Source organism: Pongo abelii, chromosome 16, assembly GCF_028885655.2.
Source record: "Pongo abelii isolate AG06213 chromosome 16, NHGRI_mPonAbe1-v2.0_pri, whole genome shotgun sequence".
NCBI lineage: Eukaryota > Metazoa > Chordata > Mammalia > Primates > Hominidae > Pongo > Pongo abelii.
Window position 1 is genome coordinate 98,607,826 of NC_072001.2, and position 144,179 is coordinate 98,752,004.

General features: G+C 37.4%; 3 long non-coding RNA genes across 6 annotated transcripts; 1 reads left to right on the forward strand and 2 right to left on the reverse strand.

Moving 5' to 3' along the window:
* Window positions 1–818: 818 nt before the first annotated feature.
* Window positions 819–30,967, reverse strand: LOC134760225 (uncharacterized). 3 transcript variants are annotated; one of them, XR_010137255.1, is made up of 4 exons: window positions 30,834–30,967; window positions 28,678–28,728; window positions 1,949–2,038; window positions 819–1,620 (listed from the first exon to the last, which is right to left on the reverse strand). It is a non-coding gene; the product is annotated as an uncharacterized LOC134760225 (long non-coding RNA). The 3 variants fall into 3 exon arrangements; XR_010137254.1 differs by lacking the exons at window positions 28,678–28,728; window positions 30,834–30,967 and adding exons at window positions 6,961–7,055; window positions 7,634–7,868; XR_010137253.1 differs by lacking the exons at window positions 28,678–28,728; window positions 30,834–30,967 and adding exons at window positions 6,922–7,055; window positions 7,634–7,868.
* Window positions 30,968–61,902: 30,935 nt separating this feature from the next.
* Window positions 61,903–97,350, reverse strand: LOC129050211 (uncharacterized). Of its 2 annotated transcripts, XR_010137256.1 has the most exons (10): window positions 97,024–97,098; window positions 96,058–96,187; window positions 93,803–93,897; window positions 92,072–92,199; window positions 82,968–83,107; window positions 80,150–80,304; window positions 71,980–72,073; window positions 66,602–66,733; window positions 62,235–62,448; window positions 61,934–62,091 (listed from the first exon to the last, which is right to left on the reverse strand). It is a non-coding gene; the product is annotated as an uncharacterized LOC129050211 (long non-coding RNA). The 2 variants fall into 2 exon arrangements; XR_008513797.1 differs by lacking the exons at window positions 71,980–72,073; window positions 97,024–97,098 and adding an exon at window positions 97,126–97,350 and having other exon boundaries at window positions 61,903–62,091.
* LOC129050212 (uncharacterized) lies at window positions 97,231–115,918 on the forward strand. The gene is made up of 3 exons (XR_008513798.1): window positions 97,231–97,506; window positions 101,651–101,794; window positions 115,612–115,918. It is a non-coding gene; the product is annotated as an uncharacterized LOC129050212 (long non-coding RNA).
* Window positions 115,919–144,179: the final 28,261 nt, after the last annotated feature.

Below are 144,179 nucleotides of genomic sequence, written 5' to 3' on the forward strand. Positions count from 1 at the left end.
ATTCATAAACTGCTTTCAGTTATTTTCGAGCACTATTTGTAAATCGTAAGAGCCAACATTTTTGGAGTATTTCTATGTGCAGGGAAACTTTTCAAAATAGACTTAATTTCTTTTAGAACAGTTTTAGGTTCACAACAAAATTGAGTAGAAGGGACAGAGATTTCTCATACAGCTCCTGCCCCCCCACAGCTGCCCCACCACCCCTGCTCCACCCAGCCCCCTCCCCCTTGTTATAATTGATAAGCCTACACTGACACACCGTTTTCACCCCAGGTCCACAGTTTACATCAGGAAATCTCTTAAGGACTTAATGTGCATTAATTCTTTTCACAGTTTCAAAAACGTTGATATTAGTTCCATTTTAGAGATAACGGAACTGAGGCAGAGCAGAGTTAAGTCGCATCAGGGTGATTTCTGAGATTTCACCAATTTCAAACCCTAACCTGGTTGATTAACTACTTCTCATTATTGAAGTACCCCAGTGAAATAAATCAACAGCATTTGTTGGGTACCCATATGTTTTTCGAGATTTTGGTGACATGATGTCAATCATGCTAGTTTGGAAAGAATATCCCCATTTCACGGACAAAGTAACCCAACTTCAGAGGAGGAAAAGCTAGGATTTCAATACTGGTCCGTGACATGGAGCCTGCATCATTATGACATGGCCTCTGTCCCCATATTCCCATATTCTGTAAGAAAAACTGCCCAGTTAACAAGTAATTGTGTCATGCATGGCTTGAATGGCTGTGTTTTTTGTAACAATGATACTCAAACTTGAGGTCCATGGATTTTATAAAATCACAGAAACAACTAACTTCACTTTAAGGGTATGTACTTCTATTTTTTATTTTCTACACATATGAATTCTTGATTGGACATTTTATTGAGACAGGAATGAGTGTATATAAAGAAAGAAATTCTAAAATATTTGTTCATTAAGCCCAGTGACTTGAAAATAACCTCAAGATCAATTAAAAAATAGGAAGTAGAGGGACCCATAAGTTGTGCTATGAGTTTAAATGACCACATCACAGAAAAGAAAAAGATTTTTTTTTAAAGTATCAACAATAGAAATTGTTCTAGAAGTTTATGTGCAGGAAAATTGGGAAGCCCATTCTTCTCGATTTTCTTTGTGTTTTAAAAAGCCATGCATAGAGCTCTTGCTCTTTGATTGCCCCAAAATGAATTTGGAAGCCTCTAATTAGCATTAAATGGAATAACTTGTAAGTGCCCCCTCCCCTCAGACACTTACCCTTTCTTTTATTGTCTAGAATTTTGTTGGAGGTATCCTTGGACTCCAACAGGCAAGTCAAACTTGCTTTTCTAGTGTCAAATCCAAAATACCAATTAAATTGAATAGGGAAATGAATATGCTTATACATTTTTGACAGCCACTGATAGTGATAAGGCAGTCCTTAGCCATAACTTGAGATCAGTTATCAGGGGATACCAGAGGAACAGAAAGTTGTTTTTTGCCAAGCCCTTGCAGCCTCCTTTCCTCACATTTGCCAGATGGCCTGGAGGTGGCACTTACAGCTGCTTCTGGGAGGAAACTGCTGCAAACACACAGGCATCCTTGACACTGCCACCGCACTTGCTTTCCGAAGGGAAGAAGTCCTGTTTGGAAAAAAAAAACAAAACTCAAATGGCTTCCTCTTGCCCCAACCTTGCTGTCCCGTACCCCTATGTTCTGTCCAGATGAAAAATCCCTCAGCCGCAATGGTTGTTTTTATTAAATTCTCCTCAATAAAAAGCTCAGGCAGGATTTATTAGGTACTCAGGGCGGACGTTTAGTATTTCGCCAGTTATTAAGTGAAAATCAATAGAAAGCAAAGAAAATGGAAGTCACTGCACTGTTAGCGCACCGTTGTCGCCCAGATATTATGTCGGCTGTCTTGTAGATTCATGACAGACGAAAGAGGCCGGGAGAGAACTTTCTGCTTACATTGCACGAGCCAAAGTGGGGTTATTCATTAGAGCAGGCAGCCGGCCAGATGGATTTCCAGTTCAGTTTTACCATTTATCTTTAAAACGCCTGTATCGAGTGAGAAAGAACACTGATATTATGTGATATCAATGGCAGGTTTATGTATCTAAATCAGGATTTATTGTTATTTTGTTCCAAAGACCTTTTTTTCTCAAGAAATACCATTTCACTGGAAGAAAATAATAGCTAAAACCTTGTCAAAGATAACCTTTCATGCTGTCCGTGCACCACTAGCTGTAAAACAAATAGAACCCAGTATATAAATAGTTTTAACCACATCCTTACAAATCATTTCTTCTGAATCTGTTTTCCCCATTTCAATATACATATATTTTTAATGCCAATACATGATTTTGGGTCATTCGATGTTTTCTTTGCCTGTAGTTTAGCTCTAAATAATGTCAGCAATTGTTTTAATTCCATCTAAAAGCTCTAGCTGTTTTGTGTTCTTCTGTGGAATGCCACATTTCTCAAAAGCATTCTTTGGAAAAACAAAGTGATCTGCTGTTTTTTTTTTCTTCCCTGCCTCAGAATGAGCTTTAGAGTCAAAAACACCCATCATCTTTTTTCAACTACTTCAGGGTCTTCAAAAGCTAGGACGTATTTTCTTTTCACTTGAATTCACATTTTTGGTAGCCTCCTCTCATCTAAAGGACAGATTACAGCAGACCTGGGCAGATCGGATCTCCAGTCAATCCCGCTAAGTAACAAAGGTGGCCAAATACCAGGATGAACCATTGTATCCACTTTATAAACAGCTCTCAAGAAAATACAGTCGATATATTTGTAAAATGTCATTAGTGACACTTTGTGATTAGGAGAAAAATTACACCTGTGTTTTGACTGAAGCGATCGCTAATAAAGAACTGTGAATGTATTTTTAAGCTACCTTATTTTTACTTTTTCTATCTGTGGGTTTGGGAAAAGAGAAGACACATTTAGCTTTATATGGATCAATAGTAGATAGTAGCCAGACAAGGTTATTTAAAGACCAATATGCATTTCTTTTTTTTTTTTTTTTTTTTGAGACAGAGTCTTGCTCTGTTGTGATCTTGGCTCACTGCAACCTCTGCCTCCTGGTTCAAGCGATTCTCCTGCCTCAGCCTCCTGAGTAGCTGGGACTACAGGCGCCCACCACCATGCCCAGCTAATTTTTTGCATTTTTAGTAGAGACGGAGTTTCACTGTATTAGCCAGGATGGTCTCGATCTCCTGACCTCATGATCCGCCCGCCTCAGCTTCCCAAAGTACTGGGATTATAGGTGTGAGCCACTGCATCTGGCCAATATGCACTATTAAGTGTCACCGACTTAGAAAAATTATCTAAAAACCAACTGAAGCTTTTTGCTACCATTGGACAAAATTGATATTATATTGAAAAGAAAATAAAAGTAAAAGATAGATTATAAAATATTTGTTCCTTAATAGTCTTCTTTATCTAACTAACTAAATTCCTCAATCAAATTGAAGAGCTCAATTATACCAGGAATCCCTTCTTGTAGTTTTCTATTTAGCAGTTTTTCTCTTTCTAAAACTGCGTTGACAATCCAAACGGAATTTTCCTTTAAATGGCGCCCTCCAATAAAACACAGAAACTTCTTTATAATTCTCACTTTTTAAGAAAAACTATTCTAAAACCCTGTATGAATTTTGCATGTGTGTTTGGACCTGTTGATCGGGAGGCAATAGAGAATAGTGGTTAAGAAAATGGGCTCTGAAATTAGATTACATTAAGTTCAAATCACAGTCTGTCACTCTCTGACAGTATGATTTGGGGAAGTTATTATAGCACTATGCCTCAGCTTTCTCATCTACATAAAAAAGACAATAACCTTATAGATTTCTTGCCAAGAATACAGGGGTCAATATAGGTAAAGTTCATAGACTATCACTTGCTCGATATTAAGTCCTCAAAGCATTAGGTAGCTATTACTTTGAATATACAAAATCCAGAACACCAACTCATCCATGCTGATGTTTTGATTTTCCAAGAAAATGGAATATAGTCCCACAGAGATTCAATTAACCCTCCATTTTCTATTTACTAATGTATGTGGACCCTGCAGAAAGATACAGTCTTAAGCTTCAGCTGTAATGAGAATCTCACTTAAACCAAAATTTTGTATTAAATAAATTTGCCTTAAAAAAGTCTCTTTTTTGTGGGATCAACATTCAATCTGAAACACTAAAAATAGTCTATGGGCAAAAACCACATTATTGATTTATTAATAGCTGTACTGGTACAATAGTCATGAGGCTTAATGTCTGATTGGGGACCTGTTTATAGACATCTTAATTTGTTGAAAACAATGTCTAGTTATTTCATTCTAACAAATAACATTAGCAACACACGCAGTTATGAAGCAAGAAATGATATTGCTAATTAATATGACTTCAGCAGTGAGAAAACTAAGACATTAATGCCAAAGAAAATCAAAGTTGATGACTTGGATTCATTGCCCATATGCATCATGTCACTTGAATAGTTGCCAAGCCTGTGTCTTACTTTGACTTTATAGTGTCAGCCCACTAGCCTTTTATCTTGCTTACCCTCTCTAGACATCAGGTTTCTTACTTGTAGAGGCAGTATAATACGCCTTCTTTATTCACCCTACAGTTGAGGACTGAAGGAGAAAGCATAAAACACTTATTAAAAGAAAACAATACTTTACACAGTCAGGCTGGTGGGAAAATCAGTACAATTAATAAAACAGTGATGTTAGGAAAGAGTGACTACTGTCTGCTTTATTGCCTATTCATAGGTACGCCTACATTTGTTCAACAAAAGTTGTTTGAATGCCAAGGACATGGAGGTTCAGAGCCTAAGTTGGCCCCAGCTGCCTAGCCCCACCCTTCCCTCTCCCTCGGGTGTCTGTAAGTGGGTTAACCTCTCTGTGCTTCAGATTCTTTGTTTGCAATATTGGGATAACAATAGCAGCCAGTTATGTACTAAAGGAGATAAATAGTACCCACTTATGTATTAAGTAAGATCATACATATAAAGTGCTTAGAATAGTGCCTAATAAACACTTCATTATGGGTTCACTATTATTTGCTTTCCAAGTGCACAATATAATGCTGATCAATTCAGAAGACAAGACCCTGACCTCATGAGCTGATCAGAAAATTGGCCTCATCTTAGATCAGAAAATTCAGATAAACATATAGGCAACTTTTATAGGGTGGGATATTAAAAAAGAACATCCCAACTCTTATTGAAGGAATGAGATGGAGGTAGAAAAGACTTCCTTGTGGAAGTGATAGCTAAGCTGAAAAATTAAAGGTGAAGTCAGAAGGTAGAAAAAAGGTGGCTATAAACCTGAGGTGTTTAATGAAACCCCCTGCAATAAATGAATGGCCTATAGCTGCACTTTCCAGTATGGTGGCCACAGCCACATACAGCTATGGAGAGCTTGAAACGTACCTAATGCATGAGAGGAACTAAATTACGTTTGTTCATTTTAATTTTTTTTTTCAAATTTAAATTTAAATAGCCACACGAGCCTAGTGGCTAAAGCACTGGGCAGCTCAGCTCTAGACAGAGGGAAAAACACGTGCAAAGGTCTAGAGATAAGAGAATTCTTCTATTCTGAAGATCTGATATTTTGAAAAACAGCAGATTCTTGAAGGATGTGACTTTTGGAAATCAGCAGAGGCAATGCATGGTTTACTGCAAAGTTCACGCTTTCACTGAAGCTATGGAAAACTACTGAATGATAATAAGAAGGAGAGTGATACAATCAGATTTGAAATTTAGGAAGATCTCTCCAGCTATAGTTATAATAGTAGCTAGAATTACTAACACTTTATAGTTTACACACTTTTTGGATAACCTCACCTCTCTTAATATTCAAATCCCCTGTATGAGATAAATCTATACGTCCTTTTCTATGTCTTATTTATTGTGTCTCCAGTCAGCAGCCTATGCTCTTGCCCATATCCTGTGGAAGACAGACCTGATAAAAGGAAAACATTTGTATGATATCAGTGCGTAGACTCATTCATTAGGATGTTCATAAATTAATCTGGAAAACAGCAGCAGTTACTTCCAAAGAAATGTTTAAGAATCATTTTCCTCAGTGTGACCTGACTGTAAAAGTACAAATGCATTCAGTCGTGGTCCCATGGGCCGTCCCCCACTCCCAGCACATTAGTTAACTCCTCTTGCTATTGCAGGCGAGAGCCTGAGCTGCTCTGTGCGTACAGAGTGATGAGGGATGAGCCTACCTCACCCGGGTTCCTGCGGACTTCTCCTCACTCCCACATCTGTGTCCCTCCTTGCCTCGCAGACAAGTTGAAAAGAGAACCTGGACTAGGCAGGGGTATCCACTGCAATATGCTGACAGTCTCTGGCTGCTGACCTGAATCTCCATGTCAGGTCTGAGTAGATAAAAGATGGCATTTTTGTGAGTGGAGGTGAGGAAGGAGCACAGCCACTCTGCCCTGGAATCAGCGCTTCTTACCAACACACGCACACACCTGCAACATTAACTTAGCAATTCTCTTAGTAAGAAATTTTCAAAAACAAAAATATGCTAACATTTGATTTGATTACATCAAGTTATTTTTTCTCTCTTTTTTAAAGGAGGATTATTAATAAAATCACACTTCCTTAAAAAAAAATAAAACAGGGACTGTAAATGCTGCACTAATTTAATTACTCACTGGCACTGTAAGACACTAATGTAAATATTCTGGTGAGTAGGCATAAGACACTTGAAGTAATTACTTAAGGACTCCCTTTCAAAGAATCTCTCCCTTTTTTATTAAATGCCTTTTAACATTAGCACTTTCTTCCTGACAAATTAAATGAAATTTCATTACTCTCCCTGACTTAATGGCATTAGGCTCCCGCCTAGGTGTGAGTTAACCCTCCCAGGACAGCTGACAAGGGCTCCCACACTCAGTCAAAATGGCACTGTCCTAACTCACAAGAGAAAAGAAGCCTGGAAGAATCCTTTGTGTTTTTACCAGAGCTTCCAGAATTCTTCATTTCTTTGATGTTTTTTCAGCTGTGATCCTTGCAAAAATCTAAGAAACCAGTGGTATTGTTGTTTTCCAGTGCTCTTGAGTTCACCGCAAAAAAAAAAAAAAAAAAAAAAAAAAAGAGTATCTTTCACTGAGACTCTAATAATGACAACAAGGATAGCAATAATGGCAAACAGTTATACAGTACTTCTTAAGTATCTTCTAAGCAATTTACCTCTTTTAACTCATTTAAACCCCAACAAAACACTATAAGGTAAATACTGTTAATTCCTACTCTCAAAATAAGGAAATTAAAGTACAACATGGTTGAGCAATTTACCCAAGGTCACATAGTTAAAAAGCAACAGAGCTAGGAATCAACCCAATCAGCCAGCTATTGTCAGACGCTTTTATACTTATAATTATTGAATCTTCAGCCCTGGATTGACATAGACTTATTTCCATATTCCTTTTTTACATTTGTGCAAATCAAGATTCGGACATGTTAAACGACAAGTTCTAGATCATGCAGTATGAGTCACCCAGGAACTTGTAACCAGCCATGTCTTCATGACAAATGGGCTTCAAAATTAAGTTTCCAAAGGGTGGTCTCTGAAAAATGGTGTTTCTATATCTACTTCATTACAATTATTAAGAAAAAAAGCCAATGATTTACTTTTAAAAGAGAAAAAAGGAAATAGAGATTACGATAAGATTGAATTTATTTCTAATACTTTAGGAATTAAATTATAAAGTGACAACAAAAATTACAGGATAATTGCTCAGGAACTGTGGGTCTGAGGTCCTTGTCCTACAAATCTCAGTATGAACTAAAAACAAATATGTGTTAATTTTTGTTAAGAGAACAGTTGAGAAAACCTTCACAAAGTGAATACTGCAAGAGTCGTTCTGTTTTTAGATAGAACTTGTGCCTGGAAGTATGCCAGAGAGGCACTCCCAAGATACATGTAACACTGATAAGAATGGCGTGAGTGTGAGTTCCCTAAATGGTATCCCTGGCATTTTTTATTTAGCTATCTTTTTTGGGATACATGGTCATATTTTCTACCCACCAAGTTTTACCTCGAATATTTTTAAAGTATACTTATTTTTTTCCTTGTTTAGACCTAACTTTCCTTCTTACTCTTATTTTGGACTTAATTTTATTCTATCTTCCAGAGTTACAATACATTTAGAGGTCTGAACAACACAGAAGCATAATGAGAGAACATTCTATCTCATCAACTTTGAATTTCTGCAGACAGGGCCAACTTTTAATGAGAATACATTTTTATTTTACTTCCCTTCTCTCTATCTGACCCAGTGATACTTCTCTTTGGCTGAAATTGTTTTCTCTACATAATCCTTTTTCCTGTCTGTGTCACCAGTAGCTGGGACTTCCCGATGTCATGTTCCATCTTACCAAAAGGGTGTCCTTTCTAAGACCTCAGGCCATGTGGAAGAAAAATAATCAGCTCAAAGTTCAGAAGACAAATGTTACAAGGGGGAATTTTTTTTTCTCCCCTTGGTTGTTCTTAAACATATGTAGCTTTAAGGATCAGTATGTCAGTGTTTTGAAAGAAGCAAAGACTGAATTTATTTTGGTGGAGTTATCAGATTCTGAGGAGCTGGATCATTTGTTTTCCTCTTGTGAGGTCCAGGTAAAAGTTCATTCCCTCCATGGCCTGGTGCTTCTGACAAACAAAAATCAAGGACCCAAAATAAGTATTTTATCTAAAAAATGTGAACTATCCCAAAACAAACATGAAAAAGCACAGCTGCCAAATTCCACAAGTAAAAAGAGTTGGAGGTTGAGACAGCCCACGATCTCGCTGGGGAGTAATGGGTAAAGTTTGGCCAGCTGCCCTTAAGGCCTTGAGGGACACTCAATCCAATTGCTGTGTCTTAGCGGATGTGAATTTCAAGGTTACACCTGGGTGTTCAAGGGCAGGGCCAAGTGTAATCGGCACTTAGATCATAGATTAATCTTATTTGCCATCTATTAGGTTTGATTCCTTTTCCCTCTCTCCCTCCCTAAAGCCAGGATTATTGTGATAGTTTAAGATAATGGATTCTAACGGAAGAAAGGTCACGCAGGCATGGAGATTTGGAACCTTAAGATAATATGATTAATCTAAAAGCTTCTTTCTCCAAGGGGAGGGCCGCACTTTTCATATGTCTAATTGAGAGAAGAGAGCTGAAAGACCGAGAAAGAGCAACAGCAAAGGAGTGTAAAGGAACTGAGTCCTTGTCAACAACTGCAATTAATTATCATTGTCAGGATGATCTTTCATTAGTTTTCACACTAATAAGATAGATTTGCCTCATGCCTGAGGCTGATAAAACCTTATTGGCAATGTTGATAAGAATATGTCAGTATGGAGAGCGATTCATGGACATCTTTATTTTATTTTTCTAATTTTCCAAAACTAAATGACTAGCTGGATATTGCATAAAGTGACTACATCTAGGTTCTTAAGGCTATGAAATGCAGCAAAAGTCCTCAGCAAAGCAGCATGATTGGCATAATCTAAACAACAGGTAAATGTTAACCATTGTTATAAATGCTATCAATACGTAAGTGCATATTATGTAACCTAAACAACAGGTAAATGTTGACCATTGTTATAAATGCTATAAAAATAAGTATATACATATTATATATTTTAAGGTATGTAGTCTAATCTTATCCCTTTCAGATATTTCAAGATAACCCTAACTAACCAACTTGGAGAGATCCATAGAAGGAAGTGAAGAGTAATATTTATTTGTTTATTAATCATGATGCATCAAGATTCTAGGCTTCTGATAAGAAACCATTAGTCTCGGTCCACTTGTAAGAAAATCAGAAATTAAATGCAAATATGGGTTCTCTACTATCATTTTTTTTCTTTTTTCTAGGACAGAAACTGTTTTACTCTTTATTTATCGTAACTGCTAAAATACATTCATCGTTGTGGCTCGCTGTGATTTTGGGGTTATTTAAAATGAATAGAAATATGTATCCCCTTGCTTGAAATATATATATGTATATTTCTTTTCTTATATACATACATATAGTAAAGCCACTTTCATTACATTTAACTTGCTCTATTGTCCTCATGCTGTTGGACTGTTTAAGGCAAACAACAGAGAAGAGGGATGGACCTCTGGGATGGCCAATTTGCTTCCAGATGCTCAAATGTGTGGCCTTGGGGAGAGAAATCTGTTATTTTAATCTGTAATGTATAATTTTTCTAAATAAGATTCTTCCTTTTAACAAATGGAACTTTCTCGGTTTATTCACTCAGTAAAAAAGAGGGCAACATGTTTTTTTTCTTTAACCAAGATGACAGAATAGGAGAGGATACCATTCCTGAATGTGCAGGACCCAGTACAAGGGCTAAAGAGTGGCAATACAATTAGAATGTGAGATATGCCTGTTTAATATAATCTGTGAGGTAGTAATATATGCCCATCAACATTCAGTGAGATTCTCAAGACTGAACAGTATAAAAGCTATACGAAATAATTAGTTCTCAATAAGAACCATGTAGCCTAGCATGAAAACCAGCTGCATCATGAGTGGAAATGCCTGTGTTCAAATCAGGCTAACACACAGTTGCTTCAAGATGAAGTGCAGATAAGGTAGAGCAAATTGATGCTGAGCACGTGCAAAAATAAAACACATTCCTCTGGGTAAAACTTGATTTTTTGGAAATTTGAAGCTTTTCACTAAATAATGCTTTAATTCATTGACTTCCCAACTTGAAAATATACTAGTCAGTCATAAATTCTTTCTGTAACCCAAAGAAGTGAAAAGAATATTTGTAGATTCTGGGACAGACTATTATTTTCCCATGCTCTAAAACCAAATTTTTATTGAATTTTAAAAGTGTGCTTTTTAACGTGTGTAAAAATGGAGCATTTGGGAGTATAAGAAGACAAAATATGGGGATTTACATGCTGACCTTTAGTTTCTGGCCAGTTGTTACAAGTGGTTGAGATTGAAATGTTCTGGACCAATGTATAATATCAGCTTTTAAATGTTTTGTTTAATTTCAAAGTTTGATAATGGCGAAGAGAAACAAATATTATGTTCTGGAATCTCATTCTGCTCTTCAGAACAACCACCATAAAACACACCAAAGCAAAAACAAAACAAATACTGGTTTTGCCCATTCAGTTTATTCTGAGCTGGAAAGTTCCAGGAAGGCTGGCTGGGCTCCTGTCTGTCATATTCCTTCCTATCCTAATCTCATTCCCACATTCTGATTTTTCCTTTCCTCAGAAAGAGGTGTTGGCATTCAGCAACCCCCATACATCAAAGCTTTACCTAATATATGATGTGTTTATTCTTCCCAGCCACAGGGCATATCACTCTCAAATGACTGACAACAACTCTAAAATGAAGTGGGCCCGAAGTGGGCTCTAATAGTTATGGGAAGCCTCTCTAGTCAAACATAAAGCAAATTAATGTGAGCCCCCTCCTGCACCTTCAGTCTGGAAATGTCATAAAGTAATAAGCGTGGAGACCCTCACAATGTCAAGGACTGGATTTCAATAGATTTACATATTAAAGGCACAGGACACATTTTGTTAGCTCTAACATCAAACTTGTAAGTTTCTAAATTATAAGTTCTTTATTTTAAAAATCAGTTCTTATTGTGGGCTGAATGCACAGATGAGTAATGATATAAATGCAATTGTACATCTATTTCACTCATCATAGTTTAATTTTAAAGGGCGAATTAAGCAAAGACGTGGAAACAACTTGTATGGCTATGAATTACCCGTATTTCTATGGTGTCAGATTGTGTTTGTGCGTATGTATGTGTATCTCAAGACTGGTGTAGAGAAACAAATGAATGAAGGAAATAGAGAAAGGAACAGTACGTATTGACAACAAATTTTTAGTTAATTCTGATTTTACCTCACTCTAACAGTGCCGGGGAAAGTGCTCAAGAGGAATGTTGTTGATAGACTCCATTGTTGTTTTGCCGTAGGAGACGCACAAAAGCAAACTCAACATTTTTTTTCAATCTTTGAACCTGTAATATCCTAAAATATCAGGTCTAAAAATGTATCACAAAGCCATCTACTCTGTGACTAGATGACTGGAGAAGAGATAAGCCTTTGTGTCCCTGATCATCAACTTGCTTGGGTAAATTCCTTTGTTCTCTGGTTGTGTTCGAGATTACTTTCCTACCATGTCGGTCATCAGACTAACCAAGTAAGTTATCAGTATGCCAAGTGAACACAAGACATGCATATACACATTTATACACGTTTTCTGTTTCTCTCTCTCACGTGTGTGTATGCACGCGCGCACACACACACGTTTTGCTTATTTCCTCTGGAAGCAATAAAAAACAACTGAGCACTGTGCATAAAATTGGGAATATACATGAGCACACAAGAAGATTTTGTGTTGTTTTCAGTTGCTGCCAGGATGTCCTAGAAGAATTATTTCTTTCGCATTTCAAGTCAGTTTATGAATAAAGCGCAAGGTAAGCTTTCTTCTGAGTGAATATAAGGCAATTTATCTCTTATCAAAGAAACCGAGTAAGGCTTTCAAACCCTGCTAATTTTAAGGAGGGAAAAGAGCTATGGAACATACATTGTTTAAAAAAATAATTTAACAGCTTATACCCAGATGGTTTCATTAGTTGGATTTTTTTCTTTTTTCTTTTTTTTTTTCTGTTCACTCAGAGCTATAACCCTAGTATTAAGCAAATTTTAAAAAACGCAATTTCTTAGAAAACTTTTCAAAACCTGAAGACAAACAATTGCATCAAAATATGAAAGCAAAACAGAACTACACTTGGGATAGAATATAGTTTATTAAAGTATTACTCATATTTTCCTAATTTTTCTTCTTTAATATTGTGAGCTTTACTAGTAAAATTAAAAATTTATAACATTATTGTTTGTGAAATTTAAAGGAAATCTTTCTTTCCTTTCTGATGTTTTGAGAAACTAAAAAATATACTATTACTTAAATGTGTTCCTTGTGAGAGAGAGTGTGTGTGTGTGAGTATGTGTGTGTGTTTGGCCAAGCAATCATTTGATTCACTGGACCCAAATACATTCCTTCTTGTGTAGGATGATAATTCAGCATCTTACTAATTACAGGGCAGAGTACAGACCAGAAAAGACACTCTTTAAATAGTGTATTCTATAAAGTCAGTTCTAAATTTTTTATCTAGTCCCTTTCCATGTGCTATAATAAGCAAACTTTTCTACTGTGACTTGAGTTACATTTTTTTGTTTTCATTAATTTTATTAATTTTGTTTTTATTTCAGAGGGCATTTCTGCTCTTAAATTAGAACTCTTCATGTAAAAAGAGCTTTCATTTAAATTCTTAATAAAAACTTGGCTTCACAAAGGAAACATGTGTTAAAATGTTTATGCCTTTCAAACAAAAATCGTCTTGTCTTCTTTGTGAATAATCTTAAAAATTTAGAACACCGTGAAGGCAAAAGAAACAAAATCTTTTCAGTATGCCAATTTGTTTAATGCTGCACTACTGAAGCTGCACTACAGTGATATTGCATGATATTCATGGACACTCTAAGGTGTTGAGTTATATACCTATAGTTCCAAAATGTTCCAATTAAGTGAAATTCTAGAATCAATATTAGAAAAGAAGCTGGTAACATCTCACTTATTCATAGAAATAAAAGCCTGGAGCTGCACACTACAGATCCTTACAAGTCAAAAGATCTTTCTCCCTTCAAAGCCAGCAAGAGGAAGAATGATCAAAATCAAAAACGACCTTCTATAAAGGAGAAAACACATGCATATGTTATAAAACATCTTTTTTAATATATTTTAAACTGAAATATATCCAAAAATGTAATCAGCAAGTGTAGGTGAGTTTGTGTGCATTATATGGGGGGCAGCCATGGGTTTTCTGAGGGGAGGATTATAAATATCATTATTTCTATGAACACACAAATAAAAGATTAGCTCTTAATAACAAGATACCACATTTTAAGTGTATATCTCTTTTTAATCAGTCACTCTTTGCAAGTAAGGCTTTATTACTTCTGAGTTCTTGACAGGCACTTGAAAAAAGGTCACATAATAAACTGCTTATTTCTCATTGCAGAAAAACAATAAGTCATCTCTGCATCCATTATTTACCAAATTGTCTTCATTTTTCTTCACCTGCTGTGTTTTCAGCAATAAAGATAAGTAATATTATAAAACCAGCCTAGATATTTTCAGAGTGATCCAGAATTTGACAATGAGCTAGTCTTCTGGAGTTGAGGAGAGTAAAAGAATTAGGAAGAATTTGCTATCCAAGTTGTTTACCAAAATATATTAAAGGCTATTTTTCACAGAAAGATCCATCTGGAACAACAAATATATGTATTGGAAAAAATGTTTTAAATAAATCTAAAGTGATGCAATAAAATTTTATTATACCATTTCCTTTCAAAGAAATTATATTTTCGTAGGTAAATAAACACAAAGTACTTTCTTTTCCAACTCTTTTTTTTCTCTCTTCACTGCTCTATCATTAATAATTTCTGGCCTCAGTAGAAGTCCTTGTTGCATAGCAAAGAAATATTTTTAAATGTCTTAGCAAAGAAAATAAAGTATCTAAATATGTTTCCTTACAATTAGAATAGCTTAGCAATTAAGAGCCTGTATTCAAGGGTCAGACTGCAAACCCACGCTCTGACTCATGTGTGCACTGAACTGGTTGAGTTTCTCTGTGCCTCGGTGGTCTTATCCAAGCAAAATGGTGGTGATGTGGTATATAATGTCTGGTTAAGTAAATGGCCCAAGACCATGCAACAAACAAGTTGAAGCTGGGATTTGAACATAGACAATTTAGATTTAACATCTGTGCCCTTAACCAACAGAATCTAGCACATGCTGGGCCCATTAAGGCCCCTTAAAGAGCTTTCAGAAGACAATCTGGTACGATGGCCCTGCCATGTGTCACTATTTTATTCGGCAGTTCCAGCCTGGTTCTGTCACATTGTCTCATCACAAAATTGGATTGCACAGAACTCAAATGGAGAGGACATTCAAACTCAGGAATGTGGAGCACTCATCATCTGCTGTGGTCAAGGAGACAATCTGTGAAGAAAGTGAACAAGGCAGATGGAGATAAATTCAAAAACAGAGATCCAAAAGTCTCCTAAAAAAGAAAGGAACAGGAATCTCCCAGTTCCTGAGAGTCTCCCAGGCTCTCTCCCTTGATGCTTGTGAGTTTTCCTGACAGCTTCATGCCCTTGGTCCATAGGAAAAATTTGTGACCTGGATATATGTGTGCATGTGTGTGTGCGTGTGTGTTTGAAGAAAGGTCATGAGATTTATGTCAACTTAAGTTAGTTTCTATTCTTTATACAAATGAAGTGTCTTAAAACATATTGGTAATACTTTGCTATTTTAATTGAACTTTGGTGCTTTTTTTTTCTTGTTTGATAACTTTCTAATAAACATGTCAAAACCCTAGCATTTTCTCGACTCTTCTTTCAGATCCATTATTCCCCAGCTCAAGAATACACCAACCCTAAGTCCTCTCTCACCCTCTTTTTTGGGCTCCAGCATCTCTGCCTTTGCTCAACTCTTTCAAACACCTACATTGTCTGCTCCCAGAGCTTCCAGTTAGCCTCCTACTCAAGTTCAAACTCAATAATCCCTCCTCTGCAACGTCTTCCAAATCATTCAGGAAGAATTGATAATTTTCTTATTTGTACTCACACTGCATTTTATATATTGCCTTATACTATATCATGTTTTTGTTAGTGGTTAAAGTGTTTCCCTCCCAAGGTCAGAGGCTGGGCAGTCTGTGTACTATTTGTCCTTTTAACCCGATTACTTAGGTTGGTGCCTGGGACATAATACGTGCTCAAAAACATCAAAATATGTTTCTGTATGACTCAACTCAGCAATATCACTGGGAGTTCATTTATGTGTGTGTGAGATTTTGTGAACTCTCTATATAAATGAAGAATGTTATTTTGAAGTGGCATATATATGTTAAGAACTATATATGGCACATCGTGTTCAACATAATCAGCAAATATAGTATTTATTGAAAATGGAGGGATACATTTTTAAAAAGTTTTCTGATAACAATAAGATAGATTAGGGTTTTCTGCTCTTTTTCTAATAAAACTAAAAAATTAAAAATATAGAGTCTGAAAAAATTAAGTTTTTGAATTAGACTTACTTATTCAAATTGGAAGATTGTTTCATTATTCATACTATTAAGAAATATATATCTTTGTGTGTGTGCATGCATACAAAGATTTTAAAATGTGAAGTATACATTATTTTCTTCAGTTCAGCCAAAAATGTTTTTACAAATTTACCTCCAATTCTTATTTTATTATTCTGAACCCTCTACATTTGGCAGTATAGTATTGTTATTTTTAAATCATTGTATAAACATCCTAGCAAGAAAGTCTTTCTTGTTAAAGAGATATTAGTCAAAAGATACAACTTTTTCATTATACAGAAGGAATAAGTTCAAGAGAGCTATTGTTCAACATGGTGACTATAGCTAATAATAATATTATTGTATTTTTGAAAAAATGGAAAAAAGACTTGTGGGTGAATTGAATAATTATATATTTGGGGAAACTTAGACTTCGTAGACTTGTAGATTCTGGCATGAATAAAAAATAATTATCTGGGGAAAAAGCAAAAGAAACTCTTTCTCCATTAGCCCTTTTTCTATCTGCCTAGAGTAACACTGAGTATTCCGGTACTAGCAGCCAGGAGACCTAGCGTTAGCCCATGAACTCACTTGTGAATAGTCATTTAATGTGTTGCTTCTTCAGTTTATAGCACGGGCCTTCTCTGATGTCTTCTCTACTTCAGTCTGAAGGTTGTTGTGGAGATAAAAATAGGATGACGTGCATGCTAGTGCTTTGAAAAGTATGAAGTACGATATAAATGTAAGATGTTATTGTAAAAGGGGGTTTAAAACTATAGCATAAAAAGACTTGTTATAAAAATAAAATAAAAGTGACTCTAGTCACTTATTTTTATGAGGCACTTTTCTCTCTTTGGAAAAATATAATTTACTAATTCAAGAGAGAGCTATTAATTTCTAAGTCCTTCACAGCCATTAAAGCAGGCGTGATGACTTCAATTCAGTTTACAAATGGAGTGGGCATACTGCAGGGGAATGCTACTCTCAGGTTACATATAAATGGAATTAAATTAAATTAATGAAAAGAGAAGAAAAGCATGTGTAGATAAATAACTAACTCATCTCCTAAGAGGCTCAATGCCTGAAATAAGACATGAGTTAAAATATATTAAATTTCTCACATCTCCTTCCCAGACTCCCTCAAATATCGTTTAGAAATTATTTCTAAAATACTAAATGTTGATAAAAATAATATCTGTATGACACCTCTCACCCTATTATGTGTAAAGTTATCATTGGGTTTTAAGTTGAATGGAGTGTGGTGTGCTTCCGATGCACCCACATTGATATATCAATGAAGAAACCCAATGACTTTGATGATGTTTCCAGAACCCACTGTGCAAATCACACAATCTCAGAAAGTCATCTTGGTAAATGGTGAAAAACTGAACACATGGCAATAGGTACTTCTAATTAGATGAGGATATTATTTATACTTTGATTTTAGACTATTCTATTAAACTGCTTTGAATTTTTTATAATTTTCAAAATATGATGCCAGACTGAACATGTGGAGGGTAAGAAATGGAAAGTGATTCTCTTAAGGGCAGCCTCATTTGGTTGTTTTATTTATCATCTGATGCTTAGTGATATTTTGGTCCCCTCATTTGGTTGTTTTATTTATCATCTGATGCTTAGTGATATTTTGGTCCTAGCAAAAAATCCCACTGAGTTAGAGAAAAGGGAGATATCTGAGTGATCATGGGAACATTTGTGGACCTCTCTGTGACTCAGTTTCCTTAGGAGACAAATAGGGATGATGATATTCAATGTTCAAGATCTCGGTAATGTTTGAAAGAGTTAATGTTTGTAAACCGAATTATACAATGTCTCAAATGTAGCTTTTGTTTCCATGTCACGATGTTGTGTAAATACATATTAAATGACAGATTCTAGCTGAGGGAGTATTTTTGGCATGCCACAGGACTCTCTAGACATAGTTATCTCTGTTAATATTTTTATCAATAACATAGGAAGATAAAGAACACATTGAGTTTTCCGATGCATGAAGTTAAATGATATTAAAAATTCAATAGCTGAATTGATATTCAAAATGAATGAAGTCTAAGAAGGGGAAATTTCAAAGTGTAAGGCCTTGTATTTGGATTTTTGAAATCCAAGTTCTGAAAAATAGGTTGGGAAAAATACGGTTTAGCAATAGAAAGTATATCTATATGTCTATCTATCATTTTTTTCTATAGGTAAAAGAGAAAAATGCCTTATGAGTTAAATTAAAAATAAAAATTTAAGTCTTCAGACAGATGAAATTATACAAATGGAACCATTTTTTCAGGACTCAACAAAGGATTATATCTGAAATGCTCCCATTGGACTACAAAGTGATCAGGCAAAACTGGAAATATCTTGTACAGTTCTGGGTACCAGTTTTTGGTAGGAAGGGAGATAAACTAGAACATTAGAAAAGAGGAAGGAGAACATTAGTAACAATCACTATTAATTATGTATCAGATCTGTGTTAAGCATTTGTTACAGATTATTTTATTCCTCCTTTACATTAGCCCACCATGGAATATATCATATTTACCCTCAGGCTTGGAGAAGACTCAAGGGAAACGCAGATGAACACCATCCTAAACATGAAGGCCTGTAAAGGTCAATGGGGTAAAGCTGCAGGTGGGTTTCTGTTAAATATAAACTAGCCAGTCATAGGTCAGAGAGAGAGAGAAAAGAGAGAGAAATATTCTAGGAGAAAGTGGGGAGAGATTGAGCACTGGATCTGCAGCATAATTTAAAGACTATCAGATTGGGCTATGGCATCCAACAGCTGTCTGTTTATTGTAGTGTATTTAGATGTACTAGCAAGTTTCTCTTATTGCCATGACATGTTGATAACCAGCACCATTAGTGGATACTGATAGTACCTCTAACTTCTGCTGTGATATCAGCTGGCATTAAGTTCACCCTGTCTTTTATGAAGATAAACCTGACTTCCTGAAATGGACAACTTTCAGCTATCTTTTACATAATCTGCCTCTAATATCTACTGAAAACAATCTCTAAGCAAAAGTTGCTGCATACAGTCTTAGAAATCATTTAAAAAACTAAAAATGAGTAAGCCTTTACCTTCCCATCAACTTCATGTACCTTTAGTTGTTCATGTCTGTTTTATCCCTAATATCTTTAATTACAGAAATACAGACATTCCCTTTAGTAAAAACGTGGAGGCACATCAACAGGAAAGCCTGTCAGTCTCAAATTGCTTAGATTGAGCCCGAGTAAAATCTGTTGATTTCATTTTCAAATCTGAACACACTTTCAAACTATTATAACTTGTTTTTGTTTTACTTGATTTAATGTTTTGGCTATTCCACCAATACTTCTAAGGTTTTCAGCAATTTGGCAATCTGAAAATGCACATAAAGAACAAAATGGTAGACTAAGGCTTGCCAAACTTTTATTCTTCAAAAAGAATTATTTTTAAAAAATGCAGAAACTAAACCGACATTTTCAGAGCTCTGGAAAACAATAAAAGGTTTATAGCAAATAAGTGAACACCCAATCAAAAAAAACCCATCTTAAAAGAATAGAAAAATTTTGTGGCATTCGAAATCACCCTCCTCCTGCCTCTCCTGGGCATGACAGTGGTCTTCAGTTTGAGATAGCAGCAGCCTCGTTTCCAGTTCCTTCCCTTCAACTAGAGGAAACAGAGCAGACCTTATCTGAAAATTACTGTGCTCATCTGTTTTAACCTGCCTGGTAAATGCACGAAGAATTGACACAAAGTCCTCATCTTTGTTTTGTCTAATTCACAGCTCAGGTGGAAAAGTGGCAGATACTGCTCATAAAATGTGCAAGGTGACTGCAGACCTGCAGCCACCTGGGCCAAGAGTTTATAGGTAGAACATACAATAGACCAACTAAACTCTGGAGAGGAAACCAGGCTGAGGCTCTTTGGAAAATTAGGACATTCAGAAGCAGCCATATTTACAGGGACATTTAGAAGGCCAAGAACCTGTTCAGGTAGATGCATGCTCAAAAAAATCCTGTGAAAACCTTACTCTTTCACCTCAGGCTGATCTCTAGGCTCAGAATAGGCCTTTGTTAAAGTGTTAGCTCTTCCAGAACAGAACCAGTTTGCAAAGACTGGGAAGGTTCCTGAAATTGAAGAAAATTTTATCAAAATATAAGCTGAACACAAGCCAAAAGAACAGAGACTTCCATCATCACATGCAACAAGGAATACCCTTTGCGAAAATAATTTGGAAAATTCTCAAAACAAATAGACCATTATAGCTTTCAACTATTAAAAACAAATAAACAAACAAAGCAGGGAAAATCCTAGGGAAAAGGAGATTTTGGTTTCTAGAGTTACTGTAGTATAATAATCAAATTTCTAATTTTCAACAACAAAATTCATAAGATATACAAAGAAATACAAAAACTTGGCCCATACCAAGAAGCAAAATTAACTGACAGAAATCATCTTCTAGGAAGTCCAGACACTGAAATTACTAGACAAAGTGTTTAAAACAATTGTCTACAATATGTTCAAAGAGTTAAAGGAAGGCAGGGACAAGGGTAATAGAATAAATAAAAAAAGGGAATATGAACAAAATGAGAATGTCAACAAAAAGATAGAACATATTGTTTTAAAGAAACAAAAAATCTGGAGCTGAAAAGTTCAATAATTGAAATTTAAAAATTTACTACAGAAGTACAATAGCAGATGTGAACAGGAAGAGGAAGAACTTGTGAGTCTGAGAAGAGGAAAACTAAAATTATTGTGTCTTAGGAGCAGAAAGACAAAGAAATCAAGAAAAGTAAACAGAACTTAATGGACTTGTAAGACATCCACAAGCTGATCAACATATGCATTTTGGGATTCTGAGAAGGGGAAGAGAGAAATAAAAGAACAAAAAAAGATTATTTGAAGAAATAATGGCTGAATATTTCTCAAACTTTATAAAATTAATGAATCTACAAATCTAAGAATTTCAATAAACTCCAAGTAGCTAAACTTCATAAGCCCACATAGAGATACATTATAATCAAACTTGTAAAAGACAAAGAATCTTGAAAGCAGCAAGAGAGATGTGACTCCTTCACATACCAAATCCAGAAAATCTGTCCTTCAAGATTTGGGGAGAAATTAAGATATTCCATAATATGCTAAATCTGTGAGAGTTTACTACTACTAGACCTGCCCTACAAGAAATGCCAAAGGCAGTCTTTAAGGTTGAAATTTAAAAAGGCTACACAGTAACTCAAAGCTTCATGAACATAGAGTGATCTCCAATAAATGCGAATATAACATGTGGAGAAACAGAAAAAGAGCCACTGTTATAGTAATTTTGGTTTGTAATTCTACTTTGTATTTACTATAGGATTTAAAAGACAAATACGTTAATTATTATAAATCAATGTTATTGGTCACATAATGTGTAAAGATATACTTTGTGACATCAGAAACATCAAAGAGAGCAGAAAGAGTAAAGTTGTAGAGTTACTACTTGCAATAATAGTTAATTTGGCATCAGTTGAAATGAGAGTGTAATAATTTTAAGATATTATATATAATCCCCAGGGTAACTGCAAATGAAATATCTATAGTCTACAGACAAAAGAAAATGAGAAGAGAAGCAAAACATCTCATTACACACACAAAATTTCAACTGAACACAAAATAAGCCAGTAATGGAGGAAATTATGGCAGATAACAAAAAGGCAAAAGTCTTCTATTATTAGGAATTACCTTAAATATAAATGGGTTAAACTATCCAATCAAAAGGCAGAGATAGGTAAAATGGATAACAACACAATTAAACAAACCGTTATCCAACTATATGTTGCCTACAAAATACTCACTTTAGACCTAAAGGGATAAATAGGATAAAATTGGAAGAATGAAAAAACACACTTCACATAAATATTAACCAGAGGAGAGCCGAGGGGGTGATATTAACAGATAAAATAGATTTTAAGTCAAAAACTATTCTAAGAGACAAAGAAGAAAATCATATATTGATAAAATGATAAGGTAATATGAAGACACCAATTGTAAATATATATGCACCAAATAACAGAGCCCCAACATCCATCAAGCAAACATTGGTAGAACTGTAAGGAGAAATAGTTCTACAACAATAGTTGGAGACTTCTATACTTCACTTTCAATAACTGTCCTCTTCCGTACTGCAAATCATGTAAATCTACCTAGGTTTTCATCCTTATCCATCCCTTGTTCTCCCTGTTATCATGGAGAAATTCTCTCTCTCTTATCACATATGAGTGAATTTTCCAGTTTTCCTTCTGTTATTTTTAGTTTCATTCCATAGTGATTAAAAAAAGTTGCATAATTTCAGTCTTTTAAAATTGATTAAGACTTGTTTTGTAGCCTAAGATATGATCTACACTGGAGACTATTCCATGTGTACTTGAGAAAAATATGTATTCTGCTCTTGTTGGGTAGAGTGTTCTATATTTATCTGTTAAATCTAATTTGTTTATAGTGTTGTTCAAGTTCTCTTTTCTATTATGCATCGCTAGTATAAAATATAATAAAATAAAAATTCAATTTAATTCTACATCCCCTGCCAGATCTCCATTCTTTCAAACTCAATTCTTGAAAGAATAGGGATGGAAGATGTATGTGGGTTTGTAGGATTGGCAGTGGGGCAAAGATAACATTTCTTTGTAAAGCTTACTGTTCTGAGAAGGAGGATATGATGTCATCTACTTTAGATGAGAAGGAAGTTAAAGTGGTGTATGTGTTAGAGGAAAGAGGGAAAAGTCTTCAAGAGTTGTTAAGTTTGAAGGTAAGATTTGGCTAGTTTTGATAGTAATTGGAGTTTAGAAGCTGTTGCTTTGATTTTAGTAAGCCAGAACTCAATCTAATGTGCTTTAGGTTTCCAAACACTATTTAGAGGCCATTCTCCTAGATGAACTGTGGGACTCTACTCAATTTATGTTTTATTATTTATTTATTACATAAACTTAGATGCTTATAAAACACTTCAGGCAGTTTAAAATGTCAATTTTATTTATTTTAATTGCCTATTTCTATAAAAGCCTAAGGTCAAACGTAAAAAATAAGACAGGTTTAAAACAGCATAAAGAATATACAAATATATGTTTCACATATCTGGAGTCATTTAGTTAATTAATGTATTTAGCTAGGGGCTTACTGGCAAACAAAGCAAAAGGGATACACATTGAAATATAGATTTTATATCATATAAAGGAAATCTCATGGGAAAAAAAATTTTTCTGGTACTAAACTTCCAGCACAAACAGTGTCATATAGGTCTTCTTCTGTGGGACATTAGGTGATATGATGGGCAACGTCTTCAACTCTGATCTTCTGAAAATACAGAACATTCTTTGAAAGGTCTTGTAATACCTTCCTATGAAGGCTGAGAATATAATGTTAAATCTCAATTCAAAGAAGACATTGCTTTGAAAAGTTAAGATTTTATTGCCCTGGTAGTTGTGGTTTCATGATTCACTTTAATCTGAAGATAAAACTTTGGGTTCTTAGAGGGGAGGAGAGATGACTAATTTGTGCCTCCATCCACCACGCTGAAATATTTCCTGTCTCTAGCCGGTCTTCGGCAGGAGTGAATGTAAGATCAATTTCTTGTTGAATATTCAGACAGGAGTCTACAAATGTTAGATAGTCTTCCAGCTCACTAAATGCATTCTTCAGTTGTGCTTACTGCACTATTCATTCACTGGATTGAAATTTTATTACTATTTTTATCAGTATTATAATCAATAATATTTTTATAATCATAATTTTATTTCTGAACTCTTTAATTGCCTTTGTAGTGGACTGCCTAGCTTCTTACATCTCTTTTAGGGTTTTAACTTTGGTATTTATTTATGTATTTATTTATGAGACAGAGTCTCTCTCAGTCGCCCAGGCTGGAGTGCAGTGGTGTGATCTCGGCTCACTGAAACCTCCGCCTCCTCAGTTTAAGCAATTCTCCTGCCTCAGTCTCCTGAGTAGCTGGGACTACAGGCATGCGCCACCACGCCCCAGGTTATTTTTGCATTTTAGTAGAGACAGGGTTTCACCATGTTGCCCCGGCTGGTCTCAAATGCCTGACCTCAGGTGATCAACTGGCCTCGGCCTCCCAAAGTGCTGGGATTACAGGCATGAACCACTGTGCCTGACCAACGGTGCTTATTTTAATATATTGATCTGTTTGCTCTGTTTCCCAAAGTTGTGGAGATAGGTATCTTTCTTGTCTTTGTCCAGTTGTGTGTGTTTCTTGTTCATATGCACTAGTTTATGCATCTAATTACAGAGGCCTTCCTCAGCGATGAAGAGAAAATACCTTTTAAGTATGAAAGCTTTATTTCCAGCCTGAGTATCACCATACTCTGTTTCCTGATCCCTTCAGAAAGTTTAGAGTTGTAAAGGCTTGGTTGCCTAGACCCTCCAGATATGGCATCCAAAGTGTCATCCCATGGGGTACCCTTTCTGCTATCCGTCTTTGGAGCACCCCAGGACACAATTCTACCTTCCATAAAAGCTCTCTCCTGATAGATTTCTAGCTATTGTCCCCTTCTTAAGTCCAATTTAACATGCCTTCCATCTTTAAGGTATATCTTTTAAATTTCTGATTCAATATGAATTTCTTTTTCTTTTAAGGTAAAATAAGTTTAACAATAAATTTCTGTAATCACTAGGTATTTGAGGCAGGGGAGGAGGAGGACATTGCCAGATATGTTACATCTGTCATCTTGTTTAAATTCTTGATGGTTTCTGTGGGGTTGAGAATATTAAAGAAATAAACACTTAATTAAATGGCTCCATGAAAAGGTACTTCTGTTAAGAAGAAGTCCCAAAATCTGATTTTAAACATGACCAGATTTTACTTACAGAATAATATAAAGCATTTACTCTATTGATTCATGAAGCTGAAAATGAACAAATCTAACATTTAAATTATGATTTTCTGTAGCTGAGATGTCTTTTTCATAGCTCATTGAGTATTTTGTAGAGTATAACTGCCTGCACAGAAAATACTCATTCACTGATTTTTATATGGATCTTTTTATTTAGAAAAATAGTCGTCAGCTGCTTTTACATTCAAACATTCTGACAATTAAGTTTTATTTTTCAGATAATCTAAATTCTTTTTATCTTCTACAGTACTTCTCATAACAATAATGCTTACAGTAATTTAAGAGAGATTTTACATTTGTAAACTGTAAAATGCTGTTAAGAGATGACACGCTGTTTTTGTTTCACAAGCCTGCAATCTCAAAATTTGATAAAGTTGTTGTTTGATCAATACCTGAGCTTAAGAAAAAATCAGACAAATACTTTTCTTTCGCAGATAGTATGGAAATGCTTATTTAAGGCATCAGTAGTTTTCAAGCACTTCCAATAGTCTGTGGATCACCACCTCCACAGTATGAAACAAGAAGCAATAGTGTTACTGTTTGTGTCCACTATTCCAGGGGTAAGTGACTTAGTTGGGTTCATTTTTTCCTCTTGAATCTTTCTCTACTAAGTCCATTTGAAACACACAAACATTCACATGCACATTAAGAAAAATGATGTCAATCACTTTAATGCTTTTCCGTTTCTTTTATTTCTTGGTACAAAGGATCACAACCTAAATGTGGATTATTCATAAGACAGATATCATGTTAAACAGGAATGTATGCTTTCAATATGAATAATGGTCTCTAAAGAATAAAAAAAGTGCCTGCTTTCAAACACAGGTGACCTAGTCAGCACTTTCTAAATGACTAGGGGAACTCAGTTTTTTCTTCTGGAAAATGGAATTGATAATATTAAATATTTGGTGAAGGGCTATTTGGATGTGGAACTGCATAAATTATATTCATGATATTGGTATCTGATAATTGCATTTCCAATAGGAATTACAATTAAGACTCTTGCAATATGACATACTTTTGATCATTTTAATTTCCTTTGTGATTGCAGAGAATGATAATTCTTTGGGGGACTTGACTCCAATTTTCACATTACAAAAGAAAAGTTTGGATAATGGAATAATGCAGAGATGAAGGAAGTCTTGATCTCCAATCTCTTATTTCCCCCTTTTCCATTTCTGCAGTGGGGATGCCACCTGTGTTCTGCTCATTATAAAACTTTTAGCAAGAGGCTAATGAAATGCAAAGCTTTCTATAAGACCAGCACCAGCCTTCCTATCAAATCATCTGAAATATTTATTTGCCCTCTTGAATAATTGATAGGGGCATCAGCTCTCCCGGTCAATTGATTTATTAAGGGACTGTTTGGAATTAAACAGCTTAAAGATATTAGATTTAGCAGTGATCTTGCTTGTTAGCATATTCATTTACCTACGGGAGCTCCCATTAGATATTGTTAATACATGACGTCTCTAGTCAGGGCCTGTATCTCCTCAAATTGCGTTAATGCCAGGCTGTTTAGCCACAGAATAACAGGTTTGATTGAGTGCTTGGGTTTGGTGTAATTAGATTTTCCTAGAAAAGGGGGGACTACTTTAATGCCATATGCATTAAACTAGATATGTCATCAGCATTACTGTAATTGGTGAACAGGAACGCTGGAGACCTGGCTGTATGTGAATGTTTGTGTTTATGGCTCACCCGTCCATTCTCATAGATGGCACATAATAGCTGTGCTTACTTACATATGCATGATCCTGAGGGGGAAAAAAAAACCTGACCTCTTTAATAAGCATCTCTTTTGAAAAAGGTGGAAAATTCTATCCTGAGTAATGGGATCAATTTTTCGTCTGTTAAAACTGCCAATTATTTCTCTTACTGAAAAGGTTATGTGGCTGCTTAATCAATGATGAAAATAGTATGGGAATATATGTGGGTATATTCATGTGTTTGATTTGCATTTCACTCAAAGACTATCTGCTTCAGTTTCCAATTGTTATCCTGACTGGGGGCCACAAACATACCAGCAGAACTCTCTTTCACCAGTGTTTTCTCTAAGGAATTACACCTTCTTATTAACAGAGATGCATAGAGAAAATGAAATCGTTTCTGGTCACTTTTCCCTTTTAGAGCTAATTCATTGTGTGCAAACAAGCACTAACTTTGCAAATTAAGGAACAATGTATCCCCCTATAACAATCTGTGTAGTGGGAGAATTTGGGAGTATGAATGAAAGTAGTGTTAGACCAATTGAAAGGTAAGCCAATTTTTCTTTCCTATTTCCATGTTCGTTTACTGTCTGTCTTCCCCAAGCTGTAAGATCCCTTTGGATTACATCCCAAGTATCCACAACTTAAACTGGGAGTCTCACTTGGAACTTACCTTTCTCTTTCTGTGAATTGCCTTTTCTACATTAAAGTTACGAAAATATAATATATTTGGCCGAGCTTGGTGGCTCATGCCTGTAATCCCAGCATTTTGGGAGGCCAAAGTGGGAGGATCACTTGAGGTCAGGAGTTCGAGACCAGCCTGGCCAACATGATGAAACTCCATCTCTATTAAAAATACAACAATTAGCCAGGTGTGGTGGTGGGAAACTGTAATCCCAGCTACTAGGGAGGCTGAGGCAGGAGAATCACTTGAACCCTGGAGGTGCAGGTTACAGTGAGCCGAGATCACACTACTAAACGCCAGCCTGGATATATGTAATATATATTATATATAGAGAGAGAAAGCTTGTATGTATATAGATATATATATATATATAGAAAGCTTATATATATACATATATATTATGTGTATATATGTGTATATGTGTGTGTGTGTGTGTACATATATATATTCCTTCTTCCCCAGTTCCTTAAGACCTTGATTGCATACAAAAAATGAAAAGATTATTTCATTTTATGTTACATATATATCAATAAGTAATAATCACACTTATAGGTAACCTTGTTATCTACATGGCAGGGACCCATAGGTAGTCCCATTTATGGTGATCACGTCTGCATTTGGTTAAAGACTCTGAGGCTCCGGGAGATCAAGCTACTTCTCTGAGTTCATAAAGCTAATAAAAGCAGAATCAAAATTTGAATCACTTTAAATGTCCATGCCCTTCCCACTATAACATGCTGCCTACTTAATTACATTGACAGTGATCAGGTATTTTTTTTTTGAAGCTGACTTCTTAATGCAAAGGAGGAACCTAGATTGGTTTAATTTTGGTGATCAGATAGGCTAATTTAAATGGCCATCACCTTGGCAGGTGTGTAAGATTGATTTTTAGGGTAAGGAGGAGTTTAGGGAAGGGATAATCACAGTTCTTCTGACTGATGTCTGATATTTGAGGGAGATGGTGAAAGGGGAATTAGAAAGCTTAGTAAGTGACTTGGTGTCCTTTAAATTCTGTATAGGTGACTTTGACTCTCTTAACACCACAAGTATTTTCCTGGGGTTGAAGAGCAGCGGCAGCTCCAATTCTTATATAGAAGGGGATTAAGGTAGCAATCATTGGAAGAAACCTTGTTTAAAACTATGTCTATATAGCCAACACCACGCTTTTACTAGGGTTGGGGACCCATGCAGATTATATGGCAGAGTTTAAAGAACTGCCCCAACCCCCACTTCTGATCATACCCATCTGATGAGAGGGGAAGAAGGCTGTCAAAAAAGCAAGAGTTACCTGAAATTTAATTCCACTGACAAGTTGCAGGACTGACATGATCCTTCTTGGCTGTAAACAAAATTAGTGTAAAGATATTTATGAAAGAAGTCTCCTCTAAATTTGAGATGACTTTCTAGATCTCCAAATGAACGTATCACAGCAAAATGATTCCTCAATTTTTAGAAAAGCTTATGAACAATGAGTTACATCAGCGATTACCCATGAGTAAAGGTGAAATTAAATTGGAGTAAAGAGGTGTTTGAAACTATTTTATTCCATCAAATTACCATCTTAGGATAGTTTCAATATTATTTGTCATTTCTCAAACAGATTCATAATGGGATACATTTTCCCTAATAATAGCTGTGTATTGGGTTTGTCTATGAATATAAAGACTAATGAAAATGCCACTTCCTTGAAAGGGAGTTTGTTGGAAATTAGAGCTTAGCATTGACATAAATTCACTTCTCTTACTGAAAAAAATATACACATATACATGCTTATTTGTATATATCTAATACTATATAATATAATATATAAAATAACAGATAGCTAGCTAGATACTATAATTGGATGTGAGGGAAAGTGATGACTCTCACTGATGAGACTATAAACTGGTTCCCAGATTTGGATAAAAAAGAGAGCCATGAATTAGCTTGGCACAGTAGCACCAGCTACTAGGGAGGCTGAGGCAGGATGATCAACTGAGCACAAAATTTTTGAGGCTGTAAGTTCTATGATTGTGTCTGCAAATAGCCGCAGCATTCCAGGTTGGTCAACATAGTGAGACCACATTTCTAAAAAACAATAAATAAACAAATATAAATTAAAAGGGCAGCCATGAATTATTCCGTGTTGTTGGAAATTGTTCATGGCCTCATAAGGGGGATAATTTTCAAAATAGCATTTGTTTGGGACAATCTTGCAATGTTTATCTTAATTAAATTTGAAAATATTTTTTAAAATTCCCTAGAAAGGTTATCGTGACGTATGAGGCACAACCAGAGCAAGTTTCTGTTCAGTATAGTCCTTGGCCACCTGCAAGTCCTAGGTGCAGGCTTGGGGACAGTCAGGATAGGTATGTGTGCTGTGCCATCTTGGGGCAGGGCAAGGTGGATACCAGCCCTGCCCTATCCCTGTAGCATTAGGGTGCATTCAGAATGCAAATTGGCCCGTGCCAATTCAGATACCTAGCACATCCTGAAAGGGCGGTTGCAACCTGTAGGGAGTGGGCTGCTCTCCCTGTGTTAGAGTTCAGCCCTTGGGTAGGGGATGTCTGGGTCCTTGTCGAAGTCCCACATTTTAATTTTTCACCGGGCCCTGCAAATTAAGTAGCCAGTCCTGCCCAGACACACTCACACAAAGGTCACCACGATGACCACTGCCAAACATTAACCAGAATCACTACCTCAAGACACTTCAATAACTTTGAATGCTCTTACCACCACTCCCATAACAAACGCAAACACAATTTAGACTGAGAAATAATAAACCTTATAATGGGTTAGTGATTTGCCTACGTTTACAGAATTTCCTTAATACATTTGTTGTTAAGAGGGAAACAATTAAATGCTAGACAAAATCCCTGGAGATAGTGAGCTGGCAAATAAGTTAAACACCTTTCTAGGGCTCAGTTTCCTAAAAACAGCAGCTAGTGAAAAACAACTCAATTTATCGTTGGAGAAACTGTCAAAATCTGTGCCCCCACCAAATCGCCTGTTGAAATGTAATCCCCTGTGTGGGAGGTGACCAAAGTGGAGATTCTTAATGGCCAACAGAGTTTTTGATACCTCTGTGAATATTATTTATTACTGTCATTTCTACTATTATTATTACATTCTGCATTTGAAAAAAAAATCAGGGTCCGTGGATTAATTTCTGTCTCTACTGCCCACATAACCCCTGAGTATGGTTGTATATCCATAACTACACTTACACTCTTCCTTTTCTCTTTCTTCTTCATCTTGGGCTTTTCCCCAAGTCTTTATTTCCTCTTCCCTTTGCCATGTCTAGTTTCCAGCACCCAGTGTCATCTATGAACACTCTTTAGCATTGCTGCAGGGACCACACTTGGTGAAGATGCCTTCAGCCCCTGTGTTAGGCCATTCTTCATTGCTATAAAGAAATACCCGAAGCTGTGTAATTTATAAAGGAAAGATATTTAATTGGCTCACAGTTCTCCAGGCTATACAGGAAGCATGGTGCTGGAATCCTGTTGGTCTCTGGTGAAGCCTCAGGAAACTTAATAGCCATGGCAGGAGGGAAACGAGGAATAGACATCCCACATGGCCAGACCAGGAGCATGAGTGAAGGGGGCAGATGTCAGACACTTTTAAACAACCAGATCTCCCGTGAACTCACTCCTCATCAAGAGGCTGATTCCTTAAGCCATTCATGAGAGACCTGCCCCCATGATCCAAACACTTCCCTCAGGCCCCACCTCCAACACAGGGGATTACATTTCAACAGGAGATTTGGCAGGGGCACGGATTTTGAGTTTCTCCAACGATAAATTGAGTTGTTTTTTACTAGCTGCTGTTTTTAGAGCTGTTTGGGAAATAATCCATACAATATTTGGCAAGTTCCTCTGAGGACTACCATCTATATATGTGTGGACATTAAGTCTTTGAGGGTTGGTCTTTTTTCCTTTTGATTAAAATGTCCTGCTTGGACTCCTCTTCATACACTTTGAATCATTCCATTTTGAACCAGGACCGAGTTGGGTGGGCTAAGGCTGCATGCAGTTTCATCCTGGGGCCCAACAGGGTGCTTGCTCAGGAGTCCGCTAGCCCACACAGTCCATACTTCTGATTCACAGTCAGCCTGGGAGTTGCTGCCAGCCCTAGATCCCCATTTGTGGAGTTCATTGGTTTTTTTCCTTCCCTGATGTGTGACCCTGCACTCGGAAGACCTCATTCTGCTTGTTTCTGACCATTTCTCCAAGTTTGTCTGAGTCTTTTTGAATTATATTCCTGTATTCTAGAGTTCCAGTCAGCCTTCTCTGCTGGGTTCAAAGCACAGCGACAATGACCTCACAATGACTACACTCCATGTAAACACATTTTCATGGTGAAAGCTACAACATATTTTAAATTATTATGGTTATAGCATTATAAAACAATTCAAAGCATGAAATTATGTAATTGTATTTACATGTGAAATCTGTCTATATACATAGGAAGATCGAAGGGTACATATGTATGTACACTTGTGCATGTAGGATTTATTCTTCTGACTCAAGAAAGCAATCTGATGAAGTGACATGTTTCTACTAAACAGCACACATCAAGACATGTTATGCTGCTTCTGTTTATCCCACCTACTGGAGGGATTTAGATTATGTTCTGCACATTACTGAATCAGACAAATAAGGAGTAGATGTTGAATTGAACAACCTACTGCTTACATTCATTGCTTGATGTTTTATTTAGAAAGGCAATTCTCACTGAAAGTCCAAAAAAAAAGTGAGAGAAATGAATATCCAAAAATATTCATTTCGTTTTCTCAGCAAAACAGCATCTCCCCTTCAAGGAACGTGAATTGTTCTCTCTCCTTAACTCTTCAGCCAACTCCCTCTGGATCTCAACTTTGGCTCTATTGCTTGGTTTTTCTTTCTTTCTTTTTTTTTCTTTCCTGTGTGTGCGTGTGTGTAGGGAGGAGAAGCCATGTGTCTGAGGTGGCGACAACAGTCGCGGAGCCAGAGCCTTAATCACTGTTTACTGATTTAGTCCATTTTACTAGCAGGCAGTGCTTTTCCAGAGAGCTGTTTTCCTGGCGGGGTGCAACGACTGCTTTCAGGGGCAAAAGTATGCGTCTCGAAGCTGTCTGGCTCACTCTCCCTGGCACTCACTGGCTTGCCACCCCTGGCAGGGCTGCTGCACCCAGGCAATGGGCCGGCGTGTCCGCCTCTGCCTCTGACGGTGCTCATCTGGTGGTAGTGTTAATGAGAGCTGGATGAAAGCAGGAGGCAGGGCACAGAGGACCCACCGGGGCGTCCAAACAATACCTATGGCAGGCAGAGCCAGCACGTTTCACACTGCGCCTCTGCTCCTGTGGTGAAAAGAATTGAAAATGACAGATCGAGGATTTTGCCTTCCCGTCTGATAGGCTTTTTTGTTTGGTTTGTTTACACTGCTTTGGGGTTGGGTGGCTGCTATTGTTGTTGCTGTCTTTCCTCTCTGCTTTTTCCTTACAATTGTGTACTTGTTACACTTAAAATGGTGGCTTAGAGATGAACAAGAAAAAGGGCCAGTTAGGAATTGCTCATATTTCTTGAATAGTTTATTTGTCACTTTTAATAATCCCCATCTTTCCTCTCCCATTTGTCATGGTCAACACCTGAAATCCTCCAGTGACTGGCAAATTCAGAGAATCATAGACGGTGGGCTGACCTGTGAAATTAGGTTTGCAGGACAAAAGAGAACTGGGTGACGTGAGTGTTGGAAAAACTCTGTGGGTATTAGTGTAAGTGTGTGAACATCAAACGTGTCATACGGCTCTTCTAGGTAACTACTCCGAGGACCAATCAAATGGCTCTAATGCATCCCCATTGGCATATCTCATCTTAGAGTCCGTTCAGGGCAAGAGGATCATTCATCAGACATAAGGGTTTTCATTGGTCCCAGTCCTGAGAAAATTCAAGGGCATGGCTGTAAGCTCGTGGTGGGAGCCAGGGCTTTGTCTAAAGGGAAGCGTGCCAGCAACATGAGTTGCTGACATCACGATAATCCCCAAAATAACAAACTCCTTTCCCTCTCACGCTTCTTACTCTTCTGCTGTCCAGTCCAGATGTTTTGGAGGGTGATTTCCAGTCTTGTGCTTTCTGTACTTTTTTTAATTGAAGGAGTTATGTGTGCATCCCAAATAAAATGTTCAACATTAGATTGAAAAACCATCATTATAACCATTGCAGTCAGCTGTAGTGACTGCCATGAGATGCCAAGTGCTTTGAAACTTCCTATACTGGCATCCTCATTCTCCTACAGTCCAGACTACCCTCCTGCCCGACCATCCACTGAAACTGTCAGTGGTACCCAGTGCGCCATCATCGTCCTCTTCCTGTCACCTGCAGGATCTACCAGAGACTCAGTGCAGTTGATCCATTTCTCCTTTCCAACACTCTCCTTTTCCATTTAATAATTATTCCTGTAATCTCCCAGTCTCCCATAAACTCACAGGACTCAGTGAGATTGGGGAATGATGTGAATGTCCATGGAGCGTCTTGAAAACATTCGTGGCAAACTGTGCTTGCTATCTTAAAACACTCTCTACACACTTCAAGCATCAGTTTAAGAAAGCGTGCTGCTTTTAATTCAGTAGTATTTATCAGGGCCTATGCTAGGGAAAGATTCCTTTCCAACCTCAATAAAAAAACCCTCTGATTTCTATATGATCATCATTATTAATATTAATAATAATGCAAATAAAGTGTCCCTAATACCTTTATAAGTAGCTATCAAATGACATTTCTAAGGACTAAGATTTGGAAAATCAGAGAAATGTCTGGTAAAGTGAAGTCTCCAGTTTTGCTTTAAACCCTGCTTGTCACCATCCTTACCTATGTGAAAAGGAATTGATTTCACGTGTGTTGATACTTTGCACAGTTGACAATGCCCCAGGTGTACATAGTCAGAACCTTTAGTGGTACAGAGACAGATGCAGAACTGCATTTTCTGCTCTCTGTAATTGTGCAGGTAAGGGACACCACGAAAAGGACTCTGCCCTGCCTGAGACATTGTTACAGAGATGAACATCTTTGCTGGAAAATTGAAAGCAATGTGGATCTAAAACAAACTATAAACATATCTCAAAAGTAGACACTTTCTCTAAGTGAAGCATAAGAGCAATGTGTGACACTGGTCTGGATTTTTGCAGAAGGACTGAATTATCATAAGAATGCTTTAGTCTTCACAAACCTCAACAACATCGTCTCAAGTTCAAAGTTGTTATTTTCTCTTTTTCAACTCAAAGTAGATAATATTTGAAATGAGGGAGAGAGACAGAGAGAGAGAAATGAAGTGAGAAAAGAAAGAAGGAGAGATCACCTTTAAGGCTTTTCTTTTCTCTTTCTTTCAAATGACACAATAGAATTTTTTTTTCCTAAAGTTGTATTAGGGATTCACTTAAGCAGAAATGAACTGTAATATGCAAATAGTTCTAATTGGACTGCTAATAGAGCGTGTCTCTGTTGTTTTTTTGTAGGGAGTTTTATGCCTATGTAATCAGTGCAGACAGCCGTTAAGTAAATGAAGAGGCAACTAACAATGTCAGAAAAGAGACCGGGCGGTTCCGGCTGACACTACCCTAATCTTCCAGGACCCATTAAATGGCAGTTTCAACGCATTACCTACCATAACATCCTTGAATATCACTGATTTTATTTGCAGTATCAAACATTCCATTTCATGCCCCATTAACAGTGGGAGCCTGAGCTTTTTGACGCAGCTAAACATTTTACTAACTACCTGGACTAAGTAACCAATTAACTTTTGGAGACAATACGGCCAATTAAGCGCGAAAAGGTAAGGCTGTCATCCCCCACGAAAATTGAATTTCCTTTTCCTGATGGCACTTATTGTCGCCGTTCAATTGTTAATGGAGATTCGGTCCCTATTAAAGTATGAAGGCAAAGCGGAATGGAAAAGTTCAGAGGACTTGGTTCCTAAAGAGTAGGTCACAAAGTGTCCCAGCTGGCCACTAATTCAGTTAACTTTTCTTCATGCCAGATTACTTATTGGATGCAACTGGAACAGGGCTCTAATATGACATTCTGTGATAGTACATTGCACAATCTGGTAGCTTGCGAGGAACCCATAGGCCCAGGGCGGTAGTTTGGGACCTTGTATGGGAGGTTTAGGGAGAGAAAAGAAAAAAAAAAAGTTATCCATTTTTATTTTTGTTCTTCTTTTTTTGACAGCAGAAATATCAGTGTCCGACAAGATATTGCCCTGGTTATCACTGGCTTGGACTCTTCAGAGAGAAAAACAAAACCATGTATAGAGAGGTGGGCTCCAAATTAACCCTCTGTGGTTTGGGAAGTTATTTTCTAAATGGCAGACAAGGTCTCCGGTGGTGATTCTGCTGTGTGGATTTGACTCCAGTTGACTGGAATGGAGCACAAGTAATGAACTTGGATATCACATTTTTGAAAGCTTGAGGCAAATTTTACCCCTTTGGTAGAAGTCTTTCATCTTTGAAGGTAAAGAAGAAAATTTGTCCTGGAGGGCATCTTCCACAGCCTTGTGTAAGTGAGAAACATGAAGCTTATATAGAGTCAGAAACTAAACACTGAACTCAGATTTATCTATCTGTTAAAAACAAAACAAAACAAAAAAAACCCACATCAAACAGCTTTGTGAAAATGCAACTGTTCTAAATAGGAAGAGAAATCAAGAATTTTGAAAAATAGGTAAAGAATAGACTTCCAATGATGATCATTTGAATCTGTCTTTAATACAAAAATGTTAATGCTTACATATTCAATGTTGTCAAATTATTCCTAGAGCAATACAATTGTTTAACATTTATTTAAAACCTACTCACATACACTTAAAATCTGATTTGGGCCTGAAAACTCATAAGTAAAGCAGTGATCTAAGTTGTGCTTGAAATTATTAATTTCCTGTATTGTTTAATGGTAGAGATATTTGATCCCCACAGAACAGCTGTGGAATTGCCATGGGAAAAAAATTCATGTATTCCATTGCTATGTTAGTATTCTTGGTTCATAACTTTTTTATGTTGTTTCTGCCAGATTCTGTGATGATGGAAAGCAGGAACAAAAAGAATTAATATTATATACTTTCAGGTTTAGATATTCTTTGAAGAATTTGATAAGGATTGTTACTTCCAAAGAAGATTTGAATAAGAAATAGTTCTATATTAATATGGACCAATTAATAACATTGAAATTTCCTTTTGAAATTTTCCTTGGATTTTAATATCTGTTCTCAAGAGACACAATTTTCTTTATAGAAGTGATTGCTGTGGCCTATTTATTTTAGCCATTTTCCCATGGCAGTGGATGATTTAAAAATGATTACAATAGTTTGAACTTCCTGTTATTTAAGATAGAGGAGTAAAGCCAGATCTCAAATGCTTCCCACTCCCACCCCCTGACATCCCTGCAAGAGAATAATGAAAACAAACAAGCAATAACAGAACTACATCAGCAGTACTCAAACTGTGGAAAGGGCTGGTGGCCAGAAGCTTCCAATCATCCACATCACCAAGTAAAGATGGCAGGAGATATTGTAGGAAGCGCCAAGCTGGGAGGTGCTGCAAAGCCTTAGGGTCAGCTGAGGTGGGCAGAGAGGCGTGTAGTGTAGAGATACCCACATGCAGTTCCTCCCAGCCTTTTGCACAATCAGGGGAGAAGCCAAAAGTCTTTTGCCACTTGAGTTAATAGAAGTGAAAATGAAGAGGAAAGTAAACAATCAATGCTATCGCTGGTACAAAGTTTCCAGGGGCCCACACTGTACCTCCTACTAGAGTCAAGTAGGTTCCTGAGAAGCCAATCTTGACATTAGACATTTAACAAGAGGAAAGGGCAGATACTAGTTCCAACCACTGAGGTTGCATCAAATCCTCAGGCTACTGAAAATTCATCTCTCTAGTGTGGTCCTAGAAGGGGACATAGGAGGGGAGAGAGGAAAGTGATTCATTACATGGAAAAACAAAACAAAACAAAAATCCAGATCAATCAGTCAATCTATAAACCATTTAGAAAACAAATCATGGATGGTTTTAATCATCAGGGGGTGAGTAGATCTTCCTAATAAACACAAAATTCACATACTAGAAAATGTTAGATATATGTGACTGAAAATATTCTGGATAACAAGTACACACTGTAATGCTTAGAAGTCTAAGGAGAGTCAATCCAGGGAAAAAATAATTCATCTTTTCACAAGGGTCTATTATTTTAACTAATAAAAGCTCAAACAAATCAATAAAAAAGATAGAAAACTAGCAATTTACAAAGAAGTAGATACAATTGGCCAATAAATATATTTAGATTCTCAGTTTTACTCAGAATTTTTTAAATTGCAAATTAAAATAACAGCAGGTTACCATTTTTCATCTTTCTGATGAAACGAATGCTAAGGTTGGTCTCTCCCCAGTGCTGAAGTGGGTGGAGCCAGGCTGCCACTTCCTATAAACTTTCTGGGTAGCAATTTACTAGTGCATTCCTATGTTTAAAAAGAGTACTTTACTAGGAGTGCTGTAAGTTGCACAAACAGAAACACACAGGAATGCATATATATACATATACATATATTTAACTTTCATATACAATTTATATATGTATTATATATTATATACATATCAACTTTATATATATAAGACACACATATATAAATTATATATATATATTTTACAAAAGCATTAAACCTAATTTTGGCAATAACCAAAGTATCTGGCAATAAAGGGGTGTTATAATAAAGTCCACTGATAGAAAGATTGCTAGATACATTAAATAAAAAAAAAAGTGCACGATGATGTACTTTTCTGAAAAGAAAGGTTGCTAGATATGTTAAATTAAAAAAATCAAGCACAACAGGATTGTTTTCTGATGTGTACGTAATATTTTTCATTAAGTATGTATATATTTAGATATATACACACATTTTTTCATATATACACAAATTTTTCATATATATTTATTTCTACTATTATAAATAATATAAACAAATATATCTATATCTCCATGTGTTTTGCATAATCTAATACATTCATGAATGTTTAGGGCCTCTGGAATAAATCATAAGAAATTATGTACGCTAGTTGCATTTAGAGTCTGGTGGGGGTTGTTATAAAAAAAGGATGTTACTTTTTACTTTGGATATTCTGAGTTTTTAAGTTATGCATATGTATTATTTTATATTATAAATTAATATCCACATGGTTAATAAGAGGACTCAGCTTCTGGGCACATTTTGCTTATTTGACTGTTTTCCTCTTGATATTTTTCACTAGAAACAATCAAAATTACTTTTAAAATACTTTTTTTCTTGTTCCCTGTGTGATTGTAGAGAATTTAGAAAACAGGCTTTTCCTATCCAGATGAACAGAGATAATTTATGTCTATGGATGTTCTGTGAAGGCCTATTGTGTTGAGCAGTGTATTAAAACATAAACATGGCTCTTCCCCCAAGAAACTTACATTTTAGTAAGTGGTATATATATTCCAGTGAAGTGTACAAACGACAATAAAAAGGTATGTTTAATGATCCTTTAAGGGCACTTAAGAGATTTCTATGACAAGATATAAAGAAATGCCTCATTGTGTTTGGACTTGAATTAATATTTAGCCTTTTGAAATAATATTTTCTGACTAATAAACTAATATAGTGCTCATTTACTAAACTTAGAAAAAATGCAGACAAGTCAAAAAATTCCCAGTTTGAACAGTTTTATATCTTGCTTTTGCAGTGAACATTTAAAAAAGGAAATTAGGTAAATAGCTAAGGATTCAATGAAGGCTCAGAACTAATATGACTACTGCAATTATATCATTTTTGAGACATTGTATCATGAGCATTTCTTTATGGCAATACATTATCTTTGAAAGCATAACATATGATTCAGTGATGCAATATAACTTATTTGAACAGTTCATGGTTGTTGGGCAATCATTTTGAACTTTATTTTTTCTCATACATATTTTTAGCTGTGACTTACATTGGCTCTTTATTGACACCTTATGTATATATTGCCATCCTAATGAAGCTGTACCTTTTCTGAGAAGGGAAATTATGAGATGGTGGCAGCCATATGGTGGAACTGGAAGAGGCAATTCACTCACAGGCCCCCAGTTACAGTCCATACACTACCTTTGGCTTCCCAAAGAAACCTCCTCCACTTGGGACATTCTGAATCTGTTGAGTACACATTCAGGTAGGAAAACCTGCATTATAAAGTAATGTAAGAACATGCTCTGAAACTTGAATGCATTAAATCATTAGTTGGATTTTTGTTTGTTTGTTTGTTTGTCTTAAGGCAGTTTGGACTGGCAACGATGCTCAAAGAGGAGAAGAGATATGAGTTTGCAGGGCCATTCCAGAAATGAGTAGTTATATAGGCATACAGTGGCATGGGCTTGAAGTGAAGTGAACACCATAGGCATAAAAAGGCAGTGAGAGCTGTGAGTAGATCTTCCTAATAAACACAAAATTCACATACTAGAAAATGTTAGATATATGTGACTGAAAATATTCTGGATAACAAGTACACACTGTAATGCTTAGAAGTCTAAGGAGAGTCAATCCAGGGAAAAAATAATTCATCTTTTCACAAAGGTCTATTATTTTAACTAATAAAAGCTCAAACAAATCAATAAAAAAGATAGAAAACTAGCAATTTACAAAGAAGTAGATACAAATGGCCAATAAATATATTTAGATTCTCAGTTTTACTCAGAATTTTTTAAATTGCAAATTAAAATAACAGCAGGTGGGATCTATGATTGGCTGGATTGGTCCTAAAGCACAGGGCACGAAGGAAAAGATCTAATGGGACTCCTAAGTGTTAGGGCTGCAAGATGATCTTAACAAATAGGGATAAATGAGAAGGGTGAGAGAAGTTAAGAAAGCATTTAATGACAAACGTGAAGTCACCAATTATTCAGATAAGTTGAGTTACAATTTGATGTAAGAGGCAGTTGAGTCTCTTAAACATTTTCAGCATCCAAGGAAAACAAATATGACCGTTGTAATTGAAGAAACTAGAGGGAGCCCAGGTCTGGCACCTCAGATGCCTGCCAGCAGACTTCTAATCTCCATCCAGAGAAAGATGACTGGGCTTACCACAAGTCAATACCTGTGAACAAAGATAGAAAAGAGTCTACATGAATGAAGAGAGCTGTGAATGTACTGAAAATTGAGTGAGTCAAGGTCTTTACAGTGAAGTATAGATTACAAGATCCCTCAAAGTTCTCAATATGGGGGTAGGATTATAACACCATAGAAAAATGGGGGGACTTGGAAGGGGACGTTTAGACATTTTTCTGTTATGAGATTGAATTCATTCAAAGTCACTTAGATTGTAATAATGAGGTTCATTTAAGACCTAGGACTTGCTGAAATAATATGGTTAAAGCCATGAGACATTAAGATTGTACTTGCCATAACAGAACCCGTTTGGGCTATTATTAATCTAATCTCATAAGTGCACATAATACCTAAGCAAGCAAACCAAAGCTTTGAATTCAGTTTACACTAATAGTAAGAATATCTCATGGGCTTTTCACCAGGATTCTCTGTACCATTAAGCAATTACTAGTGGCTAGAACACTACTAGCCCACATGTCGCTATTTCTGGTTAGGGGATTTTCTTGCCTGCTTGACTAAATCTTCCAATTAAATGCACTGGTAGTGTATTCATTTCAGTTCTTCACTTACAATGCACAGTGGAAAGTATTGTTACTTCAAGTAAACAGCTTTAGGAGCTGTTGAACCACAGACATATCAGTGCTGGTTTTCAGTATTCCCGCCAGTGGTAGGATATCATTGTGTAACAAGCAAAAGTGAGGCCTGGAGACAAAAACAGTCTTTTTTATTGATATAGCAACATCTTTATCAACAAAGTTACCATATCCAATGACATTTTATTTTTTTTTCTGTGTCTTTTAGTTTCAACTACAGAGTTATATTTAAATTTGCTGTATTTAAAGTTTGATTGAAATTTAAAGCCCAAGGAAGGTCAAACTAGCATAAAGTCTCTCCTACAGTGTTCATCAGAAATAAATTAAAATTTATTTTAATTTTTAAATAAAATATTATAATTAACATTTATTACAGTTCTAAATAAAATCATATAGTAATAATAATTTATTATATTATGTATATGGATTTTTTCAAAAACAAGACAGATTCATGCCTAAAAATTAATACATTTAGGATGGAACCAAGTCTTGAATCAGTTTTAATTATTTACAGTAAAGTTTTTTTCATGATGATATATAAGATCAATGTACAACCTTTTTGTAAATCTCATAAACCAGTAGAGAATGACTATCTCTGAAACACAGTGTAGTGATTAAGCATGCAGGCTATTAAAATAATAATTTCTGAATTCAAACCATAATTCTAGCTTCAACTAGCTTTGATTAAATTTACTTATCTTGTCAATGCTTCAGATTTATCTGTTAAAAAAAAAAAGCAATAATAGTACTTACCACACAGAGTTATTGTGAGAATTAAATGAAATCCTAAATTATAGAACATACCATATTAGTTTAATCATTTATAACCAAGTGCATGTTTTTGAACCCTAGGGACTATAGTAATGGTACAAGATAATGAACACATAAATATTCCAGAGGATTTAGATAAAATCATAGATAATGGTAGCTCCTCCTCTTTTTCTTTTTTTTTTTAACTAGAGTCAAGGATATACGGGCTATATTTATAGATTTTCATGATATAATCACAGAACTTACTAGAATCCCTGAGAAAGTTCCTCATGGTGGTACAACCTGAAGTGGACAATGAATTTGAAGCCCGACTGATAAGACAAAAGGACCTCAGTTACTGTAGAAAGATTTACTAATCAAAATGTGAATTGGATGGGTACATAATCCATTTATAAGTGAAAACATCCTCCTGGTCCCCACCTGTGTACAACTTGTAGAATATTAGATGTCTTCAAAACTCTCTTATAAGTGGATGGTAATATTTTTCTCTGTCTGATGTTTAACTTGATAATTTAAGAATAGTAGGAGCGTCAGACTCAAATTTGTGGTATTTTCAGCTTCTTGATAATGTAAGTGCTATCCTACTTGTAAAATATCAAATACAGGCCAGGTGCAGTGGCTCACACCTGTAATCCCGACACTTTGGGAGGCCAAGGTGGGCAGATCACAAGGTCAGGAGTTTGAGACCAGCCTAACCAACATGGTGAAACACCATCTCTACTAAAATATACAAAAATTTGCTAGGCGTGGTGGCACGTGTCTGTAATCCCAGATACTCAGGAGGCTGAGGCAGGAGAATTGCTTGAACTCAGGAGGCAGAGGTTGCAGTGAGCTGAGGTCATGCCACTGCACTCCAGCCTGGGCAACAGAGCAAGATTCTGTCTCAAAAAAAAAAAAAAAATATATATATATATATGAAATACAATACTAATTTTTCATTGCTGCACACACAAATCCTCCAGAATTCCATATTAGACTCCCCCTTTCTCTATTACTTTAGGCATGCATAAGGTCCCAGGGTCTCACTGGGGTGGGGCAGGCACAGGTAGAAAAACTAAGAAACAAAAATTCTTGAGCAGCCTGACAATTTTTTAGAGTTAGCTAAGTATTCCGACACACCAAACTAATACAATTAACTCAAACTTTTGCTCTTTCTTTTCCTAGGGAGACATTAGTATTACACAGTGCAATTGGAGGCTTTCCTTCTGTTCTGCAACTTTTTTTTCTCTGTTTAATCTTTAACTTTAAAAAAGAAGCACCAAATAATTATTTTAGTCTTGCTCTTCGAAGCTGAGAGTGATGTTCAGTGGTAAAAGTTTTGGGGGCTTAATAAGAGAAACACTATCTCCCATTATGAAATTTTATAACTGTTTCTTTGTACTTATTTCCCAAACTAAAAGCCTTATTCTTTCCCTTAGAGCCTGGCCAAAATGGAAAACTGCAAGGTTCAAATCCTGGAGTGATGAAGAAGCATTAGGCATTGACCCTGTGGCTTCCTAATAGATCCGCAAAGTGCTTTGTTCCTGGAAATCATCCGATGAGTAGTTCAGTGCTATTGTATATCTTGTTAGAGCAGCAGAAGTGCCACAAAATGAACTAAAATCTCCCTGCAGAGTTGCTGTATCATATGCTGAGAACATTCTGAACTTTCAACAAATTCATGTTACGATCCTGGGTAGCCATGGTTAAATCTGTACAGGGGTTAAATGAGAAATATGAGTCTGCTGTTAAGAGTCTTCTGAGAGTGACAAAGCTCTGGCCATAAGGGATGAGAGAGGAGGGATTTCTTCTCAGCCCTTCCAGCCCTTTCCAGCTGTATCACAGACAGGAGACATAATGCAAAGGGGCTCAGACATTGACTTCCTGGATCCTTACAGCCCCAGGCATTGACCCCCTCTACCTGGCTTTTCCCACACTGTAAAATGAGGATCCTCCTATATTATGGAGTTTATTGTGATAGCTAAATAGCTGAGAAGAAGGACATCTCATTTGTTTTAACTATGCAGTTTCCTGCCTATCTATCTATCTATCTATCTATCTATCTATCTATCTATCCATCCCATCAATCTATCAATCTATCTGTCTATATCTATCTATCTATCTATCTATCTATCTATCCCATCAATCTATCAATCTATCTGTCTATCCCTGTCTATCTATCTATCTATCTATCTATCCCATCAATCTATCAATCAATCTATCAATCTATCTGTCTATCCTTGTCTATCTATCTATCTATCTATCATCTATATCTGTCTATATCTAACGTTTTCTATCATCTATTCATCTATCAGCTATCATCTGTCTATCAATGTTTCAATCAATCTGTCTATCCCTTTCAATTAATCTATCTACCTACCTATCCATCTATCTATCTCTATTGTCTATTCATCTATCATTATCATCTGTGAATCTATCATTTATCATCTGTCAATCCATCTTCCTACCTATCTATCAAAAGCAATACATTTTCTTCCTGACTTTAAAAATATTTAAGTGGGCTGGGGGGTTGGCTCACGCCTGTAATCCCAGCACTTTGGGAGGCCTAGGCGGGCGGATCACGAGGTCAGGAGATGGAGACCATCCTGGCTAACATGGTGAAACCCCGTCTCTACTTAAAATACAAAAAAAAAAAAAAATTAGTCAGGCGTGGTGGCGGGCGCCTGTAGTCCCAGCTACTCGGGAGACTGAGGCAGGAGAATGGTGAGAACCCGGGAGGCGGAGCTTGCAGTGAGTCGAGATTGCGCTACTGCACTCCAGCCTGGGTGACAGAGCAAGACTCCGTCTCAAAAAAAAAAAAAAAAAAACACAAAAATGTAAGTGATACTCTGTTCACTCTTTTGATTGAGGAGGTCTGATTTTCAGGCTTTGGATTTTATTATGTCTTCAATATAATAATTGTTCCATGTATCTCTCCTAAATAGCCATTTGAAAAACTGCTTTTCTGAAGTTTAAGGTGCACATTTTGATACATCTTGACACACATATACACCCATGAAATCATCACCACAATCAGGATAGTAAATCTATCCACTACCACCAAGGTTTACTTGTACTGCTTTGAACTTTCTCCCCACTCTCCACCCCCTGCCTATCCCCAATCCTTAAGAAATCACTGATTTGCTTTCTGTCACTATCAGTTAATTTGAATTTTTCAGAAATGTATATAAATAAAATCATTCGACATGTATGCTCTTTCTCTGTTCACTCAGTACAATCTGAGATTTAGCCATGTTTTTGCATGTGTCAATAGTTTATTTTTTTGTTGTTCAGTACTAATCCATTTTATGGATCTGTCGAAATGTATTAATGCAATCCCATATTAATAGGCATTTGGGTTGTTTCGAGGTTTGGGCTATTACAAATAAAGCTGCTATGAACATTTGTGTGCAAGTCTTTTTATGAGTATACACCTTTATTTCTTTTGGGTAAATATCTAGAAGTGGGATGGGTGTATCACATGGTGCATAAATATTTAAATTTTTAAGAGAATGCCAAACTGTTTTTCAAAGTAATTGCATCATTTTATATTCCCACCAGGAATATATGAGAATTCCAGTTCCTCTACATCCTCACAGACTTATATGTATGGTTAGCTTCCCCACCTTCTCCCTGTCTCACCTCATTTCAGATATTTGAATAGGTATTAAATGGTATTTTATTGTGATTTAAATGTCATTTCCCTAATGACTAATCAAATATACTTATACATTTATTTGCTACCTGTATACTTTCTTTGAAGTATTTGTTAAACTCTTTTGCACATTTTTAATGAATTATATTCTTATGTAGATTGAAAACCCTTCATACAGTCTAGATACAAGTCCTTTGTTTTGCAAGTATTCTTTTTCCAATCTGAGAAAGGGAGAGAGAAAGAGAGAGAGAGAGAAAAATCTTTGTGGCCTTGAAGATTTCTAAGGAATAATAAAAAAAATCATGATCTTTAAAGGAAAAAAAAATTTTAACTTAAAACATGTGTTCTTCAAAATACACTGGCTACAGATCTCTCCTCTCCTCTCCTCTCCTCTCCTTTCCTCTCCCCTCCTCCTTCTCCTCTCCTCTTCCTCTTCCCCCTTCTTCTCCCCTCTCCTCTCTTTTCTAATGCCTCCTGGCATCTCTGGCCTACTTAGGAACATTACTTGCCCCAGAGTTTCTGATACAAAAAATTTCCCCTCTTGACCTCATGCAGTATTCCATTAAAACAACAGTTGCTGCCTACCTATTGGACTTTCCTGGAAACAGAGGCTCTCACAGTCTCCAAGCCTGTGACTGTATTCCAAGTTTCCCACCATGCTTTTAGTCATGAAAACTTTACTGCACAAGCTCAGCACAGCTACAGTCTTCCCTAAGACAGGATGGAGCCAAACTTAGGACCCCTGGCATATTCTGCTTGCAGGAGTGGGTAGCTTTGTCTATCCTCAGACTTCTGGTACATGCCAGAGTGCCCAGGTCACCGCTTTTACAGAGCCCTTGCCTACCTGGAAGCCCTTGGGATTCCCCAAGTGAACAGTAACAGGAGTTCGTAGACTGTGCATGGCACTGCTGACCATCCTACATGGTAGAGCTCAGTGAAACGTTGCTGTTTTTCATCCCTTAGCCAGGATATCCCTGGTAAAGGACAGGACCCAAGGAACAGACTTGGCCAAGCTTCAGGCAGTCATCTTAGCCCTGGATGCCCTGGCCAACAAATGGTCTCATCTTCACATTGATTAGAAACTATTGGGCAATTATGTAGAAATTGTCCCATTCAGGTAAAAAATCTGGAAATTTCTTGCCTCACAGATACCCAAAATATAACTCAAAACCATTTCTGCATATATACTATGGTCACAATAAAAGTTCTTATCAGCACACTTTATCCTTTTTGGAGTTAAAAACATTGCTCATAATAAACAAGACACATTTTATTTTTCAAAATACTTAAGCTGGGTTCTTGGAGGAAGCAGTCAATAGAACTTTCATGTCCCTAATGTTTCTCAGACAGCCCATTTATCTGAGAGATATCACGGTCTCCTCATAAAGTCCTTTTCAAATTACTGTCCGATAGATCAACTACCAAATGAGCCTCTACGTTGCCCCAAGCCTTAACCTGGCTTTATAAGTGTTCACTCTTACCACCATCCTATAAGGGCTAGAGGCCACATTGAGGTACATGCTGTCTTGGGACCCATTAACTATAGATTGTCCCATAGGCCAGATAGCCACTCATCTGATATGAGACCAATTTCAACTTAAACTTCCACCAATAAACAAAAACCAAAGCCATATGAAGTGCAGCTGCACCCCATTCTGTTGACTGTTTGTCTTATTACAACTGTTCTGAGTGCCTTAATTTGTTTACAATTGGGAGGCCCAAATCCTCCAAATAAGCCATTGTTTCAACCAAGCACAGAAAATGCTGAGACTCACCTCAACCTGAGTGGGTATCTGCTTGAGAAAGGGTATCTCAAGCTCTACATTCCAGATGGCATCACCCTGACCCAGGAACTCACTGCTGGAGATGCCATAATGTCAGATGACAGGGCCCCAATCAACAACGCTACCAATGGAGATGGCTTCACTTCCTGCAGCAGAGATGACTTCACCTCAACAGTAAAATCTCCACCTCTGTGATACCAGTCAACTGCCTCTTGAAAGGCACCAACTGGACATGGGATAGTTTTGCTTCTCTTCCTTTAACTTAGACATTCCATTATGTTTCTCAACTTGCTGTCTGCTCAGTCCGTGATCCTGGCATACTGCTTGCTCTCTGCCAAGCATACACACTACACTCCCATGCCTAAAGAGAATCTGGTAGAGGTTACTACTATCTGTGCCATTCTAAAAAATAACACAAATTATTGCCTTCCCCAGAAGGTAGTTGCCTTATATCAGTCAATTTCTTGACCCTTAAGGAGAGGAGCAGTGCCTTCTCCGACTACACTCCTCCATTGTGAACTCCTGCCTTGCATCTCCAGCCATTACCATTCATTCCCTTGGATTACACACAAATGTCACTAATCTTTATTAAATTAGGAGTTCATGCCCTCCAACAACATAACTGATGGGCCTGCCACCTTGATTTTAGCATATTTCTAACATGTTTTACAGCTCCATCAAAATATTTTTAGAGATTCCCCAAAATTTCAGCTCTATTTTCCTGGATAATGCCATAAAAATGGGAAACTTAGCTATGGGCTGAACGACAAGGACCCTTTGTACTTCTACTTGTATTCCTTTAATCTGTTGTCAGAATTTCAGAGGACCCACTGTATTATTCAGGTTTTTTATTTTCTATATTTTATGTTGTTTTGACATCCTTAGGGGTCCTTGCTGGCTGGGGAGAGAATGTCCCTCCTAGGGCTAGCAGATTCCTAGAGAAGGGAAACAACCTGTCAGTGAGCCTTCCTTTTATATACAAACTACAGAATCCAGAATCAATACCACAATCTCCTCCTTCCTCTAACTCTCGCACGTCAGGCCAATAGTTCTCCTACCCTATATCAACCCAGGGTCAGGTACCAGACAACCTGGGGCAACCTGTAGTTCCCAAAGCCTGCTAGAATTATTCAAGCTGGCCAATCTTAGACTGCTTACTCTGCCATGCCCTGCCTTTCCTGCAGAATATACCATAGGACTGTGGCCTATGGCTTTTCTGCCTCCTGACCAACACTCGTGCTTACCCCTGTGAGTTAATTCTGGAATGTTTCTATTGCTATATCTTAAAATCCATTAATTGTTTTCTCTATGATATCTAATCTGCTGTCAATCCCATTGCTGTGGGCTGAATATTTTTCTTTCCCCTCAAAATTGTATGTTGAAACCATAACCTTTAATGTGTTCTTTCTAATCCAGCGAGATGGTATTTAAAGGTAGGACCTTTGGGAGGTAATTAGGTTTCGAGTCAGAAAGGTAGAGTCTTCATGATGGGATTAGTGGCCTTATAAGAAAAGACCAGAGGGTTAGCTCCTTCTCTCCTCCATGTGAGGATATAGCAAGATGATAGATGTCTGCGAACCAGAGAGAGATCCTTCACCAGATACCAAATCTTCTGGCTCCTATATCTCAGATTCTCAGTCTCTAGAACTGTGAGAAACAAATGTTTGTTGTTTAAGTCTCCCAGTCTATGGTAATTTATTATAGTAGACTGCACTGACTAGTATACCCACCCAGTGTATATTTTATCTTAGACATTGTAAAATTGTTCCTTAGAATTTAGATTTGGTTCATTTTTATATCTCCATGTTTCTACTTACCATCTGAACATATGGAATACAGTATAATTGTTTTAATGTCTATGCCTGCCAATTCTAAAATCTGTGTTAGTTCTCCGCTGGTTTTAATTGATTGGTTTTTCTGGTGATGATAGTTTATGTTTTTCTGCTTCTTTGCATTCCTGGTAATTTTTGATTGGATGCCAGACATTGTGAATTTTACCTTGTTGGGTGTTGAGTCATTTTGTGTCACTGTAAATATGCTTGAGCTCCATTTTAGGATGCAGTTAAGTTACTCAGAAATATTTTTGTTTTGTTCTGTTTTGTTTGTGTGTGTGTGTGTGGGGGGGTGTCTTGCTTTTAATATTTGTCAGGCAAGGCCAGAGCAGTGTCTAGAGCCAATTATCCCCGACTAATGCCCCTTTTAAATACTCTATTCAACAATTTCTTTTTTTTTTTTTTGAGATGGAGTCTCGCTCTGTCGCCCAGGCTGGAGTGCAGTGGCTCGATCTCAGCTCACCACAAGCTCCACCTCCCGGGTTCACGCCATTCTCCCGCCTCAGCCTCCTGAGTAGCTGGGACTACAGGTGCCCACCACTACGCCCGGCTAATTTTTTGTGTTGTTAGTAGAGACGGGGTTTCACCGTGTTAGCCAGGATGGTCTCGATCTCCTGACCTCATGATCCGCCCGCCTCGGCCTCCCAAAGTGCTGGGATTACAGGCGTGAGCCGCCGTGCCTGGCTAACAATTTCTAAATTATGAAATTTTCCAACCTGGCAATAAGGGACAGATACTCTTCCCAATCCTATTCAAACACTGGGTACTGTTTCTTCTGGTCCTTTTTGGTAGTTCCTTTCCTGGATTTGAGTGGCTTCCTCACACACATGCACTGAAGAAGAGTCCTCTGTAGATGTCTGGCATTCCTTCTTGGTTCAGCTCTCTACTCTCTGGCTTTTGCCAAGTTACTCTCTCTGGACGTTCATCTCTGTCTCAGCTCAGGAAGTTGGCCATGGTCGGCCTGGCTTATGCCCACTGTGCCACAGCCAAGAAATTCTCTCAAGAAAGTAAACTGAGGCAGTCACAGGACTTATCCTCTTTGTTGCTTGTCTCTTACTAATTACTGTACTTCATTGTCTCGCATCCGAAAGCGTAAAAAACATTGTTTTTGCTTATTTTATCTAATTTTTCTGGGTTTCTTTTCCAAGCAAGAAGGTAAATCTGTCTCCTGTTACTCTCTCTTACCTTCCTTCTAAAATAACTCATAACAATATTTCTATTTAAATATTATTACCCAATTTGTTTTCTTTCCTTGACTTTAATTATGTCATAACCTTCTTTTATAAAATCCCATCAAATACAATAGTCTGTCTTTAATTTCCATGTGTTTGAACCGATTTACTTTTTTTCTCCTCCATTTGTCTCTTTAACTTATAGAATAAAACTATTTTTTAAATAATTTTATTTAAATTTATTTTTAATAAATTTATTTAAATTTAAATTTTATTTAATTTAAAATTATTTTTTACTTGTCTAACTCTAATTCTTCACTTTTCTTATTACTTACCCAACTGGCAAGTTAATACATCAGTTAAGGCAATCCCTTTCTCCTTTATTCCCTGTGTGTATACACAAACTAAGATAAATATATTTGTACTCAATTTGAAGCTAGGTGATCAGCCATCAATACTACTGATTGTACTCTGTACATTGCACTAGTCCAGAGGATGGCTAGCATATAGATACCATTTTCTAGGAACTTAGAATCAAACAAGGAGCTTAGAATCAAACATAATAGATATGAAAAAATATAAATTTTTTGTCATTACTATAGTTACTACTTAGATGTACGAAGTGGGAAAGTCACTTTTAAAATGGAAAATTGCTGGAATTAAAAGAGATAAGAAGACTACCTAGTAGATTAGTTAAATAAATAACGGCACATCCATAAAGGGGGATATTTCTGAGACCTAAAATGATATTACAGAAAAAAATTTCATGACATGGAAAAGTATTCATGATGTGTGAAGCAAAAATTCAATCGAATTGTTTATATGACGTAATTAATGTGTAGTGATATGCCACTAGCACAACAAATTCTGAAAGAAATGCCACATGTTCAATGTTAATGTTGGCTGATGTTTAACTCTAGATAGCGAATTCACAGATTGCATTTCCTTTATTCTCATGTGTTTTCTCAATTTTAAGAAATGTGAGAAAATTATTTTTTATTTTACAATTAAAAATATTTTAAAGTTAAAATTGCCTAGCACAGAATCTGCCACTAAGTAAGCATCATTTAATTTTGGTCATTTTCATCTCTTTTATATCTCCTTCCTTCTACTCTATATATTGTTGCTTTATTACATGATGCCTTTATTTTTAAGTGTTTCTTATGTACACATCTTAAGTAACTAGCAAGATTATAAACTACTGGAGGACAGGGTCATAGTATTCTTACTATTCTGGATTTTAATTAGTGTAGTACTGGACTTCACAAAGAGATTAAATATATCTACACAAACACACACACACTGTATCTATCTCCCTATATATATATATCTATATATCTACATATCTATATATATCTATATATCTATCTGTATACCTATATGTGTGTGTATATATATATATAGAGAGAGAGAGAGAGAGAGAGAGAGATAAATTATTTGGAGAATTTTTTCTTATTTTGTCCTTAAATTATTTTACATTAGGTATTAAGAAGAATGCAACAAGAAACAGGATTTTCTTCCATATTCTGTAAGCTTTGTAGAGATGGAAAAATTTCTACTGATTCCTTTTCTAAACTTTTCAGAAACTTGCCGCACTTCAGAAATTTGCAAGAACCTCCCAAATGGGAGTGAATTACTTTTGCTTCTATGTGAATATTTTTTTTTACTTATAATATTAGTTATAAATACTTTTTTTCCTTACTTTTCTATACGAGTCATTAGATTTAGGTGTGAAGTCATCCTAGGGATAAGGCTTTTAAAAATCTATTGACAAAATTCCACTTCTGCCTGCCCTAATCCAGATGAAGGAAGTGAAAACACAGGAGGAACTTGCCACTTCATGAGACAATTTCATTCCGCAGCCTAAACTCGTTACTAACGTCTGTAACCCTTAATTAATTAAAATGACTCCAGCCGTGGGATCCTGTGGTGAAGAGGTTCCTAGTAGTTACATCTATTCAACCTGAAATTCAGTTAAATCTGAAAGATGCTTAAACACACATCAATGAATAAAAAATGAAAACCTTGTTGAATTCACTCAGTCATTGGCCTCTTTGTCTCCTATATCTCGTTTCTTCCTTTGGGATTCGACAATTTTCTTTCCTAAATAAAACTTTAAAAATACATTTGTTAAGTAGATTTAAAGAAGGTGTCAAATGCTGATGAATTTTTGTCCTAAGATAATTCTTTTTTTTTTTTTTTTGAGACGGAGTCTTGCTCTGTCACCAGGCTGGATGGCAGTGGCATGATCTCGGCTTACTGTAACCTCCACCTCCTAGGTTCAAGCAATCCCCCTGCCTCAGCCTCCTGAGTAGGTGGGACTACAGGCACCCGCCACCACACCCAGCTAATTTTTGTACTTTTAGTAGAGACGGGGTTTCACCATGTTGGCCAGGATCGTCTCAATCTCTTGACATTGTGATCCGCCCGCCTCGGTCTCCCAAAGTGCTGGTATTACAGGCATGAGCCACCACGCCCGGCTGAGATAATTTTTTTAGTTAAAAAATTCTAAAGTGCCCTTCCAGTGTATTTCATCAAAATGACATCATTTGAAATAATATCACACTAGTCTGATAAATGTGGCTATTGAGAGGAGCAACCATATCACTGATATGAGATTCTTGCTTAAGTAGTGCAGTTCACTAAAGAATAAACCCATTTATATCTAGCTCCTGATGAGCTAGATCATCAGGACCTCTAGAACTTAGACAAGATCTAGTGCAACAAAAGTTAACAAAGTACCCTTAGCTTTGAAATCTACCACAGCATCTGAAAAGAAGTGACTGATACTTAAAGACAGAGGTAATACCACAGTAGTATTTTGATAAATCTTTGGTAAGTTCTCATCCATCACCTCTTGAATTTTTATTCCCTCATCCATAGCTGTGGTTGAGGCGCCTGTTAACTTATGCTAGTCTCCTGGCTTCCTTCTCCTTCAGGACTTACATTGCTTTCCCCCTGATTAATCTTCCTAAAACTTCGCTCACATCATCCTCAATAAACATTTAGTGCTTTGGGATAAAGTCTGGTGAATTTAACCGTCATTTAAGGTTTTCTCTCATCTTTTTCAATCTTTAATTTATACCCAACACTTCTCATTCCAATCAATTTGATTAACTGTCTCCTCAAAAGACTTCACACAAATATTCCACAAGTGCCTAAAATCATCTGGAAACCATGCTGAGTCCTGGAATTGTATACTCTAGGTGGGAAAAAAGTCCCCAATTTCAAGGAACTTAAAAAGTAAAGTAATGGAGAGGTAAATCAGCAGATTGTTTCAGCACAAGGTGATAGGTTAGTTCTGTGACTGAGGTATATATGAAGCCTGCAGTTATAGATAGGACAAATAAGTAAGATTTGGCAGTGGCAGCACAAATAAAATCTCTGGTGAGATTCTGTCATTTTGCTCAATCATTGAAAGCAGTTATAACAAGTACATGAAGATGGATGTAAATCCTTAATAATGTAATGGGGAAAACGACAGTAATGGGGAAAAGAGCAGCGTAGATAAAACAAAGTTCTATATTCTTGAATTCAATAAGAAAAGTGACTTCTTACATTTTCCACTATGATCTCAAGTGAACACGCAAGATAGGTGAGGCTTTATAATCTTTTTCTTAACATGAAGAAATAGAGTAGTTGAGGTTTGACCAAGGCTACCCGGTTTTGTATATGTGTAGCCAAATAGGCTTCATACTCAAATCTTCCTGCTACGAACCCATTATTTTTCCATCATACCAGTAGATGCAATTGGAGACACTTGATTGGACAGTGGCAATTGTAGATTTCCAAGATTTAGTGGCTACACTTTTATTAACGTTTAGTTCAACCCACATTTGAGATGCAAAATAAAAGATACACGGGATTTAAGTATTAAGATTTATATTGTTGATTGAATATAGATAATTAGTGTGATCTTGATTTGAGACATAGATTTGGTTGCCTAGAATGATGATCTGGATATAAACATTGATTGTATCAGTGAGTTTTGGATCTTATCTATGTATATACATCTACCTGTACATATTTCATAATGCTCAGTGGAAAGTACAGCTGTGTCCCATTTTATTCAGTCTCTACTATACAGTTTTATTAGGACAACTGAACAGAAGCTGAAGCCATTAGTAGTGGCAGCTTTCCCCAAAGTCCTCCTGCACAAATGGAGTCAAAGCAAGGCACACGTTGCAGGCAGTGTTAGTACCATTCAGTGTCTGAGCTGCTCAGAAGGAGCGACACTGTGGAAGCGAACTGGCAACAAGATACCTGGAAAACCTGGAAGAGCAGCCAGGTGCCTCTAAAAGAGCTTGGAGTGGGTTTTTTTTTTAAATTTCTCTTTTAATGCAAATAATCTTCACAGATTATGCATAATAAAGTGATGAATAAATATAACGAAAAGAAGATGATCAATATATTTCACCTATCCATTCTGATACTAGCATCAATTGGAATGGTTTAAATAATTTTATTAAAATTATAATTTAATATAACAGTATTACAGAAACTTTAAGAGAAATCAAGAAAAATTGTTCATTATACAATTAACCTACCAAAACACTTATTATTCATTTGTGTTTATTACCTCGAATTTTCTTATCATAGGCATACGTATTTTATAATTGTAATCATACTGTATTGACAATTCATATTATGCTTTTTTTCACATTTAATTATATGAAAGTACTTTTACAAGACACTAAAGCGTTTTCATAATTACATGTTTAAACGGTTGTATGATGCTCAGTTAATTCTTTTCATTTTGCTAAGTTTAGGATTGTAGGCTATAGTTTTTGTTTTTATGACTTTTTTGGTTTTGAAAATCATAACGTCTTGTTTTACACACAGTTTCTATGGAAATTCATGGGTATTTCTTCAGGATAGACCCTCAGAAATGTATCTGCTTTGCCAAAGGGTATAAATATTCTACAAACATTTTAAATATGTGCTGCCAAAATGATACCTAAAAAGAGTTGTTGGTTTATAATGTATGCATATATATGTGTTTATTTACTTACAGTACAGATGTTTTGCAGCATAATCTCCTTCAAATTAAAATTCAAACCATTATTAAAAGCTAAATCACAATAAGTAGCAAAGATAGAGAAGAAAAGGAAAGAGTTATATGTGCAAGAAAACACAATAAAACAAAAGAAAAGTTCAGTGAAAAGCAAGGAAATTATCAAAAATAATAGAATCACAGTCGTAAGTCTGTCAAAAGAACTCAAGGATTTGCCCTGAAGAGGCCAAAGACAATTCGCAAATTAATAAAAGAAGCACAAAGTGGTTGTTCTGTCCTTCCCTGGACTAAGATCTAATCCAGGACCACTCGGGTATCCTTGTAACCTCTGATAATTTTGAAGAGTCCTAATCGATGGTTGCATGACTTATTTTTAAAATTTAAAAAATGTTGATTAAGAATTCTCTAGGGAATTTAGAATTTAGTGTACAAAAGTCACTTTAGAAATTTGAAAATGCAGATCCAGGCAATAGCTCTTTGGTAAAACAAGAGTTTTTTATTGCTCTGAGATAAACATCATTGGTTGTCTGTTTAGACTGCTCTGCCATTTAACCTAATCTGCATATGGCTTTATGATGTTGCATCTTATAATGAATAATTATGCTTAAATGCATGACATCAAAATGTCATCTCCTAAGGAACCCAAATTGCTCTGACCTTGTCCTAGTGGCATTGGAGACAGGGACAGTAGTCCTGGTGTTGAGATCGTTCCAGGTCTCCCACTCTGTGCTGTGCTGCTAGCCGAAACACCGGGATTCCAGAGTGATTCTGAGGACTATAGGACATGCAGCGCTGGCCTCTGATAATGTGTGTAAATTAGTATGTACCAGAATAAGCCAAGGGTCTTATGAAAACACAAACTGTTGGACCCCGTGCCCAAGGATTCTGATTCAATAGATCTGTGATGACCTAGAAAGCTTGCTGGGGAGAGTATAGATCCCTGAAATGATGAGTCCAGCCATTTGTACTTACTTGTGCAAAGCCTTCCATGTAAGAATTGGCATTTCTAACAAGATCCCAGGAAATGCCAATGCTGTGGTCTAGGGATCACAGTCTAAGAAACAGCAATGGAGGGGAACAAACAGGGCCTCTAAACCAAATGAGCCTGAGCTCAAATCCTTATTCTGCCTCTTGCAACTTACATAGTTTAGCTTTCCAATTTCTGCGTGTGAAGAGGAAATCCTAGTACATACTTTGTTGAGAATATCATGAAGCGTCAATGGAATGAAGTTTCTAAATCTCATGGCTCTCTGAAAGCAACTGGTACGTCCACCTGGCAGCCAACCTGGGGCTGTGGTGGGCATGGCCTGCTGAATTTGGTATGAAATCTGAATATTTGGCATGATCTCAGGTCATCATCTAAGTTCGATTCCTGTTTCCAAAACATAGCCCAGAAATAGTCCAGAAAAATTAGTTCACTTATACCAAGCTACAGGGCCACCTCAGCTCATTCTAGGGCCTCATCTCCAGAAACTCAGCTAATATTTCTGTTTCTAGTGGCCTCTCGAGGGTCCTAGAATACTCCAATGATGCAGAGGCCTGAGCTGAAGCTCAAGGATCCCACATGGACACTGGCAGGGCCACTAATTGAGCAGAGGTGAACTGACATTTGACCCATGAGTTACAATCAAAGATAAGCACTGGCCAAGTCTTTCCTCATCATTTGGTACTTAAATCAACTGCAATGAAACCGGTGTCTCTCCTACGTGCTTTCTGTGTCTTCCAGTTCGTCTTAGAGTTTTAGGTCCAATCGTGCCTTTCTATTTTTTTAAATGTTGTTGAATTATCCACTAAGCTCAAACAATAACATGTTTGCAATAACATAACATCCTTCTCCACTTTCAAAAACCTCCTCATACCCACCTGTTCTTCAAAGCACTTCCTCTTGCAGTAATCACCTAACCCTCTGTGTATGACTGCCCCGCATCCGTCTCCATTGTTTTGGCCTGTGCAGTCCTATGTCTTTCATCTGGAAGTTCCCCGTTGAGAGCTTTTGTTGTTTGGACACATTATAATACCTCTTACATAGCTTGGGGTGCATTGCTCCTGTGGATAATAACAGTGATCTTAATAAGGACCAACAGTAAATAACAAACACGACAATAGATACAATATCATGTGACAACTCAGATCACAAAATTGGCCTTGCAACCAGAGTCCTTTGGGACTGGTCCAAACCACTTTGTGAGAAATGGCAGTGGTGGGCTGTCTGCAGGCTTTTAATCCGGCCTGCACCAGAGGTCTCCGACCTATCTGTGATGTGGCAGAAATGCTTGGCTCTGCTGAAGACAAATGCAAGGCCACACTCTGTGTTAGGAAATGCTCTGGGCTTGGTGCTATAAATAATAATAAAGATAAATAATAAAAAAAGTGAAATGTTTTAAATGAAAGGTGATGCACTGTGAACTTAACACACTGACCCTCTAGCCTTTCTGTTAACAAGGTAATCTGATTGCCATTGATTTTTTTCACCTCTGTTACTAAGAAGGTGATGAAATGGTGTCTACACAGATGTATTGAATCAGATACTAAACAAAGAGTAACACAAAGAACAATTATCAGCAACCTTGCTTTCAGCCTGCTGATTATGATATCACTGAAAAGACAAGGTCTGGGTGACTTAAAAAATAAAGCAGCAGGGAGGGGTGTGCAGATAAAAGGAAAGAATGCAGGTAAGTTTCTTCCCAGTACTTACACGTTCATTTCAGAAGAATTTCACAAGGAGCCTTTTATTTGCTCCATAGCTTTAAAAGGGGCCATTTGTACTTCTGCAGTTTACCGATAGGCATTCTTGTGTGATCTAATTAACTACTTTTATTATGCCATGGAGAAAATAGCATGGTGGAGATGAGTCACTAATGCACATGTTTTTGTGGGATAGATTGTGGCAGGGCATTGTGCAGAAAGAAGTGTTTATTGGTCTATTGGGGCTTTCCAAGTAGCCCCCATGAGTGAGGTAAGACCTTAAATTATTCTGAAAGGAAGGCCACACTTCTGACCTGTCAAAGAACTTTCTAGATGATTTGTGATGAATGATTAGGAAAGCTGTTTTGAAATGTATGATAAAGATGGAATTAACCTATGAATACTGACTTTGTGGACTATGCCAGATTAATTTTCCAATCTCAAATATTTCCAGGTTTTATTGTTTATTTCCTTTTCATTAGCCCAGTTGCTAAAAGGCCATGGTAAAGATATGTGTGCCTAAGCAATTTTCATATCTTTGAGCCTGTGCTTTTGCCTAAATATTCACGCCTCAGTTATCTTATGACCTTTGATGATACATGCTTCTATGACGATATCTCATCATGGCATTTTCTCAAGGGCAGTGCTCCAACTCTTCTGCCTTGCCCCACGTTGGCAGCCATTACTAATTGACTCTGAAAGGGGAAAATGAAATAGTGTGAAGAGATCTCTTTTTGGAAACTTCAGTGTAGTTTGGGGAAGGTAGTCAACCAGAGTGAAACAAGACTGACAGTGTTATTCATATGATGGATCTGAAACAATGTAAGAAAACTTGTAAAGGAAACAACTAGTCTCCACAATCGATGACTATAATTTCAATATAAGTATTGAATGAGTCAAAAACAATACCAAAATTAAGATTAATTCTGAGATTTGCTAAGTATAAATTATTTATTCAAATTCAGAAGTGAGAAAATGGCAATACTGACATTTTTGACGAAACCTGTACTGTTTGAACAAATACGATGAATGATTCGGAAAGCTGTTTTGAAATGTATGATAAAGATGGAAGTAGCCTTTCCATAGAACTTTGTTTCTTCCCCAAGACCTAGACACTTGCAGTTCCATCAAGGAGGTGATCACAAAGGAAGCTTAGTGTATTATGCACACTATAATACACCATTCTCTTCAGCCTCTGTCAGGTAAGAGTCTTGTACAAATCAAGCCTAACAATATGAAGAAATATAGGAAGAGGTATAAGACGTCAGAAGTCAATGAACAAGGGAGTGAGTGCCAATAATTACAGGGTTTCTTCACAGGTTACAGAAATGTACTAAAAATGATTATTGTACAATTCTGTGAATATCCTAAAAACCATGGTGTTGGACCCTTAAGTGGGTAAATTATATGTCATGTAAGTTACATCTCAAATAAAAACATTATTTTAAAAAAGAAGAAATAAGAGGAAAATTGGAGAAATTCTTAAAAATAGATATTCTCTAAAGTCAGGTTAGAAGCAAGAAAACCTTACATTTAACACACACACACAAAATGACAAAAACACTTTGCCGTTACTCAAAATGAACACAGGTGCGCACATTACTTACTGAGGTCAAGGGAGGTGAAGTGGAGGAAGTTTTCTGGGAGACCAGTGGTTCTCAATCTTAAGCATACCTCAGAATCACTGAAGGATTTGTAAAGGGAATTGCTATACCCTACTCCCAGAGTCTTGCATCTGTATTTGCAGCAACTTCTCAGGTGTGATCAAAGCTGATGGTAGTAGAACAATCTTTGCAGGATTTGTAAATTTTAAGGCTCTTGTCAGAGGGAATATCTTTGAGGTCCCTTAATGTGATGCAAGTTGAAACAGTACAGGTTTGGTAAAAAATGTCAGTGTTGCCATTTTCCCACTTCTGAACTTGAATAAATAATTTATACTTAGCAAATCTCAGTGTACTCATCTGCAAAATGCAAGTAATGCTTTCCATGTAGATTAAATGAGATAAATTATGTAAAGCCTTGCACTCTAATTCTAGTAAGTGCATAATACACTAAGCTTTCATTATGATCACCTCCTTGATGGAACTGCAGGTGTCTAGGTCTTGGGGAAGAAACAAAGTTCTATGGAAAGAACCAATACTAGTAGATTGGTACACAATTCAGAAGATGATGACTAATTTCACAAGTATTAATAAAAATTATTTCCTTGGCCAGAGCTTTCCCTGAAAAACTGAGAGTGGCCATGGGAATCCAAAGGTCATGGAACCCTAGTAATTATTAGTAGGCTAAATATAGCTGGGGTTAATTGTTGTATTGTACTTAAAACTTATTACACTAATGACATTAGTGGTAACACATGTGCTTTTATTTCTCAAGGGACATTTTTAACCACCTTGATCACTTGAGCCCAGGAGTTTGAAACCAGCCTGGACAACATATGGAGACTCCATCTCTACAAGTAATAATAATAATAATAATAATAATAATTAGCCTGGTGTGTTGTTGCACACCCGTGGTCACAGCTACTCAGGAGGCTGAGACGGGAGGATCACTTGAGCCTGGAGGTCAAGACTGCAGTGAGCTGTGATTGTGACACTGCACTCCAGCCTGAGTGACAGAGCAAGACCCTGTCTCAAAAAAAAAAAAAAAAAGAGGAAGAAGAAGAATGTTTAAGCCAATTATACCACGAGTGAAACGGAGAAGACAAGATGTAAAATGTATTTGGAATAAGATCACAACTATCAAGAAAGATGGAATAGGCTTGGATTCCTGCCCTTATCACTGACCAGGAGTGTGACTTAGAGCCAATGGTTCATAACTGGGGCTTGATTTTGCTGCACAGGGGACAGTTGAAAATGTCTAAAGACATTCTTGATGGTCACAACTAAGGTGGGAGTGCCACTGGCATTTAATGGGCTAGAGATCTTGCTAAACTTCTTACAACGCACAGGACACTCCCCACAACATGGAATTACTTAGCCAAAATAGCAGCAGTGCTGAGCCTTAAACAAATTCTGTAACTCCTCTAAATAAAGGATTTTTTTTCTAACCTAAAAATCGAAAATAGCAAAACCTACAGAATACAATTGATGGGGAACTCAATGACATCATTCATACAGAAAACCTAGTTTGGCTTTTAGTCAATTCCCTAAGTTATTTAATTTTTTTTTTTTTTTTTTGAGATGAAGTCTCACTCTGTCACCCAGGCTCAAGTGCAATGGCGTGATCTTGGCTCACTGCAACCTCTGCCTCCCAGGTTCAAGCGATTCTCCTGCCTCAGCTTCCTGAGTAGCTGGGATTACAAGCACCCACCACCACGCCTGGCTAGTTTTTTATATTTTTAGTAAAGACGGGGTTTCACCATGTTGCCCAGGCTGGTCTCAAACTCCTACCTCAGGTGATCCACCAGCTTCAGCCTCCGAAAGTGCTGGGATTACAGGTGTGAGCCACTGTGCCCAATCGTTGGTTAATATCATTTATCTGTTAGTATTCATTACCATTTTTAGAAATAGGAAAAGGAATGGCAGCAGCTAAGTTACTTTTAGCCTACTTTCAATTTTTTAACGCTTTCCCAAATTTCTCCAATGAACATGATGAATTGTATAAAGGAAAAATATTTAAAATGTTATTTTTAAAAAAAGACTGTTTTGAAGTTAATAAATATAAGTTAATTTTTCTTTTTTACTAACAGGTTGGTATATTCGAGGTCTCATAAAATAAGGCAAACTTAGTGGTTTTTATTTTCATTTGGAAATTATTCAGATGTCACAACATACCCAGTGAAGACTGCTAGCACCCCAAACCCAACTAAAATTATTTATTTTTGAGTTAAACTTTGAGAGAACGAAGGGTCTGGGCATGACAAACAGCTACTTTGAGGCACCATTTTATGAAAGATTATCCTTATTCTGAGAATACCAATTGGTTAATACTTCCAAAAAAAGTAATGGTCATTTTATTGAGGGCTTACAATGGTCTTGGGGCCTGTCCTGAAAAGAAAGTAAAATAGGGCTGCGGCTGCTGCTTCTTTATGTTTTCCTCCTCTTCTCCTCCTCCTCCTCCTTTTTGCCTTCTTCTTCTTCTTCTTCTGCTTCTGCTTCTTGTTTTGTTCTTCTTCTGAACAGAAAGAAAAAAAAATCTTTGAAGGATTAACTTTGATGCCACAGAGTCTAATTGTTATTAAGAATGCAATATAGGTTGGGCATGGTGGCTCATGCCTTTAATCCCAGCATTTTGGGAGGCTGAGGTGGGCGGATCACCTGAGGTCAGGAGTTCGAGGCCATCCTGACCAACATGGAGAAACCCTGTCTCTACTAAAAATAAAAAATTAGCTGGGGGTGGTGGAACATCCTGTAATCCTTGCTACTCGGGAGGCTGAGGCAGGAGAATAGCTTGAACCCGGGAAGCAGAGGTTGCGGTGAGCAGAGATCGTGCCATTGCACTCCAGCCTGGCCAACAAGAGCAAAACTCCATCTAAAAAAAAATGAAATATAAACATAAGCCTCTGTATTAGTCCGTTTTCACACTGCTGATAAAGGCATACCCAAGACTGCGCAATTTACAAAAGAAAGATGTTTAACGGACTTACAGTTCTACATGGCTGGGGAGGCCTCACAGTCATGGTGGAAGGCAAGGAGGAGTAAGTCATGTTTCATGGATGGCAGCAGGCAAAGAGAGAGAGAGAGCTTGTGCGGGAAAACTCTCATTTTAAAAACCATCAGATCTTGTGAGACTTATTCACTATCATGAACAGCATAGGAAAGTCTTGCCCCAAGATTCAATTACCTTCCACTGGGTCCCTCCCACAACATATGGAAATTCAAGATAAGATTTGGGTGGGGACAGAGCCAAACCATGTCATTATGCCTCTGGCCCCTTTCAAATCTCATGTCCTCACATTTCAAAACCAATCATGCATTCTTAATAGTCCCCCAAAGTCTTAACTCATTTCAGCATTAACTCAGAAGTCCACAGTCCAAAGTCTCATTGGAGACAAGGCAAGTTCCTTCCACCTATGAGCCTAAAAATCAAAAGCAATTAGTTACTTCCTAGATGCAATGAGGGTACAGGCATTGGATAAATACAGCCATTCCAAATGGGAGAAACTGGCCAAAACAAAGGGGCTTCAGGCCCCACACAAGTCTGAAGTCCAGCAAGGCAGTCAAATCTTAAAGCTCCAAAATAATTTGACACCATGTCTTATATCCAGGTCATGCTGATGCAAGAGGTGGGTTCTCATGGTCTTGAGCAGCTCTACCCTGTGGCTTTGCAGGGTACAGCCTCCCTCCAAGCTGCTTTCATGGGCTGTCGTTGAGTGCCTGTGGCTTTTCCAGGCACATGGTGCAAGCTGTCAGTGGATCTACCATTCTGGTGTGTGGAGAACGGTGGCCCTCTTCTCACAGCTCCACTAGGTGGTGCTCCAGTAGGGACACTGTGTGGGGACTCTGACCCCACATTTTCCTTCTCCACTGCCCTAGAAGAGGTTCTCCATGAGATCCCTGTCCCTGCAACAAACTTCTGCCTGGACATCAGGTGTTTTCATACATCCTCTGAAATCTGGGCGGAGGTTCCCAAATCTCCAATTTTTGACTTCTGTGCACTCATATGCTTAACACATGGAAGCTGCCAAGGCTTAGGGCTTCCATCCACTGAAGCCACAGTCTGAGCTGTACCTTCCCCCTTTTAGTCATGGCTGGAGTGGCTTGGATGCAAGATACCAAAACCCTAGGCTGCACACAGCACAGGGACCTTGGACCCAACCCACTTAACCACTTTTTCCTCTTAGGCCTCCAGGCCTGTGATGGGAGGGACTGCCATGAAGATTTCTGACATGCCCTAGAGACATTTTCCCCATTGTTGTTGGGATTAACACTGGGGTCTTTTTTACTTATGCAAATTCCTACAGCCAGCTTGAATTTCTCCTCAGAAAATGGAATTTTCTGTTTTCTATTGCGTTGTCAGGCTATACATTTTCTGAACTTTTATGCTCTGTCTCTCTTTTAAAACTGAGTGCTTTTAACAGCACCCAAGTCACCTCTTGAATGCTTTGCTGCTTAGAAATTTCTTCTGCCAGATACCCTAAATCATCTCTCTCAAGTTCAAAGTTCCACAAATCTCTGGGGCAGGGGCAAAATGCTGCCAGTCTTTGCTAAAACATAACAAGAGTCATCTTTGCTCCAGTTTCCAATAAACTCCTCATCTCATCTGAGACCACCTCAGCCTGGACCTTATTGTTCATATCACTATCAGTATTTTTATGAAAGCCACTTAACAAGTCTCTAGGAAGTCCCAAATGTTCCTACATTTTCCTGTCTTCTTCTGAGCCCTCCAAACAGTTCCAACCTCTGCCTTTTACCCTGTTCCAAAGTTGCTTCCACATTTTCAGGTATTTTTTCAGCAACACCCCACTCTACTGGTATGAAATTACTGTATTAGTCCATGTTCACACTGCTTATAAAGACATACCAAAGACTGCACAATTTACAAAAGAAAGAGGTTTAGTGGACTTACAGTTCTACATGGCTGGGGAGGCCTCATAATCATGGTAGAAGGCAAGGAGGAGTAAGCCACATGTTTCATGGATGGCAAGAAGCAAAGAGAGAGAGGGCTTGTGCAGGAACACTCCCATTTTTAAAACCATCAGATCTTGTGAGACTTATTCACTATTAGGAGAATAGCATGGGAAAGACCTGCCCCATTATTCAATTACCTCCCACCAGGTCCCTTCCACAACAAGTGGGAATTCAAGATGAAATTTGGGTGGGGACACAGCCAAACCATAGCAGCTGCTGTCATAGTCCATTTCTGCTCCTATAATACATTACCATACCACACACTGGGCAATTTGTAAGTAATAGAAACTGAATTCTCACAGTTCTGAAGGCTGGGAAGTCCAAAATCTATGTGCTAGGAGTTTCCATGTCTGGTGAGGGGTCACTCTCTACTTCCAAGGTGGAACCTTAAATGCTGACAGGTGAAAGAGTGAAAATGGCCTAGGGAGCTCCCTTTAACCTGTTTTATAAGGTCACTAATCCCAGAGCCTCATGACTTCATCATCTCTCAAAGGCCTCATCTCTTAATATGATCACATTGCCAATTAAGTTTCAACACATGAATTCAGGGGGCCTATTCGGCCCTCAGCACCCTCCACTTGTCCAGTTGCTGTGCTGTTGCTGAAGCTCCATGAGGTCAATGGGAAGCAGCTGTGCCTAGGATTTGGGCTATGAAATAACACCTCTGATAAATCAGTGCAAGTCCTGGAAAACATTTAGGCAGAGTGACAGAAAGGTCTAAGAATTATCTCAAGGAAAGAATGACTCAAATATAAACCCATGGGCTTGTTTGGCAGGGATATGGAATAAGCAAGTGTGCACTAGACCAGACTCTCCTCTCTCTCTCTTCTCTTTCTCCTCAATCCCCACAAAATTGTGCATACCTTCTATGTATTTTTTTTCATTATTTTATCCCCTATGTTTGCAAATATTTCTAAGTAACAACTATATTGAGGGAAAAAAAATCAAGCCTTCTAATCATTCACTCAGTCTGCTTTTGAAGCTGCCATCTTAATTTCATCCTCAGATTAGCCACATGTACCAAAGGCTTCCTCTTCCTTAGCATAGATTTAAACTCTTATGAGATAAAAATCAAAAGGATGATTGCCAAAGCCAGTGGCCTTTCCTCAGTCCTCACCCCCTCTGATTTCTCAGTAATATACCACGCTATTGCCTGTACCCTGCCTCATTATATTTTTCATCAGATTTCATAGTAGACCGCCATTCTGTTGTTCAATTACCTGTTGGAATTACCTCTCTGTGTCCTTTGGTGGAAATTCTTGATTGTGTCATTTTGACTTTCTATAACTTTTATTGTTGTGTCTTGGCAATTTATGTAACATTTGATTTATATGATGAGACACCCAATCTATATCTACAGTCCTGGTTGTTCCATATTTCTAATTTGTACCTGGGGATTTTACTCTTTAAGGCCATACTTTCCTTTACTTGCCAATACCTGCTAACCATCATTCTCTAATTCTCTGTGCTATGATTTTTCTAAAACATCTCCAGGTCTTCTCTCTCTCTCTCTCTTTTTTTTTTTTTGAGACAGAGTCTCTCTCTGTTGCCCAGGCTGGAGTGGCACCATCTCGACTCACTGCAACCTCCACCTCACGGGTTCAAGCGATTCTCTTGCCTCAGCCTCCCAAGCAGCTGGGATTACAGGCACTCACCACCATACCTAGCTAATTTTTGTATTTTTAGTAGAGAAGGGGTTTCACTATGTTGGCCAGGTTGGTCTCAAACTCCTGACCTTGCGATTCACCCGCATTGGCCTCCCAGTATGCTGGGGGATTACAGGCATAAGCCACCGCGCCCAGCCTGTTCTCTTTTTCAGTCTCCACAAAAAAGTAGTGTTTGTTCTTTCCATAATTATTTATCAAGTCTGCCTTCTTCTCTGTATTTTTTCTGCTTTTTATCTTCTTTACTTTTCTCTTGTGCGTCCCTAGTAATCTCCTAACTGATCTGCTGCCTCTAATCTCACTCCTGTCAATCAAATGTATTAACTGCTGTTTGAGGAAGAAAGCAGCTTCATGTTATGTTGGATAAGAAACAAGTCCAGAATTTCATACCTTAAAATAATGAAGGCATATTTCTTACGTAAGCAACATGTTCTTAGTGGGCTTACAGCTGGGCTGTGCTCATCTTAGTCAATCAGGAACCCCAGTAGATGAAGCACCCACCATCTTAAACATTGTCAGTTGCTGTGAATGAGAGAAAAGCAGGCACTATTGGGTCTTGCATTGGCAACTGAAAGCTCCAGTATGGAAGTTCCATGAATCAGTTCCACTCACAACTCATTGGCTCAAACTGACCATATGAATCCTTTAAGCTAATGCCAGGAAGGGCAACATTGCTGTGTGCCCAAGAGACAAGGCTGGAGATATCTGGTAAACCCGGTAAATGATTTTTTCCACCCTACATACTCTACATCTGTGGCCTTCTCAGAATATCAGAAGAATAGATCATATAGCCAATAAGGCACAGATGCTGTGACACTATTTTAGGGTGGATGATGCCACATAGGAGTGAATGTTCAAAATTAGCCTCTTAGGGATCAGAATTGAGATGTTGACCTCATTAGATCTAACCGTATCACTATGGCTAATCAGAATATTGATATAGTTTTCCCATCGGGGCTTAATAAACAGATCTCTCATTAGTAAAATAAGAACTCGAAGGTGAGGGTTATCATGTAAGAAATATTATAATGTCTTTTTACAAGAATATCTTAGGTAACAATTTAAATTAATCTATAGAGTATCTTTGTATATTTATAATATATGTTTACTACGTAATAATTACTCCCTCATTTATAATCAACTTTAGGCATCTACACTCTCATTCTCACTAAAATGTTGGTTCATGAAGTTTGTCCTGTTTACCTTTGTATTCCTAGCAAATATTACAGTGCCCGGCACATAGTAGTTACTTTCATTTGCTTAATGTTAAATAAATCTGTTAGGGACATTAAAGAATAAGCTGACACAATATATTAAATATTGATGTTTTTATTTAATTATTTATTTATTTTTGGAGACAGAGGCTGGAGTGCAGTGGCATGATCTCGGCTCACTGCAACCTCTGCCTCCTGGGTTCAAGCAATTATCGTGCCTCCGCCTCCTGAGTAGCTGGAATTACAGGTGCCTGCCACCATGCCCAGCTAATTTTTAGTAGACATGGGGTTTTGCCATGTTGTCCAGGCTGGTCTTGAACTGCTGAGGTCAGACAATCTGCCCACCTCGGCCTCCCAAAGTGCTAGGATTACAGGTGTGAGTCACCACACCGGCGAAAATGTTAGTGTAGTAAACATTACATTTTTAAAGACATACACACAAGCACATATTCATACCCCTATAACAAATGGGTCTGTGCAAAGAGAATAGAAGTATATGCTGTTAGTTTTCCTAAATTTCAATTTTAGAATAACAATAACAAAAACAATTTTTTATGAAGTTTTATTTTAATATTTTATTACTTCTCATCAACTTTTTTCATCAACCAACAAGAAAGTTGGATCATGAGAAAACACCAAATTGGTGTGGAGCAAAAAGAGAAACAATAATTGATTTGAAATCTGCAATTAGTTCCCAGGAGAAACATACCTACATCTATATATGTGTATGTGTATATATATATATATGTACATGTACACATATTCATACACATTCCTTGGCATCCATGGTTCTAATTGGCTACTGAAAAAGGTGATGATAAAATATGAAAATATAACTTTGATGTAAAATTTATTTTTCTAAAAATGTAAATTAGGAAGACAGGTGAGAAAATAGAGAAACATAAAATATTTTCACATTTATTTTCAAGAACATCACTTTCTTTTACATAAGTGTTTTATGCCTACATGCATTCTTATATTTTTTCCTATATTAGTTAAAGAAAAGATGTGAAGAAATATTCAAAATTATTTATTCTCTTGGCATTTTAAAGTGGACAAAAAACCTAGCAAATACCACAAAGTTCAAGAGAAATGGTGCTTGTGGGAGTTTCAGATCACTTTGCTAAGCTAATTAAGCCTGATATTTTGGACCAAGCTAAAGTACTTGAACTTTGGGGTGGTTATTCACACCAAACCTTCAACCTCATGGAAGCGCCTTACTAAATATTAGTGTTAGAAACTGCAATGTCTTATGGTGGCATTTGATAGAGCAGCTCTGGAAAAATGCCAGTCTAAACTGGGAAAAGCTTTTTATTATTTTTTTTAAGTAAATAAAACCCCAGAATGGATTTTCTTTCCAAGATGTGTTTTTGTTTTATCACAATGACCTTTCTAAGAAAAGATGAAGCCAGCCTCAGGTAAAACGAAATGGCCACATTTCATCTACAGTTAGCCTCCGTGACCTCTGAACTTGGTTTTTCTATCTGAACCTCTTTTCATGCACCATTTCTCCTGGTGTCTGATAAGGGACACTCAAGTGCTTGAGCAAGGCCAGACTGGAGCTTTGACTTTCATAAAATAGCCAGTAAACAAATTCTGTCCCACTTTAATTGGTGATGTTATTCCTCTATATATTTTTTTCCAACACCACAGGAGGTTGATAAACTGCAGAATTCGGGACAGTAAAATGGAGCCATTAAATCAGGCTCATTACCAGTTGGAGATCCCCAGTTCTCATCTATGTTATGTTATATAAGTATGTGTATATATATGTGTGTGTATATATATATATGCACATACTCACATACACACAACCACACACTTCTGTGTGTTTACACACACAAGTGATATCGTCTCATCTTTTTTTTCCCCCTATCTCTAACACAAAAGTCAAGGGGTTTGGGAGCACGCACAAAAACAGAGATTTCTAAGAGAGCAAGCGATTGGGCCAGGGTCATTCAAAAGGGTAATTATTGTTAAATGTCAGGTTAACTCTGAAGGCCTCAGCTCATCCAACTGAGAGCAGATTAACCCAGATGGAGACATTTTCAACACGGTGCTGTCTGGCCAATCAGAGACAGCTGGGATTAGCCAAATACCTTCTCTCATCTGCTTGCTCACAGAAAGGTCAGTTTCTGCTCATTGCTTCTCTTTTAAGATGTGCTTTTTTTTTTCTTTTTTTTCCTTATTTATGGCAGCCGTGTGCAGGAAATCAGGTCCCTTTTATCAGTGAATTAAATATTCAACATCTATAACCCACTTTTTGAGAGTCAACTTCATTCACTTTCAAGACCACTTTTATCTTTTTTTAAGTGCTGAGGATATACTGGGCACATGTACACAGTGCATATTTTACGCGCAGCCCTCCCACCAGGCTGGAGGTCTGCCTGTCATGTTTTGCGTATTTTTGAAAGCTTACTTGTTTCATTTCATGCATTTTCTTCTTTAAGGGCGGCGGTTTATGTTTCCTATCATTTTCTTCATAAAAAGAAGAGGGGAAAATGAAACTAACCCTGGAGTGCTCTAAAAGATAATCTGTTTTTATGTATAGCTCTTTCTCCCCCTAAGCAACGTAAATGAGCACATGCATAAAAATCAGTGACAAAATGAACAGTAAGGGAAACAAAAATCATGGACTTGTGATTCTTCAGACTGTGTGTGTGTGCCTATAGGTGTGTGCTTACACACACAAACACACATACCCATACATTGTAAATTATCCAGAGGAGGTACGTCAATATTTGCTGAATATAATAATTCACAATTTGTAAATGAATATGTGTGTGTTCTTAGGCTAAATATGTCATACCATTTCTATATGCCTCTTAAAATGTAGTTATTTTCCCATTGTAGAATGCAATCAACGTGAGACACTAGAACATATCCTCTGAAGAGTTTATCATAAAAGCTGAATAAGGACCCTGTGAGGAAACCCTTGTCTTGCTGTTAATATGAACCTGTTTTTATTATTCTGCTTAAATCCTGCGATGTTTAATTCCCTCCTGCTCCACCTCCTCCCACTGTTTTTATGAAAGTGAAGGTATTTTGGAAACTAACAAAAAAATCATAGCTAAAACAAAGTCTCTTCTCTAGAAAGTTTACTGCAGTTTTATAAAACAGTTGCTTTGAACAAATATTAGAATAAGACACATGGGGCAATCATTAATCATAATTATTTCCTTTTAAGAATATGTGCTATGGTTAAGCTTCATTAACCATTTATTCTATGGTGATAAACAAGGAAATATTTTTAAAACTCTAGAACCCAGCACCCAGATCTTGATTTTTAATATCATTCTCCAATAAAAAGAATCAGGTTTCCTTGGAGAAATGGCTATTTCAAGGACTAGGGCACATACAAGATCAGCCTGTAGTGCTAGAAAGAAAGGAAATACAACCACATTGATGGAGGCATGTGAAAGGGGCACAGAAGCCAACTGATAGAGAGACCAACAGCCAAAGCTGAAATAATTTGTGAAATGAAATAAAGTAACACTGGATTAGAACTCAAAGCATAAAATAAATACCCATGACTCTACTGATATAAATAAACCAATAGGAGAGAATAGACCAATCTCCCATGAAGAAGAACGTACGTAGATACATCATCCTCAGGAGGGGGAGCGTACGCGTATGTGTGCATAGCAACTTCCTTTCATAAGTGTAGTATAAACATGATGGAAAATCAGTAACTTTACAGTGAAGAAGCTTGACAAACTCTAGCCCTGTGAACAAGGTTAACATTAGCAGTGCTAAGTTATACTGACAGTACATACCCTTGATACAATATGATGAGGATGGCAATTTACATCTGTGTTCTTCCTACCAAATTCACACAACCCCACTTTAATGATGAGAAAAAGAACCCAAAACAAAATATTAGAAAAATCCCAATTGAGGACAATTCTACGAATTATTTGGCCAGTATTCCTAAAAACTTTCAGGGTCATCAAAAGCAAGGGAAGTGGAGAAATTGGCCTAATTCAAGGGAGCCCGTGGAAAAATGACGGTTAAGTGTAAGTGGAACCCTAGAACACAACAAGAACGTTAGGAAAAAACTGGGGAAACCTAAATAAAGTACAGACTTCAGTTAATAATAATGGCTGAGAGTTGCTTCATTGGCTATGACAGATGTGCTTATATACATAGTCATTCATATAAGATGATAATAATAGGGAAACTGGGAATGAAATGCATGGGAACTTTATGTAGTAGTTCTTAATTCTGTAAGTCTAAAACTGTTAGGAAATCAAACAATTATTAAGTGAAATCTAGTTTAATATCTTGAAAAATGAATTCAAATCACATCACATGCTTATATTTTCCAGTACTTTCAAAATACGTAAATATTCACATTGCATTGGAAGGAAACAAATTATTAGGTTCCTTGAAATAAAAATGGCTGAAGAGCTATCCTGAGATTTCAAAGGAGTAAATATAGCAAAGCTTTTAAAAATATCAAATCATAAATCTCTTCATAGATAAACTGACTCAAGCTCTAAACAATGTGTTTCCTCAGAAATGTTGATTCCAGCTAATACAATCCACTCTCACCGGGCTCCCATGAATTGAGTTTCCCTCCTCTACTCCACTCTGGGTTTGAATCTGAAGTTTTACCTCCATGGGGCTTCAGTCCAAAAGGCTAGACCTAGGAAATGCAGAAGGAGTTAATATTACACAAACATTCCCGTTAAATGCTGGCTGATCAGCCTTTTAAACTTTGGCACTAATAGTACAAAATACATAATGCCAGGAGACCATATAGATAATGCAGAAACATGCCAATAAACATAAGAAGGGATCTCGATTATTGAAGTAGTACAGGTAAAACACATTAGATTTAGAGGACATTAATATCTCGATGCTTTATTTTATTTTATTTATTTTTTGAGATGGAATCTTGCTCTTGTTGCCCAGGTTGGAGTGCAATGGCATGATCTCAGCTCACTGCAACATCCACCTCCTAGGTTCAAGGGATTCTTCTGCCTCAACCTCCTGAGTAGCTGGGATTAAGGGCACCTGCCACCATGCCTGGCTAATATTTGTATTTTTAGTAGAGATGGGGTTTCACCACATTGGTCCGTCTGGTCTCGAATTTCTGTCCTCAGGTGATCTGCCTGCCTTGGCCTCCCAAACTGCTGGGATTACAGGCATAAGCCACTGCGCCTGGCCTATCTCAATGCTTTACACATTTATGGGTATACATAACTTTCACGACAAATGTCAACAAATTATTTCTTATTAGTTGTGCTTCCAATTGTTATACTTGCTTAATTACCAAGTATATATTTTCTATGAACTCCACATTTTCTAAATATCTTCAGGTAGTTTTTTCTCAAGAATTGTCAAATGTGAATAAATGCTAATGTCCATAAGACAAATTTACTTCTGACTCTAAATTGTAGTGGATATAATGGTCCTTTCGGTTACCTTTAGTTTTCAGACCTAAAAATGCATTTGGCTGTTTTTGATTTTTTTTGGAAGGGGATGAGCTTCATTGCCAAATTAACATACAGAGATTAAAGCACATAACAACCATGATGTTACAAAATTTGAAGTCTTTAAGACCTTTATCTTAATGGCATTTGAGTAACAGTAGAAATTCAAAATCTCAGAATAGGAGTTTACTTAGACAATGTCTGTAAGAGAGCTGGGTAGGAGGTTCACAAAAGAAATAGAAAATTCCTGAGTTTGCCCATTGCTCTTTTGTAGCAAAAGAAAACCACAGAGAAATATCTTTTAAGGCAATAAAAGGAAGGTGTCTTCTAGTAGAGACATATTTCAATTGTTATTGTTTTCTGAACTGACTGGGTGATGCCGGATAATAATGGCGATATTTTTGACAGTGTCTTATTTATGTGTCTCTGAGTTTGTGTATGAGTGTGGGTAAGCGTAGGTACTGCACAAATCAGAGTAATATTTAAGGTTAATATGGTTGAAATGAATTTGTTTACTCCCCAGTTGCATTGATTTCTGGATTCCTGTAAAATGACTAAATTGTTCACCCATTACAGAGCTTATTTACAGAGGAAGCCGGATATAAATGAAAAAAAAAAAAAGAGGATTACAAAAATAAGAATCTGAAGGAAGAATTTAGGTCAGTTTTGTTTTTTGAACCTCTCAAATTTTGCTGAAAGTTGTTGAGCAAAATTTACATTAATTTATTGCAGAAATAATTTAATATATAAAAGTATTCAAGCAGTTAGCCTTTCTAATCCTAATCTGTATATCAATGGAGTTGAATTCACTTAATATGGGAGTTGAATTTCTGCAAGACTTTAAGATTGTATTGGTTTGTAATCTGAGCTTAAAGTAACAATCTGTGAAACTAAAAGGCAGTGGAAACTGACTGGCTTTGACTGGCCTATCTATGCTATTATTTTGATTTCAGAAATTCATATGAAGACTAATTTATGTAAGTGTTTGAAGCAGCCTGATGGGTCCCAGAACAAACAGTGCATCTGTCCCCACAGATTTACTGAACACATACTATGTAGCAAACCACTTATAGCAGCCGTCCCTAACCTTTTTGGCACCAGGAATGGTTTCATGGAAGACAATTTTTCCATGGATGAGGAGGGGGAAATGTTTTCTGGATGAAACTCTTCCACCTTAGATCATCAGGCAGTAGATGGAGCAGGCAGCCTAGATCCCTGGCATGTGCAGTTCACAATAGGGTTCTATGAGAATCCAATGTGCTGCTGCTGAACGGACAGGGGCGGAGCTCAGGTGGCAATGCTCACTGGCACACCGCTCACCTCCTGCTGTGCAGCCTGGTTCCTATTGGTCTGTGAATTGGTACTGATCAGTGGCCCAGGGGTTTGGGACCCCTGACTTACAGATATTGAAAAAATAGAAAAATTCGTTTTGCCTCCAAGAGACTTAAAGTGTGCTCTGTGTTTTTGTGCCATTCATAAATCTTGCCATTTATGCATTAATTGCTTAATTAATCATGTCATACTTGACCATCTCTGTAGGTTACATGCTCCCAGATAGCAAAGTTCATTCTGTCCTTGTCTCCAGTCCTAGCAGTGTCTAGCACATAGAAAATATTTAAGAAGTAGTTGCCTGAATTAGAAGAAGAATAAGTGAATGGGAGATTGCTAGTTGTAAACACAATATATGTTCTCCTTTTTTTCTTTGCTATTGAAACATTGCACAGTAGTTCACTGGAAATACATTTCCTAGCCTTTCTTCTAGCTTCTAGTTGGTTGAGGAGCTTCTGGGAATCTTCTCTTTTCTCCTTTTTGCCCTACCAGTCCTGGTTCTTGCTTCCAGTTTGATGCTTTAGCAACCCAGCTGGCACTCCACAGATACCCAGGAGCTGGATCACGAAAGCCAAGTTCTATGGATGATGAAACAAAAAGGTGAGGTACAGGACCCTGACAGTACCATGGAGCCCCCAACCAACAGGGAAGGGCCTCATTCCAGACTTCTCTAGAATAATAGACAAATAAACTTCTCTTATTTAAACTACTACTATTTTCTGTCTCTGTTACCAGTAGCTCACCACCAATTCTTCTAGTTCATTCAGACCACTGTAAGTTTCTATTGCCAGTAACTGGATATGTGTGGCAGATAAATTAATCCAAGTAAGAATAGTGTGTTACACTATTCACAATAGCAAAGACATGGAATCAACCCAAATGCCCATCAATGATAGACTAGATAAAGAAAATGTGATACATATAACCATGGAATATTATGCAGCCATAAGAAGGAATGAGATCATGTCCTTTGCAGGGACATGGATGAAGTTGAAAGCCATTATTCTCAGCAAACTAATGCAGGAACAGAAAACCAAATACCACATGTCCTCACTCATAAGTGCGAGCTGAACCATGAGAACACATGGACACAGGGAGCGGAACAACACACACTGGGGCCTGTGGAGCAGGGCAAGGAGAGCGTCAGGAAAAATAGCTAGTGCATGCTGGGCTTAATACTTAGGTGATGGGTTGATAGGTGCAGCAAACAACCATGGCACATGTTTACCTATGTAACAAACCTGCACGGGTACCTGGAACTTAAAAAAAAAAAAAAGGACAGTATGTAATAGTGTATTATTTATTTCCCCCACTATTAAAGACCTTTTCTGCTTGGATTCAATCAGTGGTTTTCAACTGGGAGTAATATGCCCCCAGCCCCCCAGGATACCTGGCAATGTCTGGAGATGTGTGGTTATCACAACTGTCATCGAATGGGTCTCTACCCAGACATGCTGCTAATGTCTTACAGTGCATAGGACAGAGCCCTACAACAAAAAAAAATCATCTGAACCAAAATGTTAATAGTGCTGGGATTTAGAAACCCTGGGTGAAATCTCATGGCAACTTATTTGTTGCCTACACAGTTCATCTAACCATTAACTTTTAATTATTTTTTTAATTGTAAGTCTTTGTTGACTTTGTCTACACAGAAAATGTAGATTTTTCTCCTCAAATCATGAAATAATGTTTACTAAATAAAGGTATATTTTACTTTGAGTGATTAGATGGGCGTTGTGGATAACAGGCAAACTGCTGGCAGATGAATTCTCTTACATAAAAATAGTGATATGAGGAAACACGACAAAGTGCCAAATAATTTAAATGGATCAATGGTACATGAACCCAACAGTTGAGAAAACCGTGTTGCAGAATGAACTAAAGATGATTATGCAGCTTAGAAAATTTTGATTGGAAATGAAGCTATAGTTCAATTGGAAATTGACATATTGGAGTAATAGCTCCTCTATGGGAAAGTGAGTGAAGCTGAAAAAAGTTCTTGTAAGAAACCCCATCTATAAGACTTCCTCATTTTCCCCTTGGATCCAAAGATGGAAAAGAGAAACAAAGAAAGGGAAGGAAGGGAGGAAGGAAGGAAAGAAACGAAGAAGGGAGGGAAGAAGGAATGACAGAAGAAAGGAAGGAAGGGAGGGAAAGAAGGAAGAAACAATTATCTGGTATTAAAAAGTAACCGAACCTATGAGTAATAATACAAACCAAAATTAAACTAAATAAGAAAAAAATACACAAAACCAACTTCAAGTACAGAATGACTCTGTACTTTCCAGCAAAAATAAAACCTCACCTAGCATTAAACAGTTAATATTTATAGGTAAGTTTATAATCATTGCTATCAGCAGAAAATGCCAAGATAATCCAGTTGCCATCACTTTAACGAAAGCCTATGTCCTAAACCTTGTAATTTTCTGCTGTCATGCTCAGCCACTTTCAACACATTTAAATTAGAAAGGACTATGCTGATTTTGCTTCATAGCCAGGGTAATTGTTGTAAGACATAATTATCTTTTTTTTCCCCCAGTCATTTTATTCTCCGTTTTTGTTTAAATTCAGTCTCAATTACCTCATGTCCTTTTAAGCCGGAGCCATCTCCGGCCCCCACCCTGCTGGAAATATTCCTTTCATCTTCCTTAGCTATAAAGAGCTTAGATGTCCTTTTCCAATAGCTATGTTATTCTTCTGTGTTCTTCCTAAGGAATAGTGTGTGAGTCTAAGTTGGTGAGTTAACTCTATATTTCATTTTAAAAGGCTGCCCTTTATTTTTCTTATATTAATGCTTAACATACCAAAGAATTGACTTAAGAAAAAATAGTGAATGGATGACAGTTGAAACATTTGAAAAGAGATACGGGAAGTGGGGCGGGATTATTGCCCCTTTAAAATACTTGGAAGTTAGACGAGATTTCTATAGCTTCAGTGGACTAAACTGGGCAAATGAGTGGAATGAACAGGGAGGAATATTTGGTCTACAAATAAGAAAAGAATTCCAGCCGCTGAATCTGGAGTGGGATTCCTTATGAAGCAGTGAAGTTCAGCACTAGCAATATTAACCCTCTGGTTAGGGACTGCCAAATTTATAGGGAAAAGAGACTGGCAAGCTTCCTGCTTTGTATAGGCCAAGAATAAGGAACTGTGCAAAAGTAAGGTTGATATTGATTAGATAGAACCAAAACTGACCAAAAGGGGAAAATGAATTCGTAAGGACTAAATAATATTTTACTGGTTGATGGGTGGTGTGTTAGTAAGGGTTATTGAGAGGGACAGAGCTAACAGGATAGATGTATATATTAGGGAAAGTTTATTAAGGAGAATTGACTCACACGATCACAATATGAAGTCCCACCACAATAGGCCATCTGCAAGCTGAGGAGCAAGGAAGCCAGTCTGAGTCCCAAAACCTCAAAAGCAGAGTAGTCAACAGTGCAGGCTTCAGTCTGTGGCCGAAGGCCTCAGAGCCCCTCACAAACCACTGGTTAAATCCCAGAGTCCAAAAGCCGAAGAACTTGGAGTCTGATGTTCGAGGGCAGGAAGCATCCAGCACAGGAGAAAGATGGAGGTGAGAAAACTCAGCAAGTCGGCTTCACCCACCTTCTTCTCCCTGCTGTATTCTAGCAGTGCTGACAGCTGATTAGATGGTGCCCACTCAGATTGAAGGTGGGTCTGCCTCTCCCAGCCCACTGACTCAAATGTTAATCGCCTAGGCAACACCCTTACAGACACACCCAGGAACAATACTTTGAGTCCTTCATTCCTATCAAGTTGACATTTAATATTAACCATCACAGGTAGGTATCTTCTGTTTTAGCACTGGATGTAAGACAAGAGATGAGTCTTTAAATGCTCTATCATCTATGAAATCTATACCAGATAAATTCACCTCTATTTTTCCAGTGACTGCCTTCAAATTCTTCCTAGTGATCTGTGGTGTCCCTAGCCTAAAACATCCTAAGCTACCTGTCTTCTGACAAGTAAGCCACCCTCACCCCCATCAGGAAGAAGAGTGTGATTGTTTGCATTGCTTTAAGATCCTGAACAGGTTGACTCGCGGCATGTCATAAGCTTATCATTTACATTAATATTTAAAATAATCACCTGGGCACAGTGGCTCACACCTGTAATCCCAGCACTTTGGGAGCCGAGGCGGTTGGACCACCTGAGGTCAGGAATTCCAGACCAGCCTGGCCAACATGGCGAAACCCCGTCCCTACTAAAAATACAAAAAATTAGCCAGGCATGGTGGCAGGCACCTGTAATCCCAGCTACTTGGGAGGCTGAGGCAGGAGAATTGCTTGAACCAAGGAGGCAGAGGTTGCAGTGAGCCGAGATCATGCCCCTGCACTCCAGCCTGGGCAACAGAGTGAGACTCTCTCAAAAAAATAAAATAAAATAAAACAAAAACCACCATGCTTTGAGCCTAATCATGAGGAGTCCAAGTCCGTGTTAAGTTTCCTGCTATTTATAGATCCAGCATCAAAGGAGGAGGGGTGAACATGCACATGGCATTACTGCTGAGAGCCCCTGCTCCTCGGTGAGCTTTGCCCCTCTCTCTAGTGTTCGTTTGAATGCTGCCAGAGTTTGAGTTGGAGTAAAGGGTACAAATGCAAGGACAGAGAGCCACTGATTAGTCATTGAAGCCCCAAATCAATCACTGGATGGCTCTGAATATGCTAACATATGCCGTTTGTTGTCTCATGGTATTAAGAGAGACCTGGACACAGAGGGAATTCAGCTCAGTCTGGAGACCTCAGAAGGTTCTTGTCTTTGCAAAACACATTTAAAAATGTGTTCAAGTTAAGTTCCACAACCTAAAATCCTGTTCAGTATATATATGCAGCCAGCAAGCACACATGTACTTTCACATGCATTTATTTAAGGCTGTGTACATTATTGGCTCACTATTTAGATAAATACATTGTAGTTAATGTATTTTTTTAAAAGTGGAAGCATTTTCTGGATCTCTTGAAATTAGTGCTTTATCCCTGTGGTTATTGGCAAATAAGGTGCAGGCATAAACTTGGGGGACAGACTTGGAAAAGAGAAAATCTGCTTTTTTTCAGACTATGATTAAAGGCCCTGGCAAGTTACTCTTCCTCTGCTGCTATACCTCAGTTTCCTCACCTCTATAATGGGGGTGAAACCATTGCTTTCTACCTCTCAAGAGTGTCTTGAAGATTTATGAGACCAGTTTTCTAAAGTGTCGTGAACTTCTTGAGGAAAGGTACTGTGAAAAATAAAGCGTCATTATTCATTTTGTTCTGGGACAGGACCCTTGAGGGGGTCCCTGAAAAAGAATAAATAGAGTCATTTTTACGGGAGACAAGAGAGAAATGTTCTCTTCTGAAATCTCAAATTCAGCAGAAAACAAGATTGCTGAAGACCCTGGTAAAGTTTTGTCTTTAAAACACTCTTTCTATGCACTTTCCCCTGCGTTTGACATCCTGGTTTATTATAATATCAACTCTGTAGGTAACAGAGCACATGGTGTGTGTGTGTGTGTGTGTGTACATGTGTATGTGTGTGTGTGTGTGTGTAAAGGAGAGAGAAGGAGAGAAAGAATTAAAGGGTTTTGTAAGCAAACATGTTTGAGGAAATCCATCTTGGTTTATCTGAATTCCTGTGGAGTACCCATTTATAACAGCTTCTGGTGCTGCCTAGCTGTCTACTTGAAATTCAGAAAAGGTGCTTTGCTTTGGATGGCTTAATTTTTTATTCTTCTTTGGTAGAAGAAATAAAAGTTATATAGACTACCAGGAAAACATCGGTATTAAATATATTTCCATTCATGGTAATAGGCAACAACTGCATGAAAATAAACATTTTTCTTCCTTTTTGATTCTATGATTATAGGGCACTGATAGCAGGCACTTCGGAAAGTAAATACAGCTTTGCGAAGAAATAGTTTGGCAGGATTTTAAACTCCCTATTATTCTTATGCTCACCCCTCCCCTGAGGAAGTATCCAAAGGCTGCTGTGAAGGCCGTCCAGGCTGCTATGGGTTTCCTGGGGTCTTCTGTGGTGGACTGGTACATTCTCTTTTTCTCTTTACTTCACTAACTGCTGAACTCTGAAGACTCAATTGTAATTCACCTTTGACCTGAAGTGAGAAAAAGAACCATTAAGCCTTCTTTATATTTGACATTACAAGTACTGTAATGCCCCTTGGTTATTATCCAATCATGTAATAGAACCTTCAACGTTTGGTTTTCTTTCTTAATTTAAAGGATCCTAACACTGGACAGCTTGACAGTTCTGAGCCTGGAACTGCCCTGTTTAACAGTAGGGTTGTCTGATCTCCAGTTCCCTCTTCCCATGGATGGCCATCGGTACAGCTGTTTATAGGCTTTGAACTCTACATGGGGCTTTATAGGTTATTGATAGTAGAGAGCCTGATTCTATCTGCTCCCTGCTCCTCCCCACCCTTCAAGAAAGGAGGTCGCCTGCATAACTCAGTTGGCAGCCTCAGGCAAGGACCCAGCTGCCCTGAGTGGGTCACTTGTCTTTCCTTCTCCCTGGGACATGCCAAATTTGTCATCACTCTGCTGCACTTTCTCCTCCCGCAGCACTAGACTATTGTGAGCATGCCAGGCTGCAGACATCCTGCCCAGTTCTAGAATCATATAATTTAAAGATTAGAATCAACTTCAGGGATCATCTAATGTCTTGCTATTCAAACCATGGTCCTTAGACCTGCAGCACTGGCCTAACCTCAGAGCTCGTTGGAAATGCTGATTCCTAGGGCCCTTGCAAACCTAGTAAATTACTATCTGTTTTTTCTCAAGATCCCCAGGTGATTCATAAGCACATTACAGTTTGAAAAGCACTGACCTAATTTAACATGCCTTCTGATTTAACAATTTTATTGAATTCTTGCCTGTGCAAAGAAATAATCTGGAACTCTAAAAATTCTGGTTTAATTTTTTTGCTTGGAAATACCTTGGGCATCAGTTCCTTAGGTGATTATAATGTGCCTCTGGAATTTGGAAACACAGACAGATCTAAAGCAGTGGCCTCAAAGTCTGGTCCGAGGACCACTAATAATAGTACACCTTGTTAAAATGCACATTCTTAGGCCACCCCCTAGACATAGGAAATCAGAAACTCCAGGACTGAGGCCCAGGAATCTGTGTTTTGACAAGTCCTCCAGGTCGTCCTGAAGCCAGTTCCATAACCATAGGTTTAAGGAGTAAGAATACCCCAACCCTCACGTGAGAAAAATAGGCCTAGACCTGCAATGTCCTGTAGCTATTTTAATAGCCATTCATTTAAATTAAATAAAATTAAAGACTTAGTTCCTTAGGTGAACTGGCCACATTTTGACAACTCAATAGCCACATGCCTACTGGCTGTCTATGGAGCATACAGAGTGGCTAGCGATTACACATGGGAGAATACAGACGTAGAACATCCTCATCATCATAGAAAGTTCCACTGGACAGTACTGATCTAGAATTTGGATTAGAGGAAGACAGATATTGACAACAATAACCATAACATAAACAAGAATAGTAAAAATAACAATTCCCAATTATGGAGTGGTTAGTATGGATCAGATATTGAACCAAGCAACAGATGACATGTCTCTTTCCCTTACTGATGTCCAAATTATTATCTAATTGTTGTTTTGGAGTCTATGAAGGATATTTTTGGGGTTGAAGATCAAAAAAGAAGAGAAGCAAGAAAAAGAGTTGCTTTCTCCATCAATAAAAAGATGTCTTTTGAAGCATTGGGCTGGCTTTCAAGCGAGAGAACCATTGATGGAATACAAAGAAAATGTCAAACCAGGACGGAGTTAAACCAGCAAAATATCACTTCTAGAACCTGTTCCTTCTCTCCAGGACTAGAATGTGCTTATGGAGTTCTAAACCCAAGAGTCATTAGTTAAATTGTCCATTTGGAGATCTCTTGGTTGGACCGTTTTGGAGCTTTGCATCCGGGGTTGAATCTTTCCTGAGTTAATCTCCTATAATAGCAGTATATCCACCTGTGACTAGGAAATACAATTGCTCTCCTTTTGTGCTCAATGTGGTATCACACAAGTCCACCTGCATTAACTCCCCTCCACCTGTCCCTCAGTTCCTTCTGCAGGCTTCCGCGTTACTGACTCACCATGCCATGTGACAAGTCCACTCTGCCACCTCCTTTTGTTGCCAAAGCTTTGCCAACTCCTGGCTTGCAGGCAGTCAGTTCATGCTCTCTGAGAAGACCTTTGAGAGCTAAACATGCAACCGTCAACACGGCAGCCCCTTCTCTCTGCTTCTGACCCCTATGCTGTGCTGATGACCCTTACCAACAAAGTTCCTTGGGCACAATGGCTATCTTCTCTGGACTCTGGGAAGGCATGCATACCGCTTTCCATAATCCCTCATATCACCTTTGAGACTTTACCAGGCATTTACAAGCCCCTTACCAAGATGAGGGATGGGGATGGAAATGGCGATACCAATCTAGAAGCCGCAGCTGTTATAGAAGTGGTGATCCCCTTGGGCTTCTGCTGAGACACAGCTTTACCAAGCCCCTGATTTTCATTACTAGTCAGGGAGCTTAATATCTGCTTTGTAGAACTGAGGCTTCTCCACAAATCAAAAGGTTAACTCAAAGGTCTCATCAAAGTAGCCTCTTCCATTATAAACAGTAGGTCTGTCAGAAAAGTAAATTCTGGTCTCCTCCTAGAAGGCACAAACTTCTGGAAAGCCTCCAGGGTACAGTTTCCCAGCCTACAAAAATTAATCTTTGGTCTTGACTACACTGGCGTTTTACCTTTTACCTTCCAGTCATCCACTTTTCCTTCTCCATTTTATTTTGCCTTTTCACAGTGAGAAGTGAAGAGGAGTACACAGGGGAAGTGTGGGGGCAAGTCAGCTTCCAGGCTCCCAGGAGAAAGTAGTGATTGCTCCTACCTGTGAATAGAAGAATATGTGTCAACCCTCCCACCCATTTCTATATACATTTTATCTTCTGTTCCATGTGCCCATTTCCTGGGCGCTTAGTAACAAACTCATAGAAGTTTCAAGCTGAAAGAAAGAGTTCTTCTAGCCCAGTGGATTTTCAAATGTGCTTTAGTGGCAAAAATCTCCCTTCAAACAAAACTTTACACAGATGCCCAACATATAAAGCAGAATAAAACAATGCTTATCTGTGTAATAAACGCCATGTACTCTGTTAGGTGTTTTGCATGCATGATCTCATTTGTTCCTCTCTACAATAGTAAGAGGTTGAAACAAGGAGGGTGGGTGAAGCCCTTGCCCTACTCACTCTCCCCAGGACAGTCTGTTGGGCTCTGTTTAAATCATTGATCTGGCCCAGCCCTCATATCACACAAGAGGACTCTAAGGCTAAGAGAGGTTAATCCGCTTTTAGAAAGTAAGTTTTTGACAAGCCTGAAACTAAGGCTCAGGCCTTTCAGTTACCCATTATACTTTCTTTTGGTTGCCCCACAATGCTTTTAATAGAGAGGTTGTTCATGTCCTCAGTTAGAAGCTCTCATGAATAAACAGTTCCTTAGCTATGAAACTGGAAAACTCTTGACAAGATCACCCAAAATCATAGCTATGAAACTGGAAAATCCTTGACAAGATCACCCAAAATCAACTAGCTACATAAGTACTGACTTTCTTTTCTTTCTTTACCCCATAAGATAGGTTGCCATAGAGTCTTTAAGCTTTAAGATTAGAGGAAAATTTGTAGGTGATTGTTCCTGTAACTTGGGGTAAATGTCAATTTTTTTTATTTTTTATTTTTTTTGAGATGGAGTGTCGCTCTGTAACCCAGGCTGGAGTGCAGTGGCACAATCTTGACTCACTGCAACTTCCACCTCCTGGATTCAAGTGATTCTCGTGCCTCAGCCTCCAGAATAGCTGGGACTACAGGCACGCACCACCATGCCTGGCTACTTTTTATATTTTTATTAGAGACAGGGTTTCACCATGTTGCCCAGGCTGGTCTCAAACTCCTGGCCTCAAGCAATCCACCTACCTCTCAGCATCCCAAAGTGCTGGGATTACAGGCTTGAGCAAATGCGCCTGGCCAATGTCAAAATTTTGGACTGAAAATTTTGCCTTGAGCTACAGACAGACTTTGGGAACCCTGTAAGTCTCATCACACACTTTCACCTATTAATAAAATGTTAATACTTTCCTTATATACACTAAATCGTATACTGTATGGAGAACTTTCCATATGCATTTACTATGTTAAGTGTCTGGCATGCACTGTCTAATTTGTCCCTTACTACAATAATATGAGAAGGTAGAATTACTTCCCCCATCTTACTGATGAAATAACAGGTTCAAAGAGATGTTCATGGTCAAAGACATGTGGCCAGTAAGTAAGAAGGATGTAGATTGTCTGGCTCCAGAGACTGGGCTGTTGTTAATTTTGATATGTGGAAAATTGGGATACACAGCTTCTGAAATGTTATCTGTATGATCCTCATTTAAAGCAGTGGCATAGAATGCCAAAGGGGAGCTTTCCTATTCCCTCCATCTTTACCCATGCCATCAGTTCTGCAGAATCAACCCACTGGTACCTTGGATAGATAGTCTACATTGCTTCTATAAGGAGCAGCAACTTCTGCCATCTCACTTTTCTATGACCTAGACTTGCAGCTTCGAGTTGGATGAGGAATAGTGAGACTACTCTGTCCTCAGACTCAATGTCAAGCTGAGCCTCTTTGTCATGAAGGATATCATTTCTATGGCCAGGACTGGCTCATTAACAGGTTTAGAAAAAGAAACACCATAGGCATTGGTAGGGAACTATATATAGCCAAAGAATTGGAGAAAGCCACTGGTTATAACAAAGCTTATAGGCAGGTGTTCAACTAATGCATGGCAACAGGTAAGGAAGAGACTCAGTAACTTTAAGAACTCTTTTAGAGCACATTTTTATATATGATTCAAAGTTGTCCCCCCTCTTGATCCCACATCCCTTTGTAGTTTTAACAGTTTTTCTGCTCCCCCTGACTACAAAATACCCAGAAAGAGTAGTCTATGCTCACTGACTACAATTCTTTACCTCCTAATCTCTCAAGAGAGTTCAAAAACACACTTTAATCAGATTTTCATTATCTACTTCAGCTCTTGTTAAGGTCATCAATGACTTTTTCACTGCTAACCCAAACATCAGTTCTCAGTCCTCAACTCTAGCAGATCTCACAGATTGGTCATTCCCACTTTGAGACTCTCTCTTTACTTGGCTTTCAAAACCTCATTCCCTCCTGGTATCCTTCCCATCTCCTTGGGCACTCTTACATGATGCTCCTTTACTCATTCTGACTAATGTCTTCAGCCTCTAAACCTTAACATGTACTAGGAATCAAATCTCAAAACTTTTCTCTACCTACAGTAACTCTAGGTAGTCTCAAGAAATTCACCAATATACTGATATCTCCAAAATGCTATCTCTAGTTTGGAATTGGTATTTATTTTTCATTTCCACCAGAATATGTAACAGAAATTTCAAACTTAACAGAAACCAAACTCCTGGTGCCCACTCTACCCAAACTGTAACCTTCCCCATCTTAAAAAATGGCAACTCTCTTCTACAAGTTGCTCAGGAAAGAAAAAGAATCAGGCTGACACCATCTTTAATTCCTCTCATTCTGTCGTAGACCACAGTCAGCATATTGAGAAAGTCTAAAGGTTCTATCTTGAAGATAAAGTTGGAATCTGACTAGAGTTGCCCCTTGGTATATGTGGACGATTGATTCCAGGTCCCCTACAGATACCAAAATCCACGCATACCCAAGTCCTGCAATTGGCCCTGCCGACCCCTGTATTGGATAATTTAGCTTTCTGTATGTGTGGGTTTTGCATCTTATGAAAACTGCCTTTTGTTGAAAAAAAAATCCGTATATAAGCAGACCGAGTGCCCACCTCTCCTGCACTCATTTCTCAAAGGACTTGATAATTTTTCTTTACTCCACAAACATTCGTGAAGTACTTGCTCCTTCTCAGGCATCAAAAGTACAGAGATGAAAGGATGTTTTCTCTTCCTTCAGTGCAGGGAGATTGAAGACAGACAACAGAATGGAGAAAAACACTTGGGTTGAAAATCAAACTTTGATATAGAATGTTTAATGTGATTAAAAAGTTTGCAAACAGTAGTGTTTTTTTATTGTTGTTTGTTTGTTGTTTGTTTGTTTTTGAGATGGAATTTCACACTTGCTGCCCAGGCTGGAGTGCAATGGCATGATCTTGGCTTACTGCAACCTCTGCCTCCCAGGTACAAGCGATTCTCCTGCCTCAGACTCCCGTGCAGCTGGGATTACAGGCATGTGCCACCATGCCAGGCTAATATTTGTATTTTCAGCATATACGGGGTTTCACCGTGTTGGCCAGGCTGGTCTCAAACTCCTGACATCAAGTGATCCGCCCACCTCGTCCTCCCAAAGTGCTGGGATTACAGGCATGAGCCATTGTGCCCAGCCTGTTTTTTAAAAATATAATTTAAGCTACCTTTCCTCATTTCAAAAACAATGAAGTTAGCTTTGTTTGCCTTTTCTCTGTCATGACTTCTGGAGAAAAGAGAAACTGACAATGTGTGCATCTTCAAGTGGAAGAGATTTTTGGTCCATGGGTGGTATGGACCAAAAGTAATAAAACTTCCCTGGCTTGGCCCAAAGACAGACCCAGGAAAATCTATGAGGAAGTATAATGATATCGCCAGCACATAAAATAACTCCACGCTTCTGTGACAGTCCTCACATATGTGATCCTAATCTCTCACCAGTTAAGAATTACATGGTTTACCAATAATGCCTTCCACTTCCTCTTATCCAGAACAGGATATGTCCATTTTTTCACACCAATTATACCCTGAGCTCAAGAACAGCCATAATCACACAGGTGTTTTTACCTCTTCCTAGGACTGAGAAGGTTGAATATATAACAAAGTTTTGTATTTCTATCTCTCAGGGTCCCAAGGTAACTAGTAGACCAAATCACCCATGAAAGGGAAATGTATACAGTCTGAAATTTGCCCCCTTCCATACACGAATGAAAACAGGTGACAGCCCATCAACACTGGGCACAACCTCTTATGGCTGTGCGTTACCCATGCACACTCCTCAGCAGCAGGGATGGTGTGGATTGGTAACACACGTGCTGTGCAAAGGGATCTGCCTGTGGTCTGGAGACAGCCATGAACAGAGCTCTGGAGTCTCAGAGGAAAATTTACAGCATACAAACCAGTGCCCAGATGAGCTCTTACCACCATGTACAAATGCAGAATGAAGGGACACTGGAGTCACATTTTGGTGGCACACACCACCCTAATCTCTCTACTGTTTACACTGAAGTTTTTTATGAAGGTTTGCATCCTTGACTGATTGATTGATTGATTTCTGGAGATGCTTGTGATCTTTAATCCATGGAGAAAGGGAGAGAGAGAGAGAGAGAAACAGGAGAGAAAGAGTGAAGCAAAGGGGCTGTCCAGAGACACAGCAGGGGAATTTTTATTGCTTAAAATAGGAAGGTGGTGATTATTTTGATCTTAACTTCACATGGTGCTTGCTTCACCAGGGGCCGTCTTCCCTGAGTGTTTGAGAGAGAGGGCTGGAGGGATTCTGTCCTCCTGGCACTGCTGCCCCACAAGCCAGAGCTTCCTGCTTGCTTTTAACCTTAATGGGTTAACTTCATAAAACGGCAGCTCTTTATTCCAGCCTGAGATTTCCCATCATACTTTAGGACCAGCGAACCGTCCCTTCTTTGATGGCACCTTTTGGCTCCACAATAGAAGCCAATTTGTTAGACTTCTTTACAGGTCAGAGGCTGCGTGAAGATGTGGAAGGCGCAGCAGTGGGCACTGGAAAATGAAGTTGTATTCGCTTGGCAAATTATACGTCTGCTGCACTTTATGGGTCCTGATTTCCTTCCCTCTCCTTTCCCCTCACTCTCTCTGCCCCCTCCCCATTCCCTTGCCTTTCCTTTAAACTGAGGAAGCGTGTATGTGAGATATCGTCACACATCCAGTTAATGTAGGTTAATAGATTGATTCCAGTGACACGGATCATAATGAACAGTAAATTGTTTTATCTCTTAAGTCTTATTTGGTCAGCCAGGAAAACATATGAGGTAATATGGCTTGGACTAAATGGACCGTATAATAGATCTCCTTCTAAAGAATCAGGACAGGGTGACAGCACTTCTTATGATTAATGAAAATAATAATGGTCCTGAAATTGAAATTTTTCTAATTTTTTTTCCCTTCTCCTCTCTTGACTGCCACCAAAAACTTCAGCCAGGAGATGATTTGTGTACAATAACTGGCTCTGACTTCTTCTTCAGCTAAGAATACACATTTAGGGAGCGGGGAAAGGGAGGGAGGGAAGCAAACGAATGAACTGGTTTATGGAATTCAAAATGTGCCACTCAGAGGGCCAGGAGAGCCTTGGTGCCAATTTCTTTTCCATAGAGTTTTACTGGAAAGCCTTCATATACAGCATGAGAATTTGGGTAAATATCTTTGGCATCAGATATGTTAGTTGTCAGTCAGATTATTTACCTGGATTAAAATCTATTCTGTCTTTAGAAGTTTTCTGAAACTACATCATCTTCCCCCTTCTACCTCCATTTCTCTTTGGGCAAGAGTCTTGTTGTCTTCCGTATCTCTACGTCAAGGCCTCTGTCTTCTCACTTTCTCAGAGAAAACAAGTGCATTTCTCAATTTCTCATGGAGTGGTACTTTGAAACTCTTTGGGAAGAAAAGGGAAGGAGGGAAATTTTTATTGTTTGTGAACAGACACAAAGGTATTACCCCTTTTGAAGGAAAAAGTGACAAGTTATCCTGATACGTTCTGTACCAAGAGACTTGCTCCAGTTGCAGATCATGAGGATCATAATGAAATTTGAGAAGGTTTCTGTTCCTTGGTAAGAGAAAAAATAAGGAGATCCGGTGAAAGGAGTAGGACCTTCAGCTTCCACTTGAATAAGGACCATTACCTTCGAGTCATTTCTTTCACACTGCAGGTCACATATCATTTGGACAGCAGCCTGAGAAATGTGTTCAGGCTATTTGAGGTGGAAGTGGCATACAAAACTGAGGCTACCCATCTTTCTCTCAGACTCTGTTCAAATTGATTTCCTAAGAATTTGTCTTGCACAGTCTTAAGTAGTTGCTTATAGAAATTCTTCATGGCAATACAATCTATTCTATTGGGTTTTGCCAAAGCAAAATAGACAATCGTGGAATCAGGCAATACCAACAGGTAAAATCTTTCATTGCAAACCTTTGAGGAAATGTTGCTTTGGCAAAACACTAGCTTACCTGTAGAGGCTACAAATAAGACCGTGATGTAAATCCTATATAGACAATTATTTAGTGTCTCTTTGAAATCAGGTCTCCTTCAAATAACTCCGGAATTACTTCATTGAAATTTTTACTTTTCTACCAGTTATCATTGCAAGATGTAAAACTAATGTCCCCATTCATTTATAAATAAAAAAGAATAAAAAATTAAATCTAAATCTATCAAAAAAAGATGTTTTTAGTATATTTATAGTTCAAAAAAGCAGATTGCAAAATAACATATGACATGATTCTCTTTGTGGTTACAAGCTTATGGTTATATATCTTTATATATCTATATATAATTCATATCTGTATACTTATATTTAAATTAGATATACATGCTTCTGTTTGTCACATCATGAAAAAATGAGTGATCAAACATTTAACATTTGTCACTTTCTAAGAGATGAAATGTCGGAAGTGGAATGAGAAATTATAAATTTTCTCTGTAATTTTTGGCATATCACTATAAGCAATTATTACTTTTGAAATAAAATAGAAAATCATCAGACTAGGCTTGATGGCTCATGCCTCTAATCCCAGTGCTTTAGGAGGCCAAGGCGGGAGGATCATTTGAGGCCAGGAGTCTGAGACCAGTCTGTATCACACAGCAAGGCTCCGTCTCTACAAAAAAAAAAAAAAAAAAATATATATATATATATATATACACACACACACATATATATGTGTATATATACACACACATATATGTATATATATATATGCCAGGCGTGGTGGTACATGCCTATAATCCTAACTACTCAGGAAGCTAAGGCAGCAAGATCACTTGCGCCTAGGATTTCCAGGCTGCAGTGAGCTACGATTACCCGACTATACTCCAGCCTGGGTGACACAGCGACACCCTGTCAGAAAGAAAAGAAGGAAAGAAAGAAAGAATTGATTTAGAAAAGTGGACAATATTTTTTTAAGAAAAGAGCCTTTTGAACTGTGTTTGAAAAGTGCTTAATTTTTTGAACCCATTTGGTAAATTTTCCTTTCCAGAGTATTTCTTGATATTCAATAAGTGCACACTGTTACAAAATAAATTTGATCTGCCCTTAATAAATGCGATGACCTATTATGCATTCTATTGTACTGTTTTTCTACCTATTATTGCATTTTATCTGTTTAGTCTGTCTCTATAAATATATTTGGGATATTTATTCCTAACCTTTTTTTAACAAAAAGTATTTTTAAAAATTTTATTATTTTGTAGACAAAATCTACACAACTTGAAGTTGGAAAAACCTAAATTGCCTGGGAATACAAAGTATACTTAACAGGAAGGGACTCTTGGACCTAAAATAAATGCTATGAATATTTTGTAGATGGTTTGGAGCTTGAACTAATTCATATTGGTCTGAAGTGCTCACTGTTCAGCCTTCATGAAACCACAAAGAGAGCTACCCTATTTGAGAAACCAAGTTGAAGCCTGGAAACCAAAAGGAAGTTCTTAAGTTGAAGGTTGAAATCTTCAAACTAAAATTAAGTGTCTCATATATACTTAATTTCAAGTAGAGATGATAGAATTGTTTATGATCCATGATGCCTGATTGCATTAAACAGCTTGGAAACTATCTCATCCCAGAAGTCATTGTACAACATGGTAGAAAATGTCATTAAGTGCCATAACATCCAAGTAGTTTGTTGGAGGGGCAGAATATATTCATTTTAGTTCATGCTTCTAGATGTCATCAATAGAGCTTCCAAATGATCCCAAATATTGTTTATTCAACTGAAATGTTTCTTTCCTTCATTTTTTGTTATCAAATCAAAACATCCATACTGGTTTTTAATTAAGCTCCTACCTGTTAATGTGTACAAATCTTTCTCACTTGGGCTTTCAATCATTTATTTGGTGCATATTGAAAAATCTTGAGGATTGATTTTTGAGAAAGTGATAAAGAGGAATTGATAGATACCTTGGATGTCTATTTGAAATTGATATCCTAAATTTGAAAAACCTCAAGGGATTAAACTTTTGCTGCATCCTTGATATCAAATTTTGAAATATTTAATGACCATTGTCTTTTGTTTTGGCATTCCCTGCGGAGTAGTCCGATATTTATTTTTAACTATCCAAAGTACATAGGTAGAAAAAACAGGAATGAGGTTTTATTTATAATGGCATACATTTGTAAACATCCAGAGGATTTGATTCACTAAATTTGTGTGTGTGTAACAAAGTTCAGTTAATCAAGTCCTCTGGACATGTGCCTGTGCGTGCGTGTGTGTGTGTGCTACTTAATGAGAAAGAGGATAAAATCAATCAATAAAATTATATATATACTAATTATTATTTTGTTAAAAACCATACACACACAGAATAGGAATTAGGAAAGACAGTAATCATCTCCAACTGTTAGGATTAAGGATTAGATTTAGGGGTAAGAATTTTTTTCTTTTTAAATATATTTCTGCATCCTACAAATTTTTAACATGGTCATATTACTTGCATGACTATGAAAGCAATAATAGCTAATTGTCCCTATGTGTTAGGGATTGGTATCAATACCTTACATAAACTAACACTTAATTTTCATAACTACTCTTTGAGATAGTATTATTTTTACCTCGATGTAGAAATTAGGAAGTCTAGTGTCACAGAGGTTGAGTGACTTGCTCAAGGTCAGATAGCTGGCACATGCTGGAGCCAGGTACATACTGGTACATGATGGAGCCAGGAGTTGAACCAGCTTGCCTGGGTACAAAGCATGAGCTTTCAGTATACTTTCTAAATAAAATAGGTTGTCCGAACAGCATTTTTGTGATTATATAGTCATTTAAATGATATTACCAAGGAAGATAACATTAGCTCTGGCAAACCGAAGTATAAGATATCCAAATCTGAATAAAAACAAACACATTAACATATTTCTGATGTCAAGGTTCAGAGTTGTTTAATTTTATATAATTTAATTTTCTTTATCCTAATTATAGACTTTGCTGACGTGTTTATGATGGGCAATTTTGACCTTCTGATTTCATGCTCAAAGAGGGCATGCTATGAAAGACTGGGCTCTTGTAGCTGTGTCTATATGGCATCAAATAAAGTAGTGGTCTTCTGGTTGAAAGATCAATGTGGATAGACTAAATATTCCAAATGCCCAAAGGAAACAATTTCTTACTTAATGCCACCAAATTAATTACACAGTTGTTGAATCTTTACTTCAGTTCAAAATGTGCGTGGTCATTAAAGAAAACAAATACCTGCTTTACATATGTTTGCTCTTATGAAAAGAGCTTAGTTCAAAGAACAAAAGCTCTAGCCATATAAGAAAGTAACTGCATGAGCCTACTGGCACCTAGTTTTCTCTTGGCAGAGTCCCTTCGAACTCTAAAATTCTAAATTTAAATAAGCCCCCCCTTCTAAAATATTTATGTATATATAAAAATATATATATTCCACTATCTGGAATTTTATACACACACAAACACACACACACACACACACACACACACACTCCACTATTTGGAATTCTAAGCAAATAGAATAAGCAGTAGTTGCAAACCATGCTCTCACCTCCTACATAACCCAAGGTTATGCTCTTGCCTGCTCCTCTGCCCTACCCATGAGGTACCCAGTACCTCCCATGGTGCCTCCTTCTGAGCCCTAGGAGCTTTAGGGTAATTAGACCCAGTCTTCTTCTCTGACTACCTGCCCAGAGGATGCAGAAGACCGGGAAACTCAGCCTGTTCTTTTGTCTTTCTGTTGTCCCATGCTGCTCAGTTCTTTCTACCCTTGGCTATTTTGTTCTGACCTCTGCTCTACCTGGTATTATTTCTTCTCTGTTTTCTTCCAGATCTTGCCCATTTATACTTCAGTCCCCCTTTTCCTTCTGCTCTTGGAGAAAATAAATAAATTTTATTTTTTAAAAAGCTGGTTATGCTTGATTTTCATATGCAGTCCTTATCTGTATCTGGGAACAGGTAAGCTATACATTTTTTAAGTTAAGCTAATCATAATGAAAAATAGCATCAACAACCATTGAAGCTCTTCTTGTAAGTGTACTAAAAGAGCTCTGGAAAATTTCTATAAAACTTTTGTCCTCCTTCTTCTCTAATTCTACTTATTTTCTTTAAATACCAAAAGCATAAATAACTTCACAGATATCTCTTATTACATATGTCTATCGATGTTGCAACAGAATTGCTCAGAATTTCAACCATTTTGTAGGGTTTTTTTTAGCTAGCCTGGGAGCCTATGTGCATTTAAGCATTTTTCTAAGGAATTCTCTGTTCTAGATTTCAAAGATGCTAATATATTCTTTTAGCATTCCCTAAATTTTCAACAATAAACTCACAGCTTTGCAGATTCTCATTCTGGTTCTTGGAGAGAATGTACGTCTTTACATATTTGCAGATTCATGTGTGAAACTTCAGATTAGCCTTCGGGAGCCTTGTGTTAATTAAAAAAGGGAAATCAATGGGCCTGTGAATCCACCTTTTCCTGGGGTTGATTAAAATCCAAGAAGAAATTAAGACCAAGCTAAACAGAAAAACTACATGGGTGGGAGAAATATTTACCATGTATACACAACTCTCTCTCAAGCACACATAAAATACATTTTTTTTATTGAAGAAAAAAGATATTAAAAAATCCAGTGACAGATTTTGCTTCTTGAACCAAATCAAATATTTTTTTGTCAGAGCTCTCATAACTGCAGCCTGCAGAGGTCACGGCCTCAACTTTCTCCTTCAGATGGTCTGCGAGTGGAATGTCCTTACCATTAAGGCTCCTTTTGTTTTCCTTGGGAGGGTTTTGCTTACACTGGCAAGCGGCTGAGACGAACCAAGGTTCTCTAGACTCTGTTTATTAGGTTTTTATCTTCTTATCAGAGTCTTCCTTCTTAAATCATGTCAGCATTTTACCACTCTTCAGGGATTCCTGGTGTTTTATTGTCTATGAACTGCTTGGGGGGTGGTCAGGGAGGGAGCTCGCCTAACAAATATAACATTTATATAATAGTAGAACCAGAGAGGAAACCGTTCACTTATTATTCCCACACTCACCCGACGTTTCCTCTCCCCCTGGCCTTGAGGAGCCCCCGGGAAGCCCCTTGCCAGCTCAGCCCACGCTTATTTGTCAACGAAGTGACATGGCTTCTCTGTGGACAACCTGCTTTTCAGTTATTTTGAGTGGCTCTTTAAGCCCATATGTACTTGCTTAAGCCGTTTTCAATCATCCAAAGAGACCATCGGGTGAGTGGGCGATTGCTTTGAACTTGAGAACATTATTGGGTTTCATTCACAGATGTAATCTGGATGTAGGGGGTCCATTTCTATACCTGCTTTTCCTACCACATCGGATTCAGACTTTAAAATAGCCTCATGCCAAAGTATCCAAACTTCTTAGTCTAAGTACAGGGTTCGGAGGGAAGGTGAGAAAAGTTGTCTAGCTTTAGCTAAGGCAGGGGTTTTATGGGGCAGTGGAGGGAGGTGGCCGGAAACTAGGAAGACAGGAGGAATGTTCACTGCTGGGAAAGTGAATCATCTCTTTTCCCTTTCATTGCTACCCATATGACTCATAATAGTATTATGTTTTTAACCATAGGCTGATTTTGTCTAGTCACATGTGTTTAAAACAAGTTCTAAAAATAAGGTTAATTAGGAAAAAAACACCTTGTCAGAAAAAAAATCCACATCTTTTCACTGAGGTCATAAAGTGACTTCATTGTTATTAATACATATTGGTTTCAAAATTGGTAAAAACTGTAAGACAATGTCAATAAAACAACTCCTAAAGAGGCATGAGGTTCTAAGGCAGTAGATTATACTGATATGCGAATTCTTATAGATATAAATTAATTTTATTTATTAGGTTGGTGCAAAAGTAATTGCGGTTTCTGCCATAAGCTCATGTAAGATGAGAGTTTGATCTACAAGGGGGGATTGTAGTTATTAAAGAGCATTAAACTGCTTTCTAATGTTCATCTATCCTTTCAAAAAATATTTATTGAGTGCTTACCTGTGTGAGGCATTGTTTATCTTGGAATCCCCAGTCTACAGGGACATGGGGATAACTGCCTGGTGGACATGGGGATAACACTGGTCTATGTACTCTTGTCTTAGTGCACTGTCCCGGAGAATATACAATTCTCTTTCTAGCGATGAGTAACTGTTTACTCCTACTCTTTGTTAAGACCTCAGGGTATGTTCAGTATTCCATGGTAAGGAAGTGTGAATTCGATGGAGAATCACGTGGGTTTCTTTTTTGTTTTTTTCCCTCTAATGAATCTTGAATGACATTTTTTTTTCTTTAAGAGCATTTTCCCTACTTATTAAAGCAATAAGTTCTTGTGGAAAAGTGCTTAACATAACAGTTTCACGGCCAGCTTTCCCTTCCAGCTGATAACATCGCAGAGAAAGATGAACACAAGGCTTGGAAATTCGGGACTAAATGCTAACATGATTTTTTAGATAAAAATGAATAGTAATAAAAGATGTTTGAAATTTTATCATGAAGACTTAAGTGCATTTTTCAACTGAGTTTCTACTTAGTTTTTTTTTTTTCCCCCTTAATTCTCTTATCACTGCAACTCAAATGTGAGGGACTTACCATCTTCACTAATCCATCACTCGAGCTTCATTTTCATGATTTTCTGTGACTTGAGTACTCCAACTATTTAGGGTTCCCCATACTGCCTCAGCATCAACATAATTTCACCTTCATAATTGATTGATTGTACCTTTCACAGAGAAAAATATGAATAAAGGCCTGGATTTTACTAGAATGTAAATGATAATTGCTAATATAATAAAACACTTGGTAGGACTACTGCTCTCTTGAATTTTAACCTTCCAAGGCTTTCTAAACTTAGTAAAATTATATTAGTCATCTCCTTGTTGTTACTATTATAATAATTTCTTAAAGATACGATGGTTGACTCAGGGTTATTCATTTTTTCATCATTCATTCAGCTAGCATTTATTTATTAGCTACTTTCTTCCAGACTTAGGTATTAAAAGGAAGAAGAATTAAACATAATACTTATTTTTGTTATGAGCTCCTACTTGAGTTTCTTAAAGTTTGATTAGCATGTAAAGAAATATTTACAATACAGTGGATAAGAGCTATATGGCATCACAATGGGGAGAGCCATGGATTTTTTAGAGAAGACCCAGTCAAGTGGAAAGTTAGGTCCCAAAGAAAAAGTAGGAATTTAGGGGAGGAGTTCATATTTCAGGCAGAGAAGCGTTAGGCTTGGGCATAAGGAAAAAAATGTGCAGGAATTGCCCTGGGGAAGGCACAATTTCCCAGTAGCTGGCAGGTATTGGAGGAAGTGAGTGAGGGGATATTAAGTGTTAGGATACGGTTTAGTAATGAAGGGCCCCTGTGCCCTGCAAGGAGATTTGTGAGGTTCACCCCATCCCTCCTCATCCACCCCAGTGAAATTAATTTTCAGACTCTATGTGGTCAATTAGCCTTATTAATTACAAACATTTGACTACTTTTTCAGTTTAGCCAGGCACATGATCATATCCATTTTATCTGTTACTATTTTGTTAAGCCATTGCTTTTTACCTAGGTTATAAGAATAAGACAGTGAAAACTACCCTTCTATAATACAACCAAGTGCAGCAGTCCCCGTTTATCCACAATTTTGTTTTCCACAGTTTCACTTACCTGTGGTCAGTGGGGGTCTGAAAATATGACATCACTACTTGTACGCTTTGGGGCCATTATTAAGTCAAAGAAAGGTTAATTGAACACAAGCACCGCAACAACATGACAGTCAATCTAGTAACAGAGATGGCTACTAAGTGAGTCATGGGCAGAGAGTGCAAACAGCCTGGATCTGCTTCTCCAAGAAATGATTCATGTCCCATGTGCGATGGAGCAAGATGGCCCAAGATTTCATCACAGTACTCAGAATCTGGCACAATTTAGAATTTATGAATTGTTTGTTCCTGAAATTGCTCATTTACATCACAATGCCTATAACTATGCATCCCTTTATCTCATGACATAGACATTTTATCATTTCACATCATCACAAAGAAAAGGGTGAGTACAGTACAGCAAGATATTTTGAGAATAAGAGAGAGAGAGACCACATCCATATACCTTTTATTACGTTATATTATTGTCATTGTTCTATTTTACTGTTAGTTATTGTTGTTAATTTCTTATTGTGCCTAATTTATAAATTACACTTTATTATAGGTATGCGTGTATAGGAAAAAATATAGTGTATATAGGGATAGTGTATATATGTAGATAGTGTATAACTACCGATAGTTACAGGCATCCATTGAGAGTCTTGGAATTTATATGTATCTCTATATTATAGATACATAGATATATATAGATATTATACATATATAGATATACATATAACTTTATATTAAATGAATAATATATAACATTATGTATTTATTATGTTATGTACGTAATATATAACATTCTACTATGTATTATATACATTATATATAATGTATATAATATAATATATATAACTCATATCCACCACAAAATGAGATGTGTCTAAGGTTTTCCAGCCTATGATAATAGTACTTGTCCCAATTAAATATAAGATTTAATATTTTAGTTGGTATAAAAGTAAACTTGAAGACAGAGGCAAATTTAAGACTCAGAAAACAATGCAGAATGCAGAGCACTGAAGAGATGGAACTCGATGAAAAACACTTCAGGTGTGATCATCCAAATTCTAATTTGGATACTAAAATATCAGGTAGATTTCACCCATGCCTGAAAGTCACAGAAATGCTCCGATGAATGAAATTTTTCACATATGCTACAAATGCAGCTGACCAGACAAGTATTATGATTCTATGTGAGAATAAAAAAAAATTTAAATGAATAGGCAACTAGAATTATTTTTAGATTATAGGACAAAAAGTAAACTGTTCTTTTAGATACTAAATTCAAGGGAAACTTAAGCTTATTTTGTTTCTCAAGGTGAACAACTTAGAAATCTTCTAAGCTGCAACTCTCTCTCTCTCTTATATATATAAATATATATATGAATATATATATATGAATATGTATAAACCAATAAGCATTGACACACTGTCAAATGTACTTTTGTGACTTTTCTCTTCAAATCCTCAAACAATCATATCTTTCTCTATTTCCTGCACAGGTAATTTTGCAAACTTGGTTAAATGACACTTCTCAAAAATACAATCTATTTGGAGAAAAAACTTTATGAAAAGGCAAATGTAGTAGCTAGTTCATTGCATCAGATCTACTGCAGTTCAAATGAAAATGTGAGGAAATTCCTGGTGAAGAATGATGTCAAAAGTTTACATTTGAACTAGTTTCCAAAAGATCATATGTTTTAACTCCAAGTTAAATGGTGTATAGGCCATATCTCATCTTTTTTCCTCCTCCCCTATTTCAACCTCTTCCCCAGTAATACCACATCTCCCATACTCACTCCTTCACACAAACATATAACACACACATACCACCACTTCACATTCCTTCTCTCACACACATCACTCCACACACACAAATACACCAGCACACACACATTCCATTCATTCACAATCATATATACACAAATAGACAAACACTACTCCACACTCACATACACATACACAGACACACACCCACACCATGCTTTCAGATGTGCAAACACAAAAACACACCTTTTGGACCTACTATTTATTATATTATGCATTCCTGTAGGATTATGGCTTGGCTATCACAAGTGTTTAGAGTTTTATTTTATTTTTATTTTTATTTTTTATTTATTTAGAGACAGAGTCTTACTCTGTCACCTAGGCTGAAGTACAGTTGTGTGATCATAGCTCACTGCAGCTTGAAACTCCTGGGCTCAAGCAATCCTCTTGACTCAGCCTACCAAGTAGCTGGGACTACAACACCCAGCTAACAGTGTTTGGAATTGAAAGTGTACAGAGCAGAGAATCATGAGACAAAAAGAGAAAAGTTAAAGAATAAAATGATTGACAATAGGTGCCCATCAAATTCTGAGTCTTTCCTCCATGCTTGACAATTTCACACAGGCCTGCAAAGATCGGTTCTTACTTAAGAGTATATCAGAGAGATTCATGCCAAAGATTCCCCTACCCCAACCTTGAAATTAAAGAAAATGCTACCTGCTGATGAAAGAAACCAGTTTAATTTCAGCCTCTTCACAAAATAGCAGATTGGAATTTTCCTAGGAAGAGATTGTATTTGTTTTGCTTTGTTACATTTTGTTTTCTAATTATAGACTTAAAAAACAAAACTTAGAGACTAAAGGAGATAGACGGCTAGCATGAATGTAAACTAACAACTACTTTCTATATAGAGCAAATGGACAACATATATCAGAAGCCTTTATAATACAAAGCCCACTGATTTAGTAATTCAGATTTTTAAAATACAGACCAAGGAAATTATCCTAAGTAAAGAAATAAAGTTTTGTGTCTGATGCCCTCATAGTGATCAATATTATGTTGTTTACAGTGGCAAAAACTTGGATATAAGAAAATATCAACAACAGGGAAATGATTAGTAAATAATGAAGCATCCTCTTAGTGGAACAATAAATAGCCATTAAATTCTGTCAGATTTTTTCTAGTAACAGAGAAAATGCATATAATAAAATTCAAAGTGTATGGCCAAATTTAAAATCCTGTATACAGACTGATCTCAATGATAAGACAAAGGCAAAATAAATAAATAAATAAAAAATAAAAGATTGAAACCAAAATACCAGTGGAAGTCATCTGTAGGAAATATGATTGTGGATGTTTTCTTTTATACTTTTAAGTACTTTCCAAATTTTACACAATAAAAATGAAATTTTTATAATAAAAATGAATTAAATAAACTGTATTCTAGAAACACAATGGGATTGATTAGCTCTATTTATTCAGCTACATTGGTTTCCATTTTCCCAGTGGTTTTATTATTTAAATTACATTATGAATAGTGTGAAACGCTTAGAGACAACATGAGTGCTCTTGATATGCTGACAACATGAGTGCTCTTGATATGCTGAAAACATATTTCCTAGAAAAGCCTAGATGTTAGGAGAAAGTACATCAAATGCAACTTCAAACTTGTAAAATCTAGCTTAATACCAGTTTCTCATAGCTGGCATCTAGTTCCTAGAAAATGTGGGATGTTTCTATTATTGTTTGCAAGTTTTGAATATTCTGAAATATTACCAAAGTTATACCAAAAATTCTAACAGTAGAAACAAACTATTACATTTATTCTCGTATCAAATGCAAAGTATGCATATGGAATGGATTAATCACTTCTTCATTTACAAATCACTAGAGTTAATAAAATTATTTATAAATCACTAAGGCTAATAAAATTATTTTCTTTTTAGGATGAGGGAGACAAATATTAATTAAGGGCTTACTGTTCCAGAATGTGTTAGCTGCGCTTTAAATTCAGAGGTTATAACCCAGAGGTAAAGAGCTCATCCCCTGTCAATTACACAAAGCTGGGTTTAGTTCTCAGCTCCAGTACTCAGTGTGACCCTGGGCAAGTAATGTATCAGGTGCCAAATTCCTTATTTACAAAACTGGTATGACAATGGCAGTGATTTCATTTGAGCCAAAGACAGAAGAAGCCATTTGTGCAAAGCCTCCCCAGAAACACAGCTTAGGGCCTATTCCTGTGAGTCATCCAGGGATGCTGGAGGTTAGGGTACAGGTGGAAACAGAAGAGGCAGCAGGTGAGGTTAGGCAGGAGGGCACTGGGTTGAATGGCACTAGGTTTCGATTTTATCCTGAGGGCACTAGGGCACCATTGACTGGATGAAGTGAGAGGGATATGCTTTGTAAGCATTTCTGGAATTATAGTGCGGGTGCTGAGAACTACTCTGCTTAAATGGCCAAGAACACATGTATCTTTGTTGTAGGTCACAATTGTATAGCATGACATGTTATAAGAGGTACAGAAAGTCTTTAGGGCAGCCTTTTTGATCTCCTGGATATTGGGGAAATGAGGAAGGGTCCCGTCCCTGGCTCCATGTTTTCCTGTGGATGGAGGCCCTGTGGCAAAGCTATCTAGTCTTTCCCTCGCTCCCTCCTTCCCAGGGGTGGAGCTGACTTACCTGATGAATGATGAGCCTGGCAGGAGGAACCGAGCCCACCTGGCTCAGCTGCTTCCTGATCAACCACTCCTGAAAAGGACTTACATTCTCTTGACCTTGCAGTTGACTTAGCAGAGAAGACCTTGTCCTGACCAGGAACTCCCTGGTTTCCAGTGCTGTCTGTCACAGAGTGGTGAGTTGAATTCAGAGAAGAACCTCTTGGCTACCAGACCTAAGGCAACCTTCTCCCACCCAACCTGAATAAAGGTAATATTTTGATCTTCAGTTATGCAATTCCTGTCTTTCTAAGTTAGCTCAGAATTAGCCCTCCACAAACCCCCACAATGGTTTTAAGAGCAAACTGTGTATCAGGAACTTCAGTTTTGAAGGTGCTTAGCACAGAATGAATATTTTCCACTAGTAGAGTAGAACAGCTTTTTTGTTTGTTTTGTTTTGAGACGGAGTCTCGCTCTGTCACCCAGGCTAGAGTGCAATGGCACGATCTCGGCTCACTGCAACCTCCACCTGTCAGATTCAAGCAATTCTCCTGCCTCAGCCTCCTGAGTAGCTGGGATTACAGGCACCCACCATCACGCCTGGCTAATTTTTGCATTTTTACAGAGACGGGGTTTCACTATGTTGGCCAGGCTAGTCTTGACCTCCTGATCTCAGGTGTTCTGCCCGCCTTGGTCTCCCAAAATACTGGGATTACAGGCATGAGCCACCGCGCCTGGCCGAGAACAGCTTTATACTACTTGTTAGAGAGAACATAACAGCTGCCTTATATGCTAGACATATTACAGTATGGTCATATAATTCTCTTTCAAGAGATGAGATAGGATTTATTTTCCATCTAAATCCATGTAATGATGAGCTGTGAGAGCAGACAGTCCTTCTGAATATATGAAAATACCACTGGGCAGAACTGTCTTGTTCTTGCATGCTATTAAAATGCTGTCAATTTGCAACAACAGGATGGCTAAAACACCCCTGATGTCATCAGACATTATGCTAGCATCAGCCAAGGAATCGCGGTCAATTTTGTTCATAGTGACCACAGTGTGTTCACTGCTCTAGAAAGATATGTTAGGGCTGATGGAATTTTCACTAATATAATTATGATGTTTGCTATGCATTAATTCCCAATGGATGAACAAAAGATCAAGTTATTTTGCCAAACTCACAATCGACAATGAAAAAGTAACCACTGTTTTGCAACTGGTACCAAAGTTGATTCAGCAAAGCATGACCTTAGTTCTTAAGTTTTTTTTATCTTATTATACGACATTTGACTCATGGAGAAACACTATGGACGTTTTACAAAGTTAGGCTGCAATGAGCATAATAAGGAATTTGGGGTGTCATTTAGAGAACTGGGAATCACTCAAGGGAGTTTGTTCTGTAGAATTAGTTTAGTAGCATTGTAGGAATAAATGGACTGAACAAATCACTTCGAAAACAGGATACTTATACCAAATTTCCAAACGATTTTAAGTTGTCACATTGAATTTCTATGCTAAATAGCAAGCAACCAAACCAACCAGTAAGATTTCAGTGACTGAAGAATGTGCGTTTTCCAGTTCTCTAAACTGACACTGGAGATTCCTTCTCTTTCCACATTAACAGGTTTTATATTTCTAAGTGACATGATGAAGCACATTAAATTGTCATTATGCTCCTGGCTTCAATCCACCAAATTTGGGGAGAACAAATTATATTCTTTATTTTATCAGTCTTGCTTAGGGATTACTTAAAAAATCAATTGGTTCTCTATCTAGAATAACAAGAATATACATACACATAAAAAAGACACATTTTTAGAGAAATGGTCAGAAAAGTTACCTTTTTTCCAAACCTTCATCGGTTCTTTCATTTTGCCATTACAAGGCTATGACATTTCACAATAAAAACAGTCTTAAACAGCGGCAAAGAATTCGGACACCTACAATAGCATAACATCGTGTTTCAGTAATTTAGCAAGGGCATGATTAATTCAATAGTGGCACTACCAAAAAAAAGAGCAACAATTACTCTTTTATTGCAAATACAAATGGTTGTTTATCATCCTTATTAATTATTGTTATTACATTATAATATTTGATGGATTCTGGGTGGTCAGGCGGTGAGCTGTGCTCTTTCCCTCATTCAAATACAGCTGCTTTCTTTCTTCCACGGAGCTTGTCTCTACACAGTGTTTTTCGTATACCTCTTTTGCAACGAATGAATTTGCTTACAGGTAGAAAATATTTCTTTACTACACATAAGGTCTGCAGATCTTGGACAGAGTTATGTTGCACTCGTTATATTTCTTCAAAGTTATGACCACTCTTACTTATAATTGTGTATATTGTGTTCCCTCACCCTAAAACACTCTTCCCTCTCTCCTCTGTCTAGTCTCTTTTTTTCTAGATAACTCCTATCTCATCTGCAGGCATTAGCTCAGATATCACCTTCCTTCTTTCTACTCACTGTGTTAATTTGCTCTCATAGGCAGTCTCACAGCATCACTTGTGAAACTTACACAGCAATTGTTGAGTCATTGCCCTCTTCGGGAGGAGAAAGCCATTATCATAGTTATCTTAGCATATGTATTGGGTCCTCTCAGCTTCACCTGTGTTCAGAATCTTTGGCTACATATCTCAGTTAACACTGGAGAGACCATTTGTGGGAGGACTCTTCCGGGCATTGCAGAGGCACCGGCTCACTTCATACCTATCCTTCACCAAGTCTTCATTACTGAGGCTGATACATATCCAAAAATGCAGGGAATTAGCACTCTGTGTGGCCAACTTTTGTCCAATGGAAGACCTGAGCCAATGGATAAAGTCTTCTTTCCTCCTCTAGATGTGACTATTCTGAGGCACAGCCATTTAAGTGATTTCTTGGAAAGCAGTTATACAAGATCAGTTATAATAGCTAGCTCCATAAGAAACCCTAATATGGGTTATTCTTCTTTTCTCCTCTGTTCTCTTTTTCTCTCACTTTTGCTTTTCTAGGATTGTACTTCATAACAAAGGGAGCACATTCAGTCATTGTCTGAAGCTCTGTCTCCTGGGGAACCCAGGCTATGACAGGCAGTAACTAGGATATAGTAGTTGTTTAATAAAGGGTTGTTAACTAAATTAATAAATACATCTAGAATCAAAACTACCTTCTTAAATATTTATTGATCGTTCAAAATCTCATGCAGTGAATGCAGGGGAAGCAATGACTCAGTCTGCTGGGCACAGTGGCTCACACCTGTGATCCTAGCACCTTGGGAGACTGAGGCAGGCAGATCACTTGAACCTAGCAGTTTGAGACCAGCCTGGGCAACATGACAAAATCCCGTCTGTAAAAAATAAAATACAAAAATTAGCCAGGTGTGGTGGCTGGTGCCTGTAGTCCCTGCTACTCGGGAGGCTGAGGTGGGAAGGTCATTTAAGTCTGGGAAGTCAAGGCTGCAGGGAGCCATGATTGTACCATGGCACTCCATCCTGTGTCAGTGATAGAATGAGACCCTATCTCAAACAAACAAACAAACAACTAACTAGATTTAGTCTTAGGATTAGCTAACATCAAATGTATAATTGCCAGCATGAAATTTCATACAGGTATACTACATACCTGCAGATAATGCTTTATGCCTTGAAAATTTACAAAAGTAAAATAGTTGGTAATTCTTAACTTCCTCTGATACTTTCCTTAAGAAACCCAAAGGGTTTGAGGTGCAATTTGTCATACCACTTGGATATCAAACATATGATAGGGAGTAGGTTACTGGCAAGAAAAGACACTGGGAGACACAAGTGTGGTTTTAGACACTTGCTTACCCACTAACACCATGAACTTGCTCATGTCAGCTAAATATTTTGAGATATGGTATCCTTACCTATAAAGTGAGAAACCAGATGAAATTTGCCTTTCTCAGCCTAAACTATACTGTGTCCTTACAAACTAGATCCATTACCAAAATTCCAAGTCTGGGGTGAGAATGTGAGAAAAACAGAATATAAATGACTAAGATGTAAATTTCTAAGGGGACAAGTCAGAGGGGAGAATAGTCACAGAAAAGTACAGTTTGCCTCACTAATCTGTGGATCTTTGCCTGGAAATATCAGACAGGATAATGACACCCATTCCTTTCAGATTCAAAATTCCACAAATTTTTGGAATACTGGCAGACGGCAAAGATATTGTGGGTTCAGTTCCAGACCACTGCCATAAAGTGAATATTGCAATAAAGCAAGTCACACAAATTTTTTGGTGCATATAAATGTTTTGCATATAAAAGTTATGTTTATACTGTACTGTAATCTAGTAAATGTACAGTAGCATTATGTTTAGAAAACAATGTGCACACCTGAATTAAAAATCCTTTATTGCTAAAAAATGCTAACAATTATCTAAGCCTTCAGCAAGTCATAATCTTTTTGCTAGTAGAGAGTCTTTCCTTCACGTTGATGGCTGCTGACTGATCAGGGTGTAGTGGTTGAAGGTTGGGTGGTTGTGGCAATTTCTTAAAATAAGACAACAGTAAAGTTTGCTACATTGATTGACTCTGCCTTTCATGAAAGATGACTCTGTAGCATGTGACACTGTTTCACAGCATTTTACCCAAAGTAGAATTTCTTTCAAAATTAGAGTCAGTCCTCTCAAATCCTGCCACTGCTTTATCAGCTACAGTTGTGTAATATTCTATGTCTTCTGTTTTTATTTCAAAAATGTCCATAGCATCTTCACGATAAGCAGACCCATCTCAAGAGACCACATTTTTTGCTCATTCAAAGGAAGCAACATCTTATCCCTTTATGTTTTATTATGAGATTGCAGCAATTCAATCGCATCTTCATGCTCCACTTCTAATTTTAGTGCTCTTCCTATTACTACCACATCTGCAGTTACTTTTCCCACTGACGTCTTGAACTCATCAACATCATCTGTGAGGGTTGGAATCAACTTCTTGCAAACTTCTGTTAATGTTGATATTTTGACCTCTCCCCATCAATCAGTAATGTTTTTGATGGCATCTAGAATTGTTAATCCATTTCAGAAGATTTTCAATGTGCTTTGCCCAGATGCATCAGAGAAATCACAGCAATAGCCTTACAAAACGTAATTCTTAAATAAGAAGACTTGAAAGTCAGAATTACTCCATGATCCACGAGCTGCAGAATGGACATTGTGTTAGCAGGCCTGAAAACATCAATTTCCTTGAACATCTCCATCAGAGCTCTTGGGTAACAAGGTATATTGTCAATGAGCAGTAACATTTTCAAAAGAATCTTTTCTTCTGAACAGTAGGTTTCAACAGGGGGCTTAAAATACTCACTAAACCATGTTGTAAACAGATTTGCTGTCATCCAGAGTTTGTTGTTTCATTTATAAGAGCACTATAAGCAGGGTAGATTTAGCATAATTCTTTAGGGTCGTAGGATTTGGGGAATGGTAAATAAGCATTGGCTTCAACTTAAAGTCACCAGCGACACTAGACTCTAACCAGAGAGTCAGCCTGTCCTTTGAAGCTTTAAATCCAGGCATTGGCATCGCCTCTCTAACTATGTAAGTCCTAGAAGGCATCTTCTTCCAATAAAAGGCTGTTTTATTTACATTGAAAATCTGTTGTTTGGTGTTTAGCCACCTTCATCAATGATCTTATCACTTCATTGATCAATGATCAATGAAGAGTTTAACCACCTTCATCAATGATCATAGTTAGATCTTCTGAATAGCTTGTTGCAACTCCTGTATCAGCACTTGCTGCTTCACCTTGCACTTTTATGGTATGAAGACAATACCTTTCCTTAAACCTCATGGACCAATCTCTGCTAGCCTCAAACTTTTCTTCTGCAGTTTCCTCACCTCTCTCAGACTTCATAGAATTAAAGAGAGTTAGTGTTTTTCTCTGGATTAGGCTTTGGCTAAGGAGGATGTTATGGCAGGTTTGATCTTCTATCCAGACCATTCAAACTTTCACCATATCAGTAATACAGATGTTTCACTTTCTTATCATTCATGTGTTCACTGGAGTAGCACTTTTCATTTCCTACAGACTTTTCCTTTGCATCCATAACTTGGCTTTTTGGTGCAAGCAGCCTAGGTTTTGCCCTATCTTGACTTTTGACATGCCTTCTTCACTAAGCTTAATCATTTCTATCTTTTAGTTGAAAGTGATAGATGTGGGAATCTTCTTTTATTTGAATGCTTAGAAGCCCTATTGTAGGCTTATTAGTTGGCCTAATTTCAGTATTGGTGTATCTCAAGGAATAGGCAGGCCCAAGGAGAAGAAGAAAGATGGCAGAACAACCAGTTGATGGATCAGCTAGAACACACAAAACATTTATCAGTTAAGTTTATCTTCTTACATGGGAGCAGTTCTTGGTGCCCCCAAATAATTACAATAGTGCCATTAAATGTCACTGATCACAGATCACCACACTAGACATAATAATAAAAATGGTTTGAAATACTGTGAGAATTAACAAAATGTGACATAGAGCCACAAAAAGCATATGCTTTTGGAAAGATGGCACCAACAGACATGCTCAATGCATGGTTGCCACAAACTTTCAATTTGTAAAAACTGCACTACCTGTGAAGCACAATAAAGCAAAGCAAAGTTAATTGAGGCTTGCCTGTACTTCAAAAAATGTCCTAATTGGAAAGAGTGAATTTAAATAAGCAAAATAATTTTAAATTGTTACATTAATAAGTGCAGAAAGAAAATATTCAAAAGTGAAGAGAATGCAAGCCAAAGAAGCCTACTAAGTCACAAAGCCTTTTTCAAATGTTTAGCATATTATCTCACACACACACACAAACACACACACAGGCATTCTTTTAAGAGTTGGCATTCTTACCAAGTCTTTGTAAGAGATAAAGCAGCTCTTGTTTACAGTTCAAATCGATATTGGGCCAATACCTCAATAAAGGATGAAGAATGTGTTTAGGCTGTTCTACTGAATCTCCATTTCAGATCATTGTAACTTCTCATTCTCTTTTACACCCACTTTAAGCGATCATAGATTAATTAAATACCCTAGACAAAAATTAGAGTCAAGTGATTTGAAGGCAAAAGGAAGACTCATATATAAGTATTAGTTGAAAAAGAATTCATGTCAAGATGGCAGCTGAGCATAGGCTAAAGCTTCCCCACTCCTACGTCAAACAATAGAAAGGTTAAGTAAAATATTTTAACATATAACATTAAAAACCGTGACAGAGCTGAACCCTAAGGATGGGAAATCTTCAGAGGCTAGAAACAGAAAGAAAACCTGTTGGTGAGGAGTACATAAACCAGCAAAGTCTACAGTGAGGAAATGGGGTATTTTTAGTCTGGCTACAGGGCACGAGCCTGGAGTTCCCATATCCAGTCAGGAAAAACTAAATTTGAGGTTTTAAGCTTCAAGCATATAAGGAATCTAAAATTGGGTTTTCTGCAGACAGTTAGAGCTGGTCCTACAACACAGGTTCATAAGCTGTGATGAAGAACTTCAATATTCCTACCTTCCAGTTAGAGGTTTAGCCCAGATATATGCCATACATATATGACTATAGTAGAAAAAGACTCACTAAAATGAGATTGGGACATTTCGTCTGCATTGCAGGAGGATTGATATTTTGAATTTAAAGACTGTAATTTAAAACTAGATTAGAGATGATATGTTTTGGGATAGGGCAGAGACATTCTCAAAACTGAATTATAGAGAGTACCTGAAATTCTACATAAGATAACTAGTGGAAGATAAGCTCACCTATCAAGAATTATAAAATTTGAGGAGATGCAATGCCTTTTAAAATAATATGCATACATCCCAAATGGGTGAACTCACTCAGAGTAACTCAAGAAAGGGAAACAGCAATCATAAAGGTTTTACTCAAGTTAAAAAATGAAAGATGAAACACATCTTTTTTTTTTTTACTTATGGCAAAGATACAATAGAAGGGCTAATACCCTCAAAACAAGAATAAGGTATTATAAAACAAAATCTGATATATTAAAAAATTAAGTAAAATTCTGAAAAAAAATCTACTCATTAAAATAAAAAATACTCAAAAGATGGTTGGAACAGTAGATTAGACACCATAGAAAATAAAATTAGAGAATTGGAAGACAGAAAAAATTACAGAGACATAAAGTGATAGAAATTATGGATAAAGGACTAAGCTTTGGAGGATAGAAACAGCAGCTCTAATATACACGTGAGGGAAGTCCCACAAGTAGAAACTAAAGAGACTTGTGGAAAGTCAATATTCTAAGAGACAAAGGATGAGAAATTTTCAGAAAAAAGAAATAAGTAGTCAAAAGTTATATCAAGTACTAATTAGGATGCATGTAATTAAGTCAGCACCTAGGTATTGCTATCACAACACCTCAAGTATAAAGAAAAAGAAAGATTGCCTATAAAAGCATGACAATTAGATCAACCACAGACTTTAGACACATCCTTGGGTGTTACTGTGGGTTCAAGTTATTAACCATCAGATTGAAAAACATAGGAATACAGCTTTATGCAAATTCCTGCCTTAGGATTAAAAACCCTGTGGCCTAGTTACCATTCACTCCTTAATTGGGATCAGAAATTCCCAGTGAGAGTTTGGGGGTCATGAATCCTGTAGCTTGGTAGTTTCCTAGACTATCCCCTTGATGAGCCTCCTGCTCAGGTCACACCCTCATGTCCCCTGATCCTTTTCGACTGCATCTTGCTGGTCTAGTGTCTTCTTCCGTCTACATCCTCAAAGGGCTCTAGGCTCTTCACTGGGCTTTTTCTCAGGCCTGGGCCACAGATGCATGAAGTGAATCTTTGGTATTTCAGAGCAACTACTGGTTTTGAAATCAGTTCCATCCCCTTCCCATCATCACTGACAAAAAAAAATGGTATTTAACACTACATGAACAAGAGAGTTTTTTTATTCAGAGATTGGGCTTCATGGTGCATGCAGAGTTCAGAGTTCAGTGTCTCAGATACTCATTATAGAAAGGACTAAACACACACATACACAGAGAGAGAGAAAAAAAATACATGTAGTTAAAATTCATTCTAAAGAAAAAAAATTCATTCTAAAGAACCTTGGTATAAGAATGTAAGAATGAATGTTAATTATGGATTTTTCTGTTGAATGTAGCAATAGATTTCATCAGCCAGCGAAGGCAATCTATGGGTTATATCTAAACACAGTTGACCCTTGAACAACAAAAGGTTAGGGTTGCCAACATCCTGTGGAGTTGAAAATCCTCATATAACTTTTGACTCCCCAAAGACTTAACTACTAATAACATAAATGGTCAATTAACACATATTTTCTATGTTATATGTATTATGTACTGTATTCTTACAATAAAGTAAGCTAGAGAAAAAATGTTATTAAGAAAATCATAAGGAAGAGGAAATATATTTACTATTCAGTTAGTGGAAGTGGGTCATCATAAAGATCTTCATAATTTTTGTCTTCAGGTTGAGTAAGCTGAGAAAAAGGAGGAAGAGGAAAAGTTGGTTTTCCTATCTCAGGCATGGCAGAGTTGGACAAACATTTGTATATAAGTGAACCCTCACAGGTCCAACCTGTGTTGTTTAAGTAGCAACTCTAAGTGCAATATCTAAGTATCTCTATTTGTGTAACTAATGGATAATTTTGCAATTGTTTTTTATAATTATTATCTAATACCTCCTAAATGGAATCAGAAGGTACAGTTTCCTACATATTTTGTTACAGCATGGATATCATCTCAATTTCAGTATTATTGAAAAATTCACCCTGGGTAAGAAATGGTTCACATTTTTCCTTTTTACCTACACTAGAAATCTAAAGCTTTAAGAGAAAAGAAGCTTTAAATAAAAGGAGCTGCTGGTTAGCATTATACAATGACAGTCATTACAATTTCAAAAAATATCAAACTATTACAATTTTCCAACTAAATGAATGAGCATGTTTTGGGTTAAGTAAGATATTATTGTCAGAAATTTAAAAGTTCTTACATATAATAAAAATCTGTGAAGATTGCAGAACCATACATATATTGTTGCTCCAGAAAAGTCAGGTAAAAAGTAATCAGATATTTTGGACAGCAGTGATCAAATAGCTGCCGTGAGTCTTACAACCTCGAGACAAGGACTCCGTGACCCACCTCCAAGTCATAGGCTTCTTGTTTCCCAAGCAGTATGTGTGTAAGGAAAGTAGGAAAATCAGACTCCTCAAAGATGTAGTAGACTGTTAGCTTGTTTGTTTAAACCTGCTTTCTGGGATTAGCTCTATCTTACTTTGCATTTGGGGCTGAAGGTTAGACAAGGGTCAAGTAGGAGATTTCAACACATCTGATAAACGTTTGTTCTTCAGGAGAAGAGGAGAACTTTTCACCAGTTAGGCCTAATGCCCTCATCTTAACCCCTTCGTATTATTCGCCTGTGTAAGGAGGCTCAGCAGCATAGGGCACTTTTAAATCTCAATGCACAAATCCATAACATTCATTATTATCTAACTTCGGAAACTACTCTCTAGCCTGAAAGCTCACTGTTCAAATATGGCCTTGCATTAGCACCGGCCAGTTCATCCTGGACTGTGTTTGTGGATTAGGGACAAAGTGAAGACCTTTTTTTTTCTTTCAAACAAAAATTATCACAACTAAATATTTGTGAAAGCCAAACAAAGGAATATTCTTAGATATTTAAATGCAACATGTACTCCCTATTCTTAAAAAACGAGTCTACAATGATCTCAAATTTTTTCTAAGATGATTGTTCATTCTTTAAACATATTACTGTTTGTTTGTGAGGGTAAATTCTAGTCTTAAAGGCTTATAAATCCCTCTGATTGGTACTAAAAGCTCCCCCTGTTTCAATGACATTGTTTTCACAGTTATATTTTAGCAGAGAGAGAGAAAAAAAGTATAAATAGGAGGAAAAGTTGTAGAGAGACAGGGGAGCTGATCCTTGTCTCACATTCTCAGTGTTTGCTTTGTAAACTGCTGCCACACAAAACAATGGCCATGTCTCGCTTATGACAGGGATACATTCTCAGAAATGCATCATTAGGTAATTTTTTTTTTTGGCTCACTGCAACCTCTGCCTCCTGGGTTCAAGGGATTCTCCTGCCTCAACCTCCCTAGTAGCTGGGATTACAGGTATGTGCCACCATGCCAGCTAATTTCTGTATTTTTAGTAGAGACAGGGTTTCACCATGTTGGCCAGACTGGTCTCAAACTCCTGACCTCAAGTGATCTGCCCTCTTCAGCTTCCCAAAGTGCTGGGATTACAAGCATGAGCCACCGTGCCCGACCTCATTAGGTAATTTCACCCCGCGGTAACTTCACAGAGTGTGCTTACACAAACCTAGATGGTATAGCGTACTATACACCTAGGCTATAAACCTGTACAGCATATTGCTGTACTGAATGCTGTAGGCAACTGTAACACAATAGTATTTGTGTATCTAACCATAACCTAACATAGAAAAAGTAATGTGCTGTTTATATTGTTAAGATGTTACAAAAGCTACAACATCACTAGGCGATAGGAATTTTTCAGCTCCCGTATAAACTTAGGGGACCTATGTGGCATAGAACTGTACTTGCTATGCCCCAAGGGGATTAAGAGATGGGGAATAGGGAAGGGAGATGTTCTCATATTGGCGTCCCCAAGTCTTTGCAATGATTTGCACTCCTGGCTCCAGGTCTTTGTTAGTAGACATTTTCTGCAAGTCTACTGCTGAGTTTTAACATTACACTTCTCACTCTGTATTCCATCTTCTGATTCCTTGTCTATCTTTCTCGATAGACTATGAACAACTTGAGTACAGAGTCTCTGCCTCATTCGCCTCTGTATCTCTAGTGCTTGACACAGTTCTGAGAACAGAGCACATGCTCAATATTTAACTAGAGAATGAACACTGAAGTCACACCTACTTGTAAAAAGATGCACCCACTTCCCTTCACCCTCTTACATACACTTAGATATAAATAATATTTAGGGTTCATCCAACTGAATTCCACGTACTTAATTAGCTGCATTTTCTTTTGCACATAACTATTCCGTCCTTCCACTGTGTCCTGGGTGAGTGCCCCCCAGCTCTGCTTTCGAAACTTTCCTGTTACTTCTCTGTTCCTGAGTTATGCAAAGTATCTTAAACACCTGGAAATACAATATTTATGTGCTTCTTTCCATCCTTCACACCATAACCATAAATGAAAGAGGAAACTATTTTTAAATAATGCAATAATATCATAAAGTCAAATAGCATTCTGTGGGGAAAAAAACCAGATAGTAAATAAAAGTCAAGCTAGCCATTGAAGTCGTCCAAACTCAAATACTGAAAGAAAATAAGACAAATGTTTGAATTACATGATAAATCAAATTGAATACAATGATATCATAATTACATAATTAGTATTTTCTTTTGCATTACTTTGTAGTTAAATCCCAAAGCCAATCACATTTTAAAATACTTCTCCAGCATACCGTGGTTTAGAGGCCTGAGCTAGCAAACAACTCATAATGTTCTTTACTTCCTGTATCCTGTGTTTTATTTTAAAGTGGAAATAGCCAGGTGTAAAACTGCACATTCCATTTTTCTCATGCAGTGTGATTTTATTAGATAACTGTTTGGAATTAACCATATAATTAAAATTATAGCCATCACCTCATCCTATTAAAGAATGGTTACAGAAAAATGACCGAAATGCAACATAAAACATGGTGGATATGCTCCTGTGGTTTTTACCTTAGGATCCTACCACCTTCTTAGCTTATTTTATATGTAGATAAGATCCTCCTTGCTCATGATGCTTCTCTGTTTCTTGTCAGTTATTTGCGTCTTTTGAAACAGGATTAACTGTTTCAATGACATGAAGCATATGTCTTTAATTCCCCAGCCTAACTTCCCTTGAACTTGATTTTACTTTTAAATTTTACATTTTCTTTTCTCAGTGATTCACCCTCTATTCCTAAATATCACAATCAGAACAGAAGACAACTCATTTACCCTTGATATTTTAAATAACCTAGACTTCTCACTCTCATTGTAGATCACAAACATCTTTTCCTGGAGCCTCACTCCTGCCATGCCAGATCTCATTTTTGCTCTGTCTAGCCACCCTGAAACGTCTTTCCTGCTACTCTCTATCCACTCAAAACTTACTATTTCTTAAAACTGGCTCCTGTCCTCTTTTGCTTCTTGAAGACTTTTCCATACAAAAGCAATCTCAGAGACGTATATCTTTCTCGATTAAAATGGCAATTTTCCACCAGCTTCCCATTTAACAATTAGGAACATACTGTTTTCCATTGCTCATTTATTATTTTACAGTTATTAGTAGTGGCTCTTCCATGAGATTATAACAGGGGTTGCAAACTCTTTCTGTAATGGGCCAGACAGTAAATATTTTAGGTGTTTCATGCCTTACAACGTCTGTCACAACTACTGAACTCTGCCATTTTAGTGGGGCAGCAGCCATACGCCATATGTAAATGAATGGAATGACTGTGTTCCAACACAACTTCATGTATGAACTCTGAAATTTAAATTGTGTGCAATTTTCACGTGACATGAAATAGTATTCTTTTGAAAATTTTCCCAACTATTTATAAATGTGAGAACCTTTCTTAGTTCACAGATCACACAAAAAGAGATGGCAGACTGGGTTTGGTCTCTGAGCCATAGTTTACTGACCACTGGATTATAAACTTCTTGAAGGCAGAAACAGATGTTGCGGTGTTCGATAGTCCAACAGCTGTTCATCATTTACCTAGCCTAAGGCAAGGGACCAATGATTCTAGCCATCCAATCTGGGAATGTTTGGAGGGCCTGAAAAATGTTTTAGAAAACAGATATAAGAGGTTGAAACCTCAAGGAAGCGGGAAGAAGAGCCTCAACTTCTCTCACCACTTCCTAAGTTCCCGGGATGTCTGTGTTCAAACACAGTATTTCTTTGAACTAAGCAGAAATCTTTGAAAGGGCAGAAGGCAGGCTCAAAGCCGCAGATGCCATTTTGAATACAAGCTTCATATGGTCTCCGTGGGAGTCTGTAAAACCCAGCGCTCTCCTCTGTGGGAGTTCTTCACTTTTAGCGTGATGGCTGTGTATTTAATTACACTGTATATTTTCTTCTTTAGTGCTGTGATACAGAAAGACGGAGACACAGAGAGTGAAGGGGAGAGAGAGAGAGAGAGCTGTACTCCAGCCCTGCAGATTAGGAACGTCCTCAACATCCAACCCATGAAGCACACGAAGATACTCCCCCTTGACATTATTTATCTAGAATGCTCTCTTTGAGTTATAGTACCAAAGGGGGGAAATACTCATTTAATGAAGAGAGAGTTTCGTCCAGTTTAAAAGCCATAATTTTGTATGCATGTCAGAAAAACACATAATCTGAACAATAAATTCACTCAGCCAGACTGAGGGCCCACTTGCCACTGGAATCTGTTCTTCTTTTTAACATAATGAGGCGACATCCCTTTCCTTGGAGAGGAGAGTTCAATAGTTTAATTTTTGTTAACTGAGATCCCTTGTATGAAGGTAAATTACATTGCCTTTTCTATTACTAGCTCTGTTAATTGTCAAGCAATCAGAGTTTATGCACTCATCCAAGACAGCGGAGAATTTCCCATAATGTTACAAAATAAAACCTGACAAAGCAAATAATCTTTAGTTTATTGATGTGCTACCAGGCTGTTGAAAGCATCAGATCAGTAATGTGCTTTGGTTAGGAAATTGGGGTCTAGGGAGAAATATTGGGAGTTAGAGAGAGAACATCAGGGCTTGCAGAAAAATATATTAGAAGTTAAAAGGGAAAAAAGATGTTTGTGGTGGGTTTTAGATTTTATGAAAAAAACACTGAGATCTTGTAAGGATTCTGAAGAAAAACACATCTGGGGTGGACAGATGAACTTTGGCCCCAGTGGCCAAAAAAGATTTATTTTTTTGTTGGGAGAGGTGCTGCATATCATAATATAAATAGCACACACAATTTCCAGAGTTCCAGGAAAGGCACATTCTGAAGACAGTCATTGCATGGTTTAATAAAAAAAATTAGGTAGCCAGGATGGCAAAACAAAATCTAGGTTTAGTTTTAAAAAAGTTAAAAACAGGAGCTCAATAAAATATCCCAGCTGCTTTTCTAGTTTCCTTCAAATTCTACCTGCAATGATGAGAAAAATAACTCAACATTTGCTTGGAGCCTTGGGGACTTTTAAGATCTGCAAAATTTATTTTTGGAGAGTTATAACCCTCTTTTCGTGCTCTTTCCTGTGCTGTTCTGTTCTTTTCCCCGTTCCCTATCTGATAAGGGATTCTGCCTTGGACTTGTCATGCCGGACACCCCTCAGGACTTCCAGGTATAACTTATGATGACAATATTCTGGCTGTGATGCTGAGCGAAATGAGAGTACATGGTCATGAGTACTTCCTTCTGAGTGCTTGAAGGGTTTACGTTTCCATTTTTAAAGTTTGACTTTGGTAGTCATGTTGACCCTAGGAATTAAGATTTGAGCTGCATTATTAAATTGTTCCCATAGATTGGGATTTTGAGCTCTAAGAAGCTAAAGACTTTGCTTGCTGACAGAGAGCTTATTTGGGAGCCAGCTTTACATTAATATTGTAATCGTACTCAAACTTATTTTAGGAGTCAAAGGGAAACCATGTAAAAAAAAACCTCCCATATATCAAAGGAAAATGTTGATTAAACGACTGTCTTCACAATCCAAAATTCAAACTATCCTAAAGCATAAAAGATGATAAATTTCTTATTTGGCAGTTTGGTATTTTAAAAAATGAGATGTATTAAGTGTAAGAGTTTGTAAGTGTATATAGGAGGTAAGTGTGTATATGTGCAGAGGGGTTTGTGTGTGAGAGAGAGCAGGTGACGACAGGTTGAGATTCTCTACCTTGTAATAAAAGATGGCAAGGTGATAAATTAGTGCTCTCAACTGAAATTGATTACTTTGTGTTCCCATCCAGTTCATGTGGCAGCCACACAGATGCTCTGAAACACCTTAATGACACATTGGAGAAAACTTCTCAAGCGGGCCCTGTGTAGTGTTCTTTCCCTTCCTCCCCTCATTGGCTCCCAGAGTGAACGTTGTGGATGCTGCGTACATTAGGGAAAAGGGCATGCAAACATTCCTCCACTCCCTCTTGCACAGAAATGTCTTTATCTTATATCTCAGGAATCCTTTAGACAATCCTAGGAGCCTAAATGCTAAAATGACAAATGTAAGTGATTTTGTCTTCTCAATGCTCAGATTTATCTATTCCCAGCTCTCTGGAGAGGCAGCACATATAGCAAAAAGATGAAGCAGCATCGAGCCACCTAGAGGCAATCTTATCCAAGCCTGCCCAGCAAAGCAAAGCAAAGTTATGAGGCTTATTGCTATAATTGTAGATTAAATGAAACTGCCTACTTTACGCTCAAGGATTGAAAGGGATAAGTTACCACTATACTTGAATTAAAAGAATACTAGGGAAGATGGACCATTACAATGAAGCCCTCAGTTTTAAACAATTCAAGAAGTCTTATGGTAAAATCCCTAATGGGATATATTGATAACTGCTGAAATGTAATCAGTTCCCTTCCATTGAAATTATGAGAATAGCTGATAACTTAAGAAATTTCAAAAATCTGTATATATATGAACGTTTATATATATTTATATATTTATAATATATAAATATTCCAGAAATTTTAATAAATATTAAATCCTCAGTTACTATAAGAATTTTTACCAATACAAAAATAATTTAAAAATTATATTCTACCACTTAAGAGTATTACAGCTTTGAAAGGAGACCCAGATTTCAATGTCTCTGTAAGTCTGTAAATGGCTTTATTGAGCCTTGAAAAGATTAATCAAAAGTTCTATGAGTTATTTATACATTGTTTTATATATGCTTAACAATCTGCATCTATGTGTTGAATTACTCTTTGTGCTTAATAATTTTGAATCTGTATTAACTACTTTTTAAATATTCTGCAGGATTTAAACCTCATTCACTGATCATTTCCATTTGGTGGCCTTAAATACTGAAAAGTTGTCACAAGAGCGATGGTGATGTGATTGACTATGGTCAGTGCAGGACATTCTAGTGGTCAATAGGCACAGGCAATGGTACAAGTTCCTTTAATACAGATAAAGCCTACAGCTTATTACCCAAATGAAGACAAAAGCCCTCAAGCCCCTTCCAAGGAAAGTGCCTCCCTCAAACAAGATTCTTCAATTTCCTGAAGACGTTCAATCTTCTCACCCTCAGAAAGGTCCTTTCCTCTCCTGGCACCTTCTCCAACTTTTCTGAGCCCTGGCGCTGTCCCTTCTTGCTTTCCTGCTGCAAGAATCACTCCCCTGTACATTCCTGAGTGTGAGACTAGGTGATACAAAGATCACAGTTCATATGGCCCCATCTTCTAGCAAGGCTGGGTGACAGGCATCCCTTAGTCCTGCTACTTCAAAAACAGTGCAGTATTTACCTTATTGATGTCCACAGTCCACATAAATAAATGTTCCAGAAATGTATGTCTTTCTTTCTTTCTTTTCCGTTTTTTTTTTTTTTTTTTTTTAATTTGAGACGGAGTCTCACTCTGTTGCCCAGGCTGGAATGCAGTGGCTTGATCTCGGCTCACTGCAACCTCTACCTCCCGAGTTCAAGTGATTCTCCTGCCTCAGCCTCCTGAGTACCTGGGATTACAGGCACGAGCCACCACACCCAGCTATTTTTTGTATTTTTAGTAGACACAGGGTTTCACCATGTTGGCCAGAATGGTCTCAAACTCCTGACCTCAGGCGATCTGCTCACCTTGGCCTCCCAAAGTGCTGGGATTATAGGCATGAGCCACCGCGCCCAGCCAGAAATGTGTGTATTTCTTAAAGAAAATCTTAAAGCGTATGTTGTTGACAAAAACATTGGTTGCTTGCAAAGTAGTAGTCTCATTAAATCAAGCAGCATCGAAACTTTCCCACCCTTTTTCCTCATCAGTTAAAGAAATAATCCCTCAACTTTGTAAGTGTAAAAAACTGCATTGTTAATATCTTCTACTTGAGCAGATCTTCAAGTTTAAAAAACCCACTTAACTTTTTAAAAAACCTCCCAAGATGTTAAAGGATTTTTGTCTGAGTTTGTATACCAAAGAGATTCGACTAGTTTACCAAAAGCAACAGCGACAAGGATAATAATAACTGTGTATCTTGCTTCTCAAAGTAGTTCCTCAGACATTAGCTTAGTGGCTAGTATATTCTGTATTCACAGATGAAGATACTGAACTGTCAAGAGCTCAAATGAGTTGTCCAAACTGGCTGGTGACTGTGCTTGGCAGGTATAGTTAGACTATAACACAGGGGAGAGAGGTGGGTAAATTGGCTGTGGTGTCACCAGTGTCTCTGTGAGAGTTTTTTAACCCTACACATTTTGCACTGTGACAGAAAAAATAAAACTATGACCTGCATAATACAATTTACATAGAGCTGTTTTCATGTAATTCTAACAGTGTTATTGCATTTATGAAGTTCTGTCCTTTCTTCTTTGTGATGAGAGGCATATGGTCCCTCCAAGCCCCTTGATGTACCTCCTAGGAACAGAATAAAACCTAAGCCTTTGTATCTTAGTATGTCACTGCAGTTTAAAAAAGCACACATTTGGAGATTTTTGAGGGAGGATAGAAACAAGATTAGGGGAAAAGGAAAGCACGTGTCTTTGTACCTTGCATCTCATTATGTTGATCATTACCAGTACATTCGGTTTTGCCCAAGAGAACTACAATATTCTGAACAAATGGTTTTAAAACATGTATTATTTTTTTACCTGTAGGACCTTTTCATAAATGAAATCTTATGCTGACCCCCTTTTTTATAAAGAGACAAATGCCAAGCTTCCCTGGATGTAGATAACTCCTTGATCTATTTTAGGGCTTCTTGAGATCCCCCCTTAGAACCCTACAACTCAGGAGGGTCTAATTTGAAAATAATTCTCCTAAACAATTGAATTAGAAACATCCTGCCTTGAGCAGAGGCCTTTTCTTAACTATATGTTATTGAGGGGTTGATTCAATCTTCCTCACCTCATTCATTCCCCTCTCGACATTTCTCCCCTTGAGCCCAAACTGAAACTGTCTTTTTTGTGTGATCTGATTAAATATTTCCTCATAGCACTGACAGAATTCTCTAGAAAAACTACCCTTACCTTCACTGTTGTTCAGCCTTGAAGAATACTCTTCCTATCCAATAATAACTTATTGAGTATCCTCTCTATGCCAGGTACTGAGAAACCTGCAGATTTGTGTTTGTAGTCAGGAGATTCAATTCCACTTTGTATAAATCTGCCTTACTTTGCTTCTTGCTTAAAGAAATCTTGGATTTTTCAGAGACTTTTAACCAAAAATTAAAAAATCAAGAAGAATTGTCATTTCCATGGGAATCTTCAATTTCATGGTACATACACAATTTAAATAAATGGGAAGTCACATACAATTATACTCAGGGAAGTGTAAGCAGACTTTGTAAAATAGTTGTTGCATTTCTTCATATTGAATAAAATAATAAATTATTTGAATAGTTCTATTATCTATCCTTAACTGAAACATACAGTGCCTGTCCTATTTCTTCAAAAAGCTTGTTAATATGCAATCACCTAGTACAACTGCTAAGTTTTTAAAGGTCACCCATGTTTTATTCATAAAGGGTGGTTTTCTGGAGGGGAAAAAGGTTACAATGTCATGTAATACCATATTCTGATGGAGGCTTTGCTTTCCAAGATAGGCTCTAATGGATTGGATGGAGAAACAGTGAGATTTGGGGACAGGGAAATAACTTGTTTCAGAGATATCAATAAAATTTCATTTAGAACAGGAAAACTTTGAAACGGGGTGGGAGGGGGAACTTATTCTACTTTTAACTATCAAGTAAGCATGACAGCCTCTGTTATTACTTACATTCACAAATACTTGGTTTTCCCCTAAGGCCAGGTACCTGGAAGGAAACATTTCCAGCCCTCTCGAAGTTAAAAGTGTAGCCTTGTGACCAGTTCTGTCCAGTGAAATATGAGTAGATGTGATTGTGTCACCTGAAACTGAAGCATCTCATTGACATTATTTGAACTACCTGCAACTCCTCCTTCTGTCATGGTCATGGGAAGGGCAGTTAGATGTAGAGATCAGTATCGGGGGTCTGCTTAAAGGACCACTGCCCCAGTAATTTGCACAAATGCAAATTTGTTCAGAATGATTCTGCATGAGAAGGAAATAAACATTTGCTGTGTTGAGTCACTAAAATTCTGAGGTTGTTTACATAGTGCACTATTGCCTTTTCCCGGCTAATATATGGACCTAGTCATACATTTTACACGTATTAAAAAGTCAAGTCTCTTCCTTTCACGGCTAAGTATAATCAGCAAAAGATACCCTAATACTTACCTAGTTCATCAGCCTTTAATGGATGTTAATCCAACTTTCCAAGGTCATATATATTTACTAGAAACAGAGAATAAAAAATAATTTAGCTAATCCTAATCCAAAGCTCTTTGTATAGCATCTAGTCTGTATTTTAAGGTGAAATTATAATAGTTGCTGTTTCCATCCTTGGGTAATCTTATCCCTTCCATTATTTTAAACTGCTCTTCTATGTAGAAGACAACAGAATTATCACCTCTAAGGATTTCTCCTTAAATTCCTCAAAGTATCTCACACGTAACCACCGAAACAACATCACACTCACTTTCTAGGTGCCATGATTTATGTATCACTTGTCTCTGAACAATGTCAAGCATATTTCTTTGTAGTAGGACTCAGTAAGTGTTTCCATTTAATTGAATAAAAAATTAATTTTTATTTTTTCACCTTGATTCATTTGCACTGCATCTTTCTAATCACTGGAATTAAGAAACTCAAAGTCATCTTTTATTTCTTTTTCTTCCTCAACACTAAAGGCCAAATGGCTGCCAAGACTTTTCATGCTATTTTTACTTCATCTCCAAAAATCTATGCTCTTCTTTTCTGACTATTATTTCAGGCCTTCATCTCTCAAATGCAACTTACCTTTTCCATTTTGATCTCTGATTATTCCAATTTTTGTATTGGTTCTGGAACTAAATCATATTTTCTTCCTTTCTATTTTATTTATGAGTCATTCTTAAAATTTTCCTTCTGGTCAGAAAGAGCAATTTTTACAGAAAGGTAGGGAAAGTTTGCAGTGTATAGGTTAAGGAGAGAGGTTTTAGAACCCAACTCATCTGGGTTTGCATCTTGAAATCTGACTTCAGTTGAATGACTGCATATCCTTGATCTCATCAGTTAGAATTTCCATGCTTCACTTTAGTCATGTAGACAATTGTGGCCTGATCTTGGCACTAACCATTTTCATGCTTTTCGAGATCTCCTAATAAAACCTACTTATACACAAACACACTTACAGACACCCCCACACACACATACATTGGTAAGCAATGTAAAAATTATGAAAGATTTCTTACAGAAGGTGAAGGAAAGGCCCTACAACGCATCGCTCCCAGAAGAACCCTTTTTCCTCTACCACCGTCTACTCACTTCTATTTGTTCTCTTATTTATTTGCTTCTGGGCTTTTCCTTCTGATATCTCAAATTTCTTGTCATTTTTCTTATGCAGAGCAAATTAGCAACCATAATTTTCTTGTGGTCTCACCCTTACTTTTAAACAGCTTCTAGAAGTGTATTTTCCAAACATATGCATTGTTCACCCTACAGTGATTTTCCTTTAAGTTGTTCCTCCATCTTTAACCTGGGATGATATCACTGTCCTTATGTTTTGTGAGTATCCAGTAGTTTAATGTATGCAAAAGCTTGGGAAATAACCAATTGATGTATCAGAATTATTATTATAGAAATATGAGTGTCTTATTTGGTGAGATATTTGTAGATGATAATCACTACTAGCACTTCTGGGGTCTAAATAAATCAGGATAAATATCGGGGACAAAACGCAGATTAATTGCTAGATCAAGTCGTATTCTGTTTTTTTTGTTTTGTTTTGTTTTGTTTTTTGAGACGGAGTCTCACTCTGTTGCCCAAGCTGGAGTGCACTGGTGCCATCTTGGCTCACCGCAACCTCCACCTCCCGGGTTCAAGTGATTGATTCTCCTGCCTCAGCCTCTCAAGTAGAGCTGGGACTGCAGGCACACATCACCACACCTGGGTAATTTTTGTATTTTTTAGTAGAGATGGGATTTCGCTATGTTGGCCAGGCTGGTCTCGAACTCCTGACCTCAAGTGGTCCGCCTGCCTCGGCCTCCCAAAGTGCTGGGATTACAGGCCTGAGCCACAGTGCTCAGCCTCAAGTCGTATTCTGATGCAGGTCAGGCAGGTCTTTTAGGGGTTCTCATTTGAGCAATAACAAGGGACCCAGGCTTTTTCCATCTTGTGTTGCCATGGGTGGAAAAGAGCACAAGAGATACATGGCCAGGTTAGAAGAGCCAAATATCATTTCTGCCTACATTCCATTGCCTTGAACCAGTCATTTCCATGCAAGGTAGGCTGAGAAACAGCTGTTTTCTACTGGAAGGGGAAATAGGATTAGTGATCCAATCCTTGATGTAAGGCCTGTGTTATTACTAAAGTAAAAACTGTGGCTAAGAAAATCTCAAGATAATACGCATGAGTAAAAATTTTGTAAAACTTTTGTACAAGATTAAGTTGAAATAAGATTTATTGACAATGAGACACGAGGCATACCTTTTGCTCTACCATTTTCTTACCCACCCATTTGCGGCAGGCTGACACTGAAACGTACCCCATCCCCCTTGTAGATGATTCTCACCCTCTGGTATTCACTCCCTTGTGTAGCCCTTTCCCCTTGAGCGAGAGCTGGGCTGGTGATTGCTTCTAACCAATTGAATATGATAAATGTAATGGGATTTCACTTCCATGATTAAATTACAAAAGATGAGACCTTCCTTTTCTATCAGACTCTTTCTATTGCCTTCTGGATTTATATGCTTTAATAAAATAAGTGGTCATGTTGCAAAGGCCAGGTTGGCAAGGGATGGGGGTCCTCAGTCAAACAGCTCTCCAGATACTAGGTTCTGCTAACACCCTGAATAAGCTTACAAGTAGATCATTTCCCTGACGTGGGACTTTCAGACAAGGCCCCAGCCCCAGCTAACATCTCAATGGAAGCCTAGTCAGAGACCCTGAAATAGAGGACCTAGTGAAGCCACGCCTGAGCCCTTTACCCACAGAAACTGGGAAATAATGAATGTATCATTTTGAATTGCTAGGTTTGCTCTAATTTGTTACACAGTAATAGATAACTAATGTACTGTTCTGGTTAGTGTTGAGATTGCCTAACACATGTATGTATATATGTGTGTATACATGTATGTATGTATAAACATATACATATGTATATATGTGTACATATACATATATGTGTATCTCCAGTTCGAATTCAACTAAACGGTTTTAGAATACATCCATAATTTACATAGAGAAATCGATGCTTCCAAATCATCAGAGAGCGTGCATTAGCACATTTCAACCAATATTAGCCAACATAGAAGATGAAAAATACAAATTTATGGTAAAGTGTAGAAATAGACAAAGTTAGGGTTAGAAAAAAGGGAAACCTTAAGATATGCAAATATTCATTGTGCTAGATAAGAAAAGTGAAGCTGAATCAAAGTTTAGGAAGCATGTGAAATACTAGCACAGACTCTGAAGGTTGATGTGCCTGTTTGTTTCTTTTCCCTTAAAGCAGCTTAAAAATGAGCCAAACAGTTTGATAAGGTTTTTTTTTTTTTAATCTATATACACTTCCTTTCTAAAAAAAGCCAAAGTCACACATTGTCTCAATTTGTGTTCACAAAAACCAGATGTATTTTTCTGAAAAGGATGCCTGCACTCCTGGCTCCCTTCCTCACTCCTCTCATAGGTTCAGATAGGGCCCCAGTATTGTATCATAGGCCATGAGATAAAACCTAAATTGTAAGGAAGTTGCGCAAAGTAAAGCCTTCCAGTTGAAGTAATAACATAAAATGCATTTGTTTAGAGGTGAGGTTTTTATTTGTTACTCTGGTTGCTGTTATATTTTAAGAATATATTATAATGAATGATTTAATTATACTTCTACCCAGAGGCTTTGCAGAAAGGATGCAATTTTAAAATGCAAAAAATTGATTAAATGGCTTGTGCATGTGTATAACACACACTTTATGTGACTCTGTGTGAAGAGGACAGTGGGATCAGTGATTTGGTGGTTGACAGTAGCATGTTCAATTCGACCTCATTCCATGTTTTTCCCCTTGGACCCAGAGGACAGTGCCAAAAAATTTAAGTTGAAGCTTAAGCAGTTTCAGGATTTTTCTTTTGACTTATTAATAAAAGACAGCTGGCAAATTAGCTATTTTTGAGTTTAATAACAGAGTTCACAATCAAATTTATCCATGTTTCCTCAACTCTTACTCCATGTAGATAAAACTAAAAGAGCCATTTTAACTCGAACTTTGGATTCTGTGACAAACAGATACTCTTAAGGTGCTTTTACATACACTTCTGTGTATCAAGGCCTTTTCCTGTGTAAATGGATAAAAGGAAGAAGGTACCCAACCCACCCATTCTCAAATGACTGTATCTAGGATCCTTGCTTTGATTAGCTCAATCTCCAATTTAAAAATGCAAACGTGCCTGAGACAGTTAATGCATCAATACAGCCATACTTTAATATGGATGAGTTTAGTCTAAGATGCATTTCTGAACAATTTAAATGAGATAGATAGGGTTGGGGAGAATGGGACTTTGGATAAAAGAGAATAGGAAGGCCAAGTTAACTTAGAGGAAGAAAGTGCCATTCAATGCACAGTGCAGTGAGTGGGGTAAGTGGTTTGGAACAGCTTTCAAACACTAGGACAGAGAAAGAAGGCCTAAGAGCAGGACCACCGGTGTATACGTTTATGTACCGGAGTCTGTAATTGCAATCTTCCCAGGAAAAGAAACAAAATGAATGATGATTAGGGGTGTGCAAATTCAACTTCCCCAGGTTTTCAGATAAACATTTTTAAATATTCTTTTTCAAAACTATTTTAAATAATTATTGTGTGTGTGTGTGTGTGTGCACGCACATGTGAAATCCTAAAATTCAAATTATTTCTGCCTTGATGGATTTTCTGATTCCAAAATTCTTGATACGCTCTGCTAAGCTGATCTTTCTCTCCCATTTCACTAGTGCCCCAAACATGTGCTTTGGCCAGCTCTGGCTACAAATATATTATTGTTCCAAGTTCTTACAAACAGAACACCAAAAACAAATTTTTCTGACCATTGATTATGCCTTCAAAACTACCATTTTTGTCATCTTTACCTGACATGTCCTTTAAAATGCGGTCTGTACAGAATGATTTAATTTCTTCACCAAATACTAACTTGCTCAATCCTTGCAACTTTTCTACCAAAGGTTGGCAGATAAAATATAGGATGCCTAGTTAAAATCAAATTGCAGATAAACAAATACCATGTTAATATAAGTATGTGCCAAATAGTTGCTAAATCTGGCACCTACAACCTCACACCTGAAAGTGGCCCTTACCAGTCTTTATGGACCATTACATGCAATGGCGGGACCATAAGTGGACCAGACACACAACATAGAATCTGAAGGACCATCTGCCCCATTTACTCAATGACTCTGGACACATCAAATATTTCAGAACTAATTGGAGGCACATCTTCTATGTACACAGTACATGCTCTGAGTGTCAGTTTCAGTGCTGGCCATAGCAAGATGAAGCAACAGCTCTGTAGAAAAGCAGTGCTTCTGGACTCTGAAAATATAGTTTTCAAGTTTTATTCTTTTCAAGAGGCATTTATTTTTCTCAACAAAAGCTTAAAATAGAAGTCTAATGTACACAGTATACAAAAACAGAACTTCTGTGTTTGAGAGCAGAGACCTGACTTTGCAAATTCTTGGCTCTTCCTTCATTGAAGACCATGGCAATCTCCAGTGGAGATTGGAGCATTTAGGGCTCCAGCTGACACAGCATGTGAACCACGCTTTTAGTCCTCTAGCTTGAGTGTAATGCTGCTAACAAGAGAAGACACTGAAGAGAAAAGAAGAGATAAGAGATGCATTGTGGGCATTCTGGCCGCTTTTGCCACGTTCTCTGTTAAAAGCCAGCATAGTTCACTTTGGCATGAATGCCATCAAAATAAAGGTTTTTTTATTTTTTGCTGTTTTTTTCTTCCTGTTTGGCAATATAAGGAATTCTCTTGGCCATTTAATGATTTACTATGTACAAATTCCCATGTCCAGATTTGGTGAAACAGCCCATCTGGATCTGCCCTAGGCAAAGAAATAATATCTCTGGCTAGATATAATATCAGTGTAAAGTATCTTAATATGATTGGCCAGGTATGCAAATTCCCTGAAGGTATATGACCTTCATATATATATATATATATTTTAAGAAGGCATATATTTTAAGAAAGAAGGCAACTAATGGGCTACTGGGAGAAAGATTTTGTTTTGGCCAGGCTTCATTCAGGACAATTTTTCAACCTCACTTAGCTAAAGGCAATGCTAAAAGCCACTTAACTCAAAGATCTGACTGTGTTTGTGTAAGTGTTTTATTATTATCACTTTATGCAAGTCTAAGAAACATGACTCTGAATCGTAAGTGAATGAAGCAACTCTTTACCCTTTACAACCAGTTAGGTCTTTGGAGTTATTAAACCAGCAAAAAGAAATAGTTTGTTCCAGCATTTAGACGGCAAGTGTGCTCACTAAATGACTCTCAACATAAATAAGGTTCTAAATCTATGCATTTATTAGGACTGTTTACCAGTGGTGACATTTCTTTGGCCTCTCTTGGAGTTTCTACTTTGCTTTTTTAGTTGAGACAATCACACTAGTAGGAAATACAGCATTGGTCATCTCTAATCTTCAGAACATGCCCTTCTTACAGAAGTATAATTTGGCGAGTCTCAGAAACATTTCTATCAGAACAAAGAGATTGAGTAGGCACAAGCTGAGAACATTTTGGGGAGGGACTACTTTACTGTGTTAAGTGTTTACTTGGTACCCCACAGCATCTTCATGTTGGCTATAGGCACACTTCAGCCACAAAGCTAGAAAGAGCAAATTTGCTTCTCTGGCTGCCTTTCCAGGTCTCATTATCTTAAACCCATCAAAGGTACATTTATTTTACTGAAAACTTAGTAAGTCAGTGTCAGAGCTACTCTTCCCATTTTTACAAATGGAATCATACATCAACTTTCAATTACCAGGGATACCTGGTGGAAGAAAAAAATTCACAGATTAATTCTGAATCTTAATTTGGCGGTTGATTTCAGCCTTCCCTTCTTCAGAACAATTCTCAGTGAGCAGCCAGATGATCTAGAAAGTGACTGAATTGAGTAATAATAGTATCAATATTAATTATATGACTACGATTTTCAAAGTGTTTTCACATTCATCATCTCATTTAGTTTTCACAAACTCTCTGTGATGGAGATAGAAAGTGTGAGCTTTATTTCTCTTTCAATATGAGAAAACAGAGAATGAAAGTTTGGATCACTTGCCTAGGTATTTGGCCTGATTCTTTCTCTATAATACTATACCTAGAGAATCCATGATTTAGCAACCATAGTACCACTTTGTTATCTGTACATTCATATTTGGTGAGCTGACAATGAGCTCATGAATTGAGGATATAAATACAGCAAACCTGGTTTTTAACAAAATGTTTTAACACTTTCATGGGATTCCTTCCCAAGATCCTGGGAACTCAAGTTTGTGAATTTCCTAAGCACTGTGTGAATTTACTAAGCCCACCTTTCCCTTCTTTCTTTTTGTTCATGGTTGTTTTATTCTAATGCGTAGTCTAGTCTATAGAACAATGTAAATCTTTTTTTTTTAAGAGTTCTTTTTTTTATTATTATTATACTTTAGGTTTTATGGTACATGTGCGCAATGTGCAAGTAAGTTACATATGTAGACATGTGCCATGCTGGTACGCTGCACCCACTACTCATCATCTAGCATTAGGTATATCTCCCAATGCTATCCCTCCCCCCTCCCCCCACCCCACAACAGTCCCCGAAGTGTGATGTTCCCCTTCCTGTGTCCATGTGTTCTCATTAGAACAGTGTAAATCTTAAATGGTTTATACGTTTTATGCTGTTAACAGGCCAAAATACAAGGCATCATTTAAAGTGGAAAATGGAATAACAAGGCTTTGTTCAAATGAAAGTGTCCTAACCTGTGCTGTTTTATATTCTGGATTCAAACACATGATCTAGAAGTTGAGAAGTTTCCAGAGAGTCAGATATCCTGCCTAAGGTCTTTTCACTTCTTCTTACCACGTATAAATAAAAGACGACATTTTTGAGGCATGAAACACTGAGTCTAATACTCGTTTGTCCTCTTATCATCTCCCTGTCTCTTCTGGCTCAAGAATCCAAAAGCCAGTATTCCATTCCTAGGTTTGGCAGAAGATGAGAAGCAGAGAAAAATGAAATGGAAATATCAGTCAGAGAATACTTGCCTTTATTGTATTTTCTTTCCTAAAACTAATTATTCTGGCTTGAGAAGGAAAAGAATAATAAAACGCTGTGAATCTTTACTTGATTTCAAAATTTGCTTAGAGCCAAAATATTGGGTAGGGCTTAGTTGAAAAGCTATTAGTTTTCCTTATGTTAGCTACAAGTTCAAACCCTTTCATCTGATCATTTTTCTATTGTTTCATAACATATTTCCCGCCTTTCAACTAAAAAGTAAATACTCTGGTTTAGAAACAATAAATTCGGTTTTCACTTTTAAAATAGAGCTAGAATGTAATTTGAAGGGTCAGGTAAACTGATATTGTCAAAAATGTTAGCAGCCAAACTCACGAATTTACACCTCAGCCATTTCCAACATACTAGGAATTCTAAGTGTCTTGTCACCTCTTACATATTCTACTGAGAGACCACAGTCCTGGAAGGGGAAGCCTTCCTGTGTCCTTTCCACAGCTTCTCCTACTGAATAAATTTTATTTATCTTTCAAGATTCAGTGTAGGCATCAACTTCTCCTAGCCCTCCCTGACTTCCCAGTTGTGTTGTTAGCCCCTTGTGGGTATCTCAAAATCCTAGATGCTTTTCTTGGTGCTATTTGCACATGATTAAACCTGCAAGGTGGACCTCATTTTTGCCATTTGACACATAAAGAAGCCAAGATTCAGTGAGGCACAAGAACCTGCCCAAGGTCATGGTTGATTCAGGATTTATTTGTGGTTTGAATTCAGAGCTCATCTGTAGACTGTACTCAAGGATTCTACCTGGGAAGGTAAGTTGGTTTATGTTACATGTACCTGAAGAATCATATCAACATTATTGGTCAGCTTGGAAATGCTCACAGGGGAAATGTTCTAGGCTAAAATGCTAAGCAATGTGCTACAGGACTCTGCCATAGAAAGCTAGTTCAGTGAGCTACTTCATGGAAGCAGGAACCCTTAATTGAATCAGTATTGGAAAGCCATACTATTCTTGGAGATTTGCAGCTCACATTAGGCTAGTTAAGGCTTTAAGAAATTCTGCAAGAAAATAACTGGTTGAACCTTGTTTTATTCATTGGCTCTCAAACTTATTTGATCATAGAGTATCCTTATCATCCTTTAGAAATAATGCTTCCTAGAGAAAAATGTTCTGCAAGGTAGAACCTGGGGATCTTGAGGACCAATTTCCCCATCTGGAGCAGACTAGGAACAGTTCCTGAGGAAGAATCTTACTCCTCTAGACTGAGATGGAGGACATATCCATCATATGATTGAAGAACCTTCCCACTGCTCAGCACAGGATTAGCTGTCAAGGCATTAAGATGTTCCTTTAATCAGCTCCACACGGTATCTGTACTTCAGGTCTTTACCCAGGATGGCCTCCTGAAATTCTCTGCTCTCTTTTATGCTTATCAAATATCTTAATGTGAGATGCACTACTCAGAAGTCTCATGTGTAACGTGGATGAAAAACAACAGTCCCTGTGTTGGGAATAGGAGTGTGGATATCTACTCCCTAGAGTCATTTTCCACCACCTCCCACGTGCACCAGAATGATCACCTCCATGGTGTTTGGTTTAAATGCACTTTCTAAATTTTATAGTAGGTTCAGGCAAGATGAAAAGAGAGTTAGATTTTTTCCTGCAATATTTTGCCTATTCACACACCTGGTTTTACTGTATTTTATCTGGATGTTAGGTCACTGGAATACTTTAAGGACTATACAATGAATGGTCCCATCAAAGTGAATATTTTAATTATTGTGTAGATGTTGACAAGCCTCCCACCCAACATATAGCATAGTGTTTTCCAAATGAGAATCCATGGGACAATTTTCCCTCTCATCTCAATAACTGGAAAATCTCTCCCACTTGGTTTTAGCCTATAGCCTATTATCTTATAAATCTTTGTAACTGATCACATTTCCCACTTTGCTTTGATCTCTAGAAAGTAAATTTGGTGCCAAAATTTTGTTTACTTTCAGCAACTTTGTAATATCCCCATGGAAGTTAGGCCTTGCATATTAGTCTTATTCTGTCATTTTTCCTTATCCAAATTTTTCCTTTACCAGAAGTCCTTCCATTATTTGTATTTATCCTATATTCACACACATATACATATATGCATATATGCATACATACATGTACACCTATGTGCACATATTTATGAACAAATTTAAATCCTTTGTGGGATGGGCTGGGGCATAAAGAATTAGTGTGTGTGCACATCTATCTCAGTGTCTAGCTTAGTGCCTTACGATAGAAGGTGCTAGATAAACATTTCCAGATTAATAAGTGAGGAGATGAAATTTATGTGAAACATCTTCGATGTCAAATTCTCCAGTAGCTTTATTAATGCTAACCTTTCTATTACATCCATGCTGGAAAATGTTTCTGAAGCATTTGCCTTATTATCACTTTCCAAATGAACTTCACAAAAGACCCTGCTGGTGTATAACTGTGCATCGCTGATGACGGCTGCCAGGGTGCAGCGCTGAGAAGTGCTGAGAAGGAGCTGGGGCTGACTCCAGGCCTGTAAAGTGCAGGGTTGGTTAATGTTGTCTCCATTTGATACAGAAGGCGAGAGTTGTGCACTGCCACCAACTCACCATTCCTACCCAACGGGAATGTTCTCAACAAAAGAACTTCTTTTGCCTATATTTAATCCATGACATAGAAAAGAAACCAGTGTTCTCTTAAACAAAGACATATTCGGCCACTTAATAATTTCCAAATTTTCATTTGTTTCTGCAGTTATTCCTCCAATTGGTGTCAAAATCAATTAAGAAAATAATCTTTAGCTTGGCATAGTTTTAGTCCTGTTAGCACATTAATCTTCTGTTGCCCTAAAGGTTTAGGATACCACTAAAATGCTTTCCCATTGATTCCCACATGTATTTTTCACACAAGCAAGATTAAAATATATGTAAGCATGTTTCCGAACATGCTGGTATAAAAACAGGGATTAAATTTTACTCACCACACTCCTAACTAAATTTCACAGATGTTTTATGTGAATTAAGGATTGTAAAACACTTAGAACAAAAGAGCAAGTGCAGTGATTACCTTAAACTCAGTTTTAATGCCAGACAAGTTATTGCATCTGTTACCAAATGGAATTTCAAATTAACAAATCTCTACAACCTGTTCATACCATTAAATGGAACCCTGGTATTTAAATGTCTAAATTGTAAAAATTTCAAGTCATAGGCATGAATTAATTTGTTTTGAAATTTAATACTTGTATGGAACTTGTACAATGGAAGGAAAATCGTTTCATGTAAGACAAATTATTTTCCAGAATTCTAGCCTGCCATAGTCTTTAACAAAATCATGTGACCTTTCTAACTGATTTTAATATTTTGGTTCAGTACCCATAGAATAATCTGCTCACTGCTGTTTCACATAAAGTTACTTCATTATCATCAAGAATCTGTATACAAAACCTTCTAAAATTTTAATCTTGGGGAAAAAATTAAAACATCGCTAGGTAGTAATCGTTTTCCATGGAATGGTTGTATTTCTGAGTGTTCATAGCATTACTTTATCCAAATATATCTCACATAGCTATATTCCCTGAAAGGTATAAAATAAAGTGGATTGAGATGGATTAGACTAATTAATGGATATGAACTGGCCTTTCACCCCAAGAGTTGTGGACAAGTTCACTCTAGGAACTTAAATCAGGATTTGCTGTTCTAAGCCCTAGTAGACATCAATTCACATCATATAATTTGGCAGAGTTGGCCCAGAAATGAACTTGCTGTGGATTTGATTCTCCCAGTCATAGTTGGGGCAGCACAGGGAAAGAAAATAAAAGCATGTACAGACACACACATCCAAACCATTGCAACCGTCTGAATTTTGTGAAAAAGATCGAAGGCTCCAGTTTAAAAGGTTCTACTTGAATGTATTGGCTACCAATGAAAATCTTATAAAATAACATTATATTATAGTTCATCTCTCTGCTGTTCATTAAGTTGAAGACTGAGAAGTAATCTATTTATTCATACCCTCATTTAAGCCTAGTGGATATTCATCCTGTAAAACAAATAGTATTTGAGGCATATAAGCATCATCAACTTTTACCTGAATTCCTCTGTAGCCTGATTAAAAATAAATTCCATGAAAAAATAACATTTTCCCAAGAACTTACCTTTTTTGAAAATATATATCTTATTGCATTTACAAACAAACTCATTGTAAATATAAATAAATATACATATATGTGTTTGTTTTAGTCTTATTTATAACTAGCCTATGAGACAGCTTTTCTGTGAGTACCCCACTTTCTGTCCTAAAAAAAATCATGGACAGCTATCCCAATGATGAGAGTCACCAGTCAAGCCAGGACAGAAGGTCCCAGAGGAACCCCCTGCCAACTGAGTACTGCAGGGCTTGGGGCCACAGGTCAGCCAGCCAGTGAGGGTGCTGAGCTGGTTTGAATAAGAAAGCTGTGAATGACAGAGGGGCGGATGGATTTCAGGGAAGCCTTCTGTCACGGTGACCATGCTAGCATGATGAAGCACTGCTCGGGGCCTTGGAGAATAAGATTGCTGTTAGTGAATATTTGTACACTTGGCAGTAGGAATATTATTTTACTGTTAATGCAATTTTCTCAATACTTGGTGGCTGAAATGCACAGCATAACCTTTTCTTAAAGATCACATATCCAAAAAAAAAAAAGGAAAGTAATCCTATTTTCTAAAATCAAAATATTCTTTTGTTAAAGAGAAAGAAAAAAAAAGCTATGTGAAGTTCATGCCAGATCTGAAGTTTTAGCTGAGACACTTATTTGTCTGCAGTCAATGCAAAATTTATTATGCGTTTTTAAGTTCTAAATGCAGAATCCATTTGAATAGATGTTAGAGGCCTCTACCTGAAACATCCACATCTAGTAGTAACAAGTGTGATTAGAATACATTACAGCAGCCTCCTAGCAGATTTAGCTTAAATAAGCTCTGCCTCATCTCTGCATTTCTGTTTTTAGGGCATTTGAAAATATGTTCCATAAAGTAACAAATAAGTTGATACCAAGATATTTACATGTCTTATTAATAAAATTATAATCATTGTACATAGGGAATACTAGTCAACTCTCCTTAGCAATAACTTTTGGGCTGTTCCTTAGATTTATAGCTGATGATTCATTTAGGAAGGGTGAAATAAAAATTATTAGGTGATTTTGTAAGTATGAAATTTTATGAAAAATCAAATTGTGCACACAGAGCAACGGAATTTGGCAAGTAACTTACAGTGCAGCATTATATTATAATTATCAGATAACTATGCTTTCTGTTTCTGATCTGTAAAGGAGCCAAAATAAATTGTTTTAGTTTACAAGCTCTTTTCTATTATCTGTCTTAGCACCTCCCAACCCACTATTTTTTCTCCCCTAAGCTTCAGTGGGAGGTAAGCCATCTTTGTGTTCTTAATATTAAGACAGAGAATAAGAAGTCATAAAGATTCTACAGATGTATAAAAATCAATCATGTGTGTTCTTTTTCCTTTAACACATTGTTAAAAAGACTTTCTGCATCAAAGTCTATGATAAGTTCATTCTGATGAGGAAATTAGAAAGTCGGACGTATTTATACCAGTCATGGGGAATGTGCGTGTAGTTAAATAGGTCATTTCCAATTTTAACAATTCCACCCCCAATTTCATTCAGCATCTTTGACACAGAAACCCAGTTTAACTCCTCCTGGGAGGGGTAAAGCCCTGGAGCAGCAATTCCCTGAGTGGGGCCAGTGCATCCCTGGGATAGCTCCTTTACTTAAGGAGACTTTCTCCAACGTGCCTGCTGCTCCCGGCAGATGTGCTGGTGAGACACCAGGGAAGGAAAAATTATTTAAAACATAAAAGGAAATTCACAAAATGTATTAACCGCTATGACTGAAGGAGACCAAAGAAACACTAGTTGTTTAAAAAAAAAAAAAGTAAAATAAGGGCCCCAGATTTGAGCTCATGTGTGTTTACTCATCTATAAAAACATTTAGTGTGCTACCCACACCTTTATTTCCTTTCTAATTTTATATGGCGTGTTTAAGCTCCGGGATTTCTTTGTAGAACAATTAGTTTACAATTGGCAAAGATGCCAATGACTAGTTTCTTCTCATTGGAGAAAGTTAATTAATTTCTTCCTCGTTGGCTTCCGCTAATGGAGGCAAAGATTGCATTCAATACCGTTTTTGCTGTGTTTACCAAAAGCCGGAGAAGCCAAAACCTCTTGCCAAGTTTCTTCAAGTTGCAATCTGGAATCACCTTTAACTGCCTGCATAATTTGTTGAGACTACACACAGAAGAAATAATGTATGTAGTAAAAGTCTTGCAAGGAATAACAATGGTTACTGATACAGAGGCGGATGGCAGAGGAAATTGGGTCATTGACCTTGAACCCCTAAAGGCCCGAGGTTAGATCTGGATTAAATCACGAGTGAAATGATCACAGAGGTTTTGCTTCAAAAATTAGCACTCAGGTTGATTCACTTTGACAGGAAAAGGCGAGGGTGCCAGTGACTAAATTAAATAGAATTAGATTGTTATGCCTAAGTGGGGCATCTGTTGAGGATGAAGCTTTATTCTCACACGTCTTAACCTACTGAATACCCAAGTTGGATTTTTTTTAATAATATATGGTATAAAAATAGTTTTGAGATGGCATAAAGGATATCAAGATAGCATAAGAGGCTAAAAATGTACAGTGGCTGCACTAATTTGGCAAAAATAGCTTAGAAATTAATTACAGTTGAGTGCCAGTCCTTGGAACAGAAAGTATTCTGTTAAGTTTATATTCAGTTTCCCCTGTTACCAAGTCTCTCCCCAGTATTAGGGAAAATATCTCCAGTCATCTGATGAATGCTGTGATTGTGTGGGACCTAAAATCTCAAAAGGAAGACCTATTTTAAAAAAGAAGTAAATCTATATCTGATAAGAGGTACCATTTTTAATGAGTATTGTGAAAGTTCCAGAAACTATGTAAAATATTATATTATTATAATTTTTTCAATTGCTTTCCAAAGTATAGCATAAGAAAATTTCAAGTGATACAAAAACAGAAATTATGTAGTTATAAAGTCGTTCCTTTAATTTTAATTATTTCACTTCAAGAAAATTACATTATATTTACTTTTTAATAAGTATCACATTCACTTATTTTTTGAATAAGTATCACATTCATTTGATTCAGATTTCAAAAGCTAGTACAATAAAAATTACCCTTTTAGCCCATGTTCATTTCATTCTTTTCTCATCCTATAAATATTTTTGTGAATCTTCTAGAGATATTTTTACTCAGATGCAATAATCAAAAGTATATATGTATATGCAGGGTATGTGTGTGTATATGTATATTGGATACATTGTTTTGCTGTACCAATACATATTTAAAATTATTTTGCATCAGTAATAAAGAGGCTTATTATGCTCTTAATTAGCCATATAATAGTTTACCTAGTTTTCTTTCAATCCTCAGTTGTATAAAGGGGAAAGTATTGGTGCAGTGTCAGTGTTTCCGAAGTGACTTTTTAACATGTCCCAATCTCTCTTTTATACAAAAATAAAGAAAGATAAAAAGAAAACAAAATAGATGGCAGAGATGTACGTAATCTTAAGAAAATTAAGGCAAAGCTCTGCCATAGTGAGATAAGTAGGAGCCATGAAATTCAATAACTAAGATGTGTGGTTATGTTACGGGGAGGATGTTGAAGAGATCCGGGCCAGCATGTAGAGTGATTCAGCCAGGAAGTGTCAGAGTGTCGCTGTGGGATTCCCATCCACCCACGTTCCATACGCACTTTGATACCACCTGATCGCACTTGTCTACTCTGGCTTAAATATCAGTGAGGATCCTCCATCCTTCAGCCGGCTGGAATTTCCAAGACAGTGGCCATGATTCCAGGACCCTCCCACTTCATTGGTATCCATGTTGTTCACCCGATCCAGAGAGATGCAGTCAGAAGACTCCTAGGAGAGCTGCTATCTGTGTCTCAGCTTCCCAAGAACAGATGATTTGCTATTTATCTTCCCCGTCTTGCCCTTGGCACCATATTTCACTACCCACATCTTTGAGGTAAGAACTGTTCAAACTGCATAGGTCCACCATGAACAGCAGCCCTGCACAAAACTATATTCTCCATACAAATTGATTGTGCATGCTCTGTTGATCAAATATTCTGGCGTAACTCTCTGTGTTATTACCTTCCTTAGGCCTGTCTATAGGACACCTTGAATGAGGACTATAAGACATGGAGATGTGGTGGTGTTTACAGATGAGATGCTACTAGATTCAGGGTACCCAGACTCCCAGTGCCATTGCCTTTCAATCCCCATATTTTTTAACATTGTTAGGTGTCTTTCCTCAACCTGATGAGGAGCTCAATGTGATTATATCTTCTATTTCTTCTGTAACCATATCCTAATGAGCTTGACCTAAACATATTTTTAAATGCTTATCTAGTGCTTCACATATAGTTGATACCAAATAAATGTGTGCCTCCTATGTGACTTTCTCCCTTCCTTCAAAGCATAGGTTCTGAAACTAAAATCGCTCTTACTAGATAAACAGTCTCCTCGTTGGCAGGCACCAGTGCCTGACACGTAACAAGCACTCAATACATGTTTGTGGAACCCAATGATTTGAAAGTGAATCCAGAGTTTACTGGTCTTTACTAAAACTCTGAATCTCAACCTCTCACACTATGAAAGGGGTATTATAAATACTTACTTTGGGAAGGGAGGAGAGGGAAGGGAAAGGGAGGGAAGAGGAAGACACAGGAGGGGAGCGGAGGGGAGGGGAGCGGAGGGATACAAAAGGAGAGGAAGGAAGGTAAGAGGAAGAAGAAAATCTCTTACAGTAACTGATGTATATAGTAGGTGCTTAACTAAATGGGAGTCACATTTTCACTTTCTTCAATATCCCCTCTATATGTTAAGCCATCTCCCTTTTTTCTCTACTCTTTTATTCATAAGTATGAATGATTATCCTAAGAAAGCCCCAGGGGCTCATGAAGTCCTACAGTTAACTAAATTCAGCATTCAGTAAGCTCAAATATGTTCCTAGGTAGCAACAGGACAGTCAACCAAAAACTCCAAGCTCAGGGGAAACTAGATTTTTAGTAGTACCCATGAACCCCATTTATAGCTTCACTACTACTCAAGGGATCCCAAAATCTGGCATAACATTTTGGTTTGTAATAGTCAACAACACTGAAACTCATAATCACCGACAGTAGAACATCTGCTTGCCTAGTCTGTCTTCTATAAATTAGAATTTTAAAACTGTTATTGTCAACATTGATTACAAATGAAGATATAGGAAAGTCGGGAGTTAGGAAAGTTGATTCCCTGGGTCACAGTGGGTGGACTAGAATTTTCTGTTATCCACAATGAATAAAAGTTACCGCTACCCCCAGCTTTTTATTTTGGAAATGTTCAAGTCTATGAAAGTCGTGAGAGATTAGTACAAGGAACACCTAAATACCTAGCAGCTGAATTCGCCGATGATTAATATTTTGCAGAATCATGTGAAAGGAAGCTGCAGATATCAAATTCTGCACATCTAAACACTTCACGGAGCATCTCTTCAAGTGCAGAGGCATTCGCTACATCAAGTAGTTATCCCACCCAAGAAAGTTAACATTCATTGAAAATGCCTTCCAACTGCATTTTTAAACCACATTCCTGTGTGTGCTTGCCCTGGGGGATTTTACTCTTGGAGAACTCTGCTCTATTAACTCTGATGATGGGTGCTCAGAATCCCACCCCTTAATAGAAACAGAAGGGCAGGGAATTCAGAGGAAAGAACAGTCTTTGAAGGTGCATAAGCTTTGATTTGAATTCTAGCTTTGCCATATGGTATCCATGAATTTGACCAAATTTAACCACAACTAGCCTCCCATAATAAAAGACAGGGATATGAACACCTATGTCATTTGACTGCTAGGAGATTACATGAGACAAGGGATAAAAAGAGGCTAACCCATCGTTGATCCTCAATAAATATTGGTTATTTTCCTATGTGGTCCATACCAACAACAACAAAAAATGACCACACCTTGGAATTTTCATAGAAAAAGATATCAAAAAGACAAAGGCAAAAACAGAAAAAAACAAACAACGGCAATAAAGCAAACTCTTCCCGAAGTTTCAGACAGATCACAGGAAAGGGGCTGAATGAGAGAGAATACCTGGGACTTCTCCATTGACGTTCTCCAGCTTGTCTGAAACAAAATGACAGCAATTGTGCCGGATCTCCCCAGTTGGAGAATGTGTCATGATTTTAGGAATAACTACACACATATATATATGTGTGTGTGTGTGTGTGTGTATATATATGTGTATATATATATGTGTGTGTATATATATATATGTGTGTATATATTTGTTTATTTTCCTTAAGGAGTTTATCTAAATTTTTTAAACTTTTATTTTAGGTTCGGGGTACATGTATAGGTTTGTCACATAGGTAAACTCGTGTGTGTCATGGAGATATGTTGTACAGATTATTTTCTCACCCAGGTACCAAGTCTAGTACCCAATAGTTATTTTTTCTAATCCTCTCTCTTCTCCCACCCTCCATCCCCCAGTAGGCCTCAGTGTCTGTTGTTCCCTCTTTGTATCCAGGAGTTCTCAACTTTTAGCTCCCATTTATAAGTGAGAACACGTAGTATTTGGTTTTCTGTTCCTGCATTCATTTTTTTAAGGATGATGACCTCCAGCTCCACCATGTTCCTGCAAAGGACACAGTCTCATTCTTTTTTATGCCTGCATAGTATTCCATGGTGTATATGTACCACGTTTTCTTTATCCAGTCTACCATTGATGGGTGTTTAGGTTGATTCCATGTCTTTGCTATTGTGGATAGTGCCACAGTGAACATATGTGTGCATCTAAATTTAATAAAACATTAATAATGTAAGTAGTGGTGGTAGAAATTAGCAAGAAAACCTACCTTCTACCTATTCTATTTCAATCTGAATCTTGCCAGACAACAGAATGAGCTCCAGCTTAGGTAAAGTGTTCTATTGATGTCTCTAAAAATCCCAGTTTGTTAAAAAGTATCAGGCCTACATTCTGAGGTGAGTAACCAGAAAGAAAAAGCCATCAGTAAAGGGGTTCACATTTTCTAATGCATTTTCGGGACCAGCCACCATCTAAACACTCCCTACATATTTTCGATCAATCCTAATTAGACAACCTGTACACAAAGGAACCACAAATAAGCAAAGTGAAGTTGAGTATTAAGTATTTCTTTTAGAATGCCTTAAAAAACACAATGTTGAGAATTTATCTTTAAGCTTTTTGAGAAGACTGAGTTATCTATTTCTTCCTTCTTCCTTTGTTTAAATACATTACGTTCATCAGAGAAGTTATAACACATTAGGTTTTATATGGGCACAAGAAGTAATTGAAGCCAGTGGTAATGCCTAATGTTGTTTTAATTAAGCCCTCAATTAAGAATTTTAAAAGTTCCAACCTCAGGTCTCTATGTGGTTGGGTACCTGACCTTGGGCAATCTTTTCCCACATAACAGGGACTCTATTCTTTTAAATAAAAATGTGTCTTGAATAAGAAACTGAAGTAGTAGCATAGTTTTAAGTAGATAATAGCTGATATGGACTTTTTTTCCCCTTTAGGACCACCAGAAAATTAAATATTTTTGAAAGTCAAAACAATGTTGCTGTGACTTTCCACGAGTTTCTATTTCCATGCTGCCTCCAAACTTCCTGATTCCAGCTGGGATTGTGATCAAAAATGCAAAAACATATGTAGAGAAGTTATTCTTCTGGAACATCTGACCGGAAGCAGGAAATGCAAGATATCTCATGGGACTGCCTGTTATCAAAATATACCCAGTCCAGCACTGCAAAGACAAGAGAAGTTTGTTTGTTCAACACCCAGATAAAGAGAATTATAGAACATTCTGCTATAGATGCAGCACTGGGAAATGATATAGGACAGAAATGCCCCTTATAAGTTCTAGTCCCTGACCCACGCTGTATCATTATGTGATCTTGCAAAGTCCCCCTTAACCTCTGCCTGCCTCATTAAAGACATCTACACAACAGATTTTTACAATAATAACTTTAAAGCACATCTCCCTTAACAAATCTTGTACAAGGGAAAATCCTATTATTATCCATGGATAAAATGGAGATTTATACTCATAGTAACTGCTAAAGGTTACCATACACTCCATCCCAATGCTCAAAAAGAAAACTGATTTTGCTATTTGAGTTTAAAATTACACATTTTGTTTTTCCTGTAAGTCTTGAAAGTATTTACTTGAGCTTTTCCAATAAAATCAAATTTCATGAAAACATGTATTTTAATTACATGGTAACTAAGTTTTATTCTCTTTTTTAAAAATAGAAGAAATTAAAGGGAAATATTCTTCAAGAATTCTAGCCAGGTATTCTAAACCCATCCATCATAAAATCATTGGCACACAGCAGGCAACTGGAAAAAGGATACCTTTTAACCTCAACTGGCATAAACATGTGTATTTATTTTTAAGAAGTGAAATATAAACAGACATGCTGAGAGCCAAGTGTTTTATGAATAAAAAAAAGATTTCACACACACACACACACAAACACACACACATACACATACACACACACAAACACACACATACAGACACACATACATATAAAACTTTCCCCAGTGGGCCACAGAGGATTTATGTGGATGTGAACTCTATTTACTGTTAGTATTAAGGAAATAGTGGCTTTTTAACAAGTTACTCATGCCTGGAAAAAATCCCAGTTTTGCAAGTTATCCAAGATTCTTTGCCAACTGTCCGTGGGAATCACTGGGATGGGAAAAGTTCAAATTTGTTTTAAAAGAATTTGCTTAATGGAAAATTTTTTAAAAAAGTAGAAGAAAACCAGTAACCCACTGTGCTAATCTTTTGGTTAAATAAGAATAAAATATGGTCTAGTTACTTTATTTTTCTTCGGTATTATTTTAAGAAAAGGGAAAAAAACAAAAATTTTCCATTTTTATGTTATCTCATAAAGTCACATTTAGGACTTTATTTCAGTTATCCAAGGGTCTGATGACTTGCTGGCTTTGATTAGCCTAAGATTATACCAAAAGGGGCCTGGGGACTCTGGTCAGAGGCATTAAATCAGATGACTTGACATAGCTTATCTTATGTCATTTTCTTTAAGATTTTTTTTTTCTGTTCCAATCAAACAGCACAGTCTAGTTACATTATTGCTGTCAATTTCAAAACTACAAAAGACTGAAAAAGCCAACATTAAAAGTTGTGTCATTTACAATTAGAAAACAGGAATAATTGTATCTTTTCTGGAACTTAAAACGTGCCCAGCAGTGTTCCAAGTTCTTTTATATATATTAACGCCTTTTAAGTTTCCTTCCAACCTTATGGTTTTGCTCTCCTTTCACAGGTGTGGAAACTGAGGCCCAGGGAGGTTCAATAACTTCCCCATGCCACACAAACAGTAAATGGCAAAGCTAGGGCAGAAACCCAGGTGGTCGGGTTCCAGAGTGTTTGCTTTAACCTCGTAAATTATACCGCCTCTAAGAAAATATAACGCACAATTTTTTTAACCAAGAGATTTTTTTAGAATATATCACAAGTTAATGTGATTTTAATTCGATATGACAGAACCCATTTTTTATAGAGTAAGAAATGATAAAATGGAAACTTTGCTTTTCCACTTATGATACAATAGATGTGAAATAGATTCTCTTGCAGCCATCCATGCAATGGGTGTGCTTGTTCTAGTTTTATTCTGCAAAAGGACCCTTGGGCAGAAGCATCAAATATAACTGGGCTCATATAGAGAGACAGTTCTCAACTAAGTAAACAAACAAAGAAACCCTTCTTCCTCCCCCCAAAAAATCATAGTTTCCTGTCCAGAAAAGCAAAATGGTAAAAGGAAAACTTCTACATATTTTCTATTTCAAAAATAGTGTTAAGAAAGGCAGCTCTCCTGGGTAGACATTTGATTAAAAAGAGTTTTCCACTCTCTTAATATTTATATTTTTCAAAGATACGGTTGAGCATATTCTAGAGATTCTGCCCATCATTTATTTTTAGCATTCATGCTCTTAGAAAGAAATAGTGCTTCGGGTTCTTTTTTTCTGTGCATTTATATTCTTTGATTTTTTCAGAATTTAATATCTAGGTGATTGCTTTTACTTGGCACGATTGGGAAACACTGCCAGTCCAG